At 44.2% G+C, this 144,179-nt stretch overlaps 1 protein-coding gene across 1 annotated transcript; it reads right to left on the bottom strand.

Annotated features, from left to right (window-relative positions):
• Positions 1-52,693: 52,693 nt before the first annotated feature.
• tgfbi (transforming growth factor beta induced) lies at positions 52,694-118,989 on the bottom strand. Its single transcript, XM_033029339.1, has 17 exons — positions 118,789-118,989; positions 118,373-118,471; positions 86,260-86,324; positions 84,346-84,503; positions 81,613-81,777; positions 77,989-78,135; positions 75,878-76,019; positions 74,003-74,215; positions 71,709-71,846; positions 64,194-64,339; positions 60,844-60,980; positions 59,720-59,850; positions 57,866-57,981; positions 56,689-56,791; positions 54,687-54,766; positions 53,493-53,517; positions 52,694-53,404 (listed from the first exon to the last, which is right to left on the bottom strand). The coding sequence occupies exons 1-17, from the start codon at positions 118,905-118,907 to the stop codon at positions 53,370-53,372; spliced, it is 2,019 nt and encodes a 672-aa protein (XP_032885230.1). The 5' UTR covers positions 118,908-118,989; the 3' UTR covers positions 52,694-53,369.
• Between the last annotated feature and the right edge of the window lie 25,190 nt (positions 118,990-144,179).

Raw genomic sequence — 144,179 nt, 5'->3', positions numbered from 1 at the left:
TTGGGATTCACAAAATCTTCGTGCGCCACCTGCGTGACGCACAGATGATGCCCAAGGGCGACAGGCCCTTAAGTCCTCGCTCTCTGCATCTGAGTTTGATGATTAACTTCAAGGGCAAATATTGGATCTACTGAACTAAGAATTCACTTCTCAGGACACAAGTTAAAATGAGTCACTGGATCAACACAATCAGCAAACAAATTGCTATTGTTATGGCTAAATTACTTTGACAATGAGATGCCTTTCGGAAACACGAGAGACTGCAGATGCTGGAACCTTGAGCAAATACAAAATTGCCAGAGGAACCCAGTGGGTTAGACGGCACCTTTGGTAAGAAATGGACCGACGACATTTCACGTTGGGGCTGTTCTTCTGACCCAAAACCGTCTGTCTATTTCCCTCCACAGTCGCTGCCTGCCCGAGTTCCTCCAGCATTTTGTTTTTTTGCTCAAGATGTCTTTCAGACAGCATTGAAAAAACGGCGTGGTGCTTTTAAATTGAATGGTTGAACGACCTCCTATGGTGAAAACATTTTGATAATCTTTGCAGCTTATCTTCAACGTGGCAATGCACTTCTCCCCTGAGTCCACCTGTGGGGATTCACAACTCCAATTGCTGGTTTGTGACTGGAGCTGTTGAATGAACCAAGACACATGAAGCACAAAGTATAGTGAAGAACAACTTTCTCAAAGTGCCGTATATAACCACGATTCTACGCCATGTTCTGCGGTTCCTAGTTTAGTTTAAGTTTATTGTCACGTGAATCGAGGTACAGCTTTTACTGCGTGCTAACCAGTCAATGGAAAGACAATACATGATTACAATCGAGCCATCCATGCTGTACAAATACATGGTAAAGGGAATAACGTGAATACGGTTTAGTGCTAGTTAAAGCCAGTAAATTCCGATCATTGAGTCCGAGGGTCTCCAATGTTTTCGAAACAGGAATAAATTCAGGAAAGTTTCTTAACTATTGCCTACCACGAGCATATTCTTCATGGGGAGAAAATTTGCCAGGCTGTGGCCATGGAGTGGGAAGCAAAGCTGAAACATGCATTGAGGGAGAGGAGGAACAAGGAACTGCAGGTGCTGGGTAATACACAAAAGCACACAAAGTGCGGGAGTAACTCAGCAGCATCTCTGGAGAACATGGTGGCATAGTGGCGCAATGGTAGAGTTGCTGCCTTACAGTGCCAGAGACCTGGGTTCGATCCCGACCACGGGTGCTTGTCTGTACGGAGTTTGTACGTTCACCCTGTGACCATGTGGGTTTTCTCCGAGATCTTCGGTTTCATCCCACACTAAAATGACGTACAGGTTTGTAGGTTAATAGTAAGATTAAACGAGAACTTACCAGTTTGAAGTTTGATCTGTATTTTATGAGGAGTTACGATGAGGGATTACGTGAAGAACCCCGCCACGACGCATGCGTGTCATTCTTCAAAGCAGCGGTGTGAAATCACAGATAACTGTAATGACTAAACATAGTAAGATTAGAGAAGAGATACCAGTTAAGTATATGATCAAGGGTGGGAGCGGAGGGCACGTAATCCCTCATCGTAACTCCTCATAAAATACAGATCAAACTTCAAACTGGTAAGTTCTCGATTAATCTTACTATTTTACTTCAGAGTCCCGTGAGTGACTACGTTAAGATTTTAAAGCTCTGTGATTTCATGCCGTGCAAACGAGTCCATGCATCACGTCTGCCTTGATGACTGTAGGAGGAATTGTGTTAACATAATTTGGACATGAATTCGACATTGAAATCATAAAATTTATTAACACAAATTTATAACCCCTTTTTATGGGTTTAAATTAATTTACAGAACTTAAAATTGTTTCTGCAAACGTTCCAGGTTTCATTACTGGTTTATTGTAAAATAATTGGAATGTTTTCCCCCCCCCCCCAGACCATCCTGCTGCCTTGAGGATTTGGTCCATTGGGACATCCAACTGTATCGCTGCCGATGTAGCTGCAGCCCTGGTGGAATGAAATTTAAAATATTATTATCCACCCCAGCCTGTGTTAGCACCTGTTTCAGCCATCTTGAGATGGTCTGGACCGTCACTCTTTTGTGTGGTTGCTAGTGGCTGACCAAAAAGTGCCTTCTCATTGCCTCTTAGGATTTTCGTTTTCTCCATGTATAACGACAGATGTCTTACTATACACAGACGGTCATCTGTTGGGTATGACCTAAATTGTATATTGAGGCCTGCTGATCCCTGTCTGTTCTGCTTACTAACTCATAGATATGAAACGTAATATTTTCTGTTGAGGAAGTCATGTTGTCCAGTCTTAGTTTATGCAGTGACTGTACCCTCTGTGCCGTGACCAATGCCATTAGCATGACTGTTTTTAATGTCAGTCTGTGTAGGGACAGAGCTGTTGCTGGAGACCAATTCCTGAGCATCTTCAGGATAATAATTACATCCCATATTTGGGAGTACCTGGTTCTTGGGGGATTAGTATTAAAATTCCCCTCATAAGTTTTGTTACCATTGGGTGAGTCCCAACAGAGTAACGCTCTGTCCCCTGCCATAGGTAAGTCGATAGGGCATTTCTGGCGCAGTTGATGGCACTGTAACTGAGCCCCTCATCATAGTGGAGGCCTGCCAGATATTCCAGAACAGACGGGATGTTCATGTCTCTGTAGGTGATGTTGTTTTTTATGGCAGTGCATCGCCCACTTCCTGATATAGACCAGATACTGTTTTTTTATTTTTTTATTTTTTTATTTTTTTGTTGTTTTTTTTTTGGTTGACTGTCTTTGGGCCGCCGAGATCATGTTCACTGTTCGGTCCGTCAGTCCCAGTTGTAGTAGAGGTGTTTTTATAACTCTACAAATTAATAAGTTCAAATGTTTATGGCATGGGTGGCTATCCCTTGTTACGGGATGTAGCAATAAATCTGGTCTATGTGGGGTGGTGATACATGGTTCTAATACCATGTTTAATACCACTGGGAACCATGGTTGAGTAGGCCAATCGGGTACTACCAATACCAGACGCAGAGTCTTGTTGTATTTTCCTTAATACCCGATTGATGAGGCAGAAAGGAGGGAATGCGTAAATAAACAATTCCCCCCCCCCAATGCAGCGAAAATGCATCTGTCGCCGCTGCCCCAGGGTCTGGTTCCCATGAAACATAATTTGATAACTGGTGGTTAAGTCTGGATGCGAATAGATCGATATCTGGTGTTCCATATTTTGCTGTAATATCAGCAAATACTTTTTTATTCAACATCCATTCGGTGTTTTTATTAAATTTGCGTGACCTGGTGTCTGCCACTAAATTTAGTCCTCTTGGTAGGTAAGTGGCTGATATCCAAATATCTCTCTGGATACACCATTGCCAAATTGTATTAGCCAGATTGTCACATGATGTCGATTTGTTTCCACCCATGTGGTTAATGTATGCTACCACGGTGGTATTGTCTATCTGTAATCTAACATGCTGGTGATATGACCCAGTACAATATGACTTTAGGCCATGTAATGCACCCAACATTTCCAGGTAGTTTATGCCCAGTGTGAGTAATAATGATGCCTCCTGAGCAGTCCATCTACCTAAACAGCTGGTGATGGTATTGGTGGCTCCCCACCCAAGTGCACTGACATCAGTTTGTAGTACCATGGAAGGGTTACTGACAATGATTGGATTGGAACAAAGCCAGATGTTATCTATCCACCAGTTTAGTTCCATTTTTGCTTGATTGGTAGTTTCATAGGTCTGTCAAAGTGACCTGCATTAATTTAGAGTGCTTGTATTTTTGCTCTCTGTAAGTTTAGGTAATGTAGAGGTCCAAATTGTGTGGCTGGAAAGGCAGCCACCATTTTGCCAATTAAATTTTCTACCAATCTGATGGATGATTTGCTGATGTAAATGAGGTTATTGCAAGCCTCTATTAAATCTCTAGCCTTTCCCTTAGGCAGAGTCACCGACATGTGAACTGAGTCAATGGTGAAACCCCAAATAGTCCATAGTAGTGGAAGGCGTTAGTTTAGATTTAACTGGATGGATAATAAATCCCAGTTTTTTAAATAACTGTTTTGTGGCTGTTACAGTTTGTTTGGCCAATTCCAAAGTTTTGCCCACAATGAGTATGTCATCTAAATATGCCATGACCATGTGTTTACGTTTCCGTAGAGACGCTAGGGCTGGTTTCAAATTTTTTGTGAACAGCCTGGGGCTGATGATAACCATTTGGCAGTGCTTTATACTGCCAGTGTTGTCCCATCCAGTTGAATTTTAAGTAACATCTGTGGTCACCTCGTATAGGCACTGAATAGTAAGCATCTTTTAAATTGATGCTGGCCATGAAGTAACCTTTGGAAATTAATTGTTTAGCAGTAACTAAGGTATTCATTTTGTCAGATCTATGATGATGCGACAACCACCATCTTTTTTGTTTTTGATAAATATATTGGACACAAATTCTAATGGTTCGTGTTGAGTTTTCTCAATTACACCTTTTATGTAAAGCCGCTCCAGTTCAGCTTGCGCTTTTGATTTTTCTTTATCAGAAGGCACGAACATTCGGTTCAGTATATGTTGAACTGGAGGGCTGTACTTGTGTATAAACTCTATTGTATATCCCTGGATACTGCTTAAGATGTAAGTATCGGTTGTTAACATGCTCCATGCCTTCAGAAAAGAGTGTAATCTCCACCCAACCTCCATGCTCCCTGTATTTTGTAGGGAACCAGACCCACCTACCTCCATAGTTACCAGTGGCAGGTTTACTTCTTTGTAGGTTCTTCGCTGCTGTTGTTGCGCTGGTGTCTGGATTTTCGGTTTGGTTGGCGTTGGAGGTCCCCGCATCTTCCAAGAAGGCCGGCCTGGGCCATGGCCTAAAAAAGACTCATGTTTTGAGCACCGGGCCTTCGAGCTTTCACCAGTTCTGCTGGTGGGTGCGTAGGGTGCTGTCTTTGGCTGTAGTGGGTTCCAGTAGGTTCTCTTGTTCCTGCACCCCTTGCACACTTGTCTTTCCTTCTGCGGACCCCTCTTCCAGGTCAGCCCAGAACTGACCCGCAGTGCTCCCCTCTGATGAGGTAGAAGCACTGTGCAGCCCTTCAAGAGGTACTGCTGTGGGTTTATCATAGGGCCCACAGTGACCTGACTCCATCTCCCGGAGTCTGTCACGTTGGAACAAATGCTCCAACACACCGCTCCATCCGGCTCCAGCGCTCTCGGGCGCTGGCCACCCGCGGTTGTTCAAAGTCGGACTCCTCTGAGTCCACGACCTTGTTTGTTTTTGTGTCTAGCCTTACCGCCCGGCCGTGTGGATCTGGCCGGTGCGGAGGCGACATCGGGCACAGCTGATCCCACTATCGGTGATCCGAGTGCCGCTGGCTGCTGCTGGCTGCCCGCTGCTCTGCGGTCCTCCCTCACCAGCTTTGTCCTTACTGCCCTTCCGTGGAGTGGATCTGGCCGGTGCGGATGCGACATCGGGCACAGCTGATCCCATCTAGCCCACCAGCTTTGTCGCAGCCCGTTGGTTTCTCCACCTGTAATCAGCATGGTAAAAACACAAAAAGACCGCAGCTCTTACCTGCAGGTCCAGGTTAAAATTGTCTCTATGGGGGAACGTCGTTCCACCCTGTCTCCTGCCGTTTTTTACTTGTCCAAAAAGTCGACGGCCCCATTCTGAATAGTCTCCCGCCCGGCCGTGGTGTTCTGGCCGGCGCGGGACCAAAAGTCGGCACAGCTGATCCCTTACGGGGCTTGTGCCTTCAGCTGCTGCTGGTCGGTGCGGACTCGGTGGGCCGAAGGGCCTGTTTCCACGCTGTATCTCTGAAAATATAAAACTAAACTCTATCTGAAGAAGGGCCTCGATCCGGAATGTCACCTTTCCACGTTCGCCAGAGACGCTGTCTGACCTGCTGAGTTACTCCAGCACTTTGTGTCCTTCTGAGAAAGGAGGCCCAAGACTGCAGCCAAGTTGGACCTGACAGCTTGTCTGAAAGTGCCATTGATGTCTCTTAGACGTCCTCAGCCCACCCGCCTTACTGCTGGTTCAGTGTTTGAGCTGCCAACAACTTGTGGCTGGCCTGAAATGGAGACGTGTGTGTGCGTGTGCTTTTGAATATGGGGATAGGGCAAGGAAAGGAATTGGCAAGGTTAGCTGTGGGCCTGAAATGGCCCTCTGGCAACTTGTTGGGCTGGAAAAAGTGCTCCTCTTCCCCAGCTACATGAGAAAACATTTAAAAAATATATATATTTTTAAAACTACTTAGTTAAGTTTAGTTTAGTTTAGAGATACAGCTTGGAAAAAGGCCCTTCGGCCCACCGAGTCCCCACCGACCAGCGATCCCCGCATATTAACACAACCCTACACACACTAGGGATAATTTTAAGTTTATACCAAGCCAATTAACCTACGTACATGTACGTCTTTGGAGCATGGGAGGAAGATGAAGATCTCTGAATAAACCCACGCAGATCACGGGGGGAACGTACAAACTCTGTATTTACAAGCACCCGTAGTCGGGGTTGAATGCGGGTCTCTGGCGCTGTATGGCAACATCACTACCGCTGCGACACCGTGACGCCCTAATCTGCAACATCCATTTGAAGAATCCTATCCAAAATAGGCTGATTCTTGCTTGTGCAATGAATGGGCAAAACAGGCTTTCCACCCTTCATTTATAAATATACAGGGTTGGATTGCTCTGAAGCTTTCTTGTGGCACTTGGCATTGATTCCAGAAAGTAGTGCATATTATTGCAATCTTATCCCCTGTGTATATTTGCTAGAGGGGGAGTGTGAGGAATGTGGACTCTATCAATTGGGAAGAGTAAAGTTAATTGTCACCATCGTAACTGCTCCTAGAATCCTGCTCCCTAATTGAGATTAAACCAAAAGTGCTGCTCTTATATTGATCAAGTTGCTTTATGCTTCTTTGGTGACTAAAGTGGCATGTAAAACAACAACTCTGATCGATCCCAGCCCAGGAGTAAGGCCGGGACCTCATGTTTAGTTTAAATTAGTTTAGTTTAGTTTAGTTTCGAGATACAGTGCGGAAACTGGCCCTTCGGCCCACCTAGTCCACGCTGATCAGCGATCCCAGCACACAAACACTCCTACATACACCAGGGACAATTTGCAATGTTACCTAGCCAATTAACCTACGAACCTGTACGTCTTTGGAGTGTGGGAGGAAAGCGGAGCGCCTGGAGAAAACCCACGTACAAACTCCGTACAGACAAGCAACTGTAATCAGGGTCAAACCGGGGTCTCTGATGCTGTAAGGCAGCAACTCTACCGCTGCACCACCGTGCCACCATATAATGTAATGTTCTTTGTGGCTGAAGAACTGTGGTGCCCGAGAGAAAAGAGGGAAATTCTCTCTTGTGTCCTCAGTACAATAAAGGGTGTGCAACACAGCTAGAAGATCATTCATCACACAATTTTTTTTTCCCTCTGATATCTTGCAAAATATAATACCATGTTTGGGTTTGGCTTCAAATTTGATGGGATGAGTAAGCCTGTAAAACGTCTGGCAACTTCGTTGCGTCATCTTTTCCATTGTTATTCGATGTTATCCCTTTCCCACATCTATAAAAGAATGAAAGGAAACATTAATGCGAAGATCTTAATGGCCAACGTTAACCCTTTCAGCTTCCAACCCTAATTGGCAATGAAAAAGTCAACTGAAAGCCAGATAATCAGGGAGCAAATTTGAGTTGAGTGTCTGATAGAGGCCTGGTTAGAGTGGACGTGGAGAGAATGTTTCCACTCATGGGAGAGTCTAGGACCAGAGGTTACAGCATCAGAATTAAAGGACATTCCTTTAGGAATGGGATGAGGAGGTATTTCTTTAGTCAGATGATGGTGAATCTGTGGAATTCATTGCCACGGATGACTGTGGAGGCCAAGTCAATTAATATTTTTAAGTCAGAGATATATAGATACTTGATTATTACAGGTGTCAGAGGTTATGGAGAGAAGGCAGGAGAATGGGGTTAAGAGGAAGAGTTAGATCAGCCAAGATTGAATGGCGGAGTAGATGATGGGCCAAATGGCCTATATTCTGATCCTATCATTTCTGAATTTATTATCACGTGTACTGAATTACAGTAAAAATGTTTGTAGCATGTTGAGTGGCAAGAAATGAACACAATGGCAATTGTACACACTAATGCCCCTGTCCCACTTAGGAAACCTGAACGGAAACCTCTGGAGATTTTGCGCCACACCCATGATTTCTGTGAGGTTCCCGGAGGTTCCCGGAGGTTTTTGTCAGTCTCCCTACTTGCTTCCACTACCTGCAACCTCCGGCAACCACCTGCAACCTCCGGGAACCGCACGGAAACCTTGGGTGGGGCGCAAAGTCTCCAGAGGGTTCCGTTCAGGTTTCCTAAGTGGGACAGGGGCATTACTCACTAATAATGGAAGAAGATGGGGATACAAAGCAGAGGAAGGCAAAGGAACCTCTTGTCATCACTGCCCCTGAATACAAATATGGCTGATCTTTTTCCTCACAAACACTTCCTATCCAATTTTTATATATCCATGGTATCCAAAAATGTTGCTGATATAACATCCATGCACTTCCTCAAGATAGGTGCAGAAAACACAATTTCTGGGGCAGCACAGTGGCGCAGCGGTAGAGTTGCTGCCTTACAGCGTCAGAGAACTGGGTATGATTCAGACTACGGGTGTTTCCTGTAATGGAGTTTGTACATTCTCCCTCAGACCATGTGGGTTTTCTCCTAGTGCTCTGGTTTCCTCCCACAATACAAATACATACAGGTTTGCAGGTTAATTGGCTTCGGTATGTTGTAAAATTGTCCCTAGTGGGGGTAGGTTAGTGTACGGGGTGATCGCTGGTCAGCGGGGACTCGGTGGGCCGAAGGGTATTTTACCACGCTGCATCTCCAAAGTCGAATATCATCCATGCTGACCAAAATGCCCTATCTAAACTAAATCCCATTTGGCCCAGATCCCTAAAGTAATCTGAAGTAAGGAATATTCCAATGAAAAATACCTATGATACTGTACTTGCACTAAAAGTTAATAAACATACCAAAAAATCTTTCCCTTCTCTGTTATAAAGACATCATCTGATAGTGGTGAGTGATTAATTATTAATTGAGAATGTCCCTATCTCAAGGGATTTTGAAGGAAGCACTGAGCTGTAGCCAAAGCTTTCCCACAGGAAACAAAGTCTACTAATTTACCCTTGCGAACTTCCTGACGCAGATGAATAGAATAGCTTTGGCAGAGACTGGGAAGCAATTTGCCTGGCCTCCGTTTCCAGTGAAGCAGTGGCCTGTTTGTGTACAAATGCACTTTTCAGATTAACTGACCACTTCAGAACTTTCAAGAGAAGTTGGAAAGTTTTGTCCTGTCCAAGTGAAGCTGTGGAAAGCTCAGGCTGACTACATTTGATGGATTGTTCTGAACCCATGACTGCATGTTTCCTCTGCCCTTCCCCGATGACCCATGGAATTACCAGCATTGAGTAGTCTTTTGAGTAATATTTAGTTTAGTTTAGTTTGGAGATGAAGCGTGGAAACAGGTCCTTCGGCTCATCGAGTCCGTGCCGACCAGCAATCCCCGTACACTAGCACTATCCTACACACTAGGGACAATTTTCAATCTTTACCAAAACCATTTAAACTACAAAGCTGTACGTCTTTGGAGTATGGGAGGACACTGGAGCACCCGGAGAAAACCCACGAGGTCACAGGGAGAACGTACGAACTCCGTACAGACAGCAGCCGTGGTCAGGATCGAACCCGGGTCTCTGGCGCTGTGAGGCACAGCGGTCTCTGCCACTACGCCACCGTGCCGATGGTAGTACCTGGCACCCCATCGCCAACTTGTTCATTTAGGCTGCAAGGAACTGAACTCCTGAGCACAAAAACAGTCACCTTATTGTCTACAAATGTGGGATTTATTTTAAAATGAAGAATGTATAAAATATACTGCAATATCGAAATGATATTGCATTCTGATTCACACCTCCAGACAGAACATATTGGTACTAAACTTCAGCAAGGTTTATGCAATCTGACTGTTGTCTCATATGCAGTGAGTAAAAGTTGTTTGTCACTCTATAAATAGTTTTCAGTTTATTTTCTGCCAGGACCCATATGTTTACACCGTAAAAATGTTTGGAGGTATTTACTTGAACTGTCAGTCTGAATTGACTTGAATTTAGCAAATGTTACAAACAAATCACAATAGTATAATGTACACATTATTGAGTTATGTCATTCCCCATTTAATTATACCGTCAGAAATCATGAGAAATGAAAAACCCACTGAAGATGAGCAAATTAATGAATAATTAGTTTAGTATAGTTTAGTATAGTTTAGTTTATTGTCACGTGTACAAAGGTACAGTGAAATCCTTTTGTTCAAGAGTTCAAGTTCAAGAGAATTTATTGTCATGTGTCCCTGATAGGACAATGAAATGCTTGCTTTGCTTCAGCACAACAGAATATAGTAGGCATGAATACAGAACAGATCAGTGTGTCCATATACCATTATATAAATATATACACACACATGAATAAATAAATAGATAAAGTGCAAATAAATAGATAATGGGCTATTAATATTCAGAGTTTTGGCCGAGCCGAGTTTAATAGCCTGATGGCTGTGGGGAAGTAGATACTCCTGAACCTGGTCGTTGCAGTCTTCAGGCTCCTGTACCTTCTACCTGAAGGTAGCGGGGAGATGAGTGTGTGGCCAGGATGGTGTGGGTTCTTGATGATTTCTTGCATGCTAACCAGTTAGTGGAAAGTTTATACATGATTACAATCGAGCCATCTAGATACAGATACATGATAAAGGAATAACATTTGGTACAATTAAAAGTCCGATTAAAGATAGACCAAGGGTCTAGAATGAGGTTGTTGGTAGAATGGGTCAGTTGCCTGTTAACAACTCTACAGCCCTTCCCAAAGGTCCACCATTGTGTAGGTCCTGCCCTTGTTAGACTTTCCAAAATGCAACACCTCACACTTCTCTGTATTAAATTCCATCAACCCTTCCTCAGCCCACCTGGTTAACCATCAAGATCCTGCTGCAAGTTTTGACAACCATCTTGACTATCTGCAATACCATCCACTTTTATATCATCTGCAAATTTGCTAATTTTGCCACGCCCATTCTCATCCAAATCAGTGATATAGATGACAAACAGTAATGAGTTCAACACCGAACCTTGAGGCACACCACTAGTTACAGGCCTCCAGTCCAGGAAGCAACCTTCCACCAATACCCTCTGCTTCCTTCCATGAAGCCATTTTCTGTCCATTCAGCTATCTTTCCTCGGATCCCGTGGAAGGTTAGATCGCATGTGAATGGGTGATCAATGGCACGCATGGACTTGGTGGGCCGAATGGCCTGTTTCCATGCTGTATCTAATTTATACTTTAGAGATACAGCGCGGAAATGGGACCTTCGGCCCATCGAGTCCACGCCAACCAGCGATCACCCCAATCCTATCCTACACACAAGGGACAATATACAATTTTACCAAAGCCAATGAACCTACATACCTGCACGTCTTTGGAGTGTGGGAGGAAACCATAGCACCCAGAGAAAACCCACGCGGTCTCAGGGAGAATGTGCCAACTCCATACACACAGTACCCATAGTCAGGATGGAAACCCGGGTCACTGACACTATAAGGCAGTAATTCTACCACTGCGCCACTGTGCCGCCCAACACAAATTCTCTAAGCTGTAGTGGAGCATAATGCGCCTACACCATTTTATCACTCACTTGACATGTTTGGCTTAGGATAGATTTCCGCCTGTGCATGTTTAATACTTTGAAATCTGTTTAATGGAGCTGATGGTTGCCCTTGTGATGAGTACAAGAATGTGGTTGGATGTGACTGTTTTTTCTCATAACACAGCCTGTCGACTCTCATAGTTTACATTAGTTCAGGACTTGGGTCAAGCACTAGGCTGCTGCTAACATACGTTCCACACTCCCCAGCGCGAGCCACCCGCCTCAACATAAATCACAGGGAAACGAGAAGGTGTGCAAACAAAATGTCTAATATGACAACCTGCGGTCAGTGTTTAGCTTGCAAATGAAACTGATAAAACCAACTGCCTACTCAGGGCAACAAAATATAAATCCGTGACTGTTAGCTTTGGTACTGAGCCATGCCAAGAGGTTTGTTGACAGGCCCCTGACTAAGATTTTTACACACTATTCAAGCCTTTAGTGAACCAATGGCAACATGCCGACATTTTATTTACGGAGGCAGAATTTTAATCCTGTAATTTGATGTGGCTCCCCCTATTTTACTTAGAAACATTTTCAATGTAATTTGGGTGAGCAACTATGGTGGAAATGATAGGCTCAATGTTACAGGAGGCTAGTCAATAGCAAAGATCCTATAGGATCTTTGGTCAATAGGGCCGGGATGGATTTGAATTGAGGGACAATCTTACATGCCATTGCCACAGGGGGCAGATTTCTCAGACCTTGTCCAAACGTGATTTCAGGAATCGGAACTTGTCTGAAGCTCAGAGGACTATTTCAGTTTTTTGAAGTTTAGAGATTCAGCACGGAAACAAGCCCTTCAGCCCACCGAGTCCGCACCGATCAGCGATCCCCGCACATTAACACTACCCTACACACACAATTTTACATATTTACCAAGCCAATTAACCTACAACCCTGTACGTCTTTGGAGTGTGGGAAGAAAACGGAGATCCCGGAGAAAACCCACGCAGGTCATGGGGAGAAGGTACAAACTCCGTACAGACAGCACCCGTAGTCAGGATGGAGATCAGTCCCTGGCGCTGAAAGGCAGTAGCTCTAGCGCTGTGCCACCGTGCCGCACCAGTTGGTGATAGGATGGTGTATGTTATTCCCATGCTGTAAAATGACATTTTCTACGTCTACAACTAAGTGTTCATTATATTTCCATTATTCAGTTTTGCAGACATGACCTTCAGTAGTCTGTTGCTGCAAAAATAGACAACATCTACATGCACTCAACACAGAAGTGCCCGGCAACACAGAAGCCTCTGATCCAACTTACATAATACATTCTGTGTACTATATACTACACTTGCCAATGACGTTCTACAATTTTATCTGCACATTCAACCTCGTAAAGCTTAAATAATGCACGTTATGGAGCTGATTTTACTTTTGATTGTCATTTACGATGAAACAATATATGCATTTTCTTTTAAAAAGGGGATTACATGTTGAGAATGTCCCAAATGTGTTTTCCTCTGCCACTTTTGCAGGCTGGAAGAGTCTGTGTACCACGTGTACATGGAGTGCGTGAGTCTGCAGCCACTGTTTGAATACCTAAAGGGGCTGCTCCTTGCCTTCTGGCTGCATTTTCCACCCACCATCCTCATCTTTGGACACCCTGTGCGTAGGGGAGAGGGTAGGGCTGAAGATGTCCTGGTTGGGTTGCTCCTGGGCCTGGCCAAGCTGGCCATCCGCGAGTCAAGGCGCCAGATGGTGGAGGGCTCTACCCGAGCCGGCTGCCTGCCCCTTTTCCGGGGATACGTCCATGCCCGGGTGCCGATGGAAAGGGAATACGCCCTGTCTACGGGCACCCTGAGGGAGTTCCGCGACCGCTGGGCACCGAGGGGGGTTGAATGTATCCTGGACAAGGATTGCAATATAGTTGTTTAGCAGTTGCTTAGCATATTTGTTTGTCTTGTATTATGGTGGTGTTTTGTTTTATTGTATTGTAAATACTATTTTAATATTTGAATAAATATTTTTGATTAAAACATTTTTTTTTTTAAATAAAAAAATTTGTTTTCCTCACCCACCACGGTTTGCAAATAGACTGTTTATGTTGGTTTACCAAATGTTATAGCAGTAGGGTTGTGACCAATGGCCAAAATCATAAAATAGTCCCTTGTTTCAGGAAGTCTGCACCAGTCCATATGTTAGAATAAAGGTGTCTGTGAAGGCTAATAAGGAATGTTGGAATACAAAGTGGGGGACTGTGGTTCACATTAAGTATGGTACGTGAGAATTGCGATGTACTCCTCCTCCCTCCATCGACTGAATATTTTTGGGGTTTTACTGTGTGCATCGGACAGGAAGGCAACTCAAGCAGTCAAAATTAAAAATTATTTTGCTTTCAACCTTCCGAAGGTCAGTTTATCAGAAGAAGGTTTCCTGTCATGGGGGAAGGAGGGGGAGGGGTGGGTGGAGGAGGGAGATGTCAGAACTTGGAATACTTTCAAGAACTGCAGCTCGAAGCACGAAAGCAAATCAGAAATACTGCAGGAAGCTTAAAATAGTGTGAGCTTCAACTTTCAAAAATGCTGCAGCCGAATGGTTGCAAAGTGCTGTTGGATTTTAAAAAATTTATCTGAATTAAATTTGCAAATACAAGAAGTTTTTTAATTTCACTGGAATATAAATGAAAGAATCGACAAGTGAAAAACAACAAAGTAAAAATTGATAGGCAGGTTGCAATGAGTATACTCACTGATGTTATGCAGTTCCCATTTTACCTTGGCACCCGCAATGAAATATGACTGCTTCAGTTAAATGACCAAACCTGAATACTATTCCAATTCTCTGCAACTTCTCTCAATCACCCTTGCAGACTGAACTTCCAGTTGATTTTTCATTTAATTCTCTAATCCAATCCCAATCTGACCTCTCTTACGTGTTTCCAATAAGGTCCAGTGGAAATCCTTTCAGACTTTAGAGATGCAGTGTGGAAACAGGCCCCTCTGCGCTGACCAGCGAACACTAGCACCACCCTACACAATAGGGACAATACATTTCAAACCTTTTTTATTTGTCTCCCTCTCTGCATAGTTTCTATTTGTCTCTCTGTCACTGTCTCTACCCCTGTCTCCGTCTGTCTATCTCTCGCTATTGGAACCTATTCCAGACACATCAGCTGCAATAATGCATATCTCAACTAGCAGCACCAGCACTTCTTATTCAGTTTCTTCTGCACTCCACCCTTTAAAGTCAAGTGTTTATTTTCATATGCACAAGTATGGTGAGGTGCACACACAATAGAAATCTTGCTTGCAGCAGCATCGCTGGCGCATAGACTCAGCCAATGCACAACAACAGAAATTATCCAAGGCAACATCACGAAAAGGAATGGGCAGAAAAACGCAACATTAGTGCAAAACACAGTTAGAAAACAAGTCTATGGCAGTGCGAGAGGTGGTCCACTGTATTTCATGGAGATGTTGCCAAACCAGGCTCTGATGCACCCCGATAAGATGCTTTCTACAGCGCAGAAGTTGGTGAGGGATGTTGCATACATGCCTTCGAAGGACGTAGAGACGTTGGTGTGTTTTCTTGGTGTAGGAAGGAACTGCAGATGCTGGTTTACACTGAAGATAGACAAAAAATGCTGGAGTAACTTAGCGGGACAGGCAACATCTCTGGAGAGAAGGAACGGGTGACGTTTTGGGTCGTGACCCTTCTTCAGACCTTTTCCGGGCTATAGCTTTGATGTGGCTGGTCCAGGACAAATTGCTGGCGATATTTATTCCGAGGCTTTTCCTTGCAAACTTTCTTAAACAGAAGCAGAACATTAGCCGTCCATCAGTCTTCTGGCACCTCCCAAGTGACTTTCGATGATACAAATAACTCTACCAGTACCCCTGCAATTTCTTTCCCATCTTCCCACTATGTCCTCGGATACACTTGATCAGGTCCCATGGATTTATCTGCCTTAATCCGTTATGGGGAGAAGGCAGGAGAATGGCATTAAGAGGGGAAGATTGATCAACCATGATTGAATGGCAGAGTAGACTTGATGGGCCAAATGGCCTAATTCTGCTCCAATCATTCATGACCTAATAAACTTCTGTAACGTTAACTCTCTGAAAATTAATATCTATTAATTTTCCCAAGTTCCCCAGCATTCGTGTTAAATGCAGAAGAGGAATATTATAGACAATAGACAATAGGTGCAGGAGTAGGCCATTTGGACCTTTAAGCCAGCACCGCCATTCACTGTGATCATGGATGATCATCCACAATCAGTACCCTGTTCCTGCCTTCTCACCATAACCCCAGACTCCACTATCTTTACGAGCTCTATCTAATTCTCTTGAAAGCATTCAGAAAATTGTCCTCCACTGCCTTCTGAGGCAGAGAATTCCACAGATTCACAACTCTCAGGGTGAAAAGGTTTTTCCTCATCTCCGTTCCATGCCCATCTCCTGTGCCTCCACATATAAACATAATCCTTAATCTCTAAAGGGAGATTCCCTAGTTATAGTTTTACTCTTAAAATATTTGTAGAATCTCTTTGGATTCTGTTTAACCAATGCTTTCTTATGTCCCTTTTTCTGACCTCCTGATTTCTCATTTTACTATAATTAATGATGTCAATGAATGTGAACTTTCTTCCCTGCTGTTTGAAAGGTCATTAATCTTAAATATTTACTTCATTTCTCGAGTCACGCCTTCTAATCCTAATCCTTCCTGCATTTTTTAAATAAACAGATAGAGCCATAGAGTGGTGCATGCATCCATGTAATAATAATAATAATAATAATAATAAATACTTTATTGAACCCCTCAGGGAAATTCAGATGTCCAGAAGCCCCCAACCAACAAACCCACAGATTCAAAACGAACGCAGACAGAAAATACATAGAATACAATGTGGACACTACCTGAGAGCAATAAATACTTAAAAAGACCAATAATTAACAGTTAAAAATTAAAAATTGCAAAATGCATCCCCCTACAGCCTAGCGGTCCGAATTATAAAATCTAATGGCTGCAGGGGTGAAGGATCTCCTGAACCGCTCCATTCTACAGGGCAGGGAGAGGTGCCGGTTGTTGTTCCGAGTGCTCTTTTGACTCTCCAGAATTACATAGTGGAGATGCCCGGGGTTTTTCAGGATGGCCTGCACCTTGTGCCTCATACGCCTCTCAAGCACATCCATCCCAGAGTCTACTCTCCCCTCCAGCACTGAGCTAGCTCGTTTAACCAGTTTGTCCAGCTTCTTGTTGTTTTTTGCACTAATGCTGTTGCCCCAGCAGACAACAGCGTAGAAAATAACACTTGCAACCACAGTGTGGTAAAACATGTGCAGCATCTCATTACACACATTGAAGGATTTGAGCCTTCTGAGGAAAAAGAGTCTGCTCTGGCCTTTTTTGTAGAGGGAGTCAGAGTTGACAGACCAGTCCAGTTTGTTATCAAGGTGCACTCCAAGGTATTTATATGTCTGCACCACCTCAATGTCAGCCCTGCAGCGTTGACCGGCTGAAGGGGGAGCTTGGACCTGCCAAAGTTAACCACCATCTCTTTAGTCTTAGTTGTGTTCAGGATGAGACAGTTCTCTTCACTCCAGGCACAAAAGGCACTGGTCAAGATCCTGTATTCCTCCTCCTGCCCGTTCCTTACACATGCCACAATCGCTGTATCATCTGAGTATTTCTGTACGTGGCATGTGTCAGACTTATAGTTAAAGTCTGCTGTGTACAGGGTGAAGAGGAACGGGGCCAGAACCGTTCCCTGTGGGGCTCCAACATTGCACACCACTGTGCCAGACACACTGTCCCCCAGCTTGACAAACTGTGGTCGACCCGTCAGGTAGTCGTATATCCAGGAGATAAATGTGGAATCCACCCCCATCTTCTTAAGCTTGTCATTCAGAATCAGGGGTTGGATGGTGTTGAACGCACTTGAGAAGTCGAAGAACATAATCCTCACATAGCCACCGGGTTTGTCCAAAAAGGAGTAGATCCGGTGCAGCATGTAGAGGACTGCGTCATCCACCCCAATGTTCTCCTGGTATGCAAACTGTAGTGGGTCGAGTGCGTGCTGGACTTGTGGTCTCAGGAGACGAATGAGTAGCCGCTCCATTGTTTTCATGATATGGGATGTAAGAGCCACCGGCCTGTAGTCGTTGATCTCGGTCGGCCGCCCTGCTTTGGGAACTGGCACGAGACATGATGTTTTCCACAGACCTGGTACCCTCCCTGACTGGAGGCTCAGGTTGAAAATGGTCTGGAGCGGCTCCGCCAGCTGAGCCGCACAGTCTTTTAGTAGCCTGGGACATACACCATCAGGGCCAGCTGCTTTACCAGGGCGCAACCTCCTCAGCTCAGCTCTCACCTCGTCCGCCGTGAAGAACAGTTGAGGAGATGCCGGCATAGGAGGTGCTGCAGCTGTGGTGTTGGGGGGGCTGCCTCGTGGAGGTGATGGTGGGGGAGAGGCTGCACCTGTAGAGGTGGGAGGGGATACCAGATCAAACCTGTTATAGAACAGGTTAAACTCATTGGCCTTGTCCTCGTCTCCTGACGGCTGGCTTCTCTTCTCCTTGAAGCCAGTGATGGTCTTCATTCCTCTCCACACCTCTTTGATGTTGTTGTACTGCAGTTTCTTCTCCAGCTTCCTTTTATAGTCCCCTTTTGCCTGCTTCATACTCCTTTTCAAGTGGTGCTGTACCCTCTTGATTTTTTCCCGATCACCAACCTTGAAAGCCTCCTTTTTCTCGTTTAGGAGGCTCTTGATGTTGCTTGTAATCCAAGGTTTGTTATTGGGAAAGCAACAAACAGTTCTTACTGGCACAACAACATCCCTACAGAAGTTGATGTAGTCCGTTATGCATCCAGCCATCCTGTCGATGTCCATACAGCTGTTTAATTCCTGTGGCTCCATCAGTATGTCCCAGTCTGTGCATTGAAAGCAGTCCCTCAGTGATTCACTGTACCTGTCCACGTGTCTTTCAGATGTTGTTATTTGTGGGCCCCATCAATGTCTTGTACATCTGGAACATAAACGAATAAATCTTTCTTCTTCGCCAAATTTCCAACTATGCACATCTACTCCTTGATCCCTCTGGTCTGTAGCATTCCCCACGGCCTTATCATTCACTGTGAAGATCCTGCCTTGGTTTGACGTCTCAAAATGCAACGCATCCCACATACTTGACCTCCATCGTGTAGAGATTTAATGAATGCTATTTTAGTCATCAACGGGAGTGGTGTTAAAACATAGAAAGTATAGAAACATAGAAAGTAGGTGCGAGAGTAGACCACCAGGTCCGTCGAGCCCGCACCGCCATTCGCTCATGGCTGAACACTAAACAGACACACTTACCCACAAACAGTAGACACAAGACACAGAACACAAGACACTACCCTCCCCTTTATACCGCTATCACCCCTCTCCACCCCAAGAACCTCGCGATCTCCTGGGGGAGGCAAAAAACCGGATAAAAACCCAGGTCCAATTCGGGAAAAAAATCCGGGAAATTCCTCTCCGACCCCAATCCAGGCGATCGACACTTGTCCAGGAGATCACTCAGGTCTTACTATACTAACCATACCTAGGTCCATATCCCTGCCCTCTCCCCGTAGCCCCTTATCCCCTTGGCAGCTAAAAAACCATCTATTTTAGTCTTAAATATATTTAAAGTTTCTGCTTCCACTGCTCCCTGGGGCAGTGAATTCCATAAATTAACCACCCTCTGGGTGAAGAAGTTCTTCCTCATCTCAGTTTTAAAAGAGCCCCCCCTTATTCTGCAACTATGTCCCCTAGTTCTAGTATTGGTGTTGATGTAAAAAATAAACTGCTGGAAGAATTCATTGGGTCAGGCAACATCTGTGGAGGGAAATGGACAATGTTTTTAGGTTGGGCCCCTTCTTTAGACCTCCCCCTCCATCGCCCATTCCCCACATGATCTTATACACCACTATATGATCACCACTCATCGCCCTGCGCTTCAAGGAACAAAGTCCTAGCCCACCAAACCTCTCCCTATAGCTCTGGCCCTCAACTCGCTGCAACATCCTTGTAAATCTCTAACTTCAAGTAACCTCTACTTTCCTTCTCTCTCTGTCCCTCTCCTACCGTAGTCCTCTGACTAGTTTCACTGTCCTCTTGATTAATTTTGCTGATTGTAGGCCTCGTTGTCACCTTCCCCTCAGCCAACAATGTACCATTCTCATCATGTGCTTTGATCTGTCATTTTCACATCTTGCCCTTCCACAAATATCTGGTCTCCCTCTTCCCTGACTCTCAGCCTGAAGAAGGGTCTTGACCAGAAACGTCACCCATTCCTTCTCTCCAGAGATGCTGCGTGACCCTCTGAGTTACTGTAGCATTTTGTGCCTATCTTCGGTGTAAACCAACATCAACAGTTCTGTCCTACACTTATGAACATCCTTCCTATAGCAGGGTGATCAAAATTAAAGGCTGTACTCCAAATGCGACCTCACCAACATTTTGTACAATTGGGTTTTAGACAAGATTTTAAACAGAGTTTTAGACAAGGCGTGTATTCCCTAATTTAGAAGAATAAGAGGCGATCTCATTGAAATGTACATGCTAACTGTTGGGAGAATGTTTCTCTCTCTGAAAAGCCATGGACCAGTACAGGGCAGCAAGGTGGCGAAGCGGTAGAGTTGCTGCCTCACAGCCCCAGAGACCCGGGTTCAATCCCGACTACAGGTGTTGTCTGTACAGAGTTTGTACGTTCTCCCTGTGACTGCGTGGGTTTTCTCCGGGTGCTCCCCAGTCCTCCCACACTCCAAAGACGTACAGGTTTGTAGGTTAATTCGCTTCAGTAAAATTATAAAATTATAAAATTATAATTACACATCCCTAGTGCGTGTAGGACAGACCTAGTGCACAGTGCGATCGCCGGTCTGTTTCGAAGGGCAAGTTTCCACGCTGTATCTTTAAAGTCTAGTCTAAAACATGGATCACAAGCACCGGATACTTGAGTATAAAGTCAGGGATATATACAAAGTCACATTGAGTAGACGTTTCCCCTTTGCAGATCAGTCATTGGGAAGAGAAAACTAATGAGTCTGACTTCTTCAAATGCACTCTCCAGCCCTGCTGTAAATGGAGTGGAAACTCTGCCGAGCATGCTTGCAATTTGTGACACAGGTAACACAGTCAGCTGGAAGTGCACTCACAGCATCAGGTTAAATAGTCCAGTGCTTCAGGACTTTGACTCTAAATCAGGTTTGGTCTTCACAGGGAATCGTTTCTATATAACTAGACTTGTTGAAGATCGATTTTTAAATCTGCTGAAAATTGTAATGGAAGAGAATTTCAGAAAACAACATTTCTATGTTGTAAATTACAGTGGCTGAGCGGTAGAATTGTTGCCTTACAGCGGCAGAGACCTGGGTTCGATCCTGACTATGGCTGCTGTCTGCACGGAGTTTGTACGTTCTCCCTGTGACCGCGTGGGTATTCCCCGGGTGCTCCAGATTCTTCCCACATTCTAAAGACGTGCAATTAGTTCCTAAACCGAGTTCAGACAGGAGTAGTCTGGAGACTTGCAGTTTAAGTTTTACAAGTGCAGCGTGGAAACAGGCCCTTCAGCCCACCAAGTCCGCACCGACCGCCAATCACCCGTGCACCTGATCTCAGGCACGGAAATCGCTATCAAAACATGGGGGGGGGGGGACACAATTTATTGGTGGCCACGCACGCGCATGTGCGCGCGCGCACACACACACACACACACACACACACACACACACACACACACACACACACACACACACACACACACACACACACACACGCGCGCGCGCGCGCACATGCACACACACGCGAGGCTTCGGCCGTGGGCCATGTGGACGGTAACATCGGAAGCTGACCTGGTTGGTGACCGACTCCAGCAATAGCAGCTTCCTCCACCCCGAATCGTGGGGCTTGAATCGGCCCGTTCGCAGGGCTTTCATCAGCCGGCGGGGGCTTCAACATCGGGAGCCTCGATCGCCTCGATCGCCTCGATCGCCTCGATCGCCTCGATCGCCTCGATGCAGCAGTTTGATTTTAAGCCGCGCCGGGCGCTGAAAGGCACCGCGAACGGGCCGATTCAGCCCTTAGAAAGCTTCTGATGAAGTCCAGATTACAAAACATGGGGGGGAGAGGGGGGATTGTCCCTCACTTCTCAAAGCATGGGGGGGGGGGATGTGACCATCCCATCCTCCCAGGATTTCCGCCATGCCTGATCTATCCTACACGCTGGGGACAAATTACTGAAGCCAATTTACCTACAAACCTGCATGTCTTTGAAAGGTGGGAGGAAACCAGAGCACCAGGGGAAACCCACGCGGTCACAGGGAGAACGTACAAACTCCGTACAAACAGTACCTGTAGTCAGGATTGAACCCAGGTCTCCAGCGCTGTAAGGCAGCAACTCTACCGCTGCGCCACCGTGTCAATTTGTTTTCCAATTGTGTTTTTTTATGCACAACCTTTTCTTTTTTTTCTCTGCCTTGTATAATTAATGGTTAGTGTGTTGACTGTGTTGAAATGTGATGCTGCTGTGGGCAAGATTTTTATTGCGACTACACCTCATTGTATTCGTGCATATGACAATAAATTCAACTTGACTCTGACAATATTTTGTAAATAAATGTTAAAATACTTTTTTAAAGAGCAAAATGTAGCTGGAGATGCAGAATTTTGCAATCTGATTCCGATCGTAATGGATCCAGTCCATTGCCCAGGTCCGTTACCGATGAGACCCACACTCTACACAATCTGTAATGTCCCATGAGACAGAACAGGCCATGGTCAGTTGATCTCAAGGCCCTGAACCATGGAATGTCCCAAAAGCCTTTTGTCAGCTCACATCCATCATACAATTGACGAGTTTTATTTGTATCCGATAATTATTTAGGCGTAGAAATAGAAATAAAATAGAGAGGGAGCGAGAAATAGATAGAGAAAGGGATAGATAGATAGAAAAAATAGATTGAGATAGAGAGAGATAGATCAAGTACAATTGTCTTTTACCCAGGGTAGGGGAAACAAACAAATTAGGATATATGTTTAAGGTGAGAGGGAGAAGATTTAACCCCTTCACCCAGAGGGCGATGAATATCTAGAACGAGCTGCCAGAGGAGGTAGTTGAGACAGATATTAGAACAGCATTTAAAAGGCACTTGGACGGGTGAACAGATAGGAAATGTTTGGACTAAATGGGCTTAGATTAGATAGGTGGCATTTTGGGTGGCGTGGATGAGCTGGGCCAAAGGGCCAGTTTCAATGCAGTATGTCTCTATCCCTAAGAATAAACCCAATTTGCCATGATTTCAATCTAATCAGTCTCTAGTCATTCATTAGGACAGCACAGTTACGCAGTGGTAGAGTCACTGCCTTACAGTGCCAGAGACCCGGGTTCGATCCTGACTACGGGTGCTGTGCGTACTCCCGTGACCTGTGTGGGTTTTCTCCTGGTGCGCCAGTTTCCTCCCACATTTCAAAGACGTGCAGGTTTGTAGGTTAATTTGTTTTGGTAAAATTGTAAATTGCCCCTAGCGTGTGCGGGATAGTGTTAGCGTGCGGGGATCGCTGGTCGGTGCGGACTAGGTGGGTTGAAGATGTCAGTTTCCGCGCTGTGTCTCTAAACACTAAGGGTGCCAGTACACATACCATCATTCCTTGCTCTTGGTATCAATGGCAGACCATCCTGCCACAAACTGTGTAGGGCCCGACAGCCTAATGGGCTTGTCCCACTTGGCGATTTTTTAGGCAACTGCCGACGACTGTCATAGTCATAGCAGGTCGCTGAAAAACCAGTGACAACCTACGTCATCCTGGCGACAACCTACGACAGCACCTACATCAGGAGAAGTCAAGCTATGCTCATTGGCGTCAAACCCACTGTCGCCGAAATGTTTTCAACATGTTGAAAATTTAGCAGCGTCAAGAAAGACGTTACGACTGAGGAGACTACTCCCGGCGACCAGCGGCAAACATGTGGTGACAAACTAGTCGCCTGTAGTTGCCTAAAAAAATCGCCTAAGTGGGACAGGCCCATAATTTGCCTAATACATTTTATTTTATCAAAACTTTAGTAATCTTTCATTCCAAATTTTGAAAATCTAGTTTTGAACTTTTTAAAGAGGTGCCAGTGCCCTGTACCATCACATAGAACCATAGAACCAGAGGAGGAGCCATCCTGGGGAACGGCTGCTAACCAGCAGCTGTCCGTTCAATTCACTTTTTTAAATTAGTTTTTAGTGAATTTTGTCCTATGTTTGTTGGGGAATTTGACTTTTTTATGTGGGGTGGAAGGGGGAAACTATTTTCTAGGTCCCTACCTGGTCGGTGAGGCAGCTTTTTCCCCAGGCTGCACCGTCGACCCGTCCTTGCGGCCTACCAGCGGGAGTGGAGCGGCGTTTTCCTGGCGGGGACCGCCCAGCACCTTCAGCTCCGGTGGCGGCACAGCGCTGGAGCGCTATCGCGGAGCGGAGCGGGCGATGCCTTGCCTGGGTCGCCGCGCTGGAGCTCTGGTATGCTGAGACCGCCGTGATCAACACCGTCGAGCTGCGGGACTGTGGAGCGGCCAGCCGCGAGCGGCGGCGCCGACTTTAACATCGGGAGCCTCGGAGCACCAACCGACGCGGCCCTGTCGGCTTCGGAATGCCACGGACTCCGGTAGGGAATCGGCCGTTCCAGCCGTCCCAGCCGCTGTGAGGACTCCCGACGCCGGAGCAACACCACCCGGCGAGAACGGCCAGGAACATCGGGCCTCCGTAGAGGCAACTGTGGAGGCCTCAATAGGCCTGACTATGGGAGAACTGGGGATGGGGACTGGACATTGTGCCTTCCCCCACAGTGGTAACCATTGTGGGGGAGTGTTTTTTTTGTGTGTAAATGATTATTTTATTCTGTGTCCAAGATGGCTGCCGGAAGGGAGAGTGTACGCTGGCGCGCTTTAGCTGCCGCTGCTCTCTCTTCATATTGTGTTTTTGATTTTTGTCTTTGGATTGAATTCTGTCTTTAATTTGTGTACTGGTGATGTCTTTACTATTTATTTCATTCCGCTTACATGTTTTTACTCTATTTGCTAAATTTTGTAAGGTGCCCTTGAGACTCTTGAAAGGCGCCCATAAATAAAATTTATTATTATTATTATTATAGTCATAACGCACATAACAGGCCATTCGGCCCACCACATCCATGCTAACCATTGGGAATTCCTCTGATTTAATCTCATCTCCCAGAATTTATGCCTGGGCAATTTAAATGTTTGTCCAGACACATTAAATGTAGCCAATTAATCTGCATCCATCAGGCTCCCAGACGGTGTATTCCAAGTACTCACTAAATCTACCACATCAATGTGTCAGGGTTCATAATTAACCAGACACTCAAGTGGACCAACCATATAAAAACTGTGCCTACAGGGGCACGTCAGAGGCTGGGTATCTTGTGGTAAATGATTCACTTCCTGACACTCTATGGTTTTTTCCACGATATTCAACATACAGGCCAGGAATGTGATGGAATATTCTCCACATGTCCGAACGAACGTTGCTGCAGGAAGTCTCTGGCGCCAAGTCGGCACCATCTAGGATGAAGCTGCCCGCTTGATTGGCATCTCAGCAGTCACCCGCAACCATCATCCCACCCAACATCATCACACTATGGCTCGAGGGTGTACCATCTGCTAAATGCACTTTCCACCCATGTGACATATTCCATGTACAAAATCATCATAGATCAGGTGGTCTCGCCCAGAGTATGGGAAATCGAGAACTAGAGGACATAGGTGAGGGGGTGAAAGATTTAATAGGAACCTGAGGGGTAACATTTTCACGCAAAGGGTGGTAGGAGTATGGAACGAGCTGCCGTAGTTGAGGCAGGTACTTTCGCAATTTTAAGAAACATTTAGACAGGTAGACGGATAGCACTGGTTTAGAGGGATATGGACCAACGGCAGGCAGGTGGGACTAGTGTGGATGGGACATGTTGGCCATTGTGGGCAAGTTGGGCCGGAGGGCCTGTTTCTACGCTGTTCTACGACTCAATGACTCTATCTCCCAAACCCATGATCACCCTAACCACCAATCTGAGACCCACAGCCATTGACCACCCACAATCCCTACTCTTCACTCACCCTCTAATCACCATTAACCTGGCCAGAAACATCCCCTCCCGCATTGACCATCCAATTACAGACTCTACCAACCTCTGATCATTTGACTTCCCCAACACATGACCCTATCAAGTCCCCACCATCGATACCCTGCTCTCACTTTCCCTGCCCACTATTTGCCAGATCCCGTCATTGCCGGAGGTTGGACGTGTCCGTGGTGAGTGCTGGAGGTCAGTTGAGGACGCGCTGCTGAGAACAAAGAGGGGCCCAGCATAGGGGGGGGGGGCACCAAGAATCATGTGGGGCCATTAGGAACTGCATTGAACACCTTGTAAGCGCCCTTTACGTGGTGACTCTTTGTATACTTTGCATATTGTACGCAAAACAAAGATTTTCACTGTGACTTGTCACATACATGTGATAATAACGTAATAATCAATCAAGCAATCAATCAATCAATCAATCAATCAATCAATCAATCAATCAATCAATCAATCCCCATCTGTCAATCGTGTGAGTAGCCTTCCCCCCAACACCCGGCCTTCAACCTTTACCACTGCTATACATAGAAACATAGAAACATAGAAAATAGGTGCAGGAGTAGGCCATTCGGCCCTTCGAGCCTGCACCGCCATTCAATATGATCATGGCTGATCATCCAACTCAGTATCCTGTACCTGCCTTCTCTCCATACCCCCTGATCTCTTTAGCCACAAGGGCCACATCTAACTCCCTCTTAAATATAACCAATGAACTGGCCTCAACTACCTTCTGTGGCAGAGAATTCCAGAGATTCACCACTCTCTGTGTGAAAAATGTTTTCCTCATCTCGGTCCTAAAAGATTTCCCCCTTATCCTTAAACTGTGACCCCTTGTTCTGGACTTCCCCAACATCGGGAACAATCTTCCTGCATCTAGTCTGTCCAACCCCTTAAGAAATGCTAGCACCCACTGTAACCTTGTCCTCCCATTCTGATCTATAAACTCTCACCCTCCGAACCCTTAGGGCCTCTGTCCATTGCAATATCCTCACCTACCTGTGACCCTGGACCTATCTAATTCCCTTCACACTCATTGTACCAGCCAATTCAATAGTAACAAGCTCGGTGGAGAAGGGTCTTGACCCGAAACATCACCTTTTCCTTCTCTCCAGATATGCTGCCTGTTACTCAAGTATTTTGTGCCTTTTTTCGGTGTGCTTTGTGGACCAACGAATTTACAAGATGTGGGCTTGTATCCAAAATGTTGGTGGACGTGGAATCTGTTTACTGTGTCTCTGCAGGCACGGAAAACAATTTAAGGCCAGTGAAATTCCAATAAAATTGCTCCTGTGCTCGGCTATTAATTAAGGTTCTTAGAGATTTTATTAGAGGTAAAAAATAAGACTACTTGTGTTAAATTTCCTTTCCTGAAGCCAACCAGCTTTCTCTTGCTTCCAGCTCCTTCACGGTACAATGCTAATCTCCTGTTACAGCTTCACAATAACTTCCTCGTTTCTTTCCAATATCTGTGTAATTCCATTGCCAGCTTCTGTCCTTGCCATGAAAAGAGATTCAAATGTAGCTCTTTTAAAATAATTTTATATTGCAGCACTGTAGCTGTAAAAAACTCTGGTTAGGCTGCGTTTGGCGTCTCTACAGAGTTTGTAAGTTCTCCCCGTGATCTGCTCTGGTTTCCTCCCATATTCCCAAAGAGGTGGATTTTGTAGGTTAATTTGCTGTGGTCAAATTGTAAGTTAACCCTAGTGTGTAGGATAGTGTTAGTGTTGGATACTGAACAAATCAAATAACTGAGGCTATTTTATTTGGAATACATTTGTAGAAAAATAGGTCATACGTGAGGCTAACTATGAAAAGTGCCACAAATACTGGAGTAACTCAGCGGGTAAGGCTTATATATATCTATACACCAGACTAAGTGAAATATTAGAAAAGTTATGAAGGTTTAAAAAATCGTGAAATCAGCAAATTGGTCTTCTCGCCTGTCAGGTCACCATGAAGGTAAGGCCCCTTCCGTCACTGGCAGAGAATAATACCCCGGAGGCGGGGCTGAGTCCGTGAGCAGCGTGCGGGGAGTGAGCAGCGTGTGGGTAGTGAGCAGCGTGCGGGGAGTGAGTAGCGTGCGGGGAGTGAGCAGCGTGAGCCAGGAGCTCTTAAATTGAACCGGAAGCCTCTGAGTGAAGTCTGAGTGGGACCAGGAGCTGCTGCGTGAGGCTGAAAGCTGAAGGTGCAGGGTGAGCAGAGTGCGAGCTGCGTCTGCGGCGACCACCCCCCCTTCCCACACCCCCCCTTCCCCCTCCCCCCTACACCCCCCCTTCCCCACACCCCCCCTTCCCCACACCCCCCTTTCCCCACAACCCTCATGCCCCCACGCCCCCCTCCCCCACACACCCCCTCCCCTCCAGGAGAATGGTAAGGTGGCGAAAAATCATAGTGCTATCGTGTACCGTTTTTGCGCAAATAGGAAAGAAACGCAAAATCAGAAGAGCACAAGATTAGAGTTTTTGTTATGTATAGTTAGAGGATATACAGTATGTGTGTCTTCTTTTTGCGTATGGCGTGCACAGCCTAAAGTTGTAGGACAACTTGTTCTATTTGATCTTATTTGATTGTGCATGCCGGGTTGATTGCATTCATCGAAACAGGGTGGACCACGTGAAGGTTGCAATCTTCCACCCCAGTATGTGTGTGTGTGTCTATACGTAGTTGCACACATCCATTCAAACAAACATCAGATCCACACCTGACCCGGTGAGTTACTCCAGCACTTTGTGTCTTTTTTTTGTTGCAGTTCCTTGTTTCTACATTAGAAATGAAGTAAACTATTTAACTCTAAAGCAGATGTTGAACTGATCTTGGTGCGTGTCAAAGAAAAATCTGTGCTTTGTTGTCATATTCCATGGGAAGGGTCCTATTCCTTCTCCAACATTATGCACACATCCCTATAAGCCCACATCTATTGTGTCTTTGTTTAAGAAGGAACTGCAGATGCTGGAAAATCGAAGGTAGACAAAAATGCTGGAGAAACTCAGCGGGTGAGGCAGCATCTATGGAACAAAGGAAATAGGCAACGTTTCGGGTCGAAACCCTTCTTCAGACTGATGAAGGGTTTCGACCCGAAACGTTGCCTATTTCCTTCGCTCCATCGATGCTGCCTCACCCGCTGAGTTTCTCCAGCATTTTTGTCTACTTTCTATTGTTACTATGCCTTTATTAGAAATAGATCTGTGGAGATGTGTGCAACGCATTGCCCATAAATATGAAGTGCCAAAAAAAAGTACAACTAGTTTCTCCCCCGCAACAGAAAGTGAGAGATTTTGTGCATTTCTCCAGAAGTTCCTGACCCTCACCTCAAAACCGCTGAGTCGAGTTTGGATGGTTGTTTTTCGCTATGTTCATTTTGCCTGAGGCTGACTTGGTAAATGAATCCCTCAAATCCTATCGTTATGTTTGGAGGGTTTGGGTAGCTGCATCAAAACGGTTTAAAGATTTGAACAGCTGGTGCTGGATGCTGTCGTGTTTGGTGCTGTGGTGTCCTGTTTGGTCCGTTGCTATGCCGTCGCTAGGCTTTGTCTCTGTCTACGTGGCTTGAGTTCAGATGTTATGTATTCAACAAAGGATAATCTGATGGAAGTAAGCAGATGGCAGGAAATCAGTCCCGGAGGAGAAATTAGTCAAGTGTAATCATTGAGTGCATATTCTCATAAATATTGGAATATAATTTAGCTTCACATCCAAAGAAAGAAGGGTTCCATATTTGTTGCCATCAGGTAAACATCACATCTGATTGTAGACACAAAAAGCTGGAGTAGCTCATTCAACGGTACAGGCAGCATCAGAGTCTGAAGAAGGGTCTCCACCCAAAATGTCTCTAACCTTACAGCTATGCCCTTTAACCTTACACCTAAGCCCTCTAACCTTACATCTAAGCCCTCTACCCTTCCAGTTATGCCCTCTAACCTTACAGCTAAGCCCTCTACCCTTACAGCTATGCACTCTAACCTTACATCTAAGCCCTCTACCCTTACAGTTATGCCCTCTAACCTTACATCTAAGCCCTCTACCCTTACAGTTATGCCCTCTAACCTTACAGCTAAGCCCTCTAACCTTGCAGCTATGCACTCTAACCTTACATCTAAGCCCTCTAACCTTACAGCTATGTCCTCTAACCTTACACCTATGCCCTCTAACCTTATAGGTTTGTGCTCTAGTGGTGGACATTTCCACCTTGGGGAAAAGGATTTGATTGTCTACCATATCTCTCACTATTTTATACACTCTACACCTGCACGGATGTAAAGCATTTGGTCAGGTTTGCATCCTTTCACAGAAAACAATCCAAGCCAAGGGTTGCACGGTGGTGCAGCGATAGAGTTACTGCTTTACAGCATCACGGACCCGGGTTCGATCCTGACTACGTACACAATTTGTAAGTTCCCCCGATAACTTGCATGGGTTTTCTCCGGGTGCTCCGATTTCCTCCCACACTTCAAATATGTATAGATTTGTAGGTTAATTGGCTTGCTAAAATTGTAAATTGTCCTTAGCGTGTGCAGGATAGTGTTAGTGTGTGGAGGTCGCTGGTGTGGACTCGGTGGGCCGAATGGCCTGTTTCTGTGCTGTATCTCCAAACCAAACTAACTTATGTATGTATTGTTAGATCTATGTATCACTGTATGTAGCACGTTAGTACCTGCACCGATGTAAAGCACTTTGGTCAACGAGAGTTGTTTTTAAATGTGCTATAGAAATAAAATTGACTTGACTTGACTTGACGACTTGACTTGACTTGACAAACTAAACTAATCTAGCCAACCTCTCCTTGTAGTTGAGATCCCCTAATCCAGACAGCAATCTGGTAAACCTCCTTTGCACCCTCTCAAATGCTTCCACATCTTTCCTCTATTGAGGCGACCAAAACTACATGCCACACTCCAAATGCAGCCTAATTAGAATTGTACACAGTTGCAATATGACGTCCGAACGACTATACACAAGTTTGTATCTTTTGTGCAAATGTTTATACTGCTAACTTTAACTTATCTATACCAGGTCTGATCTCATGCACTTTTATTAAATCTCTGCTCATATTTCAAATGCAAAGAGAATAACCCCAGCTTCTTCAATCTAATCTGACATTTTAGATATTATATTTCTGCAACCAGAGTATTTAATCTTTTCTGGACACGCTCTGAATCTGGAGTCGATGTTTAGGGATCAGCCTTTGAAAAGCAGCCTGCCATCTGGAATTAATGGTAAAAGATGTGACCACAAGTCGGTATCTTATTACTGCACCTCATTGTATTCCATATGGATTCCAGTACATCAAACCATTAAAGCCCTGTCTCATGGAACGAGTTCATTCCAAGAGCTCTCCCGAGTTTAAAAAAAAATCAAACTCGTGGTAAGCATGGTGAATGAACGTAGCAGGTACATCGGAGCTCGAGGACATCACTTAGCGGCTCGTAACGCTAACGGCAGGTACTCGGGAAGACTCGCTAACGGCAGGTAAGCACGGGAAGACTCGTGAAGATTTTTCAACATGTTGAAAAATGTCCACGAGAGCCCCGAGTACCGACGAGCGGCCATTGCCATAAATCTCCGAGTTCAAATCAGGGCAAACTCGGGAGAGCTCTTGGAATGAACTCGTACCGTGGGACAGGACTTTAACAACACATTGCCATCGTAATATCATGCTCTGCACTTTTTAGAAAGTAATAAATTGGTAAAATAAATCTTTAAAGCAAATAATTTATAACAAATGTTTTACTTTCCTTTTCCACTCTCCCTCTCATCCCTGTGCCCCACCTGAATTTACATTCATTTCTCTCCTTCCCCCTCCCTTCTGTCCCCTTCCACCTGTATTCCTTCCTCTGTCTGCACACTTCTCACCTCTTCTATCTCTATCTCACACTTATTGTCTTTTCATCTCTGGTCTTTGTCAAACCATCTGCCTATTAAACCCCCCACTCAACTGCATCCACCTATCACTCACCGGACTTTGCCTTGCTCCCACCTCTCTTCCAGCATTCCCCATCTCCCCACGGCAAACAGTCTGAAGAGGAATCCCGACCTGAAACGTCACCTGTTCATGTTCTCCAGGGATCGCTGCTTGACTCGTTGAGTTACTCCGGCACTTTGTGTCTTCTTTTGTTGTTGTTGTAAACCAGCACCTGCAGTTCCTTGCATCTCACTTTATTTTATTGTTGTTCTGGATATTTTTAAGTAAGTGGCGGTAGACTTTCTTCTTGAAATGCAAGACTCCAGCAGGTAAAAGTATGTCTGCAATGCTGTTAGCCAGAGAGTTTTGGAATCGGTAATTCTTACATCTGCTTCATTAAAGGATACATCACAGGGGGAGATGGAGATAGTTGTTTTGTACGAGGCAGGGGATGAAACTCTGGTGAGGACGCAATTACCATGTTCACAATCTATTCAAAGTAACTGTTGCATCTTCTGGCTTTCAAGAGCCATCCCTTTTCTTGTTCCATTTTATAAATGTAATTAAAGTATATGACTGCTTTGTGCTTTTTAATTGGAAGGAATATGAATACTTGATTGTCATATGTGACTAGGCACAGTGAAATTCTTTGCTTGCAATGTATACAAATAGCAGCCACCTTCGGAGCTGACAAAGTTACAAAGCGCGCCGGCTCCTCCTTTTATTCTCCTCCCCCCCCCCCCCACCCACATAGTAGTTCCCCCTAGTCGGGACCCTATTGGTCATTGTTATCCCCCCGCCTCCTAATCTAATTTACTTGTCATCTATTTTACGAAGCGTTTCAGTGAGGCTGGGACTATCCTAGTTGAGGCTGGGACTATCCCATCGTTTAAGAAACAGTTGGACAGGTACATGGATAGGACAGCTTTGGAGGGTTATGGACCAAGCGCAGGCAAGTGGGACTAGAGTAGCTGGGACATTGTTGGCCGGTTTGGGCGAGTTTGGCCAAAGGGCCTGTTTCCACACTGTATCACTATGACTATGATTAACTACATGTTCATAAGTTCTAAGAGCAGAATTAAGCCATTTGGCCCATCAGGACTACTCTGCCATTCAATCATGGATGATCTATCTTTCCCTCTCAACCCCATTCTCCTGCTTTCTCCCCATAACCCCTGACTCCCGTACTAATCACGTTTCTCATTTTATCTATGAGCTCGAGTGTTCTGGTTTCTATGAAGTCTTTCCTTGTTGACCCTTGCCTCAGATTGCTGACCAAAGGTACTTTTAGTCTTTATGTCTTTAAATAAAACTTCCTTCTGTCACTGAGACTCAGAAAAGCTCAGTGTAAAAAAACTCATTAAAATGCACACAATTCATATAAAGTGCAAATCACGTAAACAGTATTTCCAGTCTGATATTATACTGTAATATAAATAATTAATTATACTAATTAATCCTTTAATTAATTTTTAATTCAGTACGTTTTAATTTAGTTAAAATAATAAAGATTTTTAAATATACATATAGCTACAAATAAAATATGGAGACACAAGGGACTGCAGGTACTGGACATCAGTCTGAAGAGGGGTCCCGACTTGAAACTACCTATGCATTCCCTTTACCTATCCCGCTGAGTTCCTCCTCTACTTTGAGTTTTACCAAAAAATATATCTTCTCTTCACTGAATGCAAGCCTACAAAAAAGCTTAAGGTATTGTTTTATTTTGATCAGTTAGTGAAAGTGTTCTTTCTTCAACATACAACATAGAACGTTACATAGTACAGCACAGGAACAGGTCCTTTGGCTCACAATGTATAGAGTCCTTCTGCAACAGATTGGCTCCACCAAGGAGCAGCCAAAGGAGACCCATTTTCCCTGTGTCTATCAAACTGTACAATTCCTCCCCCTTCTGTTGTGGGGTAGATTGACTTCGGTAATGATTATAAATTGTCGCCTGTGTGTAGGATAGTGTTAATGTGCGGGGATCGCTGGCCGGTGCGGACCCGGTGGGCCGAAGGGCCTGTTCCCGTGCAGTATCTCTAAACTAAGACTAAAATGAGCATTCTCCACCTTTTCTATTCCTGAGCCATGTAGTTTAGACACCTCGCCTGAGGAGAAATTTTACAAAAAGGGTTGAAAACTGAAAAGGGTTGCAGGCTAATTGTAAAACTGTCCCTGGCGTGTGTAGGATATTGTTAATGTGCGGGGGTCACTGGTCAGTGTGGACTCGGCGGGCCGAAGGGCCTGTTTCCGCACTGTACCTCTAAATTAAAAATACTAAAATAAATAGTCCTTGGGAGATGACAGCATACTGAGCAGGGACCATCTACAGGTCTTGAGAATCAAATCAGTAGCATGTAGAATCAGGAGGAGCTAAAGCAGCCCCAGGCAGATTCACTTAAAATTAACCGATATATTTTCACTAATGACTGCAGTTATGTCAGAATCAATTTATTTGTTGCTCTATGGTGAATGCGATGTTGTTAAATCATTGCTTCCACATCAGTGAATGGATGTGTCCTAGTTTTTACCAATCTAGAAGTGTTGCCTAATATTTCCAACTTCTGTTATATTAATTTTAATCAGCAGGAAGGCCCTTGAGAGACATTTTCTGTTGTTCTGAAAATGATTGTTGGCATTAATGTAACGTTTCATTATTCATTTACCTTATGCATCCCATGTTTCAGAACTGCCTCGGATGCAGAGAGAGATGGAAACAATCCAGGCTGAATCTTTCATGTTCTGTTGTGTAAGGGTTTATATTTAAATGTTAACTACCTGGAACTTGGGACCTGCAGTTACATTAAATGGCCCAAAGAGAAAGCATAGTGGACCCTATTATCAAAGGTATCAAAGGTATCAAAGGTATTTTATTAGTCACATTCACATACACCCAGGTGTAGTGAAGTGAAATGCTTTTTGCCATTTTGCAGCACACAAAAAAAGAATACAGACATAACACCAATGAGAGTCTTAAACACATAGAACATCCCCCCACAATGGCCCCCACCATGAGGGAAGGCACAAAGTCCAGTCCCCAACCCCAGTTCAACCATAGTCGGGCCTATTGAGGCCTCCACAGTTGCCTCTACAGAGGCCCGATGTTCCAGGCCGTTCTCGCCGGGTGATGTTGCTCCGGCGTCGGGAGAGGCAAAACATGAACCCATTTGTAAGTGAACAATATTATTATTATTATTCTCAATCACGCTTCTGTAATGATCTCAGTCATGGTCTTTGGGGAACTTTTACTTGCATAAATTTAAAATGGATGTCACGATTAATTTTTCTTTTCAAATACAGTAGCACGATCAGAACAACCATGGCAAATATTCTCAATGTATGGCGTTCATAGAGAGCATATAAATCCTTTCCGGCTGTCAATCACCCATTCACTGTTGTTCTATGTTATCCACTCCCTATACACAAGGGGCCAATTAACCTGCAGTCATGCACGTCGTTAGGATATCGGAGGAAACAGGATCACCGATAAGAAACCCACGCAGTGAAAGGGAGAACATGCAAACTCCGCACAGACAGCACCCAAGGTCAGGATCGAACCTGGGTCTCCCTCTACCGGCTGTGCCACAGTGCTAACCGGTGGAGTAGTGGTATAGACCACAGTAGTCCTGTGGCCCGCTCCTTTGGTTTTTCTGTGACATATTTTCATGAAAAGTGGAGAAAAGTGAGTAATGATTTGGAAAATGTGGAAAATTAAATCACCTTGCATTGTAGAATTTTCAAAACCTCACAGATTATTCCATTTTCTTGCTGGGACACCCCCACATTATCCGGGCCGTGGGGAAGTGATTTGATGTGACGTGGGGCAGAGGTAGAGTCGCTGCCTTACAGCACCAGAGACCCGGGTTTGATCCTGACGACGGATGCTGTCCTAACAGAGTTTGTACATTCTCCCTGTGACTGTGTGGGGTTTCTCCAAGCGCTCCGGTTTTTTTCCACACTCCAAAGACATTCAGGTTTGTAGGTTGATTGACGTCGGTAAAGATTATAAATTGTCTCTAGAGTGCAGGATAGTGCTAGTGTGTATGGCGTGATCGGTGGTCGGCAGGAGTCGGTGGGCCGAAGGGCCTGTTTCCGCTCTGTAACTTTAAACTCTGAACAATAGCTTTCAGGCAATCAAGCAATCCAATGATACACTGTGAACAGTCGTTAGCCTCATGTAGTTCTGAGATGAGTGGGTCAACATATGATGAGTGTTTGACGGCTCTGGGCCTCTACTCGTGGAGTTTAGAAGGATGAGGGGTTCACCATTGAAACTTACCAAATAGTGAAAGGCCTAGATAGTGGATGTGGAGAGGATGTTTCCACTAGTGGGAGAGCCTAGTGGCCATAGCTTCAGAATAAAAGGACTTTCCTTTAGGAAGATAAAGAGGAATTTATTTAGTCAGAGGGTGGTGAATCTGTGGAATTCATTGCCACAGAAGGCTTTGGAGGCTGTCAATTGATATTTTTAAGGCAGGGATAGATAGATTCTTGATTAGTACAGGTTTCAGGGAAAATGGGGTTAAGAGGATAGGATAGATCAGCCATGAATGAATGATGGAGTAGACTTGATGGGCCGATGGGCCTAATTTATTCCTATCACTTATGAACTTATGAACGCATGAACTTACACTACAGAGCTGACTGTTGTACTTAGTTTTTCTATCTTTGTGGCAATTGAATAATGCTTCTGATCTGACCTTTTACCAGTGGATGGGCTGTTTCCAGGTGGGGAGTCTGTTTTATCATTTATGTTTGCAGCCAACAAAGTTCTTGGCTTGCAGTCTTCCTCCAGTCTGCATTGGATCAAGACCTGAACTTGGCTAAAACCCCAGACTTCCACACAGTCTGGGGAAAATCAAATGCAGGCTATGTCAAGCCATCAGTCAATAATCATGGGCCTTCAACAGTTTTCACAGGTTTTTTTCTCGGGGCATTATTTTTGCCAAATGTATAAATTGCTCAAAAGGGATTTTCAAACTGAACCTTCACATGCCCCAATGGGTATGTTGCAGACGTTAGTGAATTATGTTGTCATTTTTGATAAGAAATTGATAAGGGCGGAATGTTGGTGCAGCGGTAGAGTTGCTGCCTTGCAGCGCCAGAGACTCGGGTTCGATCCTGACTATGAGTGCTGTATGTACGGATTTCTTTCGTTATCCCCAATGACCTGCGTTGGTTTCCTCCCACATTCCAAGGACATGCAGGATTGTTGGTTAACTACATTTGTACATTATTGGGGTGGGTTATGGAAGAGATTAGTCTCAAAGTTAGATTTGCTGGATTCACTTGGCTGCAAAACTGGCTTTCCCCTGAAGAGATTGTGATTGAAACCATTCCCAGGCTATTTTCCACCAAAACTAAAAGCACTGTCCCACGGTACGAGTTCATTCCAAGAGCTCTCCGAAGTTTGCCCTGATTCGAACTCGGAGATTTACGGTAATGGCCACTCGTCGGTATTCGGGGCTCTCGTGGACATTTTTCAATATGTTGAAAAATCTTCACGAGTCTTCCCGTGCTTACCTGCCATTAGCGAGTCTTCCCGAGTACCTGCCATTAGCGTTACGAGCCGCTAAGAGACATTCCCGAGCTCCAACGTACCCGCTACGTTCATTCTCCATGCTTACCATGAGTTAGATTTTTTTTTAACTCGGGAGAGCTCTTGGAATAAACTCGCACTGTGGGACAGGGCTATAACACCATCCTGCACACCCTAGGGACAATTTACAATTTTACTGAAGCCAATTAACCTATAAACGGGTACGTCTTTGGAGTGTGGGAGGAAACCGGAGCACCCGGAGAAACCCACGCGGTTACAGGGAGAACATACAAGCTCCGACAGACAGCACCCCTTGTTAAGATTGAACCTGGGTGCCTGGCATTATAAGGCAGCGGCTCTCCCACTGCTCCACTGTTCCTGGTTATGGGTCTTGCCCACTGAGCCCAGAGAGGTAAGTGTAAATGTTTGCAGTGAATGTTTGCACTTAGATGAATCAAATTGCACAAACCTTTCCCTTTCTGCTCCATTTGTTTAAAACATTACCATCTTTTCACTCTTCAAATGTCCTTGGACATAAGTAATGTCAAAATTGAGGGAACTATAATAGTGTGGCGTCTTCACGCCCACGTTGGTTTTGCATACAGCCTGTCACCGTTGGTGATTCGCCAGCAGCCTCACGAGAAGGCCCAGCCACAAAAGCTCAATAACATCGCCAAGGTCACACGCACTCATTGGCCTTATCTGCACACGGGTTATGATTAGTGAGAATGTAGGTGAAAGGGGCTTCAGGAATAAACGTGACACAAGATGTCTGGCTCAGCTAAGTGTTGTTTGTTCTTTGCTTTCTGTCGTGGGATTCAGTAGATCCTACAATAGCACAACTGTAGCTTTGATTGCTTCATTTACCCTGTCTGGCACAAATCTGGCTCACTAAATTGATTCTCTGAGGAATTAATCTACATCTGGGTGGCACGGTGGCGCAGCAGTAGAGTTATTGCCTTACAGTGCCAGAGACCGGGGTTCGATCCTGACCACGGGTGCTTGTCTCGATGGAGTTTGTATGTTCGCCACGTGACCTGCATGGGTTTTCTCTGAGATCTTTGGTTTCCTCCCACGCTCCAAAGGCGTGCAGTTTTGTAGGGTAATATTGTATGCTTGGTATTAATGTAAATTTGTCCCTAGTAAGTGTAGGGTAATGTTAATGTGAGGAGAATGCTGGTCGGTGCAGACTCGGTGGGCCGAAGTGCCTGTTTCCGCGCTGTATCTCTAAACTAAACTAAACTAAAAAGTTAAAAAATGATTGTTGGTGGAATTAATTTACAACTGAGCAAAGTCCTCTCAGTATTATTTGCAGCAGCATTCATTGATCCCGACTCTAAAACCCAAATACTGACGCCTCCTGTTCAAACCTCAGCCAGACTACAGTCATAATCAATAAAAATACCAATAAACTCCAAAGCCCAGGACTTGGATGGGTGGATGGGAGGACTAGGTGGATGGGAGGACTAGGTGGATGGGAGGACTAGGTGGATGGGAGGACTAGGTGGATGGGAGAACTAGGTGGATGGGAGGACCAGGTAGATGGGAGGACTAGGTGGATGGGAGGACTGGGTGGATGGGAGGACTGGGTGGATGGGAGGACTGGGTGGATGGGAGGACTGGGTGGGTGGGAGGACTAGGTGGATGGGAGGACCAGGTGGATGGGAGGACTAGGTGGCACATATTCAGCCATAGGCTTTGAGTACAGCTGAAGTCAACTACAGGAGGTAATAGGACGATGACCAAAATAATTCTTGCCACTGTGTTGTTGTGCTATCATTGCACAGCCTAACCATAGCACACTTTTTGAAATCTTTTTGTGTCTGTATCTATGATTATGCAAATGGTAAGTGCAGAAACTTGAAACAGAAAATCACACTGGAAAAATTAGCATAATTTCAAGTGTCATTTGCAGCCAATTTACTGATTGCAGAATCCCTGTACCAAATCGCCTTAAGATAATATTGTAATAAATTTCTGGGCACAGAACTCTGGTATCTGCTACTCTTCAAGAATTTCTGAGCTCAGACAAGGAGTGGAATTACTTTGGAAAGAGAGGCTTTCAAAAAGAGCCATCTGCTTCAATGATGATAAAGATGGGATGGGTTCAGACACATGTACAAATGTAAGTAGGAGAGCATCTTCAACTTCTTTATTAGACAATATTACCGCGTTACCCAAGCTAGAGACTTGCAGCTGGAAGATGAGTAGCATTACTGAGAATGGGCGTGTGTGTATAAGGTGGAACAGTAGTGTAGCGGTAGAGTTGCTGCATTACAGCGCCAGAGACCCGGGTTCGATCCTGACTACGGGTGCTGTCTGTACGGAGTTTGTATGTTCTCCCTGTGACCACGTGGGTTTTCTCTGGCAGCTCCGGTTTCCTCCCACACTCCAAAGACGGATAGGTTTGTAGGTTAATTGGCCACAGTAAAACTGTAAATTGTCCCTAGTGTTTAGGATAGTGTTAGCGTATGGGGCGATTTCTGGCCGATGTGGTTTTGGTGGGCCGAAGGGCCTGTTCTCTAAAGTTCTCTAATCTCTAAAGTCTAAAGCTCTGCAAAAGACTGCAAGAAATTGTAGAGTTGTGTATGTTTGTCTCGTCCCAAAATATCACCTGTCCATGTTCTCCTGAGATGTTACCTGACCCACTGAGTTACTCCAGCACTTTGTGTCCTTTTTGGTATTAACTAGCACCTGCAAGTCTTTGTTTCTCCCTTCTATAGTAATGATTTCATTTTTCCTTAAAATGATCTTACCAGAATGCTGCCTGGATTAGAGGGTTTCAGCTACAGGGAGAGGTTGTGTAGACCTATAATATTTTGTCTGGAATATCAGAGATGTAGAAGAGACCTGATAGGCATCTATATATTCATGAGAGGCATAGATAGGGGAGACAGTCAGAACATTTTTCCCCAGGGTGGAAATGTGCAAAACTAGTGGGAATAACTATTAGATGAGAGGGGGGAAGCTTAATGGAGATGTACCTTACACTTTGTACCATGTACCTTCCGAAGAGTCCACCAGAGACTATACTGGAAGTTGGACAATTTTTTTATATACTGGACAATTTTTTACATTTATCAAGCCAATTAATTAACCTACAAACCTGTACATCTTTGGTATGTGGGAGGAAACCGAAGATCTCGGAGAAAACCCACGCAGGTCACGGGGAGAACGTACAAACCCTGAACAGACAGCGCCCGTAGTCGGGATCGAATCCGGTTCTCCGGCGCTGCGTTTTGCTGTCAGGCAGCAACTCTACCGCTGCGCCACCGTGACCACGTGCGGGGAAAGTCCTTATTAGAGAGAGGGTGATGGGAGCCTGGGACACATTGCCAGGTGTGGTGGTGGGATAATGATGTTTTAATAGTCGTTCAGATCGGCACATGGAAGTGCAGGGAATAGAGGGATATGGATCACTTGCAGACAGATGAGATCAATTCAGCCAAGGACCATGTTCGGAACAAACAATGTGGACCGAAAGGCCCGTTCCTGTGCTATCCTTTTCTGTTCTATATTCTATGTTAGATAGATCACACAGAACGAAATAAGACCAACGCAACTTTTTAGGAGCGGAAGTAGAATCCCAAACCTTTGAAAGCAAGATAAATAACTGAAGGATGTAAATTCTGACAGGGATTCAGAGAAGCTGTAACTGTTACAGTTGCTTATTGCTGAACCTTTCAAAATGAATGGGGACCATTAATTCAGAGCAGATGGTATAGTTCAAAGCACCAGCCCATTGAAGTGAAGTACTACCTCCTACAGAGGAACATCTTCAATGGTCTTCTAAGGATTTAAAAGACTCTGGCAACAATATGGTTCGATGTCTGTAGCTGAATTGTTAGATTCACTTAAAGACCTCATTGAGTTTGGTAATTCTCAGATGACAGTGCTTTTGAGTCAGATGGCCCAATCCATCACATCATCACTCTGCTAATTCAGGAGAGCTTGCGTTGCGATGAAATTATGTACAGTGAAATTACAAATCCAGGAATAGCTCTTTTGAAAAATTAATGTGATGGACTTTACATTCCGGTGGAGCTTATTCTTCCAGAAGGAACATTTGAGTGAATTATGAGCTGTTGAACTATGCAATCGGGTCCACTCTCCATGACAAATTGCTAGCAAAAACTTCTTCATCTGTTTGTTAAACAGAGCAATAAATCCCTTTTTTTTTAACATGTAACTTTCAATGGATTTAATTGTGTTTACTGTGTACTGGTACTGTGGTGTTTGGATTACCTTTCCCTCAGACCACAGTACGTGCGCCTACAGAACAGTGTCTCGGGCACCATCTTGAGCAGCACAGGGGCTCCACAAGGAACTGTGCTGGCTCCGTTCCTGTTTACCATCTACACAGCGGATCTCCAATGGAACACCAACAGCTGCTTTTTGCAGAAGTTTTCGGATGATACAGCTGTTGTCGGCCTCATTAAAGGGGGCAATGAGGAGGAATACAGAGACATTATAAGTAACTTTGTGGAGTGGAGCGCACACAATAACCTCCATCTTAACACCAAAAAAACAAAGGAGATAGTGGTGGACTTCAGGAGGGGGAGGAGGAGGACTCAAGCAACGCCGATCACCATTAAGGGCACTGAGGTGGAGGTGGTCGCTAATCACAGGTACCTTGGGGTGCAGCTTGACAGTGAGCTGAACTGGAAGTGTCATATGGAGGCGGTGTACAGGAAGGGACAAAGCCGACTGTATTTTTTAAGGAGGCTGAGGTCATTTAATATCTGCCAACCCCTACTGTGCAGTGTCTACCATTCAGTGGTGGCCAGTGCTCTGTTTTTTGCTGTGGCCTGTTGGGGAGATGGCGCCCGTATAGCGGATAAAAACAGACTGGACAAACTAATCAGGAAGGCCGGCTCAGTGGTCGGGGCTGAGCAACGAACGGTCCAGCAAGTGGCAGAGGCCAGAACTCTAAATAAACTAGGTTTTATAATGACAAACCCCACTCACCCACTCCATGCCCTGAAGGTGATCAAGAGCAGCATCTTCAGTCAGAGGCTGATTGCACCAATGTGCAAAACGGAGAGATACAGGAAGTCCTGTTTACCAGCTGCTATAAGACTTTATAATGAGCATAAATAACTGCACTTTTTTTTTAAATTAATTGTATTTTAACTTGTATTTTAACGTATTTTAACTTGTTATGTATGAAAGCGTGGTGTTATGTTTGTCTTGAAGCTGTCGTGGCACTGTAATTTCCTGAAAAGGATTATTAAAGGAATAATCTATAATCTATCTATAATCTAAAAGAAAATGTACAATGGGCGTGGAGTCAAGAACTGGAACTGTTTAGTTTAGTTTAGCTTAGTTTACAGATACTACACGGAAACAGGCCCATCGGCCCACCGAGTTCACCCCTGACATAACCTACATATCCAGGCGTCTTGGCGATGTGGGAGGAAAACTATTTCAATTTTTAGGCCTATTTTAGATATGGTAATGTTAATTTTTAAAGCTATATGTAATTATTCTGTTTTTATTAACCGCACTGATGGGAACTGATTGAGAAACAAATTTTTCGTTTCATCTGTGTATGTAAGTACTCGGTTAAAATTACATTAAAGTAAATACTGAAAATACTGAAACCAGAGCACCAGGAGGAAACCACGCGGTCACAGGAAGAACATGCAAACTCCACACAGACAGTACCCAAGGTCAGGATCAAACCAGGATCTCTGATGCCATTAGGCAGCAGCTCTGCCACTGTGCCACCATAAGGGAGTAAATGCATGGGATTACTATCATATCCAGATTCCCCTCAAGTCAAATACTACCCTGGATCAGAAACATATTTCACTTTTCTTCATTCTTGTTGTTTCAACATCCTGAAACTACCTTCCAAAAAAATACTGTGGGTGTAACTTCCCTTCAAGAACTGAAGCAATTGATGGTGCAGCTGAACAACTTCTCCATAGCACGGTGGGTCAGCAGGGGATTTGCTGCCCTACAGCGCCAGACACCCAGGTTTGATCCTGACTACGGATACTGTCTGTACATTCTCCCTGTGACTGCACGGGTTGTCTCCGGGTGCTCCGGTTTCCTCCCATCTTCCATAGACATACAGGTTTGTGGGTTGGTTGACTTCAGCAATTCTGTACTTATGAAGAAAATTTCCTAGTGTGTAGGATAATGCTAGTGTACGGGCTAATCGCTGGTCGGTGTGGACTCGTTAGGCTGAAGGACTTGTTTCTGCACCATGGGAATTGGCCAGGATAGACTGACAAATTATATTTAAAGGGTTGACAGTGGAGATGCAATGGCAAAGATTTAAAGACTGCATGGATGAACTCCAGAAATCGTTCATCCCAGTCTGGCGAAAAAATAAAACTGGGAAGGCGGCTCAACCGTGGCTGACGAGGGAAGTCAAGGATAGTGTTAAATCCAAGGAAGAGGCGTATAAATTGGCCAGAAGAAGTGGCAAACCAGAGGACTGGGAGAAATTTAGAACTCATCAGAGGAGGACAAAGGGGTTAATTAAGAGGGGGAAGATAGAGCATGAAAGAAAGCTCGCGGGGAATATAAAAAGTGACTTAAAATCTTCTATTGGTATGTAAAATGAAAAAGATTAGTGAAGACGAATGTAGGTTATTCACAGTCAGAGACAGGTGAATTTATATTGGGAAACAAGGAAATGGCAGAACAGTTAAACAAGTACTTTAGTTCTGTCCCAGGATGGCGGGACTGAGGTATGTTGAAAGAATGGGTCGACTGGGCTTATATTCGCTGGAATTTAGCAGAATGAGATGAGATTTTATAGAAATTCTTAGAGGATTGGATAGGGTAGATGCAGGAAAAATGTTCCTAATGTTGGGGGAATCCAGAACCAGGGGTCACAGTTTAAGAATAAGGGGTAGCCCATTTAGGACTGAGATGAGGAAAACCTTTTTCACCCAGAGAGTTGTGAATCTGTGGAATACTCCACCACAGAAGGCAATGGAGGCCAATTCACTGGATGTTTTCAAGAGAGAGATTTAGCTCTTAGGGTTAAGGGAATATGGGGAAAAAGCCGGAACGGGGCACTGATTTTGGATGATCGTCCATGATCATATTGAATGGCGGTGCTGGCCTGAAGGGCCGAATGGCCTACCTCTACACCTATTTTCTATGTTTCTGTAAATTAACACAAACCACAACATCAAAATAATAATGAAAATATAATTCAAATTGAAAGTTCTTCTCTAATGTCTTGCAGTTGTTGACATGGATTAAATGAACAAGTGAAAGCTGTTATGGATATTTATGAGTAGGATGGAACTGCAGATGCTGCTTTAAACCGAAGATAGACACAAAATGCTGGAGTAACTCAGCGGGACAGGCAACATCTCTGGAGGGAAGGAATGGGTCAAGACCCTTCTTCAGACCGAGTCAGGGGAGAGGGAGATAGAGAGATAAGGAAGGTAAGGTGTGAAAACGAGACATAGGGGATGGAGATCAAGGACATGTAGAATAGATCATTGTTAGCTAGGATAACACAAAACAAACAGAGTTAAAATGTAAACAATGACAGTCAAGCTGGTCGGAGTACTGGGAAGGGGGAAGGGATGGAGAGGGATGGAAAGCAAGGGTTATTTGAAGTTAGAGAAGTCAATATTCATACCGCTGGGCTATAAGCTGCCCAACCAAAATATGAGGTGTTGTTCCTCCAATTTGTGCTGGGCCTCACTCAGACAATAGAGGAGGCCCTGGACAGAGAGGTCAGTGTGGGAATGGGAGGGGGGAAGCTAAAATGTTTAGCAACTGGGAGATCAGGTAGGTATAGGTGGACTGAGCGGAGGTGTTCAGCAAAATGATCGCCGAGCCTGCGCTTGGTCTTGCCGATATATAGGAGTGCACAGCTGGAACAGAGGATACAGTAGATGAGGTTGGGGGAGGTCCAAATGAAATTCTGCCTCACCTGAAAAGACTGTCAGGGTCCTTGGATTTAGTCGAGGGGAGAATTACAGGGACAGGTGTTGCATCTCCTACGGTTGTTGGGGAAAGTACCTGAGGAGGGGGTGGTTTGGGTGGGATGGGATGAGTTTACCAGGGAGTTGGGGAGGGAACGGTCCCTACGGAAAGTGAAAAGGGGTGAAGATGGGAAGTTGTGGCTATTAGTGGGATCCCGTTGGAGGTGGCGAAAATGTCAGAGGATTATGTGCGGTATGTGGCAGCTGATGGGGTGAAAGGTGAGGACTAAGAGACTCTGACCCTGTTGCAACGGGGGAGGGGGGAGTGGGAGCAAGAGCGGAGCTGCGAGATATCGAGAAGATCCAAGGGAGGGCCTCATCTAAGGTGGAAGAGGGGAAAACCCGTTCTCTAAAGAATGAGGACATATCAGATGTCCTGGTATGGAACACCTCATCTTGCGTGCACATGCAGCATAGACGGAGGAATTGGGAGTAGGGGATAGAGTCCTTCCAGGAAGCAGGGTGGGAAGAAGTGTAGTCTAGATAGCTGTGGGAGTCAGTCGGTTTATAATAAATGAAGTGGTCACTAGAAACATAACAATTACAGTGTGAGATAAGATTAACAAAATTACTGCTTCAAAATCAATGGGTCAGGCAGTATCTGCGGAGATCAAAGATTTCAATTTAAAAGATTCAAAGGACTTGATGGGCCAAAGGGCTTGTTTCTGCACTGCACGGCACCGCAGTAAACTAAAAACTAAATAATCTTTCTGAACTCATCCAAGAAGTTGGTGTTCATGTTCCTTAATAAAATGTGTCAAATGCAAAATTCTAAACCATTTCCTCTCCATTATCAGTCTCGACACGTCTCTTACGTCAACACTCGCTAATTGAAATATTCTTCAACTGCAAAGAAAAACAATCCGTTTTATGTGGCAAGCCTGATAGTGCTTTAGAGTTGGACCCAGTACTGTGTAAATCACATTCATTTTACATAGGACTCGGGTGGCACAGTGGCGCAGCGGTAGAGTTGCTGCCTTACAGCACCAGAGACCTGGGTTCGATCCTGACTATGGGTGCTGTCTGTACGGAGTTTGTATGTTCTCCCGGTGACCCGCATGGATTTTCTCCGGATCCCCGGTTTCCTCCCACACTGTCCATGTTCTCCAGATAATTGTAAATTGTCCCCAGCAGGCGTACGATAGCATTAGCAAGTGGGAATCGCTGGTCGGCGCGGACTTGGTGGGCCGAAGGGCCTGCTTCCACATTGTATCTCTAAACTAAACTAAGCTAAAAGACTCTTAAGGGCCTGTCCCACGAGCGTGCGACTCCATGCGGGAAGCGCGACCTAAAGGGCCGATCCCACCAGCATGCGCCTGCATGCGGCAAGTGCGACCAAACCAGAAGCGGGAGCCATGCGGAGGTCGAGTGAGTGATACGGCGTCGAGGCGGCTGCTGGCCGGCAGGCCGTTGTCGCGCGGAATTTTTATACACGGTCAGTTTTTCGGAGCCCCGCGCGATGTCGGGACCAGCTCCACACAACTCCATACGGCTCCGGCGATCAAAGTGGGACCGGCCCCGCGAGGCCGTACGGCTCAAGCGACCACGTTAGGTCACGCTTGCCGCATGGAGTCGCATGCTGGTGGGACCGGCCCTTTAGGTCGCGCTTGCCGCACGGAGTCGCATGCTCGTGGGACAGGCCCTTTACTCCTAGTTCCAGAAAATAAAGGACTATTGTCACTATTAAGTGCTCTAGATACTTGACTGTTAATAGTTAAACTTTATAAAATTAAATAATATTTACTGGTTTTAAAACAATTTGAGACATGTGGAGAAGGTGTGTATTAACTTCGAAAGAGGTAACTAAATAAGGAAGTTCATTCAAAATGATATTCCTACTAATAGATAGAGATTAGCCAAATTCCTGGAATGGTGAGTGCAGATTTGGCATGGAATGAATAGTGACTTTAAAACGATTTAGTGTTGTGGGCAAGTTTCCAGTGCTGTGATAGTTTACTGTAAATGGGCATTTAGAAAATTGGATGATATAAACACAAACAAATATCTCAGACTGATTTAATGACTGGGTGACTTAAATGTTGGCAGACACTTCAAACAATATAGGGACCTGCAAGGAAATGCCAACCGGAGCGACCATTAGATTTTAGGAATCGCATAACTGACTTTGAATTTAACGACACAAACATCAAGACAGTTCCTCACAATCAACGCAAACGAAGGGAAACAAAGAAGATTGGAGATTTAAAATTATCTGGATCTTTAGTGATTTTAGACAGATTTAAATAACAGATCCTGGTAAGGCATATCAAACCCCAACTTATGTTAATATGTCCAACAACATAACTAACTGTTCCAAAATGCTGGAGTAACTCTGCAGGACAGGTAGCATATCTGGAGAGAAGGAATGGGTGACATTTTGGGTCGAGACCCCTTCTTCAGTCTGAAGAAACGTCACCCATTCCTTCTCTCCAGAGATGCTGCCTGTCCCCCTTGAGTTACTCCAGCATTGTGTGTCTATCTTTGGTGTAAACCAGCACCTGCAGTCCCCCTCCTACACATAACTAATAGTTTGGTCACAACCGCCTGACATTCCTTCCTCTGTCTATGTTTATCTTTCGCTTTGGCAATTTCACCTTAGTGAAATTGTTGGAACTCTTTGCCCGCACATAGATCACAAGGCTTCCTGCCTTTGATGGCTTCCTTCCCATTGCTCCAAGTTTGACTTGAAACTGCTGCCTTCCGATGTAGCTCTGCAATTCTCCTTTGCTGATCTCAGCCCACAACAAGGTATAGACAATTATTCATATTAAAATGGCCGTCCAGACACATTTTATAGTGCTGAAGATTAAAATATGTTATCCGCGAATAAAATGGCCACCAGCAAACAAAGTTCGTGTATCCTGTATTATTTTTTCTCCTTTATCATAGAATTTGTTTTAAATTTGTAACTACTATTTTATAAAACTTTAGAACCAGCTTGCATAACTCTCGGTCAAGAAGTAGACAATGAATAATGTAGAGCAATCTTGGAGTCACTTTCACTTCGCACGAACAAATGGAAACCATCCTAGTAGATTGAAACTTTAGTCAATAACTAAAAGGAGTCTGGCTTTGAACTGCAGCCACATATTTTGATGATAATCTTATTAAAATGTGATTATTTCATCACAAAAGCCCGAAGGTATGGTTGCCTTTATCAGTCAGGGCATTGAATTTGAGTCAGGACACTAAACGTTATTCCCTTATCATGTATCTATTCTATACACTGTAAATGGCTCGTAGTAATTCTGCAGGCTGGTTAGCATGCAACAAAAACTTTTCACCGTACCTCGGTACATGTGACAATAAACTAAACTAAGAAGTCATGTTGCAGCTTTATAGTATTTTGGTTAAACCACAGAAGGCTGCGGAGGCCGAGTCAGTGGATATACTTTGAGTCAGAGATAGATGCCGTAGATTTTTGATTAGTACAGGTGTCAGAGGTTATGGAGAGAAGGCAGGTGAATGGGGTTAGGAGGGAGAGATACTGTAGTTCAGCCATGATTGAATTGGTGAAGTAGACTTGATGGGCCAAATGGCCTAATTCTACTCCCATCACCTATGACCTTATGACATTTGGAGTATTGCATGTAGTTCTGGTTGCTCCTTTCAAGGAAGGATTTGGAGGTTTTGATGAGGATGCACAAGAGGTTTGTCAGAACGCTGCCTGCCTTAGAGGGTGTTAGCTTGAAGGGCCTGTCCCACTATGGCGACCTTATTTGCGAGTTTAGGAGACTGTCATGGTCTTGTTGTATCGCCGAATATTTGGCATCCTTCGACTAAGTAGAAGACTTCCAACGGCCTTCTTCAACTATGTGGAGAACCTCCTACGACTATGTCGAAGACCTCCTTCGACTATGTTGAAGACTAGCTTCGACTATCTACGATTTAATTGCCGTTGCTTTCGGGAAAATTGGACACCCAGTAGTGGAGACTGAAGATGACCACCTTCGACTTCAGACGACAACACCGAAAACAAACTACGACAAGCTACAAGTGGCTACAGCTCAAATGATCACCTACAAAAATGACGTCATGTTTACAATGTAATTTCACTATAAAATGGCTTGCAGGGCGTTGTTTAAAATCATCCCAAGCCATGTGTTCAAGGGAAGAACCCGTAAAGAAAATGCTCGCAGTAAAAATACAATCCCTGCTTCTTGCAGCAACCCTTTTGCTTTGCGGAAGGCAGAAGTACAAGAACAAGGGTGAAAAGGAAGCCCAAGAAGAGGTCTCAGTGGGTGAAGCCCCTCTTCCAAAGGAGATTCAGGTTGGGACAGTATGAAAACCTGATAAATGAGCTGCATGAAGAAGATTTGGCTGCTTTTAAAAACTTTAGCAGAATACCACCTGAGCTGTTTCAGGAGTTGAAGAAAAAGGGGCAAAGGAGAAATAATAACACTATCTACGACTATCTTGACTACCTTCGATTGCCTACGACAACATGCTGACCTACTATGGCCTACTTCGACTAGGCCTACGACTAAAAAAGTATCGATTTTCTCCATGCTGACCAATTTTTGCTCGCAGAAAATGTTTCAACATGTTTTTCAACATTTCAACAACTCCTCTCTACCATGAACTTACAAAACTTACAAAATTCTTAAGGGGTTGGACAGGCTAGATGCAGGAAGATTGTTCCCGATGTTGGGGAAGTCCAGAACAAGGGGTCACAGTTTAAGGATAAGGGGGAAATCTTTTAGGACCGAGATGAGGAAAATATTTTTCACACACAGAGTGGTCAGTCTCTGGAATTCTCTGCCACAGAAGGTAGTTGAGGCCAGTTCATTGGCTATATTTAAGAGGGAGTTAGATGTGGCCCTTGTGGCTAAAGGGATCAGGGGGTATGGAGAGAAGGCAGGTACAGGAAACTGAGTTGGATGATCAGCCATGATCATATTGAATGGCGGTGCAGGCTCGAAGGGCCGAATGGCCTACTCCTGCACCTATTTTCTATGTTTCTATGAAGGAGACTTACCAGTGACCACCTACGACCATGTATCGACCATGCTGCGAGCTTGTGACGAGCGCAGACTCTCCTAAACTCGCCAATAAGGTTGCCATAGTGGGACAGGCCCAACAGGGAGGGGTTGGACAAACTAGGATTGATTTCTCGAGAGAGTTGGAAGCTGAAGGGACACCTAATAGAAGCATATAAAATTATGGTGAAGCATAGATAGGGTACACAGCCAGAACCTTTTGTTCAAAGATGGAAATGTCAAGGCTGAAGGGTAAGAAGGGGAATGTTTAAAGGAGATGTGCAGGCAAGTTGTTTTTTTACACAGTGGTGTGTGCCTAGAATGTGTTACCAGGGGTGGCAGGTACAATAGTGGGATTTAAGAGGCTGTTGAATAGGCATATGGATATGCAGGAAATGAAGGGATATGGTTCATATGTAGGCAGTGGAGATTGGTTTGAAGGAACATAGAACATTGAACAGGACAGCACCGGAACTGGCCCTTGCGCCCACAATGTCTATGCCAAGACCATCACATATCTACTCGCACATTGACATCTTCTTAAAGTAACACTTATTTTGAATGGCTCCCATTCCTCAGATTGTAACAGAATATCTGACTACGTCTCAACAAATTTAAACCACTCTGCAAGATATCTGCTGGGAAAATGAAAGAAGTGGTGTTATAGACCCCAACGATAACACTTGGGTTATTCAAAGTTCTGCTCCACAACTGGAGATACTTTCGAAATGTTCCAATGTTGGTAAATTGCACAACAATGAACTTCAGTTTATAAATTGGATGACATCCAAAGCAGCTGTCTACCATTTAGATTCATGATGTGTGGCAATGAAATGCAGATTATTTGATTTTACTGTTTAAATGAATTGTTACCGATGATACTTGTTCCAGCCAGGATGTGTTAATGTGTGTTGGGATTGTTCGAGATATCAGATGCTGAATTCAAAGTGCTTGCAGCATGGCGCAGTGGCAGTGTTGCTGTTTTACAGGTTTGATCCTGACTACAGGTGCTGTCAGTATGGAGTTTGTATTTTCTCCCTGTGGACCACACAGGTTTTCTCCAGGTGTTTAGTTTAGTTTAATTTAGAGATACAGCGCGGAAACAGGCTCTTCGACCCCGAGTCCGCACCGACCAGCGATCCCCTCACAGTAATACTATTCTACACATACTAGGGACAATTTACATTTATACCAAGCCAATTAACCTACAGACCTGTACGTCTTTTGGAGTGTGGGAGGAAACCGAAGATCTCAGAGAAAACCCATGCGGTCACAGGGAGAACGTACAGACAGCACCCGTAGTCGGGATTGAACCCGGGTCTCCAGCGCTGCAAGCGCTGTACGGCAGCAACTCTAACGCTGCGCCACCATGCTCTAGTTTTGTCCCACAGTCCAAAGACATGCAGGTTTGTAGGTTAATTGGCTTTGGGAAATTGCCCCTTGTATGTAGAATAGAACTAGTGTTCGTAAGTTAATTGGCTTTGGTAAAATTATAAATTATCCCTAATGTGTAGGATAGTGTTAGTGTACGGGGTGATCGTTGGACGGCAAGGACTCGGTGGGCCGAAGGGCCTGTTTCCACCCTGTATTAAACTCAACTACAGCATAAGTAAAAATACTGTCACCACATCCCAAAACAAAGAACAATATTCCCTTTATATGACAGAGCATTGTTAAGGCAATCCAATAAATATGGTATCATCATTATCATAAGACTGTTAGATCTCCAATTAATAAAGAATCAGATTTAATTAAAAAACTGAACTTTTTATGGTAGCTGGAAATTGCCTCGAGGAAACAGCATTTTAAGAACATATTACAGAGGAAATTGTAAAGATAAATACACAGTTAAAAAATTATTTTCCAACAAATTTGGAAATACGTATCCTTAACCTTACCAAAGCGTAAGTGAAACAGCGTAACACCAAACAGCAGCTCGTGACATGCAAATATCTTAATACTGTTAGGAAGCATTAAAGTCTATAAACACAACCACATGCACATGTATCATAGAGGTTACAAGGTGCCCAACCCAGGCGACTTTGTGTGCTAACCATAGAGGTGGATCATCATCACAAACGCATTGCAATCAATTGCTCCACACTTTAAAATCTCTACTCCAACAGCAACATTTCATACTTTAACTATTCACGTTATTCCCTTTATCATATATCTGTACACTGTGGATGGCTCGATTGTAATCATGTATTGTCTTTCCACTGACTGGTTAGCAGGCAACAAAAGCTTTTCACTGACGGAGATGAGAAAGAAGATGAGGAAGAATTTCTTTGGTGATTCTGTGGAATTCATTGCCACAGACGGCCGTGGAGGCCAAGTCAATGGATATTTTTAAAGCGTTTGACAGATTTGTGGTTAATAAGGGTGTCAGGGGTTATGGGGAGAAGGCAAGAGAATGGGGTTGAGAGGGAGAGATAGATCAGGCATAATTGAATGGCGGAATAGAATGGCCTAATTCCGCTCCAACAATTTATGAACCTCTGAACAGGTGACAATAAACTAAACTCAAACACAAACCTAAATATTAAAGGGAATCAATATTATTGATACTGTAGAAAATATTTCCTTGCAGATAAATGCTGGCTAATATCTTTAACAGCATTTTGGAAAGCAAGACATATCCACAGAAACATTCTGCTAACTGGCAAATGTATCAAATGAAATAAAATTATTTGCTACACATACACAAACACATCCGAAACATACTCCTACCTTTACAACCTGACGCAAAATACAGATATGAATAATGTGCAGACACCTACACAGCAGTTACACACATTTGCACTTTAGTGTATACATGCATAGTGTACAGAGATACCATACTATCGGTGATTAAAGTTATCTACCTCCCTTGTAAGAGTCACCCTACCTTCAAACAAGATTCCACCTCATTAATAAAGCAAAATGTAATCACAAGCAGTGTATAAAAAGTAACAACGCAATTTCGATTCCAACAAAAATGTACAAACAAGCAGGCTATGTGAATTCATAATGAGGCAATGAAATACTATGGCTAATGAACATTCGAGATAGAAAACTCCGCCATATTCAATGTTTCTGAAAGAAGTTGGGATGATTCAGTGGCTGTTTTTCCAAGTCTTACTATTTGCTTTTCTTCTGATGAGCACCTCTGGTAACTGAAATTTAAAAGCACAATTTAACTATATCATGAGTTTTGATGCCACAAAATTTAAAACCATAATTACTTCAGGATGCTTGACATACCTTTTCGCATCCTGATACTTGGAATCTGCAACACAAAAAAAAAAGTTTAGATTTTGATTTTCCTGAAGGTTGTCCATAAAAATAAGAATTATTCACAAGGACGTTGGGTCCATCACTTGTGGCTTGTGATTGTGCAGATCAGAAGCCTATTCTGTTTGTCCCTTCTGTGGACATTTCATCTATCCATTGAGTGCCTCTTCATTAAAAAATTCATTATTGGAAAATCTCTCTCACCAATTCCTTTACCTATTCTCAATCATGGGAGAAACTTAGTGGCGTAGTGGTAGAAACGGTGACATAGCAATAGAGCTACTGCCTTACTGCGCCAGAGACACAGGTTCAATCCTGACTTTGGGTGCTGTCTATACAGAGTTTTCACGTTCTCCCCGTGACCTGTGTGGGTTTTCTCGGCAAGCTTCGGTTTACTTGCGCACTCCACAGATGTACAAGTTTTTGTAGGTTTATTGTCTTGGCATAAATGTAAAATTGTCCCTAGTGTGTGTAGGGTAGTGTTAATGTGTAGAGATCGCTGATTGGCGTGGACTCGGTGGGGCCTGTTTCCGCACTGTATCTCTAAACTAATCTAAACCTTGATTGGGGGCATGTTATCAAACAGTCGCAATCTTCACAGATGAGATTGCTGGCTTATTACGCGGATTCATGCTGTGACCTGTTTGGAGATGGTGCACCCCAACCCAATACCCAGTAAATGTTTCTTACCAAACACTTTACCTTTGCTTCATAAACCTCCGCAATGTATTAGTTGGCATAATTACATGTGCCATGTGAATTGATAATGTTTTCTGTAATGATTGATTGATTGAAAAATACAGCATGGAAACAGGCCCTTCGGCCCCCCCTAGTCCACACTGGCCATCAATCCCCCGTTCGATGTTATCCCACTTTCCCAATCCCAGCACACTCGAGGCTGTTTACAGGCAACGCCAATTAAGCTGCAAACCTGCACGTCTTTGGGATGTGGGAGGAATCTGGAGCACCCGGAGAAAGTCCACACGGTCATAGAGAGAAGGTGCAAACTCCACGCAGACAGCACCTGAGATCATGATCAAACCCTGTCTCTGGCTCAGCGAGACAGCAGCTCTACCCGCTGCATCACTGTGCCGCCCTCTAGCATGTAGTGACAAAAAATCTTTTTTGTTGTATTTTTTAATGGAAAACGTTACTGAATCCTACCTTGGCAGGCCGTTCTCTGAAACGCAAGATATCTTTACGGCTGATCTCCATGCCATTTAGACTCTCAGTTTGTCTTGCAGCTTGTAAATGAAACATAACATTCCATTAAGAGCCAGTGGGTGCATATACCAATGAGTTAAACCATTGGCTAAATAAATAATAGATTATATAATAATAATATAATAATAATAATAATAATAATAATAATAATAATAATAATAATAATAATAATAATAATAATAATAATATATTTTATTGTCATTGCACAGTGCAACGAGATTTAGTATGCAGCTTCCAACCGATGTAAAAAAAAAAAAAAAAAAAAATTAAATAAACTGCGACGTGACCATCCGAGGGAGACAGTCCAGGGCGGATGGGGGGCACTCAGCAGGGCCGGTTCAGAGCCGCTATAGTTCTGGGAATAAAGCTGTTTCTGAGTCTGGAGGTTCGGGCGTAGAAGTACCAACTCTAAACCAACTCTAAACTAAAAGTACACTTCTGCAATTTCAAATTAAATACGAACATTTGCACCCATTCACTCCATGATCATATTTTTTTTAAGGTAACGCCAACTCAACATGGTACCAATTCTCTTCTTTACAATTGAAAGCTGTAACTGGCACTGAATAGGGATGATCAAAATAAATATCACCAGCAACTTGTCCAGAACCAGCTGCATCAAACATATGCCCAAGAAAACACACCAACGCCTCTAGTTCCTTAGAAGACTTAAGATGTTCAGCATGTCCCCAACAACCCACACTAACTTCTACAGATGCGCCGTGGAAAGCATTTCATCTGGTTTTGGAACCGTTCCATCCAAGGCCGCAAGAAATTGCAGAGAGTTGTGGACGTAGCCTAGACCATCACACCAAACAACATCCCTCCCATCGATTCCACCTATACTTCAGGCTGTCTCGGCAAGGCTGTCCAATATAATCAGGGACCGGTCAATTTAAAGTATTTCTTAAGGTACATTATTTTATTCTGAGGCTATACTCTCTGGCCCGACATTCTCCCACTAGCGAAAACATCTTCTCTGCATTTATTCTATCCAGACCTTTCACTATTTGGTAAGTTTCACTGAAGTCTCCCCTCATCCTTCTAATCACCAGCGAGTACAGGCCCACTGCCTTCAAACATTCATCATACATTAACCTAATAATTCCCTGGATCATTCTCGTAAACCTCCTCTGGACCCTCTCCAGTGCCAGCACATCCTTCCACAGATATGGGCCCCCAAAGTCCCTTTAGGACAGTGAATCTTCCAACAGTTTTGTACAGGTACTCCAAATGCGCCTGACCAGCGTCTTATAAAGCATAGAAACACAGAAACATGACCCCTGGTTCTGGACTCCCCCAACATCAGGAACATTTTTCCTGCATCTTGCCTGTCCAATCCCTGAAGAATTTTATATGTTTTCTATAAGATCTCCTCTCATCCTTCCTAATTCCAGTGAATATAAGTCCATCATCTATCAGTCCCGCCATCCCGGGAATTAACCTGGTAAACCTATGCTGCACTCCCTCAAAGCAAAAATGTACTTCCCCAAATTAGGAGACCAAAACTGCACACAATTCTCCACGTATGGTCTCACCGGGGCCCTGTACAACTGCAGAAGGACCTCCTTGCTCCTATACTCAAATCCTCTTGCTATGAAGGCCAACATGCCATTAACTATCTTCACTGCCTGCTGTACCTGCATGCTTACTTTCAGTGACTGATGGACAAGGACACCCAGGTCTTGTTGCACCTCCCTTATTCCTAATCTGACAACATTCAGATAATAACTGCCTTATTGTTCTTGCCGCCAAAGTGGATAACCTCACAACCTGTAAAGCCTCAGTATTTCCAGTAATTTTTGTTTTTATTTCAGATTTGCAGCATCCATAGTATTTTATCTCAGTTTTAATTAGGTGTGTTATTCGCTGTATCCCACAGACACAGTGGTGTCTTTACCTAAAACAGTTTGTCATTCTTTAAGCATATCCTGATGCTTACCAGAGATCTGCAGAACACTATCAATGGCATGGATGACACCATTTGTGGCCATCAGGTCCGCATCCACAACTGGAATTTTATTTACATTGATAACGTGATTTTTCTGAAAGAGAACACAGTCTTTAGACATTACTTTAGACTTTAGAGAGATACAGCATGTAAACAGGCCTTTTAGCCAACTGAATCCATGCCAACCAGCGATTTCCCTATACACGAACACTATCCTATACAAATGGGACAATTTACAATTTTAAGTAAGCCAATTGACCTACAAACCTGCATGTCTTTGGAGTGTGAGGACAACCCGGAGCACACGGAGACAACTCATGCGGTCACGGGGATAACGTACAAACTCCGTACAGACAGCACCTGCAGTCAGGATCGAACCTGGGTCTTTGGCACTGTAAGGCAGCAGTTCTACCGCTACTCCACTGTGCCACCAAGTAGTATTGAACAAATTGATTGAACTGATTGAATATTGATTGAATTGATTAAAAGATACAGCCTAGAAACAAACCTTTTGACCCATCGAGTCCACGCCAACCATCCATCACCTTTTCATACTAGTTCCACGCTATTCCGCTTTCACATCTACCCCCTACACACCAGGGCTAATTTACTGATGCCAATTAACCATATGTCTTTGGGATGTGGGAGGAAACTGGAGCAGCCGGAGGAAATCTATGTGGTTTCAAGAAAAACGTGCAAACTCCGCAGAGACAGCACATAAGGTCAGGAACAAATCCAGGTCTATGGCACTTCGAGGAACTGAACCATCCTAACAACAACGAGAGAGCAGTCCTGAACTACCTCATTGGAGACTCTCGGACTATCTTTGATCGGACTTTACTGGCTTTATCTTGCACTAAATGTTATTCATGTTATTCCATGTATCTGTTCACTGTAGATGGCTCGATTGTGATCAAGGATTGTCTTTCAGCGGACTGGTTAGCACGCAACAAAATCACTTCACTGAACCTCAGTGTGTGCATGTGACTATAAAACTAAACTCAAACTCAAACCACTGCGCTGCCCAAATAGTAATTCCAGTCAGACACTAAAAGCCGAAGTAACTCAGCAGGACAGGCAGCATCTCGGGAGAGGAGGAATGGGTGACGTTTCGGGTCGAGACCCTTCTTCTGAATGGGAGAATTGAATGGTAACACTAAATACTCACAGTTCCCATTTCCAAGTTGGAACCTTGCAGGGTTTTCAACAGCACAATCTGGCTGACCACTCCGCCACTGACCAAGATTTGTTCACCGATATGATACTTCAACAATGTGGGATCCGCTGCAGGGAAGGAAGGAGAGGCAAAGAAACCAAAACGTCAGCAACAGCAACATTTTTTTGTGGGCTTTAGTAACTACTTCTTCTCAACAAAACATACTTATCCGAGTGAGATTGAAAGAGAAAATGCTGGAAAAAAACTTTTCAATTCTGACCACAGTCTGGGGTCCTTCCGCTGCTGGACAATGCGGTGGAGACACTACTTTAACAAGGGAAGGGATATCATCCCAGGGGGGCACATGACTGGCAAGGGTGCCTGGTACAAAGATAGATCTGTGAACACCGTTACCAAAGGCAACGCTAATGAATGTACGTATAGCGGCTCAGAATGTCCAAAGAGTTTTTCATTGTTTGTGGCCAATATGTCCCATCTACATAAGTTCCACAGGACAGGTACTCCACACAGACTGCAGGACCCAATGTTGATTCATGAGGCCATAAGATCATAAGAGATAGATCATAAGACCATTCAATCATGGCTGATCCATCTCTCCATCCTAACCCCCATTCTCCTGCCTTCTCTCCATAACCCCTGACACCCGCACTAATCAAGAATCTATCTATCTCTGTCTTAAATATATCCACTGCTTGGCCTCCACGGCCTTCTGTGGCAAAGAATTCCACAGATTCACTCCCCAGGCATTGGGACTACATGTCACGCAGAAGCTACTGTATCTGGTGGAAAAGTCTGGGGAGAGAGACTCACCCAGCTACTGAATCCTTTGAGAGATTTGTGAATCAGAAGCTAAAAGGCAGTTACTACAGAAAACTTGGATCTTGGTTAACTAAATCGACACAGTGCTGGAGTAACACAGCACGTCAAGCAATATCTCATGGATAGGTGACTTTTCGGGTCAGGTCCTTCCTTCTTCTGAAGGAGAAAAAGGGTCTTGACCCGAAACGTCACCTCTCCAGAGATGCTGCCTGACCCACTGAGTTTTTTATTTTTTTATTTCAAAGATACAGCGTGGAAACATGCCCTTCAGCCCAACGAGTCTGCGTTGATCAGCAATCATCCATGCACTAGCTCTATCCTACACACGAGGGCCATTTTACAGAAGCCAATTAACCTACAGACCTGTACGTCTTTGGAGTGTGGCAGGAAACCGGAGCACCTGGAGAAAACCCACACGGTCACTGGGACAACGTGCAAACTCCGTACAGACAGCACCCATAGTCAGCATCGAACCCGGGTCTCTGGCACTGTAATACAGCAACTCTACTGTGCCACTGTGCCACCCAGTCACTCCAGCACTGTGTCCTTCTGTGTAAACCAGCATTTGCAATTCCTTGTTTCTACCTCTGGGTTGACTAGTCCTAGAAACACCAGGTTCTGGGCTTCCATTATTTTCACCACATCATCATTTGTGCAGTGCAATGTAATGGATCGAGTTTATTCGTATTCTACAATATTTTTAGATGTGCAGTCATAGAGTCATAGTAAGACACAGTGTGGAATCAGGCCCTTCGGCCCAACTTGCCAACACCGGCCAACATGTCCCAACGACACTAATCCCACCTGCCTGCGTTTGGCCCGTATCCCTCTAAACCTGTCCTATCCATGTACCTGTCTAACTGTTTCTGTTGGGATAGTCTCTGCCTCAACTACCTTCTCTGGCAGTTTGTTCCATACACCCACCACCCTTTGTGTGAAAAAATTACCCTCAAATTCCTATTGAATCTTTTCCCCTTCACCTTAAACCTTATTGCAAGCGAAACGATGGCGCGCTAGAGCTTTTACCCATCACTCTGATCTGCTCCCTGGTAGGAAGAGCAAGGATGGCATCATTGGTTGGTGCAAAGATCGTGAAGGTGCCAGGCCTGTTAAGGGTCTCGGTGAGTCCTGCTGTCTGGATAGCTCCCACCAGCATGCTGCAATAATCAACAAAGAACAATGAATGAAACCTGAGAACATAAATATATCTCTCTCCATCTTTCCCCCATCCTAGTCGTTGCACTAGTTTCACTCACGCAGCTACTGAATCCTTTGAGAGATTTGTTAAACAGAAGTTTAAAGGCAGTTACTACAGAAAACTTGGATCTTGGTTAACTAAATCGACACAGTGCAGGAGTAACACAGCCCGTCAAGCAATATCTCTAGAAAACATGGATAGGTGACTTTTCGGGTCAGGTCCTTCCTTCTTCTAAAGGAGAAAAAGGGTCTTGACCCGAAACGTCATCTCTCCAGACCCACTGAATTTTTTCTTTTTTTATTTCAAAGATACAGCGTGGAAACATGCCCTTCAGCCCAACAAGTCCACGTCGATCAGCAATCACCCATCGACCTCATCGGAGACAGTCGCACTATCTTTAAACGGATATTACTGGTGCTAAATGTTCTGCCCTTCATCCTGTATCTGTACACTGTGGACGGCTTGACTGTAATCGTGTATAGTTTTTCTGCTGACTGGATAGCATGCAACTTTAGTTTAGTTTATAGAGATACAGTGAGGAAACAGGCCCCTAGGCCCACCTAATCTGCACTGACCAGCGATCCCCGCACATTAACACTACCCTACACACACAAGGGCCAATTTTACATTTTATACCAAGCCAATTAACCTATAAGTCTGTACAACTTTGGAGTGCGGGAGGAAACCAAAGATCTCGGAGAAACCCACGCAGGTATAGGGGAGAATGCACAAACTCCGTACAGACAAACACCTGTAGTCAACATCGAACCCGGGTCTCTGGCGCTGTAAGGCAGCAACTCTACCGCTGCACACCCTGCCGCCCATGATTGTAATCATGCATAGTCTTTCCGCTGACGGACTAGCACACAGCTAAAAAGCTTTTGACTGTACCTCGGTACATGTGACAATAAACTAAACTAAACTAAGCGTTGTTTACTATATAACTGCATACCTGAAGCGGTCATCAGCTTTCAGCATGTCCATGATGGTGCCGACGGGAGGGGTTAGTATCTTGTCCATTATCATCATGGCACCAAATCTCCCTTTCCTATCATGTGCAGCAATACATGTGTTTTCCACGCACAAAGCCTTAAACAAACAGAGAATTCCTCAGGTCAGAAGACATTTTCACATGTCCTAATGGAAACATACAGTAATCCTAGAATTTTTGAAAGATTGATCGAAAGACACAGCATGAAAACAGGCCCTTCGGCCCACCGAGTCCACGCCAACCATTGATCACACGTTCCCAGTAGTTCTATGTTATCCCACTTCCGTACCCACTTACCTATGCGCGAGGAGCAATTTAGAGAGTTCACCTGCAATCCCGCGCGTCTTTGGGATGTGGGAGGAAACCCACGCAGTCACAGGAAGAACATGCAAACTTCCCACAGATAGCACCCGAGGTCAGGATCAAGCCTGGGTCACACTAGTTCTGTGTAATCACATGTCTCCAGCCCATTGGAAAATTCTTCTTAAGAAGAACTGGCGTCATTGTTTCAGACCAGTCATCTCACCCCAAGGACCACAACAGTGGAGACACATGGAACAGCAGATGTTGGAAACTTGAGCGAAGCACTAAGTGCAGGAGGAACTCAGGGGGTCAGGCAGCATCTGTGGAGGGAATGGACGAACATTTTGGTCGGGACCCTTCTTCGGACCGGACTGGAGTTTCTCAGAGTAGTCTCTTAAGGTCTAACCATGTTCAACCTCATCATCAATGACCTTGGACCGTGTGCTCAAAGATGAACATGGATTTGCGATATTTAACTTCTTCAACCCTCTACAGAGAATGAAACTGCCATACCCATAGGCAGCGATACGTAGTCAACATCACTCATGGCCTGATCAGTGGGGAATTGTTGGGATGATAAGACTATATTCAAATGTAATAGCTTATGTTTAACTGCTTCCACATTCTCAGTTCAAGTCTGAAGAAGGGTCCCGACCTGAAATGTCACCCATCCCATTTCTTCAAGAGATGCCGCCCGACCCATTGAGTTACTCTAGCATTTTGTGTCTATCTTCCATCTTCTCAATGTCAGCCCAAGAATATGTGATAGTATGATTTTTTATACTCCTGAATGTATATGAATGTCAATCATGATGAAAAAGGATGGCATGTGAGTCACGCAACAATGGAACCTGCTAATCATTAAATCTAAATCTCAGTGAAATAGGATACATTTATTTCTAGTTTCAAATTAATTCTGTCATTTACAGGATATTCATGAACCCGTTATCTGCCCTTAATGTGTCAGTCATCTGTTTTTGATGCATCTACCATCAACATCTTTAGATGTAATTGACGCTGTTATTGATCCAGTAGATTTTGAGTTGCTCTTCAAAGCTTTGTGCTTAGAATCTAGGTTCATACTGCACGAAGTGACGACTTAAATCAGGACTGTCTTTTGGAAGAGAGGTTGATAAGTCTGTTCCTTTGCGTGGATATACAAGGGAACTTTTGGAAAAAGAGTAGGGACATTCTTATACAGGAAAGAACTAGGGATGCTGGTTTACACTGAAGATAGACACAAAACGCTGGAGTAACTCAGCGGGTCAGACAGCATCTCTGGAGAAAAGGAATAGGTGACGTTTCGATTCGAGACCCTTCTTCAGAATGAGAATCCGGGGAGAGGGAAATGGGAGATATAGACTGTGATATAGAGAGATATAGAGCAAATGAATGGATGATATGCAAATAAAGACTATGGTGATAGAAACAGGCCGTTGATGGCTGTGGGCTCGGTGAAACCGAGTTCTACAGACAATGAAACTCAACAGGATGGCAGTGAAACTAGTACAACAACCAGGGTGGGAGAGGGACGGAGAGAGGGAGGGAATGCAAGGATTCCCTGTCATTCTTGTGTTCAAGAAGGAACTGCAGATGCTGGAAGATCGAAGGTACACAAAAATGCTGGAGAAACTCAGCGGGTGCAGCAGCATCTATGGAGCGAAGGAAATAGGCGACGTTTCGGGCCGAAACCCTTCTTCAGTCTGATTTCTATTTCCTTCGCTCCATAGATGCTGCTGCACCCGCTGAGTTTCTCCAGCATTTTTGTGTACCTTCCCCGTCATTCTTTCCCCTTTCCAGCATTCTGGCCCATATTAATCTTTTAACCAATATCTCTAACGCCTTTGGATCCACCATTTAGATTGACAAGAACAGGATGGGAGACATTTACATGGTTTAGCAAGGCCTTTGGCAAAATACCTCCAAGAGATGAGTTAGAGTCATAGAGTCATGCAGGTGGATCCTGGCCCATCGGCCCAACTTGCCCACACCGACCTACATGTCCCATCTGCACTAGTCCTACCTGTATGTATTTGACCCATATCCCTCTAAACCTATCCTATCCATGAACCTGTCTAAATGCTTCTTAAACGTTGCAATAGTACCTGCCTCAACTACCTCCTTCAGCAGCTCGTTCCATGCACCCACTACCCTTTGTGTAAAAAGGTTACCCCTCGGGTTCCTATTAAATCTTCCTCCCCTCACCTTGAACCTATGTCCCCTGGTTCTCAATTCCCCTGGGATCACTTGGGATCCAGGGAGAGCCACCCAAATGGGTATAAAATTGACTTGGTGGAAGGAGTCAGAGGAACTGAGAGTTCGAGAAGTGCTCTTCTATACCCATACAAAGGAGCAGATTAAGCAACCTCTTTAGTTTAGTTTAGTTTAGTTTAGAGATATAGCACAGAAACAGGCCCTTCGGCCCACCGAGTCTGCACCGACCAGCGACCCCCGCACACTAACACTATCCATTTATCCAAAACACAATTTTCATTTATACCAAGCCAATTAACCTACAAACCTGTACGTGTGGGAGGAAACCGGAGCTCACAGAGAAAACACACACAGTCCACGGGGAGAATATACAAACTCTGTAGTCAGGATCGAACCAGGGTCTCCAACACTGTATGTGCTGTAAGGCAGCATCTCTACCGCTGCGCCACCGTGCCGCCCCCTCTATTCCAAAAGACAGTTATGGTTTTAGTCGCCGTTCAGTGCAGTATCAGCCTAGATTGTAAGCACCAGGCTTTGAAGTGGAACTCAAGCCCTCCATTTCAGGTAACATCCCCACAAATTGTCTCCGCTCCCTTTCCGATTTGATGCTATCTTTCCCAATAGGTTAATTAGCTTTGGTAAATTGTCCCTAGTATGTAGGAGAGTGCTAGTATGCCGAGATCCTGGTCGGCGCAGACTTAGTGGTGCCGAAGGGCTTGTTTCCACGCTGTAACTATAAACTAAACAGTAATACTAAACAGTAATATTTAGGGGGAAAAAAAATGAATACATACGTTACGATAAACAAAGACTCTGAGTTTTTTGCCACTCAAGGTATCAAGTATCTGCCCATGGTACATGTATTTAGATGAGAGTTGATTCTTCACGATATGGTCCAGCAGTAGATTACGCAGATCTTCATTGACAACTGTCATTTCCTCTACATAAAAACACAGCAGAAAAACGTTAGACTAAGTAGTTCACTCAGACAATTTTCCACGCTAAATCTGTTCGGCACGGACTAGAGGGGTCGAGATGGCCTGTTTCCGTGCTGTAATTGTTATATGTTATATGTTAAATCTATTTGTGGACCTGCTTGTGTTCCTGTTCTAACCATGTCCATAGGAAGAACATGACAATGGTGGGCGGCACAGTGGAACAGTGGTGGAGTTGCTGCCTCACAGCGCCAGAGACCCAGGTTCGATCCCGACTACGGGTGTTGTCTGTATGGAGTTGGTACGTTCTCCCCGTGACTGCGTGGGTTTTCTACGGGAGCTTCGGTTTCTTCCTAAACTCCAAAGACGTGCCGTGGAGGCTAATTGGCTTTGGTAAAATTGTAAATTGCCTCTAGTGCATGCCGGATAGTGTTCGCATGCTGGGATCGCTGGTCGGCGTGGACTCGGTGGGCATTGTCAGTATCAAGTCAGTATCAGCAACCCTAGTCAGGATTGAATCCGTGCCTCTGGCTCAGTAAGGCAGCAACTCTACTGCTGCAGCCACTGTGTTGTTGTACATGCCCCTGGTATGGCTCATACCTTGCTCAGGGCACCACGAGCCATCTCCCATTTCATCTGGGGAACCAAAATGGAACTCATCTGAAGGATCATAATCACGAGATGGGAATAGGAAGGGGAATTAAAATGGTTAGCAACTGAGAGATTCTACCTCACTGGAGACCATTGAACTGCCTTTAATCGGACTTTATCTTGCACTAACATTATAAAGACATTCTTGCCATAGAGGGAGTACAGAGAAGGTTCACCAGACTGATTCCTGGGATGTCAGGACTTTTATATGAAGAAAGACTGGACACACTCGGCTTGTACTCGCTAGAATTTAGAAGATTGAGGGGGGATCTTATAGAAACTTACAAAATTCTTAAAGGGTTGGACAGGCTAGATGCAGGAAGATTGTTCCCGATGTTGGGGAAGTCCAGAACAAGGGGTCACGGTTTAAGGATAAGGGGGAAATCTTTTAGGACCGAGATGAGAAAAAAAAAATTTACACAGAGAGTGGTGAATCTCTGGAATTCTCTGCCACAGAAGGTAGTTGAGGCCAATTCATTGGCTATATTTAAGAGGGAGTTAGATGTGGCCCTTGTGGCTAAAGGTATTAGGGGGTATGGAGAGAAGGCAGGTACAGGAGTTGGATGATCAGCCATGATCATATTGAATGGCAGTGCAGGCTTGAAGGGCCGAATGGCCTACTCCTGCACCAATTTTCTATGTTTCTATGTTTCTATACCTCTTATCCTATATCTGTACACTGTGGACAGTATTGTAGGCATGTGCAACTCAGCACCATAAATAAAACTCAGGTGTTTGACATATAGTTACATTTGAGATGGAGCTAGAAAAATACATTGGGTGAGAAGGAAATTCACTGAAGAAAGATGGCATGAGCCTATTGCGGATCTGTACAAGGGTGGAACGGTGGCACAGCGGTAGAGTTGCTTCCTTACAACGTCAGAGACCTGGTTTCGATCCTTGACTATGGGTATTGCCTGTACGGAGTTTGTATGTACGTTCTCCGCGTGACCTGCTTGGGGTTTCTCCGAGATCTTTGGTTTCCTCCCACACTCCAAAGACGCGCAGGTTTGTAGGTTAATTGGCTTGGTATAGATGTAATTTGTCCCTAGTTTGTAGGGTAGTTTTAATGTGCGGGGATCGCTGGTCGGTGCGGCCTCGGTTTCTGTGCCGTATCTCTAAACTAAAACTAAACACAAGAAACATGTCAGTCAGCAGGTGGTAACCTAGACTGTCATCAGAAGATGGCATCATGGTATGTTGGCCTTCATAACGAGAGAATTTGAGTATAGGAGCAAAGAGGTCCTTCTGCAGTTGTACAGGGCCCTGGTGAAACCATACCTCGAGCATTGTGTGCAGTTTTGGTCTCCTAATTTGAGGAAGGACATTGTTGCTATTGAGGGAGTGCAGCGTGGGTTCACCAGGTAAATATCCCGGGATGGCTGGACTGTGATATGATGAAAGAATGGAATGACTGGGCTTGTATTCACTGGAATTTAGAAGGATGAGAGGGTATCTGATAGAAACATATAAAATTATTAAGGGGTTGGACAAGTTAGATGCAGGAAATATGTTCCCGATGTTGGGGGAATCCAGAACCCGGGCCACAGTTTAAGAATAAGGGGTAGGCATTTAGAATTGAGATGAGGAAAAAAAATTTCACCCAGAGAGTTGTGAATTTGTGGAATCCTCTGCCTCAGAAGGCAGTGGAGGCCGATTCACTGGATGTATTTAAAAGGGAATTAGATAGAGCTCTGAGGGCTAGCGGAATAAAGGGATATGGGGAGAAGGCAGGAACGGGGTACTGATTGTGGATGAAGGCTTGAAGGGCCGATTGGCCTACTCCTGCACCAATTTTCTATGTATCTACTGTATGTATCCATGTAAAATGTTAAAGGATTGATCAGTAAGACAGCAGGCAGTTGAATAGTGTGATCAGAGGTTATACCTTATCAGATAGATCACTGCAATGATTACCATTCTCAGCTCATAATACTGATGGATGGGGAGTGAGGACATCATTGTGTCAGCCTTTACTTTAGACTTTAGAGATACAGCGTGACCCACCGTGTCGATGCCGCCCATTGATCACCCCGTACACTAGCGCTATCCTACACACACTAGGGACAATTTACAATCTTTACCAAAGCCATTTAACCTATAAACCTGTACATCTTTGGAGTGTGAGAGGAAACCAGAGCACCCGGTGAAAACCCATGCAGTCAGTCACAGGGAGACGTACAAACTCCTTATAGACAGCACTCACAGTCAGGATCGAACCTGGGTCTCTGGCGCTGTAAGGCAGCAACTCTACCGCTGTGCCATGGCATCATTACGTTCACGTTAAAGTTCATACATTCTCCCAATCTCAGGTAAAGATAGATCACCTCAAAATCAGGAATTGTTTTATTTTGTCATTTATTCAAGTCTCTGGGTCAGACATCTTATTCTGCTGGGGGTAGTTCATTCCTGGGCTGTTGTAAAGAAAGTAGTCAAGGGGGGAAAACTTGTCCTGTAAGATGCAACTAATCATCAAATGTTGTATTACCGTGCAGCATTGCACACTCATTCCAAATGGATGGGCCACTGGGGAGATCAGACACCACGAGCTACAAAGTATGGTTTTCTGTTGAAGTTCAAAGTGCCAGGGAGTCCATTAGACTTCTAGAGACACTGCAAATGGATTCCCCCATAGACAGAGGCAGCAAAACCGCTCTGTAATAAAATCAGAGGCAGGTGAATCTGTGGGATTCTTTGCCACAGAAAGCTGTGGCCAAGTCAGTGGATCTTTTTAAGGCAGGGATAGATAGATGCTTGATTAGTGCAGGTGTCAGAGGTTATGGGAGAAGGCAGGAGAATGGGGTTAGGAGGGAGAGATAGATCAGCCATGATTGAATGGCGGAGTAGACTTGATGGGCCAAATGGCCTAATTCTACTTTTGACGTCATGACTTAACCAGCAGTTGCTGTTCTATGTTCTAACCACTGCAAATCTTACCATCTAAACTTGCATGAAAGATTTGTCGACCCAGCACTGCTGAACATTCTGATACAACATTATTTGTTTTGAAAGTTTATAAAATATAAATTATGTCTCAGTGGGAACAAAGATATTTTGGTCAAATTAATTTGAACAATTTTTGAACAAATGATCAGAGCGATCCCAGGACAACAGATTTTATTCCGCAAGGCATGACAATTTTTGACTAATAGATATTTACGCGAGACTATCACGAATACCAACTACTTTCAGTGTCTGATGTGTGGAAATGTGTGGAACCTCTGAAGGGTTTCAAAAACATGTCATTCAATCTGAACAACACACCACAAGGGTTTACAACGAAAACCAAAGGAGCAATTAAAAGTACAAAACAAATCACAAAAACCAAAAGGCACCAGATTGTTTGAAATGATTAAATGTGATTAATTATATGATTAAAAAGAAAATCATGAGTCAATTGTGGTTTTGAATCAGACTCCAAACGCATCACAACAAAGAATAATTTGCACAGAACAAATGTGAAATTATTACATTTCCTGTTTTCACGTTTTGAGGGACTTATTATAGACAATAGACAATAGGTGCAGGAGTAGGCCATTCGGCCCTTCGAGCCAGCACCGCCATTCAATGCAATCATGGCTGATCATCCACAATCAGTACCCCGTTCCTGCCTTCTCCCCATATCCCCTGACTCCGCTATCTTTAAGAGCTCTATCTAACTCTCTCTTGAAAGCGTCCATAGAACCGGCCTCCACTGCCATCTGAGGCAGGGAATTCAACAGACTCACAACTCTCTGTGTGAAAACGTTTTTCCTCATCTCCATTTTAAATGGCTTACCCCTTATTCTTAAACTGTGGCCTCTGGTTCTGGGCTCCCCCGACGTCGGGAACATGTTTCCTGCCTCTAGCGTGTCCAAACCCTTAATAATCTTATGTTTCAATAAGATTCCCTCTCATCCTTCTAAATTCCAGAGTATACATGCCCAGCCGCTCCATTCTATCAACATATGACAGTCCCGCCATCCCGGGAATTAACCTTGTAAACCTACGCTGCACTCCCTCAATAACAAGAATGTCCTTCCTCAAATATGGAGACCAAAACTGCATACAATATTCCAGGTGTGGTCTCACTTGGGCCCTGTACAACTACAGAAGGATCTATTTGCTCCTATACTCTACTCCTATTGTCATGAAGGCCAACATGCCATTCGATTTCTTCACTGCCTGCTGTACGTGCATGCTTACTTTTTAAACCAATAATGTTGAAACATCAAGAACTCTATTTCTGTGTGCCAGGTGAATTATAAAGCATGGTAGACACAAAATGGTGGAGTAACTCAGCGGGCCAGGCAGCATCTCTGGGTAGAAGGAATAAGTGACATTTCGGGTCGAGACCCTCTTCAAGCCCTACTTCTTCTCTCCAGAGATGCTGCCTGTTGCTGTTCTATGTTCATGTGATTGGAAACTAAATATTCCAGGATTTCGTTGCTTCAGGTGTGATAGAATTGGAGGGGCAAGAGGTGGAGGTGTTGCATTGCTTATCAGGGAAGATATTACAGCAGTGCTTTGGCAGGATAGATTAGAGGGCTCGTCTAGGGAGGCTATTTGGGTGGAACTGAGAAATGGGAAAGGGGTAGCAACACTTATAGGGTGTATTATAGACCGCCAAATGGGGAGCGAGAATTGGAAGAGCAAATATGTAAGGAGATTGCAGATATTAGTAGTAAGCACAAGGTAGTGATTGTGGGAGATTTCAATTTTCTACACATAGACTGGGAAACACATTCGGTAAATGGGCTGGATGGGTTGGAGTTTGTAAAATGTGTGCAGGATAGTTTTTTGCAGCAATACATAGAAGTACCTACTAGAGAAGGGGCGGTGCTGGACCTCCTGTTAGGAAATGAGATGGGTCAGGTGGCAGAGGTATGCGTTGGGGAACAGTTCGGGACCAGTGATCACAATACCATTAGTTTCAATATAATTATGGAGATGGTCAGAATTGGACCTAGGGTTGAGATTTTTGATTGGAGAAAGGCTAACTTTGAGGAGATGCAAAAGGATTTAAAAGGAGTAAATTGGGACAGTTTGTTTTATGGGAAAGATGTGGAAGAGAAATGGAGGAAATCTTTATGTCCCTGTTCGGTTGAAAGGAAATAGTAAAAATTGGAAAGAGCCATGGTTTTCAAGGGAAATTGGACACTTGGTTCGGAAAAAGGGAGAGATCTACAATAATTATAGGCAACATGGAGTAAATGAGGTGCTTGAGGAGTATAAAGAATGTAAAAAGAATCTTAAGAAAGAAATTAGAAAAGCTAAAAGAAGATATGAGGTTGCTTTGGCAAGTAAGGTGAAAGTAAATCCAAAGGGTTTCTACAGCTATATTAATAGCAAAAGGATAACGAGGGATAAAATTGGTCCATTAGAGAGTCAGAGTGGACAGCTATCTGCAGAGCCAAAAGAGATGGGGGAGATATTGAACAATTTATTTTCTTCGGTATTCACCAAGGAGAAGGGTATTGAATTATGTGAGGTAAGGGAAACAAGTAGAGTAGCTATGGAAACTATGAGATTCAAGGAAGAGTCATGTACATCAATGATCTGGATGATAGTGTGGTAAATTGGATTAATAAGTATGCAGATGATACTAAGATAGGTGGGGTTGTGGATAATGAAGTAGTTCTTCAAAGTCTACAGAGAGATTTATGCCAGTTGGAAGAGTGGGCTGAAAGATGGCAGATGGAGTTTAATGCTGATAAGTGTGAGGTGCTACATCTTGGCAGGACAAATCAAAATAGGACGTACATGGTAAATGGTAGGGAATTGAAGAATGCAGGCGAACAGAGGGATCTGGGAATAACTGTGCACAGTTCCCTGAAAGTGGAATCTCATGTAGATAGGATGGTAAAGAAAGCTTTTGGTGTGCTGGCCTTTATAAATCAGAGCATTGAATATAGAAGTTGGGATGTAATGTTAAAATTGTACAAGGCATTGGTGAGGCCAATTCTGGAGTATGGTGTACAATTTTGGTCGCCTAATTATAGGAAGGATGTCAACAAAATAGAGAGAGTACAGAGGAGATTTACTAGAATGTTGCCTGGGTTTAAGCAACTAAGTTACAGAGAAAGGTTGAACAAGTTAGGGCTTTATTCTTTGGAGCGCAGATGGTTAAGGGGGGACTTGATAGAGGTCTTTAAAATGATGAGAGGGATAGACAGAGTTGACATGGATAAGCTTTTCCCACTGAGAGTAGGGAAGATTCAAACAAGGGGACATGACTTGAGAATTAAGGGACAGAAGTTTAGGGGTAACATGGGGGGGGACTTCTTTACTCAGAGAGTGGTGGCTGTGTGGAATGAGCTTCCAGTGAAGGTGGTGGAGGCAGGTTTGTTTTAATAATTTAAAAATAAATTGGATAGTTATATGGACGGGAAAGGAATGGAGGGTTATGTTCTGAGCGCAGGTATATGGGACTAGGGGAGAATACGTGTTCGGCACGGACTAGAAGGGTCGAGATGGCCTGTTTCCGTGCTGTAATTGTTATATGGTTATATGGTTACTAGTGGAAACATCCTCTCCATGTTCACTCTATCCAGGCCTTTCACTATTCTGTAAGTTTCAATGGGGTGCCCCCTCATTCTATGCACAGGTATTTCTACTGTTAAGAACAGGACTGTTAATTACGCTGATGTGTTAAAATGTTTGTTGGAAACTTTGCTTTATAGTTTAAGTGTTAAAAGAAATAGTCAATATTCATGATGCAAGCGGTGCACAGTTTCCACTTACCCTTGAAGGCAACATCCTGAGGAGCAAGAAGAGTTAAAGGCTCTTTTTTCTCCAGATAGGTGGTCAGACCTGCTTGCTTGAAGAGGCTGCCTATTTTGGTGACACCAGCCTTTTCAGTCAATTCCAAGAGGGTCTTAGCTGTAAAGCAGTCAAGACAAATCATTCAAAATTACAAATGTCGAAAATAAAAATGCTTACACACACATAAATAGACACTTCACAGTGGCACAGCGACAGAGTTACTGCCTCACAGCTCCAGAGACCTGGGTTCGATCCTGACCATGGGTGCTTGTCTGTACGGACTTTGTACGTTCTTCCCGTCACCTGCGTTGATTTTCTCCGGGTGCTCCGGATTCCTCCCACACTATATAATGACGTCAAATTATCCTTTAGTTTTAGAAAGTCACAATTTTATGGATCGATTTAGTTTGTAAGATTTTCAGAGTGACATGATATTTATTTAATGTGATTTTTTGAAACGTAAATACATTTAGACATCCGGGTTTGTTTTATGAAGGAACGTACAGCATGGATTTTGTTCAACAATCTTTACAAGCCAATGGGAAACTTTGCTGATCTTCACAATTCAGTTCTGCCTAACGTGATCTAGTTATTTGGGTAGGAATTGCAAATGTGCATTTCCTGGTTTGGAACATGGTGGCGCAGCGGTAGAAGGAACTGCAGAAGCTAATGCGGCGCCGGAGACCCGGGTTCAATCCCGACTACGGGTGCTGTCTGTACGGAGTTTGTACGTTCCCACCGTGACATGCGTGGGTTTTCTCCGAGATCTTCGGTTTCCTCCCATACTCCAAAGACGTACAGGTTTGATCACTGTGATCACTGATCAGCACGGACTCGGTGGGCCAAAGGACCTGGTTCACTAAACTAAATTAATAAGCTAAACTCATTTTTTTTCCAAACGGAGGGGGTGAAAAGGTATGCTTGTTTATGTGCACATGCACACTAAATTTGTGAGGTGCAGCCTGCTCCTTAACCATCTTGCCTTTGCCTCCTTCGAGTCTGTGTGAAATGTAGTGTGCAAGGGAAATCCCACTAAAATAATTCATGAGGAATCATCTTCTGCTCCTCAGAACAGGAGAGAGAACAAGGTGCTCTCAATCCCAGGGGAATGACTAAACAGGTGAATCCTTGCTACGATGAGTCAACTTGACTTGCTAAAACATGCTTGATCTCCATAGAGGTAGGTATGGAAGTAAACTAGAGTTTATGTTTTCCCTAAATCAGTTTAGTTTAGTTTGGTTTAAAGATACAGCGCGGAAACAGGCCCTTCGGCCCACCGAGTCCACGCCGACCAGCGCTCCCCGCACAATAACACTACCCTACACTTTACACTTACACCAAGCCAATTAACCAACATACCTGTACGTCTTTGAAGTGTGGGAGGGAACCGAAGATCTTGGAGATAACCCACGCGGTCAGGGGGTGAGCATACAAACTCTATACAGACAGCTCCCATGGTCTGGATCGAACCTGGGTCTATGGCACTGCAAGCGCTGTAAGGCAGCAACTCTACCACTGCGCCACCGTGCCACCCTAATTGCCGTGGCATTTTCTCTGAAGAAGGGTTCCGACCCAAAATGCCACCTATACCTTTTCTCCAGAGATGCTGCCTGACCCGCTGAGTTCTTTGTGTCTGTCTATGGCATTTTCTTCTCTTGCTTTTTTTCTTTCTAGAGAGCCTGCTGGGTTATTTGGGGAACGACAGATGGAAGGCTCACGTTGTACCATGACAAAGTACTCAGGCATTATCATAGGTGCAAAAAATTAACAATGATCACCTAACGTTACCTGATCACCAGATGTATCTGTACAGCAAAATAAACCAAAATGAAGGATTACTGAAATTATATCCAGAGTATTAAAATTTTACAATTGTATTATTCAAAGGATATCTATTCTAGCTGCTACATGAGGGCGGCACGGTGGCACAGCAGTAGAGTTGCTGCCTTACAGCACCAGGGTCCCGAGTTCGATCCCGACTGCGGGTGCTGTCTGTACAGAGTTTTCCCGGTGACCGCATGGGTTTTCTCCGGATGCTCTGGTTTCATCCCACACTCCAAAAACGTGTATGTTTGTGGGTTATTTGGCTTCCATACATTGTCCCTCGTGTGTAGGATGGAACTATCGTACAGGGGGATCGGTGGTCGGCGCAGACTCAGTGGGCCGAAGGGTCTGTTTCCACGCTGTATCTCGAAACTAAACTAAACTAAATTAGATCATTAATATGCAAAATGAATCAGATGCAGCAATAATAACTTTGCACTTCTGCTTACCGGAATCGGGGATCAAAAGCTCGTCGATCATATGAATAACCCCGTTTGTCGTGAGTATGTCCTTGTCAATAATGATGCTCTTGCTGTTGAGCGTAAGAGAGTCACCAATGCAGCCCACTTCCAGAGACATGCCCTCCAAGGTCACCATTGGTGTGCCCGAGATGATGGCTTCTGCACATTGGACTCTTCTCAAAATGTGGTAATTCAGCAGAGCTGTGGATAGAAGAGAGTTACGGAATATTCACTCTTTCACTAAATTAAATGGCACTTCTTTAATCTATGTTTGGCGAGTCTATTTAGAATGTGTATCTTTATTGAGAAGAGATTTAAATGAATGCGTGGGGTGGTACAGTTGTGAAGTGGTAGAGTTGCTGCCTTGCAGCGCCAGAGATCTGTGCTCGATCCTAACTATAGGTGCTTGTCTGCACGGAGTATGTACATTCTCCCTGTGACCTGCGAGGGTTTCCTCCCACATTCCAAAGACGTGCAGGATTGTAGGTTAATTGGCCTTGTAAATTGTCCTTAGTACGTAGGGTAGAACTGGTGTACAGGGGAGTGTTGGTCAGCCTAGCCTCTATGGGCCGAAGGGCCTGTTTGCACAAGGTACCTCTAAACTAAACTGAACAAATAATCTGACAAATATAGAGGGGAACCGTTACAAAATCTAGGAAAATGGCTCCATTATATTTGGAAGAGAATAAAGATTAGGTATTCTTTGGAAAATATCAGAATGGGTTGAAGAACAGAGGTATCTAGAATGCAGGCACGAAAATCAATTAAGATGCATGGGATTAACAGTGACTTGGTTGTGTGGAGTCAGAACTGGCTTACTGATAGAGGACAGAGGGTTGTGGTGGAACGTCAATATTCAGGCTGGAGGTCTCTAACCAGTGGAGTTCCACAGGGATCTGTGCTGGGACCGCTGCTGTTTGTGATATGTATAAATGACTTGGATGTAAATGTAGGTGGTTTGGTTAGTAAGTTTGCAGATTACACCAATATTACTGGGATTGCAGACTGTGAGGAAGGCTTTCAAAGTTTACAGTGAGATATAGATCAGATACTGAAATATAGTCATAGTCATATAGCTTGGAAACAGGCCCTCCGACCCAACTTGCTCTCACCGGCCAACGTGTCTCATCTACACTGGTTCCACCTGCCTGCATGTGGTCCATATCCCTCTAAACCTGTTCTATCCATGTACCTGTCTAACTGTTTCTTAAAATGGGCGGAGAAATGGCAGATGGAGTTTAAACCGAGCAAGTATTGCTCTTTGGGAGGTCAAATGTAAAGAGAAAATATACAATGAATGGTATGACCCTGAACAGTGTTGTAGGCTGGTGCAACTCAGCACCATAAATAAGACTCAAGTGTTTGACATATAGTTACATTTGAGATGGAGATAGAAAATACATTGGGTAAGAAGGGAAATACACTGAAGAAAGATGGCATGAGCCTTTTGTAGATCTGTACAAGGGCGGAATGGTGGCACAGCGGTATAGTTGCTACCTTACAGTGCCAGAGACCTGGTTTCGATCCTTAACTATGGGTGTTGTTTGTACGGATTTTGTACGTTCTCCCCGTGACCTGCATGGGTTTTCTCCGAGATCTTCGGTTTCCTCCCACATTCCAAAGACGTACAGGTTTGTAGGTCAATTGGCTTGGTATAAATATAAATTGGCCCGAGTGTGTGTAGGATAGCGTTAGTGGGCGGCGATCGCTGGTCGGTGCGGTCTCGGTGGGCTGAAGGGCCTGTTTCCATGCTGTATCTCTAAACTAAACGAAACTAAATCTGCTGAAATGAATAGCATGCAAAATCGCTGCAAATGTCATATTAGCATAGACGAAGATGCATTAGATTATACTTCTCATTACATTTCAAAGCCTCTGGGTCTCCTAGGATCCTGTTCAGAGCAGCAGGTGGTATTTTGCTGAAGGCTTTGTCGGTGGGAGCAAAGAGCGTGTATTCTCCTTTACTGCGAAGCATATCCTCAAGACCTGCGGCAGCTACTGCAGCCTAGAGAACACAACACAGAAGAGCCCAGGAGAAAGCCAAGTCAGATATCACAACATAGAGCACAATGATCATCCTCAGGCTTAGAATTCCATTTTATTAATTTCTTAAAATATTTCCCCTAAATCGCTGCTTGCATTAAGCTGATTAATGTGGCTCTTGGTCACCGGGGAATTGTCAAAAGAATCCCAGATCTTTACTTTACACATTACTTCAGAGATAAGGTGCGGAGAAAGGCCCTTCGGCCCACCGTGCCAGCACCGACCAGCGATCACACGGTACACTAGCACTATCCTACACACGCTAGGGACTATTTACAACTCTTGCCAATAGTACATCTTTGGAGTGTGGGAGGAAACCGGAGTACCCGGAGAAAACCCACGTGGTCACAGGGAGAAAGTCCAAACTCCGTGCAGACAGCACCCGTAGTCAGGATTGAACCCGGGTCTCTGGCGCTGTGAGGCAGCAACTCTACTGCTGCACCACCGTGCCGCCCCTTCCTATAGATTTCCCTTCCAATATTTGGTTGCAGCATTTAACCCTTCCCATCATCAAAATAAGCTTATCAAATTAACCTTGAAAAATAACGTAATCATTTGTTGAAAACAAAAAAAACATTTTGAATATCCAAACATGATGCCAATTTGTCTTTAACCCATGGGCGGCCATCTTGAAACCCCCAATGGTAAGTTTTGAATCAATGGTTTCAACCATTTCTTTGGATAATGGTAAATGGGGAATGAAACGTTTCACTGCTCATTACAACATTACTGCATAATTGCTACATTATCCAAATTTGTTTACACCAGGGAGAACAAAATTAAAACATCAACATCATAACATTAAAGTCATTCACCTGTCATTTACTTGCAAAGCAAATTTCAAAGTAAATTGTGAAACTACAGATTGCTGGCTCTTATTGACTGTATAAGAACTGAGGCAAATTAGTTTATAACGAGCAAAAATTCAAATCTACAAATAACTGGAAATTCAAATTAAGTTAACAAAGTAGAGGATAAGATGCAAGTCCCAAAGTGAGTTCAGATTAGTTTAATTTAGAGATATAGCGTGGAAACAGGCCGTGAAGGCCACCGAGCCCGCGCCGACCAACGATCCCCATACATGAGCACAATCCTACACGCTGGGGACAATTTATAATTTTACCGACACAAATTTGCCTACAAACCTGCACGTCTTTGGAGTGTGGGAGGAAACCGGGGCACCCAGGGAAAACCCACGCAGGTCATGGGGAGTACAGACAGCACCCGTAGTCAGGATCGAACTGGGGTCTCGGGTGCTGTCAGGCACCAACTCTACCTCTGCACCAACATGCCACCCCTATCATTGTTTCAATCATTATTCTTCTGTGGCCTGTGCCAGTTTATAGCCAATTACAATTATTTTAATCTAATACTGACTATATAGTTTACCAATTCTTTTTTACCATTATCTGGTGCACTGTAAGGGTGCAGGCATAAAACTGACATCCAGTTAGATAAAATCCAGTTCTATGGCCCACAATGCATGCTGCAAAATCAAACTCAGAGACTTGGACAAAAACACAGTAAAAAATATATAGTCATTGGGATGCGAATCATGAGATGCGGATCATGGTTTGTGCATGGTTTGAGATAGCTACAAGAAGAGCAAACAGCTGCTGCATCAAACAGCATAAGACAATGGCTGGGAAACTAAACTCCAAGATGACGGGTTGCAAATATAGAATCCTCACATTAAGAAGACATAAGGAATTGCAGATGCTGGAATCTTGAACAAACCAGCATCGGCAGTTGTCAGTTTCGATACATCGAACTAGCATGGGTCTATTTGCATGCTGCATCTCTAAACTAGTCTCCAAACAAAGTGGACAAGATGATGAAAATGAGAACAGAAGCAGATAAGCATTTAGCACAGTCACATGCTCATCCTTAATCTGCTACTTTAATAGAAGTCTCATTCCTTCTGTACGTACACGAAGCTGCTGAAAGTTATCATCAATTTCCAGCGTGTCCTGTATCGAGTTTGCAACTGCCATGAGGACTCGGTCAATGACATGCACAACTCCATTAGTAGCCAGTTGGTCCGCCTTCATTATCCGTGCACAGTTGGCAGTAACAATCTATATTGGATATAAACATATAATATTTGATCAGGTCCTTAAAACACCAAAGATGAATGGATACAGAGAAAGACCGACAAGATGATGCAAGATAATAGAACATAGAACAGTGGAGCACAGGAACGGGCCCTTCGGCCTACAATGTCTGTGCCGAACATGATGCTTAGTTCAACTGATCTCATGTCTGTATATGATTCATAGCACTCTATTCATATGTTCAAAGGTGATAGGAGCAGAATTTGGCCATTCGGCCCATCGGGTCAAATCTGGCATTCAATCATGACTCATTCATTAATCGCATTCATTAACAAACATCCTCTCCACATCCACCCTGTCAGGCCTTTCACTATTCGGTAAGTTTCAATGAGGTCCCCTCTCAACCTTCTAAACTCCAGCGAGTAGCGGCCCAGTGCAGCCAAATGCTCATCATATGTTAACCCACTCACTAATGGGATCACTCTCGTAAACCTCCTCTGGACCCTCTCCAGCGCCAGCACATTCTTCCTCAGATATGGGGCCCAAAACGGCTCACAATACTCCAAATGCGGTCTGACCAGCGTCTTATAAAGCCTCAGCCCTCACTAAAAGCCTCTTGCTATATTTAAGAGGGAGTTAGATGTGGCCCTTGTGGCTAAAGGTATCAGGGGGTATGGAGAGAAGGCAGGTACAGGATACTGAGTTGGATGATCAGCCATGATCATATTGAATGGCGGTGCAGGCTCGAAGGGCCGTATGGCCTACTCCTGTACCTATTTTCTATGTTTCTATGTTACACACCACCATCATATCTGCCTCCAGCACCACCCCTAGTAATGCATACCAGGCCCCCACCACTCTCTGTGGAAAACAGAGTGCCTCGCCCATCTCCATTCAACTTTCCCCCTCTTACCTTTTGGCTGTGCCCTCTAGTTTAGTGTAGTTTAGTTTATTGTTGTCAAGTGTACTGAGGTACAGTGAAAAGCTTTTTAGTTGCATGCTATCCAGTCAGAAAAAAGACTATACATGACTGCAATCAAGCCGTCCAAAATGCACAGATACAGGATAAAGGGTATAACATTTAGTGGAAGGTAAAGTCCAATAAAGTCTGATTAAAGATAGTTAGAAGGTCTTCAATGAGGGAGATGGGTGGTCAGGACTGCTCTATTGTTGAACATTTCTACCCTCGGAAAAAGATTCTAACTGTCTACCCTTTCTATGCCTCTCAGAATGTTTATATATTCTATCAAGTCTCCCCTCAACCACCTAACCAACATTCCAGAAAAGATACTTCAAGTCTATTCAAAGGTAGACATAAAATGCTGGAGAAACTCAGCGGATGAGGCAGCATCTATGGAGAGAAGGAATAGGCGACATTTCAATAGACAATAGACAATAGACAATAGACAATAGGTGCAGGAGCAGGCCATTCGGCCCTTCGAGCCAACACCGCCATTCACTGTGATCATGGCTGATCATCGCCAATCAGTACCCTGCCTTCTCCCCATATCCCCTGACTCCGCTATCTTTAAGAGCACTATATAGCTCTCTCTTTAAAGTATCCAGAGAACCGGCCTCCACCACCCTCTGAGGCAGAGAATTCCACAGACTCACAACTCTCTGTGGGAAAAAGTGTTTCCTCGTCTCCGTTCTAAATGGCTTACCCCTTATTCTTAAACTGTGGCCCCTGGTTCTGGACTCCGCCAACATCAGGAACATGTGTCCTGCCTCTAGCGTGTCCAAATCCTTAACAATCTTGTATGTTTCAATAAGATGCCCTCTCATCCTTCTAAACTCCAGAGTGTAAAATCCCAGCCGCTCCATTCTCTCAGCATATGACAGTCCCGCCATCCCGGGAATTAACGTTGTAAACCTTTGCTGCACTCCCTCAATAGCAAGAATGTCCTTCCTCAAATTAGGGGACCAAAACTGCACACATTACTCCAGGTGTGGTCTCACTAATGCCCTGTGCAACTGCAGAAGGACCTCTTTGCTCCTATACTCATATGCATCGCCAAAATCAGACACTCTCTCACACCTCCCGCTGCTGAAAGACTCATCCATGCCTTCATCTCCTCCCGACTGGACTACTGCAACTCACTTCTCCTTGGCATCAGCTCCACCTACACCAACCGACTCCAACTGGTCCAGAACGCAGCCGCCCGATTCATCACCCACACCAAATCCTGGCATCACATCACTCCAGTCCTCAAACAACTTCACTGGCTTCCCATCTCCCACCGGATCACCTACAAAATCCTGGCCCTCACCTACAAAGCCCTCCACCATCTGGCCCCCCATATCTCACTGACCTCCTCTCCCCCTACCAACCCTCACGGTCCCTCAGATCCACATCAGCCGGTCTCCTCTCCATCCACAAGTCCAACCTCCGCAGTTTTGGGGACAGAGCCTTCTCCAGGGCAGCTCCCAGGCTCTGGAACTCCCTCCCCCAACTGATCCGCAATTCCGTGTCCCTCACCATCTTCCAGTCCCGCCTCAAGACCCATCTCTTCACCTCTGCCTATCCTTAGCCCCACGTCCCCCTCCCTTTTCATCTGTGCTTGAATTCCCTCATATTGTGTTTTGAATTGAATTCTGTCTTTAATTTGTGTACTAGTCATGTCTCTACTATTTATTTCATTCCGCTTACATGTTTTTCCTCTACTTGCTAAATTTTGTAAGGTGTCCTTGAGACGCTTGAAAGGCGCCCATAAATAAAATTTATTATTATTATTATTATTATACTCGACTCCTCTTGTTATAAAGGTCAACGTGTCAGTCGCTTTCTTCACTGCCTGCTGTACCTACATGCTTACTTTCATGGACTGATGAACAAGGACCCCCCAGATCCCGTTTTACTTCCCCTTTTCCCAACTTGACGGCATTTAGATAGTAATCTGCCTTCCTGTTTTTGATACCAAAGTGGATAACCTCACATTTATCCACATTAAACGTCATCTGCCATGCATCTGCCCACTCCCCCAACCTGTCCAAGTCACCCTGCATTCTCATAGTTTCAGGTAGAGACCCTTCTTCAGACCTTTTCCTGTTGCTAAAATCTAGAGAGCAACCTATAGAGCAGTCTTGAGCTACTATCTACCTTAAGACACCGGAACTATCTTTGATCAGACTTTCCTGGACTTTATCTAGCACTAAGCGTTATTCACGTTATTCTCTTTATCATGTGTCAGTACAGTGGATGGCTCGATTGTAATCATGTTTAACCTTTCTGCTGACTGGTTAGCGCGCAACAAAAGCTTTTATTGCACCTGTGACAATAAACGAAACTAAACGAAAAAAAACCCCAAAGTAAACACGGTACTTCGGTACACGTGACAATAAACTAAACTCAAACTGTAATCCAAACAGTATTCTGGTAAACCTCCTCTGCACCATTTCCCAAGCCTCTGCATCTCTCCTGTAATGGGGTGAGTAGAAATGCAGGCAACACTCCAATATAATGCGTTTGCAGAATAGGTACAAAGGATAAATCGTTCTTACGCCATTGGGATAGTGGTGTACATATATGTTTAAATCCTGGTACATTGACCTCAATGATGTGCCATGCCCCAGCTCCTCCGTGAGAATGCGCCTGTCCACCATGTGGTAGTGAAGGGCGTTGAGCAATTCAATGTTGACGTTGCTCACGAGGGCATCAATAGTTTCCTATAATTGAGATTAAAAAAAGAAAAAATAGATCAAATTATAAATATTCTTCAGACACAAAATATTCTACTAACAGTGCAGCGGTAGAGCTGCTGCCTTACAGCACCAGAGACCCGAGTTTGATCCTGACTAAGGGTGGTGTCTGGACGGAGTTTGCATGTTCTCTCTGTGACCGCGTGGGTTTTCCCCGGGTGCTCCGGTTTCCTCCCACACTCCAAAGACGTGCAGGTTTGTATTCATAGCGAGAGGATTTAAGTATAGAAGCCCTACTGCAGTTGTACAGGGCCCTGGTGAGACCACATGTGGAGTCAGTTGTGTGCAGTTTTGGTCTTCTAATTTGAGGAAGGGCGTTCTTGCTATTGATGGAGTGCAGCGCAGGTTCACCTGGTTAGTTCCCAGAATGGCCGGACTGACATACGATGAAAGAATGGGTCGACTGGGCTTGTGTTCCCTGGAATTTAGAAGAATGAGAGGGGATCTTGTAGAAACATATAACATTCTTAAGGGATTGGATAGTGTAGATGCAGGAAAAATGTTCCCCATGTTGGGAGTCAATGTTTAAGAATAAGGGGTAGGTCATGTAGGACTGAAATGAGAAAAAAACCTTTTCATCCAGAGAGTTGTAAATCTGTGGAATTCTCTGCCGCAGAAGGCAGTGGAGGCCAATTCACTGGATATTTTCAAGAGAGTGTTAGATTTAGCTCTAAGGTCAAAAGGAATCAAGGGATATGGGGCGAAAGCAAGAACGGGGTAGTGATTTAGGATGAACAGCCAAGATCATATTGAATGGTGGTGCTGGCTCGAAGGGCCGGTTGGCCTACTCCTGCACCTATTTTCTGTGTTTCTATGTTAATTGGCTTAGGTAAAAAAATATATAATTGTCTCTAGTGTGTATGATAGAGCTAGTGTGCGGGGTGATTGCTGGTCGGCGCGGACTCGATGGGTCGAAGGGCCTGTTTCCACGCTGTATCTCTAAAGTCTAAAGTTTAAAGATTAGGTTTTTCTTCTTTCTCAAATGTCTCTGGCGTGTAGCTGTGGCACACAAATCAAAAAATATATATTTCTGATCCCAATTTAAGGAAAATGAAATAGCACCTACAGTATTTCATTGGGTTTCATATTCCTGCTTAAATTGCAAACAAGAATCATTGTTCCCCTTTATGATCGTTGTCTACTGACCCTTGGCCCTGAAAGTAGCCAGGATTGCCATGTGAGGAAATGCTCTCTGTTTTAGCTGATATTTAAGTACTGTCTAGATTTTGACGTGTGAGGTTTACCGATGCCAAAATGGCATTCTGAGACAGCATTATGTCTCTGAACCCTGCTGGAAAGCTATGCTTTACGTGGGATCATAAAATTAACTCAATACAGTATGTACTTTATAGCGCTTAGGATACCTGAAACTTATTGGGCTTTTGCTTACACAGTAAGATCTTGACATTTATGTTAAGAGGCCAATAAACAACACAGGTTCCATTGATAGGCACAAAGTGCTGGAGTAACTCAGCGAGTCGGGCAGAGTCTCTGGAGAAAAAAGGATGGGTGACGTTTCATAGAAACATAGAAAATAGGTGCAGGAGTAGGCCATTCGGCCCTTCGAGCCTGCACCGCCATTCGATATGATCATGGCTGATCATCCAACTCAGTATCCCATCCCTGCCTTCTCTCCATACCCCCTGATCCCTTTAGCTACAAGGGCCACATCTAACTCCCTCTTAAATGTAGCCAATTAACTGGCCGCAACTACCTTCTGTGGCAGAGAATTCCACAGATTCACCACTCTCTGTGTAAAAAATGATTTTCTCATCTCGGTCCTAAAGGACTTCCCTCTTATCCTTAAACTGTGACCCCTAGTTCTGGACTTCCCCAACATCGGGAATAATCAGGACCCTTCTTCAGACTGAAAGTGGGGTGTGGGGGAGGGTGTGCGAGAGGGGGAGGTGGTGAAGAGCTGGAGGCAAGAAAAGACCATAACCTCTCGAGGCCCGCCACAAATGACCTCAGGCAGGGTCGGTGGCAGGTGCCCTGGTAGGTCCATTGGTGGCTAGGGAAGGTGGGATCTCAGGAGGGATACAATGTTGAGAGCTATGGAACTAGTTCAATGACTTGTCAGAAGGGTCAAGAAGGGAGGGCGGACAGGAGAGGAGTGTAAGTGGAAGTTACTTAAAATTAGAGAATTTAATGTTCATATCGCTGGGTTGTAAGCTGCCCAAGTGAAATATGAGGTGCTGTTCCTCCAATTTGCGTTTGGCCTCACTCTGACGATGGAGGAGGCCCAGGACAGAAAGGTCAGTGTAGGAATGGAGCGGGGAGTGGAAATAGTTGACAACCAGGAAGTTCACACCAACCATTTGCCAATGCAGGTAGGTGGGACTAGTGTAGATGGGACATGTTGGGCAATGTGGGCAAGTTGGGCCAAAGGGCCTGTTTCCACGCTGCATAACTTCATGACTCTACAGAAGTGTCCCCATAGGCAGTGAAATGCTTTGGCCTCTTCTGAGGGTGTGAAAGGCGGGTCTTGCTATCGCTCCCTTTAAAGTAAAGTGGGAAGGTGCCATGAATACTTACCTCAGGCAGCGCAGCCCAGGCTTCATTACTGGGAGCGAAGATTGTGAAACTGCCAGGTCCCTCAATCTCTGCTTTAAGCTTGGCACGGTCAGAGTACAGCTGAGTGGAACTGGAACCAACATTTCCCAGCGTGTTGTAAATATTGGTAATTGGTAATGCTGTAAAGGTGAAGAAGGACACACAACGTCAGAACATGTTGATAGATGAATTCAAGAGAGAGTTAGATATAGCTCTGAGGGCCAACAGATCCTATGGATATGGGGAGAAAGCAGGAACGGGCTACTGATTTTGGATGGTCAGCCAAGATCATATTGAAAGGCGGTGCTAGCTTGAAGGGCCAAATGGCCTACTCCTGCACCTATTTTCTATGTTTCTATGTTTATTTGCAATAACTGCAACGTGAAACAACATGAAAAGTTGCCTGAATAAATATAGACTAATATGGGTAAATGGGACCAGCCCAGAAAGCCAACTAGATCAGTATGGCGGACATGGTGGGCCAAACGATGTGTTTCCATGTTGTATAGCTCCATGAGCAATGGACAATGACTATGGCTCCCCATGTTGGCAGAGGAGCTACAATATCTGCAATGATAATTAGGTCAGAAATCATCCTGCATATAAATGTTTTTCAAACTAAGAGCAAAGAATCTTGGATGTATGGAATTCCTTTATAGAGTAAAGATATACCGATTTTCCAATTCTGACAACGTTGGGAATAAAAGCAGAACTTTTTGGAAGCTCAGCACGACAAGTAATATCAATCAATGAAACTCACTAGAAATCCATTGGTACCTATTATAGAAATCCATTGGTACCTATTATTGGTTATAACTGACCAATAATCATTGGGATCAATAATAATAATTCTTATTATAATTCTTATTATTATACAATTATTGGTATAATTGCAATTGGTACAATTATAATGCCTATGATTGGAACCTAGATTTAGTTTAGTTTAGTTCAGAAATGTAGCTCAGAAACAGGCCTTTCAACCCACCGAGTTCGCACAGACCAGTGACTAACACTATCCTACACACAATAGGGACAATTTTATACCAAGCCAATGAATCCATGGACCTGTACATCTTTGGAGTGTGGGTGGAAACCGAAGATCTCGGAGAAAACCCACGCAGTCACGGGGAGAACGTGCAAACTCCGTACAGACAGCAGCCGTAGTCAGGATCGAACCTGGGTCTTTGGCGCTGCAGCAACTTCACCGCTGCCCCATTGTGCCGCCCCATGATTGATCGTGCTTGATCAACATGAAGAGGTAATAAGAAGGACCTTACTGGGCAAGAGGTTTCGGAGGTGATGGAGTTTGCTGTTTCAGATGTCCCAAGGATCCTGGGACTTTTGGAGAAGTGAATGAGTGTGAGTTAGACCCAACATCTAAACTTAAATCAACTTTGGACCAAGCTCCAATTTTAAGATCACGTGCCTTTTCTGGATTCCCTACTGGTGAAATTGTAGGGAGAACTAAATAGATAAAGTCATAGACAGAGTGTGGAAACAGGCCCTTCTGCCCAACTTGCCAATACCGACCAACATGTCCCATCTCCACTGGTCCCACCTGCCTGCATTTGGCCCATATCCCTCTAAACCTGTCCTATCCATGTACCTGTCTAAATGTTTCTCAAACGTTGTTTCTCAAACCAGCCTCAACTGCCTCCTCTGGCAGGTCGTTCCATACACCCACCACCCTTTGCGTGAAAACATTACCCCTCAGGTTCCTAATACATTTTTAGATTGTGCTCCACTAGTAGAAATATAATGGACATATTGTAGTCTATAGTTTTGCCTGCCAGTGTTGCTCTGTATCTAACCCAGTATATACTTCAATTTAATGATTAAATTAGATCAGCCCATTAAATTCTATGAAAGTATAACTGTGTATTGAGAATATCTTACCAACAGGGCAGCCCTTCTGACCCTGCACCCTGGAGTATCCTGGACAGCACTCATAGCTTATGATCCTATAAAACAAATCAGTCATGGGTTTCCAAATACAGGCATTTGACTTTTGCTGTCCCAGATAAAATAAACTTAAATCTAGTAAAATTCGCTGAATAACATTTTAAGTTATTACATTGACAACCAATATCTCACATCAATTACTTAACATAGAATATTTTGTTGCAGTTCAGTTTTGGTCTCAACCATTAACTTTGGAGTTCATTGAAAGAGACTAAATAAAAGAAAGATTTCATATATGTAAGGTAGACAAAAATGCTGAAGAAACTCAGCGGATGAGGCAGCATCTATGGAGCGAAGGAAATAGGCAACGTTTCGGGTCGAGATGCTTCTTCAGACTGATGTGAGAGTGGGTGGGGCAGGAAGAAGAAAGGAAGAGCTGGAGCCAGTGGGCTGAGGGAGAGTTGAGAAGGGGAGGAGAAAGTAGGGACTACCTGAAATTAGAGAAGTCAATGTTCATACCGCTGGGGTGCAAACTGCCCAAGCGAAATATGAGGTGCTGCTCCTCCAATTTACAGTGGTCCTCATTTTGGCCATGGAGGAGGCCCAGGACAGAAAGGTTGGATTCGGAATGGGAGGGGGAGTTGAAGTGCTGAGCCACCGGGAGATCAGGTTGGTTATTGCGAACCGAGCGGAGGTGTTGGGCGAAGCGATCGGCAAGCCTACGCTTGGTCTCACCGATGTAGAGTAGCTGACATCTAGAGCAGCGGATGCAATAGATGAGGTTGGAGGAGGTGCAGGTGAACCTCTGTCGCACTTGGAATGACTGCTTGGGTTCTTGAATGGAGACAAGGGGGGAGGTAAAGCGACAAGTGTAGCATTTTCTTCGGTTGCCACGAGGTATAGGAGAGACCCTGGTGATAGCCTCATCTATAGTAGAAGAGGGGAAGCCCCGTTCCCTGAAGAATGAGGACATCACCTGCAATGGAGAAAGTGAGGTCAAGAAATGGTAGGGAAATGTCGGAAATGGTCCAGGTGTATTTGAGTGCCGGATGGAAGTTAGTGGTGGAATGGATGAAGTCAGTGAGTTGTGCGTGGGTGCAGGAGGTAGCACCAATGCAGTTGTCGATATCTATCCTTACCAGATGTGAATCATATGTGTATCCTTTTTTTATTTTATTTTATGGGCGGCACAGTAACGTAATTGTAGAGCTACTGCTTTACAGCGCCAGAGACCCAGGTTCCATCCTGACTACGGGTACTTGTCTGTACGGAGTTTGTAAGTACTTCCCGTAACCTGCGTTAGTTTTCTCCGAGATCTTGGGATTCCTCCCACACTCTAAAGACGTACAGGTTTGTAGGTTAATTGGCTTCGGTATCAACCAATTAATCAATCAATCAATCAGTTTTATTCATCACATACACATATAAGTGCAGTGAAATGAATTATAATGCAGGTTGTCCCTAGTGTGTGTAGGATAGTGTTGGTGTGCGGGGATCGCTGGTCGGCACGGACTCGGTAGGCCGAAGGGCCTGTTTCCGCACTGTATCTCTAAACTAAATTAAAATAAACAGAGAAGGAGGCTGCTCAGGTCATCGAGTCTGCTCAGAATATCTCCCTATCAGTCTCATTTTTCATTAACTCCTCTCTAATTAACAGCGGCCAATTAATTTAGCAGCGGCATAGTTTGGGATGCGGTTCCGAGGTGACAGGAGCACCCAGGAGTAAGGGAGAACACTAGTGAGACCACGTTTAGACACTTGGCCTGTTGCTCCAATGGACAAATGATATGAGTCGTTACATGACATCCACGTGTTGTTCTTGGTGAGATTGTTGACCACATTGTTCATAGGTTCACAAGTGATAGGAGTAGAATTAGGTCATTCGGCCCATCAAGTCTACTCCGCCGTTCAATCATGGCTGATCTATCTCTCCCTCCTAACCCCATTCTCCTGCCTTCTCCCCATAACCCCTGACACCCGTACTAATCAAGAATCTATCTATCTCTGCCTTGCAAATATCCATTGACTTAAAGGCCTGTCCCACTTACGTGATTTTTGTCGGCGACTGCTGGCACCCGTCATAGTCACAACAGGTCACCGAAAATGTTAAAAATGTTGAAAATCCAGCGGCGACCAGAAAAAGGTACGACTCTTTGGGTGACTACTCACGACCAAACAGGTGTCACTCCGCGACATATCTCCTGTATGGTTGTGAATAGTCGCCCAAAAAGTCGTACCTTTCTCTGGTCACCGCTGGATTTTCAACATTTTTAACATTTTCGGCGACCTACTGTGACTATGATGGGTGCCGGCAAGTCGCCGAAAAAATTGCGTGTGGGACAGGCCCTTAAGTCTCCAAGGCCTTCTGTGGCAATGAATTTCACAGATTAACCACCGTCTGAATTCAGGGAGAGTTGAATTCCTCCTCAATGCCTTCCTAAAGGAATATTCTTTTATTCTGGGGCTATCACCTCTGATTCTATACTCTCCCACTAGTGGAAACATCCTCTCGGCATCCACTCTAACTAGGCCTTTCACTTCAGTAAGTTTCAATGGGGTACCCCATCATCCTTCTAAACTCCAGCGAGTACAGGCCCAGCGCCGCCAAGTGTTAATCCACTCATTCCTGGATTTTAAACACTTTTCTTTCATTGAGTAAACAGCGTTTAAAAAATGCTGAACACTCAAAGTGCGTGTTATTTAAAGAGTCTGACGCATTTCACCGGCAACACCAGATGCAATGTCGTACAAACACGCCAAGCAAACCTTAGGATGACTGACCCATATTGAGATCCTGGTCAGAACTCTCACTCGACCCCTGAATCCCCCTGATCCTCACCTCACCCACCCTAATGATTTCAGCAGTTTCCTTCCCAAAATAAAGTGAAAGAAAGAAGTCATGCAAAGGACAAGTGCTTCCAAGCTGATAAACTGGAAGCGAGTACAGATCAACAGAAAGACTCCAAATAATAAGGGTGGTACCATGAACCTTCCTCATCTTACCATATATCTCCGACCTCAGGATCAAACCTCTACACAGCCAGTACTCTTGCAGGTCATGGCCTCTGTGAGTGAGGCTAACCCAGACTAATCGAGGACAGGATAGGACTCGTGTGGGCTTGTCTTTTAGTTTGGTTTAGAGATACAGTGCGGAAAAAGGCCCTTCGGCCCACCGAGTCCACGCTGACCAGCAATCACCCTGCACACTAACACTATCCTACATTCACTAGGGACAATTTACAATATTACAGAAGCCAAATTAACCTACAAACCTGCACGAATTTGGAGTGTGAGAGGAAACCGGAGCAGCGAAAGAAAACCCACGCGGTCACGGGGAGAACGTACAAACTCCATAGAGACTGCTACCGCAGTCAGGATCGAATCCGGGTCTCCAGCGCTGTAAGGCAACAACTCTACCACTGCGTCACCATCTTGTCCTTAAAGTTTCCACTGAAAAACCTCAAGGATTATGAGGAGTGATCGTATAGAGGTGAAAAAATCATGGGAGGAATAGATCGGGTAAATGCACAGAGTCTCTTGTCCAGAGTAGGTGAATTGAGGAACAGAGGACATACGTTTACGGTGAAGGGGAAAAGATTTATTAGGAATCTGAGAGGCAACATTTTCACACAAAGTGTGGTGTGTGTCTGGAACAAGCTGCCAGAGGAGGTAGTTGAGGCTGGGACTATCCCAACGTTTTAAGAAACAGTTAGACAGGCACATGGATTGGACAGGTATGGAGGGATATGGACTGAACGGAGGCAGGTGGGGCTTGAGTAGCTGGGACATGTTGGCCGGTGTGGGCAAGTTGGGCTGAAGGGCCCGTTTCCACGCTGTATCACTCTATGAACCAAACAATCATTTCTCAAAAGCTAAGTCGGAATCACCCTGACTCTCACGATCCTTGCTTGCTGTTCCCTGCCTCTGCCACTGCTGAAATATGTTGTATTTATTTCTCTTCTGCTCACTGTTGCAAGAATAGTTCCACCAGTAAAGCGGGAGATTTTTTGATACTTTCTGTGTTTGCACTCAGACTTGGAAGATACAGTGGCATTGTAAAGCTCGTAAAACGGCAGGCATTCATTGAAGGCAATCATGCTTACAGGCACTTCCCTGGGAGATCTTTATTGTATCTTGCACAAGAAATGAGCTGGCGCTGGTGGCTACATGTCTGCACCTAACCCGAAAACCACCCGCAAGGTGCTGGCTCGTCGGTCAGCAGGAACCCCCCCCCCGTAGGTTGGTCAGTCGGTGGGACCGGGAATCCGCCCAAAGGCTCGTTTAATGGCGTAACCAGGAGGGAGCTGGAGACATCGGATGTGTGCAGCAAGTGCCAGTGGGAGGGTGAACCGGGGTAACGCCTCCAGCACCTCCAAGGTTGGCTACGGCAAAGATCCTATAGCAAGCAAGATAGATCACTCGATGAAAAATACGTGGTACGGTCATGGGTAGATTCATTGGTAATTTTCGGCCCCATTTCCGTAACCGGCTTCCGTCTCCGCACCAAAGATCCCATAGCGGAGCAAAGATACAAGTGCGGAGACGGAAGCCGGTTACGGAAACATCCTCGTAAAAATAAATGTTATTTGGTAAAAATCTTCTCCTCATTTTCAGAATTATAATTTATTAACACAAACTGTTCCCCCGCAACGTTGATTACACTGCGAGTCGGGTCGGATCGGGTTACTGAAATGGATGAAAAAAAGGCCCACGTTCCGTTCCGTTACGTACTACACGTTCGCCCATTGCAAGGAGTGGTCTATCTTGCTCCGCTATAGGATCTTTGCCTCCAAGGTTGGCTGCAGGAGGCGCCCACACGGGACACAAAGATGGCTGGGCGAGGCGAGGAGAGGAGAGAGGCATCATTGGCCCCAGTACATCGAGCGCGCGGGCTGACCGGACTTAGGACTTTGAATAATTGGGCTAAAAATGGCAGTGCCCGCGTTAGTATATGTGAAAAATAATTTCACTGTGCAGTGACAAATAAAGCACTGTTGAACCATTGACGGAACATGCCTCTGTGTACATGGTTCTTCAGGGGCCTGCACAGGTTCCTCCGCCTCGAGAGGACCTTTCCACCGGTTCCACGCCTTCCATCCCTACACAAGCCTTGGGAGAAGAATGAGGGCCAGCTGAATCGTGATACTTCAAAGCCTATAAACTAAGAGGAAAATCCCTACGGATCTTGGAAATTCAACCCCTAACACTAGCTGTTCCTATGTTTAGTTTAGCTTTGAGATACAGCACGGAATTATTAGTGCAGGTGTCCGAGGTTATGGGGAGAAGGCAGGAAAATGGGGTTAGGAGTGAGAGATAGATCAGCCATGATTGAATGGCAGAGTAGTCTTGATGGGCCGAATGGCCTAATTCTACTCCTATCATTTATGAAATAGGCCCTTCGACCCACCGAGTCCATACTGTCCAGCGATCCCCGCACATTAACACTACCCTACACACACTAGGGACAATCGTTATATTTATACCAAGCCAATGAACCTACAAACCTGTACGTCTTTGGAGTGTGAGGAAAAAAACGAGGATCTTGGGGAAAACCCACACGGTGACAGGGAGAACGTACAAACTCCATACGGGCAGCACCCGTAGTCGGGATCTAACCCGGGTCTCCGGCGCTGCAAGCGCTGTAAAGCCAGTAACTCTACCGCTGCGCCATCGTGCCGCCCTATGCGCAGATGCCAGTTTATACCGAATATAGACGCAAAATACTGGAGTAACTCAGCGGGTCGGGCAGCATCTCTGGAGAAAAAGAATAGGTGCAGTTTCGGCTCGTAACCCGAAGGAACACGACTGGCATTGTATTGGAACATGTGCTAGTGAATTTTGCAGCATTTTCTGAACAACATTAGAGAAAATACTTAACACCATATTATTGCTGGCAAAATAGACTGAGGACTTATTTCTAGGCTTTGCACAAAGAAAGTACTTCATGCTGAGAAGATTAACAATGGTTTTACACTGATAAGATCATGCTGTTAGTACATCAGATAGCAAGTACAACACTTGGTGGCACCTTCACATTTATTAAACAGTCTTTAATACTGGGAGTGGTGCTGGTACTTTGTACAGGCCACTCATTACAATGATTGAATACTTCACTGACTGTTCTTCAGATTAATGAGTTTAGACAAAATGCATCAGCGTTCTCACTGTCAGCGCTCCCCTCTTGAATGTTCCATCTTCCATGCAGGAAGATTGTTCCCGATGTTGGGGAAGTCCAGAACAAGGGGTCACAGTTTCAGGATAAGGGGGAAATCTTTTAGGACCGAGATGAGAAAAACATTTTTCACACAGAGAGTGGTGAATCGCTGGAATTCTCTGCCACAGAAAGTAGTTGAGGCCAGTTCATTGGCTATATTTAAGAGGGAGTTAGATGTGGCCCTTGTGGCTAAAGGGATCAGGGGGTATGGAGAGAGAAGGCAGGTACGGGATACTGAGTTGGATGATCAGCCATGATCATATTGAATGGCGGTGCAGGCTCGAAGGACCGAATGGCCTACTCCTGCACCTATTTTCTATGTTTCTATGTTTCTATCTCTTGCCAAGACTACTTATGTACTTACTATTACATACGAATTACTTGTGTATGTATTTATGTCGCCAGTAAAAGCTGTAGTTTTCCCTCTGCTAACTGGACCATTCTACAAATCCTCAATCATCGTACCCTTAGATCTGTGTTTCCACACCTCACCCTTCCATATCTTTTATGTCTCCCACTCCCCTGACTCTCAGTCTGAAGAAGGGTCTCGACCCGAATTGTCACCCATTCCTTCTCTCCACAGATGCTGCCTGTCCCACTGAGTTACTCCAGCATTTTGTGTCTATCACAAGATTTAAAAGTTGCAAGGGATTCTGTGTACATCTTGTTCAAAGACAAATGGAGCCATTCACTTTAAATTATCATTCACTTTTTCAGATTACTGTTAAATATAGCAGAGATATAACCATAAATTAGAAATTGGCACCTGAATTATTTATAGCCAAAACTGTGTGATATTCATGAACATCAAAAAACTATTTAAATGTAACATCTCTAAGTTTGCAGATGACACAAAGCTGGGTGGCAGTGTGAGCTGCGAGGAGGATGTTATGAGGCTGCAGGGTGACTTGGATAGGTTGGGTGAGTGGGCAAAAGCATGGCTGGCAGATGCAGTATAATGTGGATAAATGTGAGATTATCCACTTTGGTGGCAAGAACAGGAAGGCAGATTATTATCTGACGAGTGTCAGATTAGGAGAAGGGGAGGTGCAACGAGACCTGGGTGTGCTTGTACATCAGTCACTGAAAGTAAGCCTGCAGGTACAGCAGGCAGTGAAGAAAGCCAATGCCATGTTGGCCTTCATTGCGACAGGATTTGAGTTTAGGAGCAAGGAGGTCCTACTGCAGTTGTACAGGGCCCTGGTGAGTGCACGTGGAGTATTGTGTGCAATTTTTGTCTCCTAATTTGAGGAAGGACATTATTGCTATTGAGGGAGTGCAGTGTAGGTTCACCAGATTAATTCCTGGGATGGCGGGACAGACGTATGATGAAAGAATGGGTCGACTGGGCTAGCATTCATTGGAATTTAGAAGGATGGGAGGGCATCTTATAGAAACACAGAACATTCTTAGAGGATTGGACAGGGTAGATGCAGGAAAAATGTTCCTGATGTTGGGGGAGTCCAGAACCAGGGGTCACAGTTTAAGAATAAAGGGTAGGCCATTTAGGACTGAGATGAGGAAAAACTTTTTCACAGACTCACCTACTAGTGGAAACATCCGCTCCACATTAACTCCATCCAGGCCTTTCACAGGTTTCAATGAGGTCTTCCCTCATCCTTCTAAACTCCAGTGAGTACAGGCCCAGAGGCATGGGTGGATATCCTGGGGGAGACAGGGGGGGGCACGTTCCCCCCCATGCTTCGAGAGGTGGGGGACATTCCCCCCCCCCCCCCCCATTTTTTGTAGTCCGGACTTTATCAGACGCTTTCTAAGGGCTGAATTGGCCCGTTCGCGGGGCCTTTCAGCACCCGGCGCGGCTTAAAATTAAACTGCTGCATCGAGGCGATCGAGGCTCCCGATGTTGAAGCCCCCGCCGGCCAATGAAAGCCCCCGCGAATGGGCCGATTCAAGCCCCACGATTCGGGGCGGACGAAGCTGCTGTTGCTGGAGTCAGTCACCAACCAGGTCAGCTTCTGAAGTTACCGTCCACAGGGCCCACGGCCGAAGCCTCACGTGTGTGCGCATGCGCGCGTGCCTGTGTGTGTGTGTGTGTGCGCGCATGTGCATGCGCGGCCTGCCAAGAAATTGTGTCTCCCCCATGATTTGATAGCGATTTCCGTGCCTGCCCAGAGCCTTCAAACGTTCATCATGCTGACCCAATAATTCCTGGGATCATTCTCGTAAACTTCCTCTCCAACGCCAGCACATCCCTCCTCACAATACTCCAAATTATGACGATGACACTCTGTGTCTCTCTTCCTTTCAGGCACCGTGTCACTAATCCCAACTTCCCACAGGATGAATAAAGATCCTCACCTTCCCTCAGATCATTCTACCAATTACCATAACACTGTGCCCTCTGTACTATCAGTTCAGTTCAGTTGAGTTTATTGTCACGTACACCGAGGTACAGTGAAAATCTTTTGTTGCATGCTAACCAGCCAGCAGAGGCAATACATGATTACAATCGAGCCATTCACAGTATAGATCTGTAGGAGTAGAGATTTAAAAGTGTGGAGCGACTATAATATGTGATTGTAGATCTGCTTCTGTGGCTAGCACGCTAATAGTCGCCTTGGTTAGGTGCCATCTTGGAAGTCTTTGTCTCCTCTGCTAAGAAAAAATATATCCTTCCAACTTATTTGAGCCCCATTCATCTCAATAAAATTTTCCTTCAGTTTTCTCTGCTCCAAAGATTACAACAACAACGTATCCAACTTTCCTTCTCAGATGGAACATTCTGGTCATGGCAAAATCCTTGTTAGTGATAACAGAACTCTGGAAGAGACTAGGAACAGCAGATGGTGGTTTACAAAAAAAAGACACACAGCACTGGAGTAACTCAGTGGGCCAGACAGTGCAGGAGATGCTGCCGATCGCTGGAAGAACTGGGCAGGTCGAGCAGCATCTATGGAGGTGCGAGTTATATGTTAATGCATCGGGTCCGAGTGGGGAGAAAAAAGTTCTTAAAAAACATTTTTTTTTTAATATGTCTATTTTGTTAGAAGCAATTGTACAAGAATAAAGCAATCGGCATGGGAGTTATACCATTTTCGTACTTCATTTTTAGCATTTTATAAATTGATAACAAACGGAGATATGCCCCACTGACCTTATCCCCCTCCCTCCCCCCCCCCCCCCCCCCCCCCCCGCTCACCCATCCCAAGCATCGGTTTTAGGGGAGAAAAAAGTTCAACAGTCTATAACAGTAAAAGGGAGATATGGGTTTCCACTAGAGGTTGGTAGATGATTTAGCCTTTAGACTATAGAGATACAGCGCGGAAATAGGCCCTTTCGCCCATCAAGTCTGTGCCGACCAGCAATCACCACGCACACTAACATAATCCTACACAAACTGAGGACGATTTACAATTTTACCAAAGCCAATCAACTTACAAACCTGTCCGTCTTTGGAGCGCGGGAGGAGACCAAAGATCTCAGAGAAAACCCACACAGGTCACGGGGGAGAACATACCAACTCCGTACAGACAAGCACCCATAGTCAGGATTGAACCCGGGTCTCTGGCGCTGTAATGCCCCTGTCCCACTTAGGAAACCTGAACGGAAACCTCCGGAGGCTTTGCGCCCCACCCAAGGTTTCCGTGCGGTTCCCGGAGGTTCCCGGAGGTTTTTGTCAGTCTCCCTATCTGCTTCCACTACCAGCAACCTCCGGCAACCACCTGCAACCTCCGGGAACCGCATGGAAACCTTGGGTGGGGTGCAAAGTCTCCAGAGGTTTCCGTTCAGGTTTCCTAAGTGGGACAGGGGCATAAGGCAGCAACTCCACCGCTGCGCCACCTTGACGCCCAAATGTAAAAGGACTGTGAGCTGGAGGTGGGGGAGGAATTGTTTTCTGGGATTGGAATAGTTTTGGCTGCAAGTTGGATGTGAATTCTCAATTGCCCCCACAGCATACAGTAAGGTCTACATGAAAGCTACCTTTCATAAAACAAGGGCAAAAACAGATCCATGTATTGAATGCTTAATTATATTTTTCTCATCTACAGAAAATTTAGCCCCGAGGAGCTTCCTTCACTCTTGATGAGTGCTCATTATTTCCACAAGCTGTTGTAACGTTCTTATCTCCTCTGGAAATATGCTCCAAGCTATCCTTCTTTGGAGAGCCCTCTTCCTATTCAGCATGCCTAATAAAGATTGAGTATTTCTGCATAATGTAGTGATTAATTCTACTGAGAACATCATTACCTCACTACATTATTCTAAGTCAGTTTCCAATTCTGCGTGGCATCCATTCATATTAAAAAAAAATAGCTTCTATAAACAAAGGCTGCAGTTTTGGTGAGGTCCTGTTTCTTTTCTGCCAGAGAGAAACTTGCCTTCCAGTGAAACAGTATTTGATTTATTGATGTGTTATGATTAATTTAGCAGCACCATTTCCTGATCTCCAAACTGTGATCGAGATTCTGCAGTGCATTCTAATCTGACGGATCAGGGCTTCATTGCGTTCTCAACATATGCGGGTTAACACACAAATTCCCCGAGTTAGTGCTGGAACGGTGAAGAGTATGCACCATATAACTGCAGAATTTTACAGCACAGAAGTGTCTCCGTAGTCTCGGGCAACATTATTTCACAGTCGAACAACTTGGTAAAATAAATTTCTCCAAAGTACTCTCCTCACTCAATTTAAATTGATCCCTCATCAGCAATCCTTACTGCGATAAATGGCCCCGTTCTATTTGCTCAATCAAAAAGCGCTTCATAATTTTCAAAACCTTTATTATATCTTAATTAGTCTTCCCTGCATCAATGGAAGTACTTTACTTTAGTGATACAGCGTGGTAACAGGCCCTTCGGCCCACCGAGTCCACGCCGCCCAGCGATCACCTCATACAGTAGCACTATCCTGCACACGAGGGATAAAAAATATATAATAAAATAAACAAAGAAATAAATAAATAGATTGCTGTTTTTTTCCCCTTTTTCCTTCCGCCCACAATATTTAATATGAAAAAGAATATGTGATTCTGTTACATTCTATTTGTAGTTTGTTTGGTTGTTTGTTTGTTTGTCTTTTTGCTCAAAGTCCGCGAGCATTGCCACTTTTCATTTCACTGCACATCTCGTATGTGTAGGTGACGAATAGACTTGACTTGACTTGACTTGAGGGATTATTTACACTATACAGAAGCCAAATTAACCTGCAAAACCTGCACATCTTTGCAGTGTGGGAGGAAACCAGAGCACCCGGAGAAAACCATAGAGTGGTGGAGCTGCTGCCTTACAGCGCCAGAGACACTGGTTTGATCCTGTCCACGGGTGCTGTCTGGACATTCTAGCTGTGACCGCATGAGTTTTCTCCAGGTGCTCCTGTTTCTAAAGACGTACAGGTTTGTAGGCTAATTGACGTCCGTAAAATTGTAAATTGTCCCTAGTGTGTGCAGGATAGTGCTAGTGTAAGGGGTGATTGCTGTGTCGAGGAGGCCGCTTTCCATACTGTACCTCTAAAGTCTAAAGTCTTATAAGATGACCCAGTTTTTACACACATAGTTCCCCTCAACAGGAATGTGGTTGATGGATTCGTATACAGGACGACTGGAGAGCAGTGAGTGAACCAGTGAGGAATGCTGTTGAAGGAAGTCTACTTGCTCCTCCACCAACTATTTGCTGAACAGCACATTCCTAAACATCAGGAGCGACTCAGGATCTCTACCCAGTCTGTGTCTGGTTTAGCTGGTGACGTATGGACTTGAGGAGTAATCAGTCAGAGTTCTGACTAGGAAGCCCACATAGGCACAGAGGTCTCGAATGTAATCTCCTGTGTGGTTAACTAGCGACTGACTCCGCCAAATCTCACACCAAAAAGGACATTTGATGGCGGAAGGCTGCTGAATGAAACTGGAATGGCAGCCTTTCACGGAGCAGGCAGGGAGTAGAGAATTGGCAGGAAGAGGTTTAGGCTTGGCCAAGGATTTTACAGGCCAAAACAACCAGTCTGGGACCCACTTTCAAACTGGAATTGATCTTTCTTTGAATGAATTGTTGTTTAAATACTACACCGCTGGGGCCCACATACAGATTGCTCTCTGTTATATGGGCTTATTTTCTTGCATCTCCAGAGATACTGCCTGACCCGCCTTGAACTTGAACTTGAACTTGAGTTGCTCCAGCATTTTGTGTCTGCCTTCAGTATAAACCAGCATCTGCAGTTCCTTCTTAGATATTGATAGATGAAGATTTGGATCGGGAACCTTCCTCAAAGTGATGTCAGAGGAAGGGGCACTGACCCGAAATGTCGCCTGTCTATGTTGTCCACAGATGCTGCCTGACCCACTGAGTTACTCCAACACTCTGTGTCTATTTTTACAACCAGCATCTGCAGTTCCTTGTGTCTCCAGACTTAAGAATGTCCCTGCATTGATAGTCCCTGGTGACATGGTGGCGCAGCGGTAGAGTTGCTGCCTTACAGCGCCAGGGACCCAGGTTCGATCCTGACTACAGGTGCTTGTCTGTACGGAGTTTGTACGTTCTCCCCGTGACCTGTGCGGGTTTTCTCCGAGATCTTCGGTTTCCTCCCACACTCCAAAGACGTACAGATTTGTAGGTTAATCGGCTTGATATAAATGTAAAATTGTCCCTGGTGCGTGTAGGATAGTGTTAATGTGCGGGGACCGCTGGCTGGTGTGGATTCGTTGGGGCAAAGGTCCCGTTTCCACGCTGTATCTCTAAACTAAACTAAACTAAACTAGACTGTTATGAATAATGCAAAAAATGGTTCTTATTGCCTTTCATTCTGTCCGCGTTTATTTTCACTCTCGTAACACTGAAGTAAACATTCTCATCCAATCCACTTTAACCGAATGAATTTCAGAAGCAGCGTGCCGAGCAGTATGATTGTTTAGCACTATTGACCGGGGAAGAATTTCTATGCAGACCCCGTTTTTGTGATATAACATCTATGTAAACACAAAAGAAAGGAAAGGCTTTTGATTACCGAGCAACCCTGAAGCAATTTACAGCCAATCGAATAATGGACGTGTTATTCACTGCAGTTCTATTGAAAAATCATGAGTCATCACTTTAGCACAGCAAGATCCCACCAACAGTGATGAGATAATATTCAGATTCACAACACTCATGGGATTGGGTCGGGGATGTGTGCAATTATAAATATACGTTGCCCAAGTATCTTTGTCAAATGTCCTGGGCCTCCTCCATTATCAGAGTGAGGCCAAATGCAATTAGGAGGTACAGCACCTCATATTTCGCTTGGACAGCTTACACTCCAGTGGTATGACAACTGATCTCTCTAGCTTCAACTTACCCTTGCATCCCCTCTCTCCCTGTCTCTCCCCCACCCTAGTCGCTGTACTAGTTTCAACGTCGTCTGTTGAGTTTCATTGTCTGTAACTGGTTCTCACCTTGCCCACACCTAACAATGTTCTGTTTCCTTTATCAATGTTACTTTTCTACATATCTTTCATTCATTTGTTCTATATCTCTCTATATCACCGTCTATATACTCTTGTTTCCCTTCCCCCTGACTCTCAGTCTGAAGAAGGGTCTTGACCTATTCCTTTTTTCCAAAGATACTGCCTAAGTTACTCCAGCTTCTGTGAGAATTAACCGGGTCTTCCAGTAAATACATTTCACATTATATGTTACACAAAAATGCTGCAGAAACTCAGCGGGTGCAGCAGCATCTATGGAGCAAAGGCAATAGGCAGCGTTTCGGGCCGAAACCCTTCTTCAGACTGAAGAAACGTTGCCTATTTCCTTCGCTCCATAGATGCTGCTGCACCCGCTGAGTTTCTCCAGCATTTTTGAGTACCTTCGATTTTCCAGCATCTGCAGTTCCTTCTTAATCACATTATATGTTACCAGATATTTTGGTCACATTTCTGGGCTAGCTGCCGAAGATCAGGCGTGTAGGTCTGAAGTAATGAATTTGAATGTTTCCACTAGTGGGAAAATCTGGGACCAGTGACCACAGCCTCAGAATAAAAGGATGTATCTTTAGGAAGGAGATGAGGAGGAATTTATTTAGTCAGAGGGTGGCGAATCTGTGGTATTCATTGCCACAGAAGGCTGTGGAGGCCAAGTTAATCGATATTTTAAGGCGGAGGTAAGCAGATCCTTGATTAGTACGGGTGTCCGGAGTTATGGAGAGAGGGCAAGAGAATGTGGTTGAGACCCATCTAATCAGTCAGCGGATAAACAAATCATGATTACAATGGAGCCACCCACATGATACAGGGAAAGTGTAGAAAAGAACTGCAGAAGCTGCTTTAAGGTCCCTGACTCTCAGAAGAAGGGTCTCGACCCAAATCGTCACCTATTCCTTTTCTCCAGAGATGCTGTCTGTCCCACTGAGTGGCTTCAGCTTTTTGTGTGTATATTCATGATTAAGGGAATAATGTGAATAACATTTAGTGCAAAACAATGCCAGTAAAGTCCAATTACAGATAGCCCGAGGGTCTCCAATGAGGTAGATAGTAGTTCAGGACATTTCTAAGGAGTGAGAATAGATTTTCTGTTTTCATTTGAGATGTTGCAATTCTGCAATTTTATTTTTTGCGTTTAAGATCCGAGGAAGGTTGATTATAAAGTTATAATGTATAAAGTTACAAAGCAAAAGGTTAAAGGGGCAGTGTAAGATGGACTTTATTACAAGCAAATTAAATTGCCAGCTGCAATACAATTTGAATTTGTTATAAAATATGACTTACAACTTAATCTTTCTTAAGTTTCGCCAAGTCTTTGACACACCCACTGACTCCAAGAAATAGACACACCGAGACCTAAGTAATATTAGCTTTTCCCTTCTGGGAAGAGAAGAAGCCTTCATCGGTCCTTTCTATCCTAATTCTCTACAAATTGTGAATCTTCAACTCTTTGTAGATTTGTAGATAGGGAGGGGGGGGGGGAGGGGATGGGGAGGAAGGGGGGAGGAGGTGCGACTTCCGGACTCAGCACTGCTTGTGGACTCGCGTTTCACTGACTCACGGCTTGTGGACTTACAGTTCACTCACTCACGGCTTGTGGACTCACAGCTCTGGACTCAACACTCACTCATGGCTTCCGGGCTGACTGACTCATACCCCGCCTCCGGGGCTTTATTCTCCTTGTCCCCGGAAGGGGCTTTATCTTCATGGTGACTGACTGGCAAGAAGACCAATCTGCTGATCGCACAATTCTTTAAACCTTCAAAACATTTCTAATGTTCCACTGATCGGAACAAAGCTTGGTGCGCTTGGAGCAGAGGAGAACGGTGAGTAAGGTGGCAAAAAAATCCTAGTGATATAGGGTACCGTTTTTGCGCAAATTTAAAAACAACGCAGACCGGAAGTGGTCAAGATGAGATTTTTAGAGATAGATAGATAGATAGATAGATAGATAGATAGATAGATAGATAGATAGATAGATAGATAGACAGACAGACAGACAGACAGACAGACAGACAGACAGACAGACAGACAGACAGACAGACAGACAGACAGACAGACAGACAGACAGATGTATGTGGGATGTTATGTTACAGAGTGATATCTAAACTAAATGAAGAACTGGAACTTATTTGCTGGTGAAGAACCACACATAGCAAGAGCAATTAAAACATGGGTTTAATATCAGAACTGGCAACTAACCTTTGGATGGGGAGGGATGGAAGAGGTGTGCTATATTTAACACTGTGTTAATAGACTAATGGGGTAAGTTGAAGAAACTGCAGATGTTGGTTTACAATGAAGATAGACACAAAATGCTGGAGTGACTCAGCGGGTCAAGCAGCATCTCTGGAGAGAAGGAATGGGTAACATTTCGGGTCAAGGCTCTTCTTCAGACTGATATTCAGGGGAGAGGGAAACCAGAGGTAGAAAAAGATACAAAGAACACATGAATCAAAGGTATGAAAAGAACAAATCAAAGATCAAAATCAATGCCTCCAAATCTTCACTTCCCTCCCCCCACCCCCACCCCATACCCTTAATTGGAAGAAGGGTCCAGGAATGAGTAGGTTAATCTATGATGAGCGTTTGTCGGCACTGGCCTGTACTCGCTGGAGTTTAGAAGAATGAGGGGGGACCTCATTGAAACATACAGAAGATTGAAAGGCTTGGATAGAGTGGATGTGGAGAGGATGTTTCCACTAGTGGGAGAGTATAGGACTAGAGGTCATCGCCTCAGAATTACAGGACATTGTTTTAGGAAAGTGAAGAGGAGAAATTTCTTTAGTCAGAGGGTGGTGAATCTGTGGAATTCTTTGCCACAGAAGGCTGCGGAGGCCAAGTCAGTGTAGATTTTTTAAGGCAGAGATAGATAGATTCTTGATTAGCACGGGTGTCAGAGGTTATGGGAAGAAGGCAGGAGAATGGGGTTAGGAAGGAGAGATAGATCAGCCATGATTGAATGGTGGTGTAGATTTGATCTCCTGAGATGCTATGGGACCCATTGAGTTACTCTAGCGCTTTGTGTCCATCTTTGATATTAACCAGCATCTGCAGTTCCTTGTTTCTACGTCTTATTTCTGCAAAAATCCTGTCCAGTCCCCATTGACAGTAATCGTAATGAAATCTATCAACACGTCCAAGGAACTATATCAAGAGGAAATGACACATTTTGACATTGCCAGTAATGTGCTTGTATTGGAGTGCAGCCATCTCTATTTTTTCCACTCATCTCCAAGAAGTTATTGATAATAAAAGTCCCTCAGTGCCATAAAGCCATCACAAGCACCAACTCTCTCCTTCACAGTGTGGACCATCTTCAAGCAAAGTAAATGAACTACTGGAGAAAGAGTCAAGAGCGTTTTATTGTAAAATGTCCCGAAACGAAACAATGAAATTCTTACTTGCTGCAACCCAACAGATATAACATGATACTCTGTAAACACAATTATTCACCTGGATCCATCTATTCCCCCCATCAGTTCTTTATACTGGCTACCTCCCCTGTACTATTTTAATCCGATCAGAAATGTTGACTGCCCAGTTCCCTCCACAGATGTTACCTGACCAGCTGAGTATGCATTTTTTATATACTGTATATTATACGGAACTTTGTTTTTGTTGAAGCCAGACACAAAAAGCTGGAGTAACTCAACGCCCATTCCTTCTCTCCAGAGATGCTGACCGTCCCGCTGAGTAACTCCAGCTTTTTGTGTCTATATTCAGTTTAAACCAGCATCTGCAGTTCCTTCCTACTTATTTTGTTCTATTGATTTCTGCTAAAGAGTGGGAGTAATATTTGTCTTGATAATGCAAAGTAGTGCTGCTAAATTGCCAGCCCTTCAGCCCTGTGGTGTTCTTTTCCATTGGAAGTACACAACTTAACTACTTCTAGCTCAGAGTTTGCAGAAGGCCTGGATATGATTGCAAAGGGATCATTCCAATCAGCATTTAGAGTATTGTGTTCAGTTCTGGGCACCATGCTGTAGGAAAGATGTTGTCAAGCCGGTACGGGTGCAGAGAAGATTTATGAGGATGTCGCCAGGACTTGAGAGCCTGAGCTATAGGGAGAGGTTAGGCAGGCTAGGATTCTATTACATGGAGCGCAGGAGGATGAGGGATGATCTTATAGAGGTGTACACAATCATGAGATGATTAGATTGGTTAGGCACACAGAGGCTCTAGCCCAGCAGAGGAGAAATCAAGAACCAGAGGGCATCGTTTTAATGTGAGGGGGGAAAGAATTAATGGGAACCAGAAGGGAATTATTTTTACATAGGGTGGTGGGTGTATTGAACGAGCTGCCGGAGGAGGTAGTTGAGGCAGGTAGTATTGCAACATTTTAGAAACATTTGGACAGGCACATGGATAGGACAGGTTTAGGGATATGGGCCTAATGCAGGGATATGGGCCTAATGCAGGCTGGTGGGACTAGTGTAGATGGGACATGTTGCAGGTGAGGGCAGGTCGGGCTGAAGGGCCTGTTTCCACACTGTATCACTCTATGACTCTAAGCATGGGTGTTGTCATCATTGAGGATTCAATGTGCGACAGGAGCGTTAGCATTAACAAAAACTGTGGAGGCAACAACATGACATTTTTATGCTCAATCATTCCTCATGGTGTTCTCACCCAGATCTCAGACCCTCATGTATAGAAATGTACAATAGGGTTTCCTCCCACAATACGAAGAGTGTGGGTTCTTGGGTTAATTGGTCTCTATAAATTGCCCCTAATATTTAGGGAATGTTTGCGCAAGTGGGATAACATAGAGCTTGTATGAAAGGGTTTAGTTTCATTTAGTTTATTGTCACTTTTAGCTTATTGTCAAACATTTTTTTGTTACGCACCACCCAGTCAACGGATAGATTATACATGATCTTATACACAATTGAGCCGTCCACAGTGTACAGATACAGGATAAAGGGAATAACTTGAGGTGAAAGTGAGAAATGCTGCTGTTGGAGTAGAGGTTTCAAAGAGTGCCGCGATTGTAGTGAGTGTTGCCAGATCTACTTCTAGGACCAGCGCGCAGAGAGTCGCCTGGTTTGGGCGCCAGCTTAATCTGGCTCAGTGGTTAGCGTGGACTTGTTGGGCCGAAGGGCCTGTTTCCATGAACTAAAAAAACGTCCTTAACTAGGACTACTGAAGAAAAAAACATTTATAAAACAGCTTTGTATGTTTAGTTTAGTTTAGAGATACAGTGTGGAAACAGGCCATTCGGCCCACCGAGTCCGCACCAACCAATGATCCCCATACACTAGCATTATCCTACACACTAGGAACAATTTGCAATTTTCATCTGTAAATCTTTGGTGCGTGGGTGGAAACTAGAGCAGCCAGAGAAAGCCCACGTGGTCTCAGAGAGAATGTACAAATTCCATACAGGCAGCACCAGTAGTCAGGATCGAACCCTGCCCTGTAAGGCAGCAACTCTACCTCTTCGCCACCATGCTGCTTGATGTCTTAAAATAACTTTTATTTCTAGGCATCTAACATTAGTTATATTCACACCTGACTGTTTGCCATTTAAAAACCACACTGGGACAGAATTTCATAACATTGTCTACAGCAAAGCACCCAGGAGGACTCATGCTCCAGGAACCATATGTACATGTCTCCAAGCTCCAGAGAGCTTCAATACTTTCTAAATGAGAATGTTCTGACTCAACGATCGCGCAGCTGTTGCTGCTATCTGCTTTCTCAGAGATGATTACTTTCCTCCTTTACAGGATTTATGAAATCTTGTCTTCTTGACAGATCTGACTTCCAGTAACAACGGTTCATTCCTGTACTGTGTAGGAAGGAACTGTGGATGCTAGCTTAAACTGAAGATGGACACAGAAAGCTGGAGTAACTCAGCGGGTCAGACAGCATCTCTGGAGAAAAGGAATAGGGGATGTTTTGGGTCAAGAACCTTCTTCCGACCTGTGGCCCATACAGACATTCCATGTCCAGCCAATGTTTTCTCAGTCTCACTGTTTGCTTAAGCACTATATATATTCTCCGTGGATTGTCACCTTGTCGTGGTGGAGAAGCTTGTGTGGACCTGAGATCCCGAGAGCGATGCCGTCTGGAACTATGCTCCTGGTAGGGCCACCTATGGTGGTAAGGTCAAGGGGGAGGTCTCTGACAAAGAGCAATCCAACCAAGGCCTCAATGGTGGAACAGGTGGAGGACGATGGCTGACCTTAATGGAGAGTCACAACTGCTGGGAGCGGATGAAGGCTGCAGCAGAAAAAGGGCTCCGGTCATCTTGGACTCCATGCCACTGGATCCTGACCCAGATCTGTCAAGGACCGTGTGGCGGCTGTCTGTGCACCAGTCTCCCCACGTTAAATAAAGTCACGCACAGGCGTCCTCCATATAGGGAATAGCACACTGGAGACATATCTTAGGCCCCCTTCATATCTTAGGCCTCCTTCAGCCATGACCGAAGGGGGCCTAAGATATATTTTATCTAGTGTGGTTGTGTTGTGGATAGTAATAAAGTCAGAGAGTCATACTGCATGCAAACAGGCCCTTCAGCCCAACGTGTCCATTCCAACCAAGATGCCCCATCAATGCTAGTGCTACCTGCCTGTGTTTAGCCCATATTCTTCTAATGTACCTGTCCAATTGTCTTTTCAATGTTGTTACAGTCCTGCATTGTAGATGCTTGAGTTTGAGTTTAGCTTATTGTCGTGTGTACTGAAGTAACCAGTCAGCGGTAAGACAATACATGATTACAATTGAGCCATCCACAGTGTACAGATATTTAAAAGAGTGGAGCGATTGTAATGCGTGATTACGGATCCACTTCTGTGACTTGCACACAAAGAGTCACCTGGGTTGTCACCCAGAGGGATGTGAATCTGTGGAATTCTCTGCCACAGAAACAAGTGGAGGCCAATTCATAATCATAATCATCATAATCATACTTTATTAGCCGTATGTTTTGCATCATACAAGGAATATTCACTGGATATATTCAAGAGAGACTTAGGTATAGATCTTAGGGCTAACGGAAACAAGGGATATGGGGAGAAAGCAGGAACGGGATACTGATTTTGAATGATTAGCCATGATCATATTGAATGGCGGTGCTTGCTCGAAGGGCCGAATGGCCTACTCCTGCACCTATTTTCTATGTTTCTATGTCACCATTTTGGAGGGTTTATTGGAGAGAGGGAGGGATATGAATTATTAACATTGTAATGTGTTCCTAAAATCAAAGTATAAATCTTAAAGATGAATTTTATCGCTCTTATCAAATAGTTATTCTTGCAAATTATTATTTGATGGGATATCAATACAATGGCATTTATAAAATGGAAAACGCATTGGTTGCAACATAGAAATAAGGACCCACGTAACAAGAGATGCGATGTGATATATATTTAAGAGGACCCAACTATTCAAGTAACTGTACTTATAACATGCAAGTACGAGATGCAAGTAAGATTAGCTATAAGCATACTGCTAAACTCCAGAACGACTGTAGAAGGAACGGCATAGTGGCGCAGCGGTAGAGTTGCTGCATTACAACGCCAGAGACCCAGGTTCGATGCTGACTATGGGTGCTGTCTGCACAGTTTCTCCCTGTGATTGTGTGGGTTTTCTTTGGGTGCTCAGGTTTCCTCCCACATTCGAAATACATACAGGTTTGTAGATTAATTGGCTTCTGTAACTTGTCCCTAGTGAGTAGGATAGAAGTAGTGCGTGAGGTGATCGATGGTCGGCACAGACTCGGCGGGGCCAAAGAACCTGTTTCTGTGCTGTACGACTATGACTCTCCATGAAAGATGGAGGTGTCTTGTTTGTTACAACAGTGCCCGATTTCAAACAAGATAGTGCTATTAATTAACTCTGTGTCAGCCTGAAGAAGTGTCCCGACCTGAAACATCACCCTTCCTTTATTTCCCAGAGATGCTGCCTGACCTATTGAGTTATTCCAGCACTTTGTGTCTATCTCAGAAGTAGTTTCTTGAGATGCACTGCACTTTGTTGAACACTGACGAGATTCTCGTTCCATTCTTGCTTTCTGCGGCAGTAGTTCCAAGGAACCTAGAACTAAAATCACGGATTTTGCAGACCACATTTTCCACTCTTGAATTTCACAAATGATTTATCTTTTTAAAAATATGATGACACAGGACACCAAAATAGTCAACTCTCTAAGCAACCAAGTCGTATTGATTGCAATGGAGAAAAACACAGATGTTGCATATGGTAAGGAACTAATAGAATAATGCACAAAAAGCTGGAGTAACTCAGCGGGTCAGGTAGTAGCTCTGGAGAAAAAGAATAGGTGACGTTTCGGATCACCTTCGTTCGGATGAGGATTTCCGAAGAAGGGTCTCGACCCAAAACGTCACCTATTCCTTTTCTGCAGAGATGCTGCCTGACCCGCTGAGTAACTCCAGCTTTTTGTGTCTATCTTCGGTTTGAACCAGCATCTGCCGTTCCATCTTACACAGAACATTGCCCATTTCTCATAACTGCTATGTTAAAGCAATGCATCCTTACTTCAGAGGCAAGTCATTATATAAAAGCATTGTTTAACCATGGCATAAGGAAACATGAATCTGTACAGCAACAGGTTGCATTGGAAATCTGGCAGTGTTTATCGTGTGATCAGAGTGAATTATGATGAGGGTATATAATTACTTGGAAGCAAATTTCCAACCACTACAACTTTGGGACTCATGAAACCAACCCACGGACAAATCCGAGTCATATCACCCGGCTAAGATTCCTGTATCAAGGAATGATCATACAGCAAATATAATAATTAGGTAGAAACAAAGAACTGCAGATGCTGGTCTGTACCAAAGATGGGCGCAAAGTGCTGGAGTAACTCAGTGGGTATAATATAATAATTAGCACACATATATCTTCGTTTTGAAGCTTAATGCATTATGTTTCCAATTAAAAAGGAAAGGCTTGCGATTATATCTGTCTGAAGAAGGGTACAGACCCAAATAGCTTGTCTGTCCATTCCCTCCACAGATGTTCAGTTCAATTCAGTTCAGTTTCAGTTTAGTTTATTGTCACCTGCTGAAAAGATTTTGTTACATGCTAACCAGTCAGCAGAAGGACAATATATGATTACAACCGAGCCATTTACAGTGTATATATCCATGATAAGGGAATAACATTTAGTGCAAGATAAAGCCAGCAAAGTCCGATCAAGAATAGTCCGAAGGTCACCAAAGAGGTAGACAGTATTTCAGCACTGCTCTCTAGTTGTGGTAGGATGATTCAGTTGTCAGATAACAGCTGGGAAGAAATTGTCCCTGTATCTGGAGCGGTGCGTTTTCACACCTTTTACCTGATGGGAGAGGGGAGAAGAGGGAGTGGCCAGTGTGCGATTCATCCTTGATCATACTGCTGGCCTTGCCGAGGAAGTGTGAGGTATAAATGGAGTCAATGGAAGGGAGGTTGGTTTGTGTGACGGTCCACAATTCGCTGCAATTTCTTGCGGCCTTGGATGGAGCTGTTCCCCAAACCAAGCTGTCATGCATCCTAATAAAATTATTTCTATGGTGCATCTGTAGAAGTTGGTGAGAGTTGTAGGGAACCTGCTGAACTTCCTAAGCCTTCTAAGGTAGTAGAGGGGTAGGGCTGCTTCCTTGGTCGTTGCTTCAATATGCATGGTCCAGGAGAAGATGTTGGTGATATTGACTCCAAGTAATGCAAAGTTTCCAACCATCTCTACTTTGGTGCTGTCAATGCAAACTGGGGTATGTGTACCACTGCCTGTCCCATTGAGTTCCTCCAACACTTTTGCTCAAGATTCCAGCATCTGCAGTGTTTTTGTATCTAATTTCTTGCATTCATATAGCATCTTTATAACCTCGGGTCAAGCAAAAAGGACCACAGCCAGTGTTATTTTCTTTAACTGCAGTTACTTTTGGGTTGTCTTTTTACCGTTAGGTACCTTTAAGTCAGCTTGCCCACATCAACCCCCAGTCCAAAGAATGAAAAGATAATCTTTTTTTTAGTGTAGGAAAAAACTGCAGATGCTGGTTCACAGCGAAGATAGACACAAAATGCGGGAATAACTCAGGCAGCATCTCCGGAGAGAAGGAATGGGTGACGTTTCGTGTCGAGACCCTTCTTCAGACCGAGAGTCAGGGAAGAGGGAGACACAGAGATACGAAAGGGTGAGGTGCGAAAACGAAAGGGGAAAAGGTCAAGGGAAACGTACAATGGTTCATTGTTAGCTGAGGGGAAGCTGACAACGAGGCATACAATCTGTAAAATTTAATAAGGAGGACAGTAAAACTAGTCTGAGAACTAGATTGGGGAGGGACTCAACAGGATGACTTTGAATCTAATACAATGACTAAGATGGGGGAGGGATGGAGAGAGAGGGTAAGCAAGGGTTACTTGTAGTTAGAGAAATCAATACTCATACCCCTAGGTTGTAAGCTGCCCAAGCGAAATATGTGCTGTTCCTCCAATTTGCATTGGGCCTCACTCTGACAGTGGAGGATGCCCAGGACAGAAAGGTCAGTGTGGGAATGGGAGGGGGAGTTAAAGTGTTCAGCAAACAGGAGATCGCATAGGTCTGGACCGACTGAGCGGAGGTGTTCAGCGAATCGATCGCCGAGCCTGCGCTTGGTCTCGCCGATATATATTGGAGCCCACACCTGGAACAGCGCATACAGTCGAGGTTGGAGGAGGTGCAAGTGATTTTTAAGTGTTGTTGAAGAATAAATACTGAACGGGTCACCAGAGGGAACCTACATTTTTCTCAATTATTAAAATATGGAAGCTTTCCACATTGAACTTCCTTTTATAAGTAAAGCAAAATCAACAATCGCTATTATCGTGATGGTGGTGGTCCGGTAATTAAATTACCCAATTACTAATCCAGAGGCCTTCACTAACATTCCAGAGACCTAATTACAAATTCCACCTCGGCACTCGAGTTCAGTTAATAATCCAGAATTTGCAAAGCAGGAACTTCTTGTCTGACCAGGGAAAACACTGAATTACTATTTTTTTTAAAGGCCACCTGGTTCATGAATGCCCATCAAGGGAGGGATTGAAATACATAAAGGAGGATTAAATCCCCAAGGCCTGGCCAGGTGTAACCTGAGATGTTATGGGAAGCAAGAGAAAAGTGAGCTGGAGGTCTGGCAGAGATTTTTGTAATAAAAAGGAACTGCAGATGTGGGTTTATACCAAAGGTAGACACAAAAGCCCTGGAGTAACTCAGCGGCTCAGGCAGCATCTCTGGAGAAAATGGATAGGTGATGTTTTATTTCATAAGTCATAGGAGCAGAATTAGGCCATTTGGCCCATCCAGTCAACTCCGCCATTCAATCATGGCTGATCTATCCCTCCCTCCTAACCCCATTCTCCTGCCTTCTCCCCATAACCCTTGACACCCGTACTAATCAAGAATCTATCAATCTCTGCCTTAAAAATATCCATTGATTTGGCCTCCACAGCCTTCTGTGGCAATGAATTTCACAAAATCACCAGCCTCTGACTAAAGAAATTCCTCCTCTTCTCCTTTGTACAGGTCCGTCCTCTTATTCTGAGGCTATGGTCTCTGGTCCTAGACTCTCCCACTAGTGGAAACATCTTCTCCACATTCACTCTGTCCATGCCTTTCGCTGTGCGGTAAGTTTCGATGGATCCCCCCTCAGGTTTCGGGTCAGAACACTTCTTCAAACTGATTCTAGTGGGTGGGGGTGGGGGAAATAATGCAGCACCTGTCCTCATACCCCATCCTTCGACTACATCCAGGGACCCCCCCCCCCGACAGTCCTTCCAGGTGAGGCAGAGGTTCACATGCACCTCTTCTAACCTCTACTGCAGCTGGTGTTCCCAATGTGGGCCACTGTACAAACCTACAAACCAGTACGTCCTTGGAGTGTGGGGGAAACCGTAGACCTTGGTGAAAACTCACGGGGAGAATGTGCAAACTCCGTACAGACAGCACCGTAGTCGGGATTGAACCCGGGTCTCCGGCGCTGCAAGGCAGTAACTCTACCCCTGCTCCATCGTGCTGCCCGTATCCTTGTTTAATTATAATACACTCTATCATTAAACATAAAAGTTAGCACAATTTAGTCATGCATTGCCTTATAGTGGATAATAGCCTCACAGAGTCCTCCAGAATTCTAAAGAGCAGGGGAATTATGCAGAGCAGATGCATGTGTGTGGGAGTTATAGGCATGCTTTCGCAGGCAGAAATGACTACATTGATTTGAACATCAAAGAAAATTATCGAGCTGCTTGCAGTGAGCAGAGGACCCCTGACATGATGTTACAATTCAAATAAGAAGGGAATGCAATTAATTCGTCCCTGAGTAATACTATTAGACAATTAAATATACCAATATTAAGTCAGCTTCCATCAATAAAGGCCCCTGAATGCTTAAACGAGCAATTAAGAATACAGAATATAGAACAGTACAGCACAGGAAAAGGCCCCACAGCCCACCATGACTGTACTGAACGTAATGCTAAGTTAAACTGATCTCTCCTGCTTACACGAGATCCATATCCCTTCATTTCCCTGCATTTCCACGTGCCTATCCAAAAGCCTCTCAAATGCCACTATCGTATCTGCACTACACACCTGGCAGCACGTTCCAAGCAGCCACCACTCACTGTGTAAATAAACTTGCCCAGCACGTCTCCTTTAGTTCGGTTTAGTTTAGATTTACAGCGTGGAAACAGGCCCTTCGGCCCGCCAAGTCCGCACCGACCAGCGACCCCCGCACACTGACACAATCCTACACACACGAGGGACAATTTTACGTTTATACCAAGCCAATTAACCTACAAACCTGCACTTCTTTGGAGTGTGGGAGGAAACCGGAGCACCTGGAGAAAACCCACGTGGTTCAGGGGAGAACGCGCAAACTCCAGAACAGACAACACCCGTAGCCAGGACCAAACCAGGGTATTTGGTGCTGTAAACGCTCTAAGGTGGCAACTCCACCGCTCCGCCACCGTGCCACCCTATGCCCTTCTCACCCTAAAGCTATACCCCCTAGTCTTTGACATTTCCACCCGGGAAAATGGTTCTGATTGTCTACTGATGCTAGTGACCTGAAAATTATTCACACCAAGGTGCATATACGAAGAAAGATCAACTTTGGTAATGTTGCTCTCAATTTTTAAGTAACAAACATTCACAGATTAGACTTACAAGGTTTCACAGTCTTATGCCCCTGTCCCACTTAGGAAACCTGATCGGAAACCTCTGGAGGCTTTGCGCCCCACCCAAGGTTTCCGTGAGGTTCCCGGAGGTTGCTGGTGGTTGCCGGAGGTTGTAGGTAGTGGAAGCAGGTAGGGAGACTGACAAAAACCTCCGGGAACCGCACGGAAACCTTGGATGGGGCGCAAAGTCTCCAGAGGTTTCCGTTCAGGTTTCCTAAGTGGGACAAGGGCATTACAGCTACAGAGATCCAGGTTCGATCCTGACTACGGGTGCTATCTGTATGGATGCTGTACGCTCTCCCTGTGACCTGTGTGAGTTTTCTCCAGGTGCTCAGGTTTCCTCCCACAGTCCAACGCCATACAGGTTTGTAGGCTACTTGGCTTCAGTAAAATTGTAAATTGTCCCTAGTGTGTGTGTGTGTAGGATAGTGTTAGTGTACAGGAATTGCAAGTTGGCGCAAACTCGGTGTGCCAAAGAGCCTGTTTCCCCCGCTATATCTCTAAACTAAACTAGTGTGTACAATTAGCTGAATTTGTACAGAGATGTTAATACCCGGTTTCCCAGCAAAAAGGTGCTTTATTTGAATGATTGTGTTAAATGTGATAAATATATTTTAAAAACGGAAAGGAAGTGAAAGAACACAAGCGTGGACACTGAGCTTTGGAGAGATAAAAGGCATTCTAATTATCATTCCTGTGAGCATGATGAACAAATTGGTTCAAGACTCAGAATTCTCTTACATCCTGCTGATAAAATGAAGATGAGAGAGCGAGGGGGCAAGTAACAAAACCGCTGCCTCACAGCTGGAACAGCTGGAGTTCTATGCTGACTGACCTCCAGCGCTGTTTGTGTGGAATCTGTATGTTTCCTCTCTGGCTGTGTGGGTTTCCCCTCGGTGCTCCACATTCCTAGCACACTCCTAGCACACACACACAGACAGGCTGGTAGGTTTATTGGCTACTGTCAATTGTCTATTGTGTGAAGAGAGCACAACCAGAGGGAGGTCCTGAACTACTATTGGATGATATGTAGGAAAGAACTGCAGATGCTGGTTTAAATCGAAGGCAGACACAAAATGCTGGAGTAACTCAGCGGGACAGGCAGCGTCTCTGGAGAGAAGGAATGGGTGGCGTTTCGGGTCGAGACCCTTCATCAGTCTGATGAAGGGTCTCGACCCGAAACGTCACCCATTCCTTCTCTCCAGAGATGCTGCCTGTCCCGCTGAGTTACTCCAGCATTTTGTGTCTGCTATCGGACTATCTTCGATTGCACTTTACTGGCTTTACCTTGCACTAAATATTCTTCTCTTATCATGCATCTCTGCACTGCGAATGGCTCGATTGTATTAATCTATTGCCTTTCCGCTGGCTGGTAGGCACGCAGCAAAAGCTTTTCACCGTACCTCGGTACACGTGACAATAAACTAAACTAATCTGGATGAGCAATTGAATCTGGGAGGAGTTGATGGGAATGTGGAAAGAATAAAATGGGATTAGCCAAAATGTGTAGGAAGGAATCCTACACACACACACACACTAGGGACACACTTCTTCAGACTGAGAGTCAGGGAAAAGGGAAATGAGAGATATAGAACAAATGAATGTACGATATGCAAAAGAGTAATGATGATCAAGGAAAGGTGGAGCCCACAATGGTCCATTGTTGGTGGTGGGCTAGGTGATAACGAGTTATACAGACAATGAAACTCAACAGGTCGACAGTGAAACTAGTACAACGACTAGGGTGGGGGAGGGACAGAGAGAGAGAGAGGGGATGCAAGGGTTACTTGAAGTTAGAGAAATCAAAACCCATACCGCTGGATTGTAGGTGGCCACAGCGAAATACAAGGAGCTGTACCTCCAATTTGCATTTGGCCTCAGTCTGACAGTGAAGGAGGTCCAGGACAGTAAGGTCAGTATGGGAATGGGTAGGGGAGTTAAAGTGTTTACCAACCGGGAGATCACATGTCTATAATGGGATTAGCGTTGGATTTATGTAAATGGAAGCTTAATGTCTTGATGGATTTAGTTTAACTGTGGAACTCAAAAGGTGCCGATGGGATTTACCAGAATATTGCCGGGCCTGAATCATTTCAGTTTTCAGGAGAGATTGGAGACACAAGATGCTGCAGATGCTGGAAACCCGAGCCAAAACACTAATTGTTACAGGAACTCATCAGGCCAGGCAGCATCTGTGGGGGGAAACTGATAGATGACATTTCGGGTAAGGATCCTTCTTTAGGCTGATGGAGTTGTGGACAGAAAACCGGAAAAGAGATTTATAGGCGAGGCAAAGCTTGGCAAGTGGATGGGGGAGGTAATTGGTAGACGGGTGGAGTAAGTGACATAGGTCGGAGGTGAAATTAGAGTACAGGGCATTGAGAGAGCAATCTGATTGAGGTATACTAAATTATGAGCAGCATAGACAGGAGAGATAGTAGGAAAAATGGATGTAAAGTGCTGGAGTAACTCAGCGGATTAGGCAGCATCACTGGAGAACATGGATGATTGATGTTTCGACTGTGGATCTCTTGATTCTCCAGAGACGCTGCCTGACCCACCCCCCAAGTTACTCCAGCACTTTGTGTTCTTTTGTGCAACCCAGCATCTACAGTCCCTCGTTTCTGCTGAGATAGTAAGTAAAGTCTCTGCGTGGCAAAGCTATCTAAGACTAGAGGGAATAGATTTAAAGTTTGTGGATCTGAGGAAGAATCCTATAGTCAAGGTGGTTGCAACTGGAACAACTGAACTGAGGCGATGGTGGAAGCACTTACTCTCACCACATTTCAGAAGCATCTTGATGTTCACTTAAATCATCAAGGCATCGTAATCTCTGGACCAAATGTTAGTAACTAGGACTATAATGGATAGGACCAGATGGTCAAAGACCCTGTTTCTGTATTGCATGCCTCTGTGAATTATATGGTATTCCATTAAGAAATAAATTCACAAGGTGTGGAGCTGTGGAGGCCAAGTCATTGGGTATTTTTAAGTGAAGATTGATAGGTTCTTAGTGAGAACAGTCTTGAATCTCCAGTCAAAGGTTACGGGGAGAAGGCAGAACAATGGGGTTGAGAGGAAAAAATAGATCAGCCATGATCCAATGGCAGAGCAGACTCAATGGGCCGAATGGCCTTATTCTGCTCCTGTGCTTGATGTCGTTATTTAAAATTATTTTTGTTTAATGTAAAATGTAAAAAAAAGAACACTGAAATATCTACTCTATAAGGTGGGGTAACAGTAGAGTTGCTGCCTTACAGTGCCAGAGACCCACGTTCGATCCTGACTAGGGGTGCTATCTGTACTGAGTGTGTACGTCCTCTCCGTGACCTGCGTGGGTTTTCCCCTGGAGCTGCAGTTCCCTCCCACACCCCACAGATATACAAGTTTGTAGGTTATTTGGCACGGTAAAATTACAAATTGTCCCCAGAGTGTGTGTGGGATAGTGCTAGTGTGCGGGGGTCGCTGGGTGGCATGGAGTCGGTGGGCCGTAGGGCCTGTTTCCACGCTGTATCTCTAAACTAAACTAATCTACTCTATAGTCATTTGCGTGAGAGGCACAATATCATTTCAAACTCTGATCTGAACGTTGTACTGGCTGCCAATTCCTTGCAGTGTTTGAAGTTTGCAATGCTTGAAGCTCCATGTTATTTCTGAAGTACTCCATATATAACCTACACACTCTTGCTTTGATGTGAAAGCTTTGTTTTGGCCTTCATCTGGTTATTAACTAAATAAATTGATGGATATTTCATTTCAGCATTCCCTTCAATGCTTCCTTCATTCATTGCGCACACCTATCTGACTAATACATTGATCAGTGTGTGAGTACCATCGCTGTGGAATATTTTTTCTCATGCCATTTGTTCTTAATTATGATGCTGCTGCACATGTATAAACATTAAACATTTCTACAGAGAATTGGAAATAAATTGACTTTCATCCCAACAGATGATGAAGAATATGGAACATTTGTTCTTTCTCCACTCACAAAATTATGGGCAACCCATCAAGATTACTTTTACGTGTAGCAAGGAACTGCAGATGTTGGTTTAAACCGAAGATAGACACAGAAAGCTGGAGTAACTCAGTGGGGTCAAGCAGCATCTCTGGAGAAAAGGAATAGATGACGTAAAACACAGATAAATTAAATTGGATAGGCATATGGATGAGAAGGGAATGGAGGGTTATGGTATGAGTGCAGGCAGGTGGGACTAAGGGAAAAAAGTTGTTCGGCACGGACTTGTAGGGCCGAGATGGCCTGTTTCCGTGCTGTAATTGTTATATGGTTATATGGTTATATGACGTTTCGGTTCGAGACCCTCCTTCAGATCCTTCTGTCTCGACCCGAAACGTCACCTATTCCTTTTCTCCAGAGGTGCTGCCTGACCCGCTGAGTTACTCCAGCCATTTGTGTCAAGATTTAATTTACATTGTGGGGACATATTGATCCAATTTAGACTTCAATGTTCCATAAACTCGGGTTTCTGCCATTATTTATTATTTTCCATCTCCGTTACCTACTGTTGTGAAATGGCAACATGTGCATGTTAGGTATCCAACGGTAGTTTTAAGTTGAAAACCTTCAGCTCCAGCAACAAAGGGAAGTATGTCAAAAAGTTACACAACTGGTCACTTTCTGCAAAGTCCCATACTATTCGGTGTTGTGATATTTCATCTGAAAAAGCTTCGCTTTCCAGAAACATTTCCCCTACAGAAATCCAATTTTCTTATAATGCATATTTATTACCACTGGGCTCGGTATATCCAGACAAAGGAAAACTGAAACCTTTTTTTATAATCATCTGTCTGAGGAAATCAGACCTGCCTACTCAAAAAAAGCACATTCACAGTCAAACATCCTTTCGTAATTTACTTCTACCAGTGCAGTTCTGAACAGGATCTTTTGCTCATTATTTACCATTAAATCCCAAAGACATTTGGTGAAGTATAATATTATGTTTTTTATCTTGGGGGGATCAATTGCCAATTCAAGAATTATTCCCTCACAGTTTAAAACAATTTCATTTCTTTTAAATCTTTAAAATAAAAATATATAAATTATAGATCCAGATCAAAATGGTACCTGGAGGAGTAAATTACAAAAGGAAGCTGAAAATGTTGTTATATTTTTTTTAAATCTTTGCACATATTGCCAGTAAAAGTACTTTAACAATGTAGGCTGGATAATGCATTCTACACAGTTGTTATGACCATTACTAACATGATTAAGAATCAACAGGATATAATTCCCCGAATATTTTCGGTCTCATGTTTGAAACCTCAGATAAACTTTAGGTTCTAAGTAGCTCACGTGGGTTTGCCGCAGATTTTCCGATGGTACCACTGTTTGCAGTTGGAGAAGTATTTCTTGTTGGACCCTGCGACATGCTGCATTGCGCACACATTGGGGCTGGAGGGGGGGGAAGAACACACATATTTTTCTTTTTAACCATGGAAAGCTGAACAGGAGTAGCTCGGGAAGGAGCTGAAGCATAATCCATCTACCACACAGCCATTCAATGAATCTATTGTCTCAAGTTTAGGCTCACTCAAAACCTCGCACCAAATTATATTTTTTACTTTCAAAAGCGGTAAAGTCATTTAGCCAAGACTAGCTCAAGTAGTGTGATTTAAGCACCACAAGGCATCTGGTTTACAATAACCTGGCTATAAAGTTTATAAACTTCAGGGAAAAGTTCTATTAAAATTGCTTTAAAAGTTTCTCACCCATGCTGCCTGCCTCTGATCCTGCTGTGCTGCAATACTTGTTTGTAGGGAGATATCGCTCTGGTCAGGGTAATGCAAAAGAAAGCTAAGGCAAAACCAAAGAGAACAAGGTACTTCATTCTGACTGTTTCCCCCAGCAAAAACCTAGGCTGTCTGCTGAGGTAAGAGACTGCCTTTTACACAGTTGCAATTTATAGAGCTCTGGACTGGAGGGGCGGAGAGGAGAATTAACATGCAGGATCTCACTGATGTAACTTGTGGGCAGGTCAGGACCCTGCTTGCCGGGGGAGTAACACGCAGAACTGTCATCTAAACTTTAAAGAACCCTCTCTCCTTCTCCCTTGCTTACTTTGGCAGGATGTTTGCTTGATTTCTAGGCTTTTGAAACTGAAGTTAAAGAAATTCACAGAATTACATTCACGGGAATTTAGAAGGAGGAGAGGGCATCTTACAGAAACATATTAAATTATTAAGGGATTGGACAGGCTTGATGCAGGAAAAATGTTCCCGACGTTGGGAGAGTCCTGAACCAGGGGGTCGCAGTTTAAGAATAATGGGTAGGCTGTTTAGGACTCAGATGGGGTAAAACGTTTTCACCCAGAGAGTTGTGAGATTCGCTGCCACAGAAGGCAGTGGAGGCCAATTCACTGGACGTATTCAAGAGAGAGTTGGATATAGCTCTTAGGGCTAACAGAATCCAGGGAGGAGAAAGCAGGAACAGGGTACTGATTCTGGATTATCAGCCATGATCATATTTAAATGGCGGTGCTGGCTCGAAGGGCCGAATGGCCAGCTCCTGTACCCATTTTCTGTTTCTATGTTTCTAACGCAATAGATTACACATAGAGTAACAAACTCCCGAGGAATTAAAAAAATTGGAAAGAGGCAGAATTGGTTTTGAAATGTATGAAGGTCATGTTGGGGGGTCATGTTGCAGTTATATGATACGTTGGTGAGGCATCATTTAGAGTGTTGTGTTCAGTTCTGGACACCATGTTATAGGAAAGATGTTGTCAAGTTGGAAAGGCTGCAGAGAAGATTTACGAAGGTGTTGTCGGGATTTGAGGGTCTGAGCTATTGGGAGAGGTAAAGCAGGAGCTTGAGCGGTGATCTAATAGAGCTATATAAAATCATGAGAGGAATAGATCGGGAAGACGCATAAAGTCTCGTGCACAGAGTAGGAGAATCGAGAACCAGATGACATACTGTAGATTTAGGTTGAAGGGGAAAAGATTTAATAGGAATATGTAGGATAACTTTACACACTAAAGATGGTGGTTGTATGGAACGAGCTCTGGAGCAGGTACTTGAGGCAGGGATTATCGCAATGTTTAAGAAACAATCAGACAGCCACATGGATAGGACAGGTTTCGAGGGATATGGGCCAAACGCAGGCAGGTGGGACTAGTATAGATGAGACATGTTGGTTGGCATGGGTAAGTTGGGCCGAAGGGCCTGTTTCTACGCTGTATGACTTGTATGGCTCTAACAGAAGCAGCACATCAGTCCCACAAATATGCCCCATCATCAAGCATGGTATCACAATGCAAACTGTTTTATTATAATCTGTATAATCTGTAAACAGGCCAATTGGCCCACCACGTGTATACTGACCAATGAGCGCCCATCCTTATTAATCCCATCTTCTTCACTTGGCCTTTGACCTTCAATTGTTTATCTAGTGGCCGCTTAAATGCCGACAGCAGCTCTACTTCCACCACTCTCTCCTTCAGAGCATTCTGTTAATATTGTCAGGTAATATTGGCCAATGCATCTGGTGTTGGTCTTATTGCAACCCTTTGTAGCGCTTTGAACCCATTGGGTGACTTACATCATCGCTATTGCTTGCGCTAGATTTTCATTCAAGACTGGGCGACACGATGGCGCAGGGGTAGAAAGTTGCTGCCTTACAGCGCATGCAGCGCCGGAGTCCCGGGTTCGAACCCGTATACGGGTGCTGTCTGCACGGAGTTTGTACGTTCTCCCCGTGACCACGTGGGTTTTCTCCGTGATCTTCGGATTCCTCCCGCACTCCAAAGATATACAGGATTGTAGGTTAATTGGCTTGGTGTGCGTGTAAATTGTCCCCAGTGTGTTTGGACCGGGTGGGCCGAAGGGCCTGTTTCCACACTGTATCTCTAAACTAAACTAAATTAAACTAAAACTAAACTAAACTCAATACTGGGTGAAGAATATTCTCCTCAGATCCTCTCTGAATCTCTTATCTATTTTCCTAAATCTCTGCCCTCTAGTTTTATCTGCCTTGATACTAAAAAACTCTCCTTCAGTCAACCCTTTGTACATTCCTCATAATTTTAACTACATCAATTATGTCCCATCTTCTCCTCCTAATGACAATTTACAGAAGTCAATTAACCTATAAACTTGTACATCTTTGGGGTGTGGGAAGAAATCGATGCAACCAGAGAAAACTCCCACAGTGTGTAAGAAGGAACTGCAGATGATAGCAGTTCATCGCTTTACATCGAAGATAGGCACAATATGCTGGAGTAACTCAGTGGGACAGGCAGCATCTCTGGATAGTTAGAATTGGTGACTGAAGAAGGGTCTCGACCCAAAACGTCACCCATTCCTTCTATCCGTGGATGCTGCCTGTCACACTGAGTAGTACACACAGTCACAGGGAGAACATGCAAACTCCGTACAGGCAGCACCCGTAGTCAGGATCGGACGCAGGTCTCTGCAGTTGAAAGGTAGTAAAGGGGCTGTCCCACTTGGGCAACCTAATCTGCGAGTTTAGAAGAGTGTCTTCAACCTTCAAATTCGCAGCATGGCCGACACGTGGTCTTACGAGGTCCTATGAGGTAGCTGGAACTCTCCTTCATGCTCAAGGGAAGTTCCTGAATACTCGTGGCCTCAGTTAGGTTGCGGAAAACTTTTCAGCATATTGAAAATTTTCCGAGAGTAGAATTTGTTCAGCATTGGTCTTTTTAACTCGTAGTGCAGTGGAGTGGGGTCGCTTTTTACTTACAGGCAGTCGTAGGCAATCTCCTTCGCTGCCACAGAGGGTAGTTGAGGCCAGTTCATTGGCTATATTCAAGAGGGAGTTAGATGTGGCCCTTGTGGCTAAAGGGATCAGGTGGGTATGGAGAGAAGGCAGGTACAGGATACTGAGTTGGATGATCAGCCATGATCATATTGAATGGCGGTGCAGGCTCGAAGGGCCGAATGGCCTACTCCTGCACCTATTTTCTATGTTTCTATGCATCTATGTAAGTAGAAAGGTTTAGTTAGTTTATTGTCACGTGTGCCGAGGTAAAGTGAAAAGTTTTTGTTTCATGCTAACCAGTCAGCAAAAAGACAGGACATGATTACAAACGACCCATCCACAGTGCATGGATACAGGATAAAGGGAATAACGTTTAGTGCAAGACAAAGTCCGATTAAAGATAGCTCAAGGGTCTCCAGTGAGGTAGACGGAAATCCAGGACTCTCTGGTTGTTGTTGGGATGATTCAGTTGCCCGATAAGAGCTGGGAAGAAACTGCCCCTTAATCTGGAGGTTTCAGAAAAGATGAAATGAAGTCAGTTATTTAGCTCCTTAAACTTGTTCCACCGGTGCTGTATCTATTAAACTGACAAAGTCATCTTCTGCAGCTTTTATTTTTTTTGGAGCGTCTCCAAAGCTTTCAAGTCTGATCTGAGTGTTTCAGTCTGACTCCCCTGCGGTAGTAAGCCCATGCCTACAGTGATATTCTTCATAGGATCTTGCAGTCATCTTCTCTTTATCCTTTCCTGACAGTCTCAGCCAACATTACCCATAGTCATAGGATCTTGCAGTCCCATTGATCTGAGATTGTATGGTATTATCAAGGCAATGACTTGACTACCGCTGCTCATAATGGCAGCAGACTGTGGACACTTTGCTTCTGGGGACAATACGCCCTGATCTAATTCACTGAAAAGAATGCTCCTGTGCTCCGCAGATCTGGTTCTCAACTATGTGGTGGGTATAATCTCTAACACGGTCTGTAGACGCCATCCTCGTGTTGCATGTCGGGAAAGATGCGGAATATTCCCCCACTTGACTGAGAAAGTGCTGCTCCAATAATGTTTAACCAACTTGACGCCTTAGAGGATATCTAACGCTGCATTGAGACCCAATATCTTAAACATTTATCCAAATTAAAAAGTCACCAGCAGAGGGATATAACCTTAAGTAATGGCACTTACAACTACTGGGTGGCACGGTGGCATAGGGGTAGAGTTACTGCTTTACAGCGGCAGAGATCCGGGTTCGATCCTGACTATGGGTGCTTGTCTGTACGGAGTTTGTACGTTCTCCCTGTGAACTGCATGGGTTTTCTCCGAGATCTTCGGTTTCCTCCCACACTCCAAAGGCTGTAGAAACATAGAAACATAGAACATAGGTGCAGGAGTAGGCCATTCGGCCCTTCGAGCTTGCACCGCCATTCAATATCATCATGGCTGATCATCCAACTCAGTATCCCATCCCTGCCTTCTCTCCATACCCCCTGATCCCTTTAGCCACAAGGGCCACATCTAACTCCCTCTTAAATATAGCCAATGAACTGGCCTCAACTACCTTCTGTGGCAGAGAATTCCATAGACTCACCACTCTCTGTGTAAAAAATGATTTTCTCATCTCGGTCCTAAAAGACTTCCCTCTTATCCTTAAACTGTGACCACTAGTTCTGGACTTCCCCAACATCGGGAATAATCTTCCTGCATCTAGCCTGTCCAACCTCTTAAGAATTTTGTAAGTTTCTATATGATCCCCCCTCAATCTTCTAAATTCTAGCGTGTACTGTAGGCTAATGTTTGCCTAACTAGGCTAAGGTTTGTAGGCTAATTCGCTTGGTATAAATGTAAATCGTCCCAAGTGTGTGTAGGATAGTGTTGGTGTGCAGGGATTGCTGGTTGGTGTGGACTCGGTGGGCCAAAGGGCCTGTTTCCACGCTGTATCTCGAAACTAAACTAAACTAAACCAACCCTGGATTGAGACCTAATACCTTAAACATTTATCCAAATTTACAAGTCACCAGCAGAGGGATATAACCTTAAGTAATGACACCCACAACTACTAGGCTGACTCTATGAAGTTAATTTTCCTTTTCTTGATTTGCAATCCATCTGAAGGGCAGAGAGCAGCTTCCCCACATCAGCCAGCAATGAAGATATCACTAAGCCAACTGCACGTCAAGTAAGACAAAAAAAACTCTTAGAAAGTAAGATGCTGGTTTATACCGAAGATAGACTCAAAGTGCTGGCGTAACTCAGCGGGTCAGGCAGCATCTCTGGAGAAAAAGGATGGGTGATGTTTCAGGTCGAGTCTGAAGATGGGTCCCGACCCAGCACTTTGTGTCTGTCTTCTCATTGAAAGTAAAATGTATTCATTTTGTTTGATCTTTCTAGATATTTTCAGGAAAGTAAATGACAGATAGAAACATAGAAATTAGGTGCAGGAGTAGGCCATTCGGCCCTTCGAGCCTGCACCGCCATTCAATATGATCATGGCTGATCATCCAACTCAGTATCCCGTACCTGCCTTCTCTCCATACCTCCTGATCCCTTTAGCCACCAGGGCCACATCTAACTCCCTCTTAAATATAGCCAATGAACTGGCCTCGACTACCCTCTGTGGCAGGGAGTTCCAGAGATTCACCACTCTCTGTGTGAAAAAAGTTCTTCTCATCTCGGTTTTAAAGGATTTCCCCCTTATCCTTAAGCTGTGACCCCTTGTCCTGGACTTCCCCAACATCGGGAGCAATCTTCCTGCATCTAGCCTGTCCAACCCCTTAAGAATTTTGTAAGTTTCTATAAGATCCCCTCTCAATCTCCTAAATTCTAGAGAGTATAAACCAAGTCTATCCAGTCTTTCTTCATTCACGCATTCACGCAGAACTACATCGAATCTCAGGTGTGATAAACATAAATTTCAAAATATTTTAATTTCTGAGAAATTGTTATCATTGAATAGAGAAAATAGTTCTCCACGTTGGATTGCAACCTGGTCGTGGTCGGGAGCTTGTGTGTCTCAGTGACCCCTAGAGCTATGCCAGCGGGAGATTCGTCTCCTGTTAGGGTCTCCCTTGCTGGACAGGTCGAAGGGTAGAGGCGAGAACGAAGGGCGATCCACTGGTCCTCCAGGTTGGAGATTGAGCACAGAGCTAACAATCCTGTCTCGTAAAACAAATATGTTACGGAAACAGCAACTGAAGGAATCAACACTACTGGGCATGATGGACTTCCAGGGCTATCGACAGATGCTAGGATGAATGTCAATGGTGAAGAGAGCCAGACAGCAACCCAAGAATAGCCCTGCACTAGACACCGGAAGGGAAAAGGAAAAGAGGGAGACTCAAAACCACCTGGCGTCGAACTGTAGAGGAGGGAATGAAAACCATGGACCTGACCTGGGGTAGTGTCCAGAAGCTAGCCCAGAACACACAGGAGTGGATGACCTTTGTTGCTGCCCTACATGCCAGGAGGCATCATAGGCAGTAAGTAAGTAAGTAAAAGGAAACTTACAAAATTCTTAAGGGGTTGGACAGGCTAGATGCAGGAAGATTATTCCCGATGTTGGGGAAGTCCAGAACTAGGGGTCACAGTTTAAGGATAAGAGGGAAGTCTTTTAGGACCGAGATGAGAAAATCATTTTTTACACAGAGAGTGGTGAATCTGTGGAATTCTCTGCCACAGAAGGTAGTTGAGGCCAGTTCATTGGCTATATTTAAGAGGGAGTTAGATGTGGCCCTTGTGGCTAAAGGGATCAGGGGGTATGGAGAGAAGGCAGGGATGTGATACTGAGTTGGATGATCAGCCATGATCATATCGAATGGCGGTGCAGGCTCGAAGGGCCGAATGGCCTACTCCTGCACCTATTTTCTATGTTTCTATGTTTCTAGAGAAAATAGTTATCCACACTTCAAAAAGGTGTTGTTAGAATCAGGGAAGTTATTCATCTGTAATCATATTTGCTTACCCTCTTAAAACCATTCAACAAGGTTTAACATTTTCATTGAGGCACAAGGAAGCACAGATGTGCGAGTCGAGCAAAACGCAAAGTGCTGGAGGAACTTTGCGGGTCAGGCAGCATCTGTGGAGAGAATGGAGTGTGTAGGAAGGAACTGCAGATGCTGGTTTAAAACAAAGATAGACACAAAAATCTGGAGTAACTCAGCGGGTCAGGCAGTATCTCTGGAGAGAAGGAATGGGTGACATTTCGGGTCGAGACCCATCTTCAGACTGGTTAGGGATAAGGGAAACGAGAGATATAGGTGGTAATGTAGAGAGATAAAGAACAATGAATAAAAGATATGCAAAAAAGTAATCATGATAAAGGAAACAAGCCATTGTTAGCTCTTTGCTGGGTGAAAACGAGAAGCTAGTGCGACTTGGGTGGCAGAGGGATGGAGAGAGAGAGAATGCCGGGGCTACCTGGAGTCAGAGAAATCAATATTCATACCACTGGGCTGTAAGCTGCCCAAGCAAAATATGAGATGCTGTTCCTCCAATTTGCATTTAGTCTCACTCTGACAATGGAGGAGCCCTAGGACAGAAACGTCTGTGTGGGAATGGGAAGGAGAATGAAAGTGTTTAACAAGCAGGACTGGAGTGACTGATAAAGGGTTCTGACCCAAAACAACAACTTTCCATTACCTCTATAAATTCTACCTGATCCGTTAAGTTACTCCAGCACTTTGTGATTTGCTAAACATTTCCATTGTTGTTTTTATAATGGGGATAACATGTGTAAAGCTTCAGTTCACAGTAAATCCATGGTTCGCATTGATTGCAACTAAAATGATTTCTGCATCACATTTTGTGAAGGAGTAGTTTAGTTTTGGCTTAGACTTACATTGCGGAAACAGGCCCTTCGGCCTGCCGAGTACACACCGGCCAGCAATGTTGTCAGTACACTAACACTATCCTACGAACTTGGGCCAATTTGTTAAAACATTTATACCAAATCAATTAACCTACAAATCTGTACATCTTTGGAGCGTGGGAGAAAACCCGCAGTTGTATAGGGCTCTGGTGAGACCACATCTGGAGTATTGTGTTCCTCTCCTAATTTGAGGAAGGACATCCTTGTGATTGAGGCAGTGCAGCGTAGGTTCACGAGATTGATCCCTGGGATGGCGGGACTGTCATATGAGGAAAGATTGAAAAGACTAGGCTTGTATTCAGTGGAGTTTAGAAGGATGAGGGGGAATCTTATAGAAACATATAACATTATAAAAGGACTGGGCAAGCTAGATGCAGGGAAAATGTCCCCAATGTTGGGCGAGTCCAGAACCAGGGGCCACAGTCTTAGAATAAAGGGGAGGTCATTTAAGACTGAGGTGAGAAAAAAATTTTCACCCAGAGAGTTGTGAATTTATGGAATTCCCTGCCACAGAGGGCAGTGGAGGCCAAGTCACTGGATGGATTTAAGAGAGAGTTAGATAGAGCTCTAGGGGCTGGTGGAGTCAAGGGATATGGGGAGAAGGCAGGCACGGGTTATTGATCGGGGACGATCATCCATGATCACAATGAATGGCGGTGCTGGCTCGAAGGGCCGAATGGCCTCCTCCTGCATCTATTTTCTATGTTTCTATGTTTCTATGAAACCAAAGATCTCAAAGAAAACCCACGCAGGTCTCGGGGAGAACGTACAGACTATGTACATACAGCACCCGTAGTCGGGATCGAACCAGAGTCTCTGGCACTGTAAAGCAGTAACTCTACCGCTGCGCCACCGTGCCGCCCGTGTGGATCGGGATCATAAAGGTTATAATCAGATGAGCCAATGGCTTATTTAACGGAAGAGCAGAAATAAGGAGCTAAGTGGCCAACTCCTGTTCCTAACATAGGTTTGAAAATTGGAATTCCTAGGTTTTGCTGTTCACATGCATATGTACAGACATTACACCATGACCACAAATTCCAAGCCCATGTTTCTTGTGGTCAGCAAAGAAATAAATCTTCAGTAACAAGTATATGCAAGAGTGTTCAAAGTCTGGGGGCATCTCAGCGTGCCAGTAAAATGTCAGTCAGTATGATAAATTCTACTGCATTTAATTGAGCCCAAATGAGCCAAGGCAACAGAACCGAAAAGTTAACTTTCAAGATTGTATCTTAGAATAAGGAATGGGGTATTATGCAGGAGCATTGTGTGTGACTGGACTAAGAGGGAGAGAAGGATTTGCCAACAAATAGCTGGAGTCCAGGAATTGAGCAGCTAAATATTTGACTTACATCCCATGAGTAAATTGAGTGTTGGAATAGTACAATGTACGTCTGCCATCTCTCAATAACTCAAACTCAGGGATAGAAATTCAACCATAAAATCTCGGCCATTTATGCTAAATGTGCATCAGAGCAGCACCTCCAAAATTTTAGTTTGTTAACTTCATTGCGAGCACTACATCTGAAATTTCCACCAGGAGTCATACAAACATAGAAACATAGAAAATAGGTGCAGGAGTAGGCCATTCGGCCCTTCGAGCCTGCACCGCCATTCAATATGATCATGGCTGATCATCCAACTCAGTATCCTGTACTTTGTCTTGCACTAAACGTTATTCCCTTTATCCTGTATCCATGCACTGTGGATGGGTCGTTTGTAATCGTGTTCTGTCTTTTTGCTGACTGGTTAGCATGAAACAAAAGCTTTTCACTTTACCTCGGCACACGTGACAATAAACTAACTAAACCTTTCTACTTACATAGATACATAGAAACATAGAAAATAGGTGCAGGAGTAGGCCATTCGGCCCTTCGAGCCTGCACCGCCATTCAATATGATCATGGCTGATCATCCAACTCAGTATCCTGTACCTGCCTTCTCTCCATATCCCCTGATCCCTTTAGCTACAAGGGCCGCATCTAACTCCCTCCTAAATATAGCCAATGAACTGGCCTCGACTACCTTCTGTGGCAGAGAATTCCACAGATTCACCACTCGCATACAAAGGTTGTCAATCTTCGGTTCAATCCAGCATTTGCAGTTCCTTCCTACACGTTGATTATTTGAAATGTCTGCACATTCTTTAAACTTTGGGGTGGCACGGGTGGCAAGGTGGTGCAGTGGTAGAGTTGCTGCCTCACAACACCAGAGACCCGGGTTCGATCCTGACTACGGGTGCTGTCTGTACAGAGTTTATACCTTCTCCCCCGACCTGCGTGGGTTTTCTCCAGGTGCTCTAGTTTCCTCCCACACTCCAAAAACAGACAGGTTTGTAGCTTAATTGGCTTGGTGAAAATGTAAATTGTCCCTAATGTGTAGGATAGTGTTTGTGTGCGGGGATCGCTGGTAGGCGTGGACTTGGTGGGCCGAAGGGCCCGTATCCCTAAACTAAACTAAACTTTAAAATACATAGGTATGCCTTTGTTGTTGAGTGAATTCAGCAACTCTGTACATCATAGTAATGAGAATAGCCTCGCCATATGGATTATGGTTATTCAAGAAGGTGATTCACCAGCAATTCATATGGCCAATTAGGGATGACCAATAGACACTGGGATTGTTAGAGATGCAGCTACTCTTTGCATGAATACAACAAAATCTGTCAGAGTGGATGATTTGATTTAGTTTAGTTTAGTTTAGTGTAGTTTAGTTTAGTTTAGCTTAGTTTAGTTTTGAGATACAGCACGAAAACAGGCCCTTTGGCCCACCGAGTCTGCGCCAACCAGCGATTCCCACACACCAACACTATCCTACACGCACAAGGGAAAATTTACAATTTTACCAAACCAATTAGCCTACAAACCTGTGGGCGCACCTGGAGAGAACCCACACAGGTCACGGGGAGAATGTACAAACTCTGTACAGACTACACCCATAGTCAGCATCGAACCTGGGTCTCTGGTGCTGTAATAGGCAGCAACTCTACCGTTGCACCAACATGCCGCCCTTTGGGACATGCACTGACAGACTCTATCCAGCTCATTGTATTCCTTGAAATACAAGCTGAAAATGAGGTATGAGGGCATTAGGGACATTGAAGTTCATTACATCATGGAAATCGAATTAGACCTGCTGCACAATCTTCTTCATAGTCGTCTTAAAATCGTTGCTTGATAAAATCTCCAGATCCTGTTGCATTCAGATAATTCTCCTTGCAGCTTTTCTGTCTGCTCATTTGTTGAACCAATTGGATTTTTATGGGACTGAGAACCACATGGCTGCGTTCAAAATGCTAACGTTGGATTTTATTTTTCCTCGATTTTAGAAGATTGAGGGGGGATCTTATAGAAACTTACAAATTTCTTAGGGGTTGGACAGGCTAGATGCAGGAAGATTATTCCCGATGTTGGGGAAGTCCAGAACAAGGGGTCACAGTTTAAGGAAAAGAGGGAAGTCTTTTAGGACCGAGATGAGAAAATCATTTTTTACACAGAGAGTGGTGAATCTGTGGAATTCTCTGCCACAGAAGGTAGTTGAGGCCAGTTCATTGGCTATATTTAAGAGGGAGTTAGATGTGGCCCTTGTGGCTACAGGGATCAGGGGGCTTGGAGAGAAGGCAGGTACGGGATACTGAGTTGGATGATCAGCCATGATCATATTGAATGGCGGTGCAGGCTCGAAGGGCCGAATGTTTCTATGTTTCTATGATTTCTGCTCAGCACTCCAGTAATGCACTGGAGTACATGCTCAGGATAAGTTCTAGGAGCAGGATTAGGCCATTCGGCCCATCAAGTCTACTCCGTCATTCAATCGTGGCTGATCTATCTTCCCCTCTCAACCCCATTCTCCTGCCTTCTTCCTGTAACCTCTGACACCCGTACTAATCAAGAAACTGTCAATCTCCACCTTAAGAACATCTATTGATGGCCTCCATAGCCATCAATGGCAATGAATTCCACAGATTCACCACCCTATTAGTGAATAAATTCCTCCTCATCTCCCTTCTAAAAGTACGTCATTTTATTCTCAGGCTATGTCTCTGGGCCTGGACTCTCCCACTGGTGGAAATATCCTCTCCACACTCATTCCATCCAAGTCTTTCACTATCAGTATGTTTCAATGAGGGCTCCCCTCATCCTTCTAAACTCCAGCGAGTACAGACCCAATGCCATCAAACAGTCATCATACGTCAACTCAATCATTCCTGGGATCATTCTCGTAAACCTCCTCTGGACTGTCTTCAGAGCCAGCAGATCCTTCCTCGGATATGGGGCCCAAAGTCCCTTTAGGACAGTGAATCTTCCAACTGTTGTGTACAGAGTGAGATAGCATCTGGTGTGCAAAGTCATTTACAAAAGATGAGCATTCATTTGAATGAGTTATTTCTTAAATTCCTTTTCACTAGCAGAGAATGCAGTTCCTGCCCATGAAAATTCTATTAAACAGTATGGTTACACTTATGGCTGGAAGTCTTCTAAATGCCATATTAGGGTGCAATGGTTCGAAGATGTTTTCAAACAAGAATGCAACACACAAGCATGCCTTGGATCGAAATGTATCTTGCTCTGAACATTATTTATATTATTCCCTTTATCATGTATCTGTGCACTGTAGATGGCTCGATTGTAATCACGTACGGTGTCTGGTTAGCACGCAACAAAAGCTTTTCACTGTACCTCAATACACATGACAATAAATTAAACTAAACTAAACCAAAACAATATAAAGCGTATAGAGAGTGTAAAAAGGAACTGTAGGTGCTGGTTTACACCAAAGATAGACATAAAATGCTGGAGTAACTCAGTGGGTCAGGCAGCATCTCTGGAGAGAGGGATAGGTGGCAGCATCTCTGGAGAATAGGAAGAGGGCCTTCTCTCCAGAGATGCTGCCTGACCCGCTGAGTAACTCCAGCATTTTGTGTCCATCTAAGGTCTATAAAGAGTTTATCCACCACTACACCAGCTGTGTGGCAGACTGAGACTGCACGAGAATCTTCTTCTTGTTTGCCACATGTTATCAAGACAATGATTCATCTTCAGCTGTGGTGATTTTGCTTTTCCCACTGCTAGCTAACTCTAAATGAGCTTCAGTCACATTCGAAGTGTGGGTGGCTGCAACGTGACCAGCCCATCCATCACATTTATCTCCAATCCATACACTAATCCCACTGAGTGGGAGGCAGCTGGCAACTCTGTCCCACAGCTGTTTTCTAGAAGGCAAGTCATACAAGATGAAAGGTTTCTCCTCAACGTACGAAGTGGCAGCTTTTTCCTTGAGCTGGGCTCTGCTTACAAATAGATAAATAGGAAACTGTGCTCTCACTTAGTTCGATAGATCTTGAATGTGTGCGATGGTGTAGGATGGATGTCGTTAGCTTTTAGTTTTAGTTTTTAGAGATACAGCATGGAAACAGGCCCTTCGGCCCGCCGAGTTGGCTATGAGCAGCGATCCCCACACATTAGCACTATCCTACACACACTGGGGACAATTTGCACCTACAAACTTGTACGTCTTTGGAGGGTGGGGGGAAGCGGAAGATCTCGGAGAAAACCCACGCAGTCAAGGGGAGAACGTACAAACTCCATACAGACAGCATCCGTAGTCGGGATTGAACCCGGGTCTCCAGCGCAGCAAGCGCTGTAAGGCAGCAAGTCTACCGCTGTGCCACTGTGCCGCCATTATAGAGTCATGTCAAACAAGATGCCTCATCTAATCAAACCTCATTTCCCCGTGTGTGACCTAAATCCGTCTAAACTTTGGACTTTAGACTTTAGATATACAGCGCGGAAGCAGGCCCTTCAGCCCACCGAGTCCGTGCCGGCCAGCGATCACCCCGCACACTAGCACTATCCTACACACACAAGGGACAATTTACAATTTTTACTAAAGCCAATTAATCTACAAACCTGTATGTCTTTGGAGTGTGGGAGAAAACCCTCACGGTCACAGGGTGAACGTACAAACTCCGTACAGACAGCACCTGTAATCAGGATCAAACCCGGGTCTCTTGGCAATAAACTAAATTCAACTCAATTTCAGTAGAGGTTTGAACTCCTCGAGCAGCCCTGTCCCAAAAAAACGGTCTTTAATTCTCAATCTATAATTCTCTGCATTTCCAGATTTCATTAATATTTATCATTGAAGGTTATAACAGATTCCAGATGGTGTTATCACTGATATAAAATTTTAAAACCTGTCTCAACTACTTGTCAAACTCAAAGAAATAAAAACTGAGTCAAGAGCTTTGTCACAGCTTCCTATGAAAGATTGTTGCTGATGCTCTCAAGCTGTCTTATGCTGTAAAACCTGTGTGAAAGTGACTGAGCGTTTTCATATTTGGTTTTACTTCTACAAATTATATTTGACATTAGGGCAAACTCGTGCAACGATTCTTTCTAATATGTGGCTAGACACTCATTACTGTTTATTATGAGAATTCCTCAAAGAGAATTGTAGATTCAACGTTGGATATTGTAAACCATTAAAACCCTTTTACAAATGTGTTCAATACCCAGTGACTCTCCGAGTGCTGGAGTAACTCAGCGGATCAGGCAGCATCACTAGAGAAAAGGAAAAGGTGACGTTTCCGGTCGAGATCCTTCCTCAGACCCGAAAACAACCTGACATTTCTTTTGACCCGAAATGTCACCTTAGTTTTGTATTGTTTCGAGATACAGCTTGGAAACAGGCCCTTCGGCCCACTGGCTCTGTGCCGACCAGCGATCCCCATACACCAGCAGTATTCTGCCAACACCAGCAAGAATTTTTACAATTTCACAACCATAGAAATAAAATGTTTCAGAATCAGGTGGTGAGTGGCCTGGAACATAAAATAGGTATATAGCTTTCAATCTCCTTCTTCCTTTTCTTCTTTTATTTTTAATTTCTCTTTTTTGTCTCTTTCTCCTTCTACTTCTTCTTCTTTCTTCTTCCTTCTCTTGGCCTATCTTACTATCTCACGCACCACTTATGTCAATCTCTTATTTTCTACTCTTTTCTTCCTTATTCCTGTTTTGCTATTAAATTAAAAACTAAGAAGTTGTATATGAAATGTAATATGTCAACAAGTATTAGGTACTGAGGTACCACAGTATTGTACTTACTTCTAACAAAAATAAAAAATAAATTAAAAAAAATTTATTTAAAAAAAGAATTTTTATAATTTTACCGAAGCCGATTGGCCTACAAAGCCCTCCACCATCTGGCCCCCCCATATCTCACTGATCTCCTCTCCCCCTACCAACCCTCACGGTCCCTCAGATCAACATCAGCCGGTCTCCTCTCCATCCACAAGTCCAACCTCCGCAGTTTTGGGGACAGAGCCTTCTCCAGGGCAGCTCCCAGGCTCTGGAACTCCCTCCCCCAACTGATCCGCAATTCCATATCCCTCACCATCTTCCAATCCCGCCTCAAGATCCATCTCTTCACCTCTGCCTATCCTTAGCCCCACGTCCCCCTCCCTTTTCATCTGTGCATTAATTGCCTCATATTGTGTTTTGAATTGAATTCTGTCTTTACTTTGTGTACTAGTCATGTCTCTACTATTTATTTCATTCCCCTTACATGTTTTTCCTCTACCTGCTAAATTTTTGTAAGGTGTCCTTGAGACTCTTGAAAGGCGCCCATAAATAAAATTTATTATTATTTATTATTACAAACCTGTACGTCTTTGGTGTGTGGGAGGAAACCGGAGCACCCGGAGAAAACCCACGGGAGAACGTACAAACTCCGTGCAGGCAGTAGCCTTAGTCAGGATCGAACCCGGGTCTCTGCCGTAGTTACGTTTGGGTTTTTTGCAAAAAAAATAGGCTAAGAGCAAAGGCTAAGAGGCGCATACTGTGAACTTTATGAAAGCAGAATAAGACATCTAAGAACAGCCATAGAAATTGTTGTGCCATTAGTAAGGTTCGCCATTCAGAAACCAGATGATAATTCCAATTCCAAAGAGATTTCATTCTGGGACAGTCAGTTTGAGGTCAAGAAATTTCCGGTTCACCGACTTCTACAGATGGGCAGCAGAAAGCATTTTATCGGGATGCATCACAGCATGGTTTGGGAACAGTTCCATCCAAGACCACAACAAATTGCGGAGAGTTTAGTTTCGTTTAGCTTAGATAATTGCAGTGGACGCAGTGCAGCGGTAGATTTGCTGCCTTGCAGCGCATGCTGCGCCGAACACCCGGGTTCAATCCTGACTATGGGTGCATTCTGTACAAAGTTTGTATGTTGTCCCCGTGATTACGTGGGTTTTCTTAGAGATCTTCGGTTTCCTCCATAAACGTACAGGTTTGTAGGTTAATTGGCTTGGTATAAGTGTAGCAATGTTACAAAATTTTGAGATTTTAAAAATCAAGTCTGCAATTTACCCCCATCAGATAAAGCATAAAAAGAAGTTTAATTTGACACCTAATTCACTTTCATATCTTCAGTATTAAAAATGTTATCGCCATTTTCATACTCGGAAATTAGCATCTTGTTCCCTATTGATTTTCCATTGACTTAACACAAAAGCTGTGATCGAGGACAGTCAAAAGCCCATAACTTTCTTAAAAATGAAGAGAACTGAAAGAATTGCAGCGCCGCTGAAGGTAAGTATTGTAACATACCTAATAAGTGTAAGTTGTCTCTCGTGTGTGTTGTCCTGTAGTGTTAATGTGCGGGGATCGCTGGTCGGCGTGGACTCGGTGGGCCGAAGGGCCTGTTTCCACGCTGAATCCCTAAACTAAAAAAAATAAACTAAACCATCACACAAGTCAACCTCCCATCCTTTGACTACACTTCACGCTGCCTCGGCAAGGCCACCAGCATAATGAAAGACAAGTCTCATCCCGATCACTCCCTCTTCTCCCCTTTCCCATCGGACAAGAGGTGCTGAAGTCTAAAAACGCACAGATTCAGGGACAGTTTTTTCCCAGCTGTACCATCCTAGAAAGTGGGCCTGAGCTACCATCTACTTCATTGGAGACCCTCAAACTATCTTGTACTAAATATTATTCCCTTTATCACGTATCTGTGCACTGTGGATGACTCGATTGTAATCTTGTATAGTCTCTCCGTTGGCTGGATAGCACGCAACACGTGACACTAAACTAAACTAAACTAAAGTAGCTTGGCTTTAACCCCAGTCCTCCTCTCTCTCTCTCTCTCTCTCTCTCTCTCTCTCTCCTTCCAATCCGCCCCTCATCCTCCCATTTTCTGTTCACTTTTCCAATATCCTGTACGGAGTTTGTACGTTCTTCCCGTGACCCGCGTGGGTTTTCTCCGAGATCTTCGGTTTCCTCTCACACTCCAAAGACGAACTGGTTTGTAGGTTAAGCATTTCAATATAATTATGAACTGCAGGATAGTAATAGTGTGCGGGAATCGCTGGACTGTGCGAACTTGATGGGTTGAAGGGCCTGATGGAGCAGTAGCACCAGGAACTGTCTCAAAATTAAAGTCAACTAAACTCCATCCAGCCTTTTTCACCTCCCTCCTCATTCCGATTCCCTCTACTACACATCTACGATACCCACCTGATCTTCTCCCCCATTTGGTTTCATCTGATCTAAGCCAGTGATCTACAAAGGTTTACATTTGCTTACCTAGGTTTTGTACCTTCCGATTGCATATCTAAAAAAGATCTCACATTTTATCTTTTAAGAGCTTTATTTCCTGCTTTGACACATTGAAAGGAAGTGATGGATGTAAACGTCAGATTCTGAAGATTTAGTGATTTTTTAACAAGCCTCCAATGATAAACTAAATCAATAACTTTTCAACTGGTGTCCGACAAGCGTATTGTACAGATGATTAATATATGATTCGTAGAATTGATAAATGCTTGCCAGTTGATATAGTGTATTTGGACTTTCAGAGGCGTTCACTAAGATGTCACGTAAAAGAGTTTATTAAAACATATTATTGAAAATAAATTAGAGGCCGTACATGGAGTATTGTGTTTAAGAAGGAACTGCAGATGCTGGAAAATCGAAGGTACACAAAAAAGCTGGAGAAACTCAGCGGGTGCAGCAGCATCTATGGAGTATTGTGTTCAGTGTTGGTCACCATACTATAGAAGAAATTCCATTAAGCCGGAAAGAGCTCAGAAAAGATTTACGAGGATAGTTGCAAACTTGAGCTCCAGGGACATGTTGGACAGGCTAGAGCTTTATTCCTTGGAGCGCTGAAGATTTAGGGGTGATATAATAGAGGTCTATAAAATCATGAGGGGGATAGATAGGGTGAATGAACAGTCTTTTATCCAGAGTAGGGGAATTAAGAACCAGAGGACATAGGTTTAAAGTGAGAGAGGAAAGATTTATCAGATACCCGGGGGCGACTATTTTCACACAGAGGGTGATGGGTGTATGGAATGAGCTGCAGGAGGAACTAGTTGAGGGAAGTGTAATAACAACATTTAAAAGAAACGTAGACAGGAACATGGATAAGAAAGCTTTGTGTGGCATGTGCCGGCAAATGGGACTAGCTTAGATGGGGCATTTAAGTCAGCATGAACAAGTTGGAACAAAGGGCCATGTTTCCATGCTGTATGATTCAATCATAACATTAGAGGTAATAAACTGAAGAGGATTGAAGGCCAGTAAATGAACACATAACTGGAGTAAATGGAACATTTTTCAAATTGGACAGCTATGATTTTAGATTTGGTGCAGGTTATGAGGCCGTAACTGTATGTAATTTGAACCAGGTATTTGAATGAAGGTTCACATCACATATATGCAATTTTCTGAACATATGGGCCTGTCATGTAGAGTTTTGGAATCATCCAGGGTGGAAACGGGCCCTTCGGCCCAACTTGCCCACACCGGCCATCATGTCCCATCTACACCAGACCCATCTGCCTGCATTTGGCCCATAACCCTCTAAACCTGTCCTATCCAAGTACCTGTCTAAATGTTTCTTAAACGTTGCGAAAGTGCCTGCCTCAGCTACCTCCTCCGGCAGCTCGTTCCATACACCCACCACCCTTTATGTAAAAAAGTTACCCCTCAGGTTCCTATTAAATCTGTACCCCCTCACCTTAAATCTATGTCCTTTGGTTCTCGATTCCCCGACATTAGTTTTAGTTTAGTTTAGTTTAGAGATACGGCACGGAAACAGGTCCCTTGGCCCACAGAGTCTGTGTCGACCAATAACCATCCCGTACACTAGCACTAATCTACACACTAGAGATAATTGACAATCTTTAGCAAAGCCAATTAACCTACAAACCTACTCTGAGCATGTGCGTTTACCTGATCTATTCCTCTCACAATTTTGTACTCCTCTATAAGATCACCCCTTATCGTCCTGCGCTCCAAGGAATAGAGACCTAGAATCCTATGAGAGTTTTTTTTTAATTGTGACTTCTTGCAGGCTAACCAGTTATGATGTTACTTTGGCTGGAGACATAAGGGATCAGTCATACTGGAAAGAGATCATCGGGTGGCGCAGCGGTAGAGTTGCTGCCTTACAGCGCCAGAGATCCAGGTTCAATCCTCACTACGGGTGCTGTCTGTACCTGCGTGACCTGCGTGGGTTTTGTAGGTTGTCGCTGGTGTGCAGGATAGTGCTAGTGTATGAGGTGATCGCTGGTCGGAGTGGACTTGGTGGGCCGAAGGGCCTGTGTCTGCACTGTATCTCTAAAGTCTAAAGTCGAGATTAGGACAAATTGTAACATTACAATGGTGCCTTAAGTATGCTTTACCCAAGAGGACTGTGGACACATAGTCACTGAGTGGATTCAAGGAGGAGATCAATAGCTTTTTAAATGTTAATGGAATTAAGGTATATAGGGTAAGTGCAGAAAATGGCAATGTAATTGTACTGAATAGTGGGGCAGACTAATGAGTTGAAAGCCCTCCTACTTCTTCAGTTCTTGTGTTCTTGTCTTTTTACAATCAACGATTAATAATGTTAACTTTTATTCAGAGTTTTATTTCATGTTGATGCATGCCAGATGGTTAAAAATAACATGCCAGTATCTAAGACAAACAGTTACAGTTTGGGTTTTCATATTGTCTGAAGGTTTGGCAACAATGAGTTGCTAGGAGGTCATAATGAGTCTTCGAATGCTGACTCTGAGTGTAACTGATGAGGTAAAGTACCTGAAGCTCTTTTGGATTTGCTAAAGCTACATAATCAGAAGGTACAGTACACCAGTCCAATGTACAGAGACACTGAAGGAATACTAGCCAGGCCGCTAGACTAAACATCCCCAAACTCTTCACGATTATATCAAGAGCAAATGCTATTTGATTTTTCGTGCAATATGTTAAATGATATATTACATGTGTCGGAATGATCCAAACTGAAGTGGAATAATGGATAATCCAAGTTCTAGGTCATAACATTTCTCCCCTTTGGGCTTTCTTCCCAACCAATTGTTCAAGCGCTTTTGATTGCAACTTGCGGCTTAATTTAGTTCAACAAAGAAACTGACAAGTTACTAAAGAACTCATGGATCTATTTATTTCCAGCTTCAGCCCTTTCTTTCCTGCTATGTTGAGGATCTATCTCCAAGCCTCTTTTAGTTTAGTTTAGTTTAGTTTAGTTTAGAGATACAGCGCAGAAACAGACTTCTCAGCCCACCGAGTCCGCGCAGACCAACGATCGCCATACACTAGCACTATCCTACACACTAGGGATAATTTACAATTTCGCTGGTTTTTACGTCCTTTAAGTGGTCTGTTGGGTATTTTTCTAACTGTTTTAGATTATCAGCAGCATCATTAAATCAGTAGAAATTTGACAAGGTGAAAATTGAATTAGAATCAAAAGTAATTTTCTACTTTAAAGAACAGTTCGAACAATTAATAAAAGGTTAACCTCCCAGTGTATAGCATATTGAAGTGCAATCTATAATAGCACTAATGTGTATTAAAATATGGCTCATTTCATATGAGATATTTTATATACATTGTCATCACCCAGAACTTTACAGTAACCAGTGAAAATCATTTTTCCCCAGAGTTCATTTCTCGAAAGCAGATCCTGTTATTTGACAATGGTCACTTTCCTTTAATAAGAACATAGAACGGTATGGTACAGTAACAGGCCCTTTGGCCCACAATGTCCATGCTGAACATGATGCAAAGTTAAACTAATCTCCTGTGCCTACATATGATCCATAACCCTCCATTCCCTGCATATCCATATGCCTATCTAAAAGCCACTATTGTATCACCACCCCTGCATACCTCCAGATTCAGGGACAGTTTCTTCCCAGCTGTTATCAGGCAGCTGAATCATCCTACCAACAACTAGAGAGCAGTCCTCAACCACCTCATATGTGACCCTATTTGTAGCTGGGTTTTCTTTGTGTGCTCCGGTTTCCTCCCATATTCCAAAGACGTGTAGCTTTGTGTGTTTTTTAGCCTCTATAAATTGCCCTTAGAGTGTAGGATAGAACTAGTATGTATGGATGATCCTTGGTCGGTGTGGACTCGGTGGGCTGAAGGGCCTGTTTCGACCCTGTATCTCTAAGAAAGAAGAATGATTTTCGAATTGAGTGTAAAACTATCAGGAAAAGCCTGACAGGGGAGAGCTGAAAGAATTCTATCAATTCCACGGACACAACTCGGAGATAATTTGATATGGTGGATGTAGAAAACGCATTGCTACAGCCAGGAAAGTCAAAGGAGAGATACTTGCATGGAGCATGGTAACTATATGGAAGTAATAGAGGGGAATAGCATAGAATTATTGAAGGGGAAGCTAGATAAGAACATCAAGGAGAAAGGACTGGGAGGATGTTCTGATGGGATGAGATGAAGGAAATAGATTGAGAGAAACTTTGTAGATAATGGGATAAATGCTCTTTGGCTATCCTCTTAACTGCTGCACCGGAACAATGTTTCCCTTTTCCCCCAGGAATTATAACACAGTAAAGGGCAATTTTCTTGTCTCTTAATTGCCTTCTGTGATTAAGAGGATTCTTGAAGGAATTTTCATTGTATTCATGGAGCTTGTCAACTTTCTATCTTTCACCCTCAATAAATTTGAGGTTATTCAGAATGCAGCAGAACGTATCCTCACTCTTTGCTCCCAATGCATCGATGACTTCATTTAAACTAAGGGTTTATAAATTTCTTCAATCCCTTTATCCGTCACATTTCCTACAACCCTTCAAGATCGCTCAACATCTCCAGTTCTTACCTCTTGTTTGTTTCATTTCGTTTGCAAATTCCGTTGTCAGCTCTAAGCTCTGGAATTCGCTCCCAAATCTTTACTGCTACATTACGACTCCACTTTTAAGATGCAGCTTTAAGCCTACTATTTTTACCAAGCTTTTGATCACACAGTCGAAACATTCCACGTGTAGGTCGGCATCAAATTCTGTTTGGTAACTTTCACGTGAAGTACCCCAGAATAATTTATTACATTATAGGTGGCGCAGCGGTAGAGTTGCTACCTTTCAGCGATGGAGACCCGGGTTCGATCCTGACTATGTTGCGGGTGCTGCCTGTACGGAGTTTGCCCGTTCTCCCTCTGACCGCTTGGGTTTACTCCGGACAGGGAGTGCTCCGATTTCCTCCCACATCCAATAATACATTGATACAATTTATTTGTTGTCATTTGAACCTCAAATGGCTGCGGGACTTGCTAGCGCCCTCCAGGGGCTCCAACATCAAGGGGCTGCAGACATACAAACAAGTAGAAGAACCAAGACACAACACAATTTACACAAACATCCATCACAGCGAATCTCCTCCTCACTGTGATGGAAGGCAAAGTCTTATCTCTCCCCTGCACTCCCCATTCTCCTCCCGATGTCAAAGTCAAAGCCCCCGATGAGCGATGGTAAATAAGTCCCGCGGCCATTAAAGCCGCGCCGGGCGATGCAAGGCCACGCTCCGGGTCTTGATGTTGGAGCCCCCAGCGGGAGCTAGCAAGTCCCGCAGCCATTTAAAGCCATGCCGGGCAATGCAAGGGCATCCCAAAGACATGGAGGTTTGTCGTCTAATTAGATTCTGTAAATTATCCTAGAGTGTAGGATAGAATTAGCGCATGGGCGATTGCTGGTCAGCGCGGACTCGATGGGCCAAACGGCCAGTTTCCAAGCTGTATCTCTAAACTAAACTAAAAATTAAATGTGCTTTGGAAGTAAACTCTTTGTTCGTTCATATTTATGAGTTTGATGTCCAACCATCAATAGAAGGAAAGTTTGGGGTCTGATATCAAAACATTGAACATAGAAAACAGAACAGTGCAACACAAGAACAGGCCCTTCGGCCCACAGTATCTATGCCAAACACAATGCCAAGACCATCACTTATCTTCCTGCACATAACCCATATCCCTCCGTTCTCCACATAACCATAGAGAAACATAGAAACATAGAAAATATGTGCAGGAGTAGGCCATTAGCCCTTCGAGCCTGCACCACCATTCAATAAGATCATGGCTCATCATCTAGAATCAGTGCCCCGTTCCTGCTTTCTCCCCATAACCCATGATTACATGAGCCCTAAGAGCTATATCCAACTCTCTCTCGAATACATCCAGTGAATTGGCCTCCACTGCCTTCTGTGGCTGGGAATTCCACAGATTCACAACTCCTAACCAAATATATGCCTATCCAAAAGTCTTTTAAATGCCACTAATGTATCTGCTTCAACCCATTATACCAGGCAGCGTGCTCCAGGGACTCATCAAGTGGACTCACAAGCCACTCTATGGGAGATTTTATAGCTGAAATATTATTTGTTATTCAGAAAGCATTACAGATTCCTTGTCTTTTTTCATATCTAATACTTTGAATTAGTTTATTATTCCAATACATATTCATCAGTTGCTGATGTCCGTCTACCAAAGTCATCTAAATTGCCTCAGTCATATCCTCTGACATATTTTGAACCTTTCGATGATTACATGAATGGAATAATATTTGCAACAATTTCTATGGATCCTGTGATTTTTTTATATGCAATGTTTTTTACAGCTAACTGCTGCTAACATTATCAGAAACTAGTTGGCCAAAATTGGCGCTGTAGGGATGTCTGAATACATAATTATGCTGCTCCATGTCTCTCTGTTTATTAAGTCTTTGAAGCAAAATTGCAAGTTTGACGAATTGCAAATTCCGATTGTTAGATTTCTTAAAATGCAGTTTGCAAATTGCAATTAACATTAAAAATTAAACATGAGTCAGCTGTTTAAATGTTACTGCTAATGAAGCCAGTTCTATGTTCATTTTAATTAGTTTTTGTGCTGTAAGTAAAAAGGTTCCTCATTCATTATAGAGGATCATGTGTTACAAGTGATAAGTAAAGTGGAACGCAGGCAATTAGTATCTACTGTGATGGAGAGACTTTATCCCCTCTCATTTTCCTCCGCTTTTATTAATGCAGACCTTAAGAAGACGGTGTATTCCTAAAAAGGCATGTTTCGTGATTTCTCCTTGTAAGGCTTTGTTTCAAAGCAGTAAAGCCCACGGATAGAAACAGTGGAGCAGAGATTGGAAGACTCGCACCATCTCACAGCCCCTCCTGACTTCCCCTCAATGCAATGACTTCCAGATGTCAGTTCTGTGCTGTGTAAGTCACACAGCGACTTTTCATTACTGATAAATTGGCCCTGTCTCATTAAATGGTGGCTGCCGTACCCCGGCAGAACAGGAAATCTTTTGTTTTACGGTGCAGCAAAGGACTTGGTGCTGGCTTCACAGAAACAGTTGAATTTAACCCTCATCGCAAGTAAAAGCATTTTACTCAAACCCGCAAAATCCCATGTTAAAAGTTTGGGATGGAGGGTGGTCTGTTAGAAAGAGATACTTTAATTAGTGTTGCAGCAGCACTGGAGTTTATAATTGAGGAATATCCTGGTTTGGGCAGCAATATTACATTGGCTTAAGTTGCATGGATACTGTTGTTTTAGCTCTCGATATATAGGTTCACACTGTGAAATGCCCTAAGTTTATACTGCAAAGACACACAGGAGTTCATTGAGGGATGTGATTGCTTAGGCACTCAGGGGCCTGTGCTGCTGACAGACGGATGAGGTTTAAAAACTTCACGCAACAGGTCATAAAAATGCCCTGTTAAAAGAAGCAAGGTTTTCTGTTGCCAGACTTCTCCAGTGAGTTCTTCATAACAACTGTGTTTCCTGGTAACTCTTTCTTTGAAAGAGGCTGCTCGTATCCAGTTGGGCGGCATGGTGGCGCAGCGGTAGAGTTGCTGCCTTACAACGCTTGTGGTGCCAGAGACCCAGCTTCGAGCCCGACTACGGGTGTTTGTCTGAACAGAGTTTGTCCGTTCTCCCCGTGACCGCGTGGGTTTTCTCCGAGATCTTCGGTTTCCTCCCACACTAGAAAGACGTACAGGTTTGTAGGTAAATTGGCTTGGTATAAGTGTAAATTGTCCCCAGGGTGTGTAGGGTAGTATTAATGTTCGGGGATCGCTGGTCAGTGTGGACTCGGTGGGCCGAGGGGCCTGATTCCGTGCTGTATCTCTAAACTAAGCTGCACATGTTGATAGGGTGCTCAATTCTCCTCTCTCCAAGCCTATGTCGATTGTCCTTTTCGTCTACAATGG

This window comes from Amblyraja radiata, chromosome 11, assembly GCF_010909765.2.
Source record: "Amblyraja radiata isolate CabotCenter1 chromosome 11, sAmbRad1.1.pri, whole genome shotgun sequence".
NCBI lineage: Eukaryota > Metazoa > Chordata > Chondrichthyes > Rajiformes > Rajidae > Amblyraja > Amblyraja radiata.
Note: the sequence above shows the minus strand (reverse complement) of the source record. Positions and strands in the feature narration are given on the sequence as shown.

Coding starts and splice junctions, on each gene's coding strand:
- tgfbi (XM_033029339.1), bottom strand. CDS start 118,907: ATGAAGTACCTTGTTCTCTTTGGTTTTGCCTTAGCTTTCTTTTGCATT. Junction 74,216..75,877: donor AGACCCAGAGGCTTTGAAAT/GTAATGAGAAGT, acceptor TTCTATCCACAG/CTCTGCTGAATTACCACATT. Junction 57,982..59,719: donor GGAGCAGATCAGAGTGATGG/GTAAAAGCTCTA, acceptor CCTTCCCTGCAG/CGGATCCCACATTGTTGAAG.